Source organism: Pristis pectinata, chromosome 5 (genome assembly GCF_009764475.1).
Source record: "Pristis pectinata isolate sPriPec2 chromosome 5, sPriPec2.1.pri, whole genome shotgun sequence".
Lineage (NCBI taxonomy): Eukaryota > Metazoa > Chordata > Chondrichthyes > Rhinopristiformes > Pristidae > Pristis > Pristis pectinata.
Genome location: NC_067409.1, coordinates 95,061,352 through 95,205,530, shown reverse-complemented (window position 1 = coordinate 95,205,530; position 144,179 = coordinate 95,061,352).

Below are 144,179 nucleotides of genomic sequence, written 5' to 3'. Positions count from 1 at the left end.
ATTGTATTCACATCGCAATCCAATTGGAAAAAACGGTTCAAAGTCATTTAGCTTACATATCTAATTCCTCAAGACTCCTGGACTAGTGCAATGTTTAACCTTCCACAAAGGAAATCATTAATAACTGCAGTACTATCATGTATTATATGAAAAAAACCTCATAGGCATTTTGTAGACTAGGGTTAGACCTTTGTTTGCTCCAGAACTCAAATATGCTTAATCTTCTTTAATAATTGTGCACAACCTGGACTCAGCTACATTATTCCTTATGATTGCAGGTGTTTGTACTTCAGGCTCAAGCTTTCAATGAAATTATTTTTGAATTTAATCAGAAACACTGGTAAATACATGGCCATAAACATAGGCTATCGCTGAATTAACAACAGTTAGGTAACCATCACTTGGAGAGTGACACATGAGACCTTGGAGTAAATAGATTTTCACTGAGGAGCTAGACTTTCTTCCAATAGCTATTCAGTTTTGCGTCTAGACATCCTGTGACACCTTTTCAGGCTTTTTTATATTTTTAGATACAACTTAGCTGAGATGCTATGCATCATTGTGCATTCAATTTGATGTCTACATCAAAAAGGATAACTTAGAGTGTTCTGCAGTCAGTATGTCCATTTTATTTGTATTTTATAAATGCAAAGACGGAGGCCAGATCCAGCTGAAATGAGCAATCGGGTCCACCCCCAATGAGAGACCTTTTCCCCACTCTTCTGCTCAAACATTTTTTGCATGACTGCCAGTATATATACCCTCACCTATATATACTGTGAGGGTATATAGTCATCGAGACCCCAAGGAAGTGTGGAACCAACAGACTTTCTTTATACCCACAGTCAAATAAGTCAGGAAAATTGAAAAAATGGGTAAAGATAAGAACAATAAGAGAATAAAGTTCCAATTGCCTCCATTTTTGCATTAAGAATTATTATGTTGTTTACAATGCATGTACTATTAATGACAAGAATTTGCTTTAGCAGTTAATCATGGAAGTGGTAACTCAAGTTTAATAGGCAATTGATATGCAAATTCAGCAAGCTTTTAAAATTATGGGGATGCCAAGTATGAGTTATCACTCATGTGAAGTAAACTAAATTAACCAGCAAAGTCACAGCTTGAGAGTGTATCCATGAACCCTGATTTGCATTTCAATAACAATGTGTGCCATTAATACACTGTAATTTGTTCCAAGTCATAACTTCACTTGCTTAGCAATCTCTCTTTAAAGTTTTCTGGAGCTCCTTAAAATGGGGAAATAAAGAAGCATAGTGCAGGAAAACCTGAAAGTTTGCTGGAGGCAGAAATCCTCACTATATTTGGGAAGTACTCAGACGAGATCTTGAAATAACCTAGAAGGCTATGGACCAAGAGTTGGGATGTGGGATTACTATCAATAGTTTGCTTCTGGCTAGCATGGCCATACTAGGCCAAATGCTTTCTTTCTGTGATGCAGGCAAGGATAGGCTTGATTTCTATGATGCTACAATTCACTGGTACATTCCTCTTTCTAGACCCAATGACTTGTATTTATTGTTATTAGTCTTTTCTATCATTGTATGTGCATCTCTCATACTGGTCTATCTAATGTATGTCCCCCTTTCTATTTTTTACTTGTTTTCTGTCAATTGGTGATATTATCCAAAAAAAAACATCAATTTCCAAATGCACACTGATAACAGTCATTCCTTTCTCACCACCACTCCTCTTGATCCCTCTGCTGTGTCTGACTTATTGCACAGATGTCTGACATTGTACCAATGAGTGAGAAGAAATATCCTCAAATTGAATATTGGGAAGACCAATACAGTCATTCCAGACATAAAATTTGTGTCCAACCAATGTTTCCAACTTCTCCCTGGCAACTGCCTGTAGCCGAGTCTGACCACTTAATGATAGTTTTGACTTCAAAGATCTGTCAATCCTGACATCTTTGTATCTCCAGTTTTAATTGCATCATCACTGGCAACTATATTCTCAGCTGACTCTGACTTAGAAGGATACGAATTCAAGTCCTAGCAACCTGAGTAAAAATACTTAGTTGTTCAGCCAGAGCACAGCCAAGGGATTTCCACAGTGTCAAAGGTGGTACTTTAATCCATGATTCCAACTGACCTCTGAGACAGAAGTAAAAAGCTGCCCTTGCACTGTTTTGAAGAAAAACTGTGGATTGAGGAATATTGAGGATATTCCCTTTGTCCTGCCTATTCATCCCACCATCTTCTTTGAAAATTAAAATTAGTTTTTTTTTAATCTCTCTCCAAGTTCTGACAAAGGATTGTTGTCCTGAAACTTAATTCCATTTCTTTCCACAGAGGGTGTCGAATCTGCTAAGTGTCTCCAGCATTTTCTGATCTTATTTCACATTCCACCCATCTGCATTTTTTTTCCACAAGGAATATTAAATACTCTGCAAAACATCATTAAAAACAGATTTGCCTTTTTGGGATCTTTTGAGGTTATAGAGTGTGTTTTATGAATGTAAGTCTCTTTTTCTATATTGCCTATCCACTCAGATCTGAAAATCCTGCATCATATCTCCCAATTTCAAGGAACTCCAGAAACGTTAGTTCTTTGATCAAACTTTTAACATCCCTGTACCTTCAGCAACTTCTGTTACTTGGACACTTTTAACATACTTTTAAGCACCAGGTGTTATTTTGATAAGTTAAAGATGTTATGCTGCAATAGTAAAGGTGGAAGTTGTTGTCAATTGCTAGCATAGATGTTGGTGCTGACGGTAGTGTTGTTGCCTCTCAATACCAGGGAGCCAGGTTTGATCCTGAGCTTGGGAACAGTGTGTGCAGAGTTTGTACATTCTTCTTGTGAATGATTGATTTTCCTCGGTGATCTGGATTCCTCCCACATCCAAAAGATAGATTAACTACCAGCATGAACCAGATAGGTCAACTGTCATTGATAAATAAGAAATGCCCATTTGCCTTGTTTGATTCTGGTGCCCCTGGTATTCTTATTTTCCCATTTAACATGGCACCATGAAACATCATGATTACATGTTTATGTTATTATTCCTGGTCTTCTTTTAATCTCCTAGCCAGGGAACAAAACTTGACAATCTTGCTTCTGATTTTTACTTGCAACATATAGATTTGCCTTCTCCATCAGCGCTGGCCCTGTGGAGTTTACCGCCCAGTCATTAGTATAAACCAGGCCAGATTAACTGATGTAATGAAAAAGACTACAGAGTTTAGAGCAGCATTAAGTTGCACTAATAATATTTATGCTAGAGTTTCTTTGATGCTGGCTCAAATTTTAGTTCATCCAAAGAAATCTTCAACAACAACGTTGGCCAGATCAATGCAATAAAAATTTATCAATTTTACCTATTCTGTTGCATGCACCACAATACACCCAGAAATTTAGGTGAATGGACACCCATATGGGTCTTGGTGCACTGTCAATCATCACCAATTGCAGTGACTAATAGTAAATTGAAGCCTTTAGTTCTGATACTGCAATTAAATTAAATTACTTTAAATTCAATTTAAACAAGTTCAACTTCAGTCAATTGATCCATCTTTGGTGCAGAAAAACTGACTACTGGTCAGTTGAAACTAATGTTATTTTCAGCTTGAGTAATTACATGAATATATTCTCAGTTCAAATTAGTTTAATTCAATCACCTCAAAACCTCATTGATCCTGTTCTGGTCAATAATCCATTATATTAGACTGTGCTGTTCTATTGCACCATGTCATGGAAGATTTCACATTTAACCTTATGCTGAAGAGTTTGAACTGTGCCCAAGGTGTGACTACATTTCAACAAGATCTGGGGCAGTGTTCAGTACATTCTAGACGTATTGGTTGCATGCTCAATAGATTTTTAAAGTCTTAATGTCTACATCTGTGCAGAAATAACAAGCCACAAATATTATGGAGCTAGTGATTCAATACAGAGTGATTGTGGACTAAAAGAAGAGGAATTAGTCACTCTGAATGTGGATGGTTGGCAATCATCACTCTGCCTGCCCTGAAGAGTGATATTCTCCTTGGGGCCAGCATGCTTATTATAGTAACATTGTTAAATGCACTGAGGTACCTCAAAAGAATGAAATTAAATTAACCAATCAATGCAATGTTAGAAGCAGCATAGTTAAAGTTGTAGGTATCAACAAGAGTTTTAGAGGAAGAGCAATAATGTTGGAGAGGGGGAACAGTTTTAAAGAGGACACTTCAGAACTGATGATTCCAGTCACTGAAGGCAAGACAAGACTGCTAATGGTGGAACAATTAAAAGTGGGCCAAAACTGAAAGGAATTTTAAAGACTTGCAGGAGTGGTAGAAGTCTACAGAGCAAGGACACTGAAGCATGCAAGGAATTTTTGAACCAAGATATTGCTGGACCAAAAACCAATGCAGGTCAACAACTACAGTCAATGTCATTTTAGAGGACAGGCAAAAGTCAACCATGCATGTGTGAGACCAGAAAGAATTGCAAATTTGCTTCCTCGAAGGAAACTTGCGAGAACAAAATCGGGTAGTTTCATGATCTCCATTACCGATTCTAGCATTTTAATTCCACACTTACTGAATCAACTGTATTTTACTTCTCCAGCCACTGTGGTGGGATTTGAACTCATGCCCACAGATCCATTGCCCAGTAACTTATTTGGTTGCATTTCTTTATGAAATAAGATTTAGGATAGATATACAATTCTTGTATGTGCAGGGAGGACGTGTTTCATCATGGCCTTCCCTTCATCATGAAGTTCTAAAAGGAATATTGCTCATTGAGTGCACAATGTTCAGTTGCATTTGCAACTCTTCAGATAAGGAGACAATCTGTGCCCAAAAGCAGCAAGACTTAACCTGCTTTCAGTTGGATGAAATAAATAACAACTGATTTTTCAGATGTATTGACCAGTGAGCAAAAGGCAGAATTCTGTGCACCTTCACCATAAAATGCTGCAATTCAAGAAAGTGACTTATCATCAGCTTCTGAAAATCAGTTGGGAATGACTAAGTATTGCCATGGTCTGATGTATTTTGGATGATAAGTATTTGTAGATAAGTAATTACAAAGAACATAAATAAAAGTGCATCCTCTAATTCCACCTCATTATGCAAAAGCTTTGTGTCTTTACTGACAAGGTTAGTGCCACCCTACCTGCACCCTACCCTTAACCTGCTAGATATAAATCAATCCCAATTCATATTTATGAAGAACTAAAAATATCATAAATCCATAAATCAGGACTGTTCCATTGCAGATGGGGCATCAATGCAATATTCACTAGGAAGAAAAATATGATATTAAAAACTCATTCAAGATACTGTGACAATTTCCAATAGAACAGGAAGACCAATTCAAGATTTAACAACTTTTCCTTTTAATTACATAGAGTTTAAATAGATAATAATGAAATAAAATTCTCTCTAGTTTGGGAATCAGTGATGATGGGCTATCAATTTAAACTTCGATTTCTTTGTTCGGCCTGAAGCTTGAGTATTTTCATGAGCAATATCTGAAGTAAGGACCAGTGAATCATTTCAGAGAAAATTGGATAAATATTTGAAATGCTGGAAAATAGAGAACTATGAGAATAGTGTCAAACATTGAATTTGATTGTTCTAATAAAGGAACAACCCAGACATAAGGTCTTCAACTGTCCTGTAATTTTGGATGTTCTTAATGAATCTGGCATCAATGTGTGGCAATGCCATTGTAATATTTCCTCTATAAAATGCTATTTCCAGGGAAAGAATATTTCAGAACAATCTGCAGATACTTTACACAACATATCCCTGTTTTTAAATGGTCACTGGAATTTGTATCCATATATTGATTATTTTGAATGTATTTTAAGTAAAAAAAAAGTCCAGCTGATCCAGCTTAAAATGGCATGATTGCCTTTAAGATCATAGTTTGATCAATTCTCTGACCAGTGGAATAACATACATGTATTTTTAGCAGACACCTGGAGAATATGATATTCAGCGAACCACTATCAAATTCATGTTTTCAGAAGTCAGAAAATTGTAGGCATCATTTATGAAGAATAACAGACATTCTCCCACAATGTGTTAAAAGAATTTAACCTTGATATTATTCATCATACCTTAGAAAGTAACCATCATTAATGTGCTTGTCAATTGATCATCCCACATAAAAACACAAACTAATGTATTTTCAGAAAGCAATTATTTTGTGTCATGTGATAACATTTGAATGTAATTTACATGTGTTAGGGGGTAGCTACAATTTCATCTGTGACATTATTCACATATTATTCTGCAATTAATTTTTAAAATGTATTTACGCTACCAGTTTGCTAATGCTGATTGTACAGCAAGCCTAACTGACTTCAGATAGTTCAATGACATTCTGTGATCCAATAGTTATAAAGATTTTAAATATTACTATGAACTTATTTCAAAAATTGGAGTTATCATCAAAAAATAATACAACCATTTTAACTGTTGCCACTTCAACACAGTACAACTTTTGTATGCGTCAATGGCTTTGTAGATTTCCTATCAATTTCATGCATTCTCCTGTGCATTATGTCCATTCATTCTCATAACCATCACTGTCTAGCCTTATTCCTTGGGCTATTGTTATCCAAACATCATTTGCACGTGTACCATATTCCAAAGACACACTGGCACTTTCCAATTATTCCATATACTGTCACTGCCCTCAGTGTCAAAATCATCAGCATCATCTCCCATTTCTTTAGCTATTGATGCCTGGGGTACTTGCACATGTCATATTCATAAAACAAGAATAATGTACAGTCTCCTTCCTGTATGTCACAAGCCAGTATTAGAATTCCTTTCTCTTCAGTTGTTGAGCTCTCTACTTCACCCTGCTTGTCTATCAGCAAGATGCAACAGCAGATCTGTAACTTTTTCTTGCAGTGGAGGAAAGAGCTATGGAGGATGATCATTCATTGATTTCTCCACTGTTTCTCTAACAGGTGTCTGGGATTGCCATTGCCTACCTTACAGTGCTTCAGTAAATTTTGGATCACTCCCATAACTCGTATAGTCACCATATATAGTTTCCCTATGCTGTGTAAGCTTTCATTCTGCTGAAAATGTCAATCCAAATGCACTTTTCCTGTTAAAGTTGTTCACTACTTACGTCATTCATTTACTTTGCTATTACCACACCTAAACCTTCAATTTATTTTCTTCACTTTCCACTCACATTTTTGTCAGCACCACCTCACTGTGTTACTAAAGGTGATTGGTACATGGATTTTTTCCACTTAATTTCAAAACGAGAAGATTACCATGCCTTGAGAATGTAGCTTTACCTTTCCTTTTGGATACATGTTTCATGACTTCTATTTAAACATCTGAATGCCATTTCTGCTCAGTAGATAACAATCTTGTTTCTCGTTTGAAAGGTAATGAATTTAGTATGCACTTGAGAGACTTGATTACTTTAATCTAGTTTCAGAATCTGTTGCAGTTCTGAAGGAACATTGCCAAAGGAAACATCTTTTGGATCAATGTTGAACCAAGGTGCCATCTGTTTTGTCAGTGGAACTAAAATAACAAGAACAAGAGATTTATCCTGGTACTCTGATCAATAATTGCCCTTAATCAACAACATGAAAACAGATAATGATTCATTAGATCATGTTGGATCTAGCCTACTGCCTGACCTTCTCTCTCCCCACCCCCCTTCCCCCCCCCCACCCGTGCTAACTTGAAAAGACTAGGAAGGGTTGGCCAAACTCTCCTTTCTACGAAAATCCTCCCACAAAGCAGAATGGGCCATGGGCAGGAGGCACAATTCTTTTGGCAATGGATTGGGAGTTTTCATCCTCTGAATTCCCTTTGGCAGGTCATTGTTATCAAAGATCTCTGAACTTTGTCTCCCCACAATATATCTGATGATCAAATAATTTAGGCTTAAAGTAAAAGAAACAAAATAAAAAGGGCTTTAATCCCCTAGAAATAAATAAATGATAACCACTAACTGGTTGCCCTTTTATTCGTCTCAGAAATTCGATTCAAATGAATGGAGTTATGCTACTTATGGCAGACATCTCTGACTTCAAGCTGAGGGGCTGGACGTGAAGTGTATGCGTGCTCCATCACTGAACTTCGTGGGGAGTCTACCAGCAGTGTGGAAGATCAGATGTGCTAACATCCAACGTCCTGCTCATCACCAATTGCTGTGTTTGAATGTGCAACTCAGGACTGGCCTGCGAGGATGGTGTCACAGGTGAGCCTCCTCTAAGAGGTGGGCATGATCCAACCCACAGTGTTTTTTTGTGGGACCCTACTGTGCAGAAGCTGGCTGTTGTGTTTACTATATCATAACAGTTCACACTTTAGTTTACTCTGTCTTAATTAGATGAATTATGAGTGCATTGAAGTATGCTGCTGTATTTCATCCCATACATAGCTCCCCAGACTAACATACTGCATGAATGGAAAGAAGGCAATGTTTATGCTGTTTACAATGTGCTGATTGTGGGAATGCATCACGCTGAATGGTGTCAAGTTTGTTAAGTGTTGTTGCAGCTATGCCAATCCAAAATCTAGATATGCAAATTTTTAGCAACATTTACTGGAGAGTAAACAGGAATGGAAATTCAAACTACTTTTCCACTCACTAATCCAATGTCATTAAATCAATTAAATTCAGGAGTCAATAAGTCAGCTAACTGCAGATTACAGGTGAATTTAAACTTTCCCGAAATTCACCGCAGCAGTGCATATGTTTCCCAAAATAGTTGCCTTGTCTTCACAATAAATAAAATTTCACATAAGCAAAATAAATCATTCCATTACAGAGTTACATTCTGGAACTTCTCTCATGACATTACAGTGGATGGAGTTAAGTTATACATCTGTCTTTTCCCAAGAATGTCATTTTTTGAATTAGCACCCAGACGTTAATGAAAATACATGCACAGTGAATGATGTGTTCTTGATAGGTCTCTTAAGTAAAATCTATGAAGAAAATGAAAAAAAGTGCAAAAATCCATACTGAGTTGTCTTTCAGCTCCAAACAGAAACTGAAGGAAGTACTCAGTACTGATACTTTTAAAGAAAGTCTTTAATCACAATTGAAGAAAGTAAAGGTAAACTGTGCAAGTCAAAAAGGCATCATTGCCTCATTTGAGGATGCAGTATTGAGATTTTGTGACAGATTTGGGACAGGCTTCATGCTACAAATAGCATTGTCTGGTTCCAATATGATGCCAGCCTGCCATTCTTTATTCAATAACTATTTTTGTAGTTGTTAAACAGTATGGTGTTGAAAGCTTTAAAAGCATGACCATTTAAGGAATCCCTGCAAATTACAGGGGGAAAAAAATCACTATTATAATAGTAATGCAAGACATTCCTTTATAATGTATTATGTCTGAGAATTTTGAGCTTGTACACAAAATTCCAGCATGCACCCATTCCAGAATCAAATTAAGTTAACTAAAAGCAAGAAATACAGCATAAAGGTCCTCAGAATTTTTCTTGATTTTGACTCATATTGTAAGCTACTACTTAAATTAAGTTTGTGCTAACAGGAACCTTCAAAATTAATATTTATGAGCGAAACAAAAATACAGAATTTAAGCTCAATTGACCATTTGTGCTCCTTACATATATTTCCCACTCATGCAATTATTCTGCTTGAAGTGTGTTGACATGCATTTACAAATATAAAAATTGCATTGACCCAGATGTTGTGGTAATAATGCTAGGTTTAAGGCAGGAGGCAGAAGTTTTAAAGGGGATTTATACACACACAGTGTTTGGTATCAAACTCACTGCCAGAGGAGGTGGTGGTACAGTCATTATGCTTAAGGCACATTTAGAGAGACTCTTAAATAGGCAAAGCATAGAAGTGTACAAGTTTAGAAGTTTATACAATTACAACAGGCATTGATAGGGTAGACAGTCAGAATCTTTTTTTCCAGGATAGAAATGTCAATTATTAGAGGACATGCATTTAAGATGAGAGGGAAAGTTCAAAGGAGATGTGCGGGATAATTTTTTTTTAAAAAATTACATAGAGTGATAGGCGCCCGGAAGGGACTGCCAGACTGAGTGATGGCAGCACATACATTAGTGGCATTTAAGAAGCTGTTAGGTAGGCACATGAATATGCAGGGAATGGAGGGATGTGACTCATGTCCAGGCAAAAGAGAATTAGTTTAATGCAGGATCACGTTCAGCATAGACATTGTGGGCCGAAGGACCTGTTCCTGTGCTGCATGTCCTATAGAATGATACAGACCCAGTGTGAATAAATGCGATTAGTGTAGATGGGCAAAAAGGTCAACATGGACGTTGTGGGCTGAAGGGCTCATTTCTGTGCTGTACAATTCTATGACTCAAAGCTGTAGTCATTTGCTAACATTAGTGAAACTGATGGAAAATTCAGGTTTATAAACACATGCACACATCAACACTGAAGGCTTGTTGTTTGTCAGTGATTCAGCACTCAAGGGAAATCACTTAAACTGACATAAATTTAACTAATTATAAATTCATCCCACTATATAATGCCCTAAAATCTTATGGTTAGTTTAATGGCATTAAGCTTTTCATGGTATGCTACACCATTATTAATACTTAACAAACTATCTGGCTCAAAAACAGTGTATTGTAACTTCCTCATGTAAGTATTTCCAAATATGCAACTTTACTATTCATAATTGTTTTAATTGTACTGTAAAGTAATTTAAAAGTTAATCAAAAACTTTGCCTTCTGCTTCTGCATAGTTGTCTGAACTAATCCTTCAATGTGATTGGCTTGGTGGCACAGGTGCTGAAAACCATTATCTTAATGAACTAATTAATTCTTTAGAACAACAGGCATCTCAAAGTGATAAGCTCTCACCATGGAAATATTTGGAGTTTTCATTGAGATTTTTGGCAAGTGTTCTTGTTTCATTGCTAACCGGAAATTCTGGCCTTCAATATATTCTTCCTCTTTGACTTGCTTAAATTAGAGCTCATAGCCAGAATACGTCTCTTACATTATACCTTTAAGCATCATGGCCAGGGAATTTTGTTTAATCAACAGGGCTTGCATAGCTACAAAACAGATCAAAATGTGGCCAGAAATTAAGCATTTAATGGCATACTACACCATAATTAATACTTCGTAAACCATCTGCTCATTTTTTCTCCCATGCACTTACATTATAACTTCGTCACGGAAGTTTTTAAAAAGTGAAGCTGCCATCTTAACAGATGGGAATTATCCACAGGTCAGGCAGCATCAGTGGAGAGAGAAATGGCTAACATTTCTGTTCCATGGTATTTCATCAGAACATCAACATTCCTTCATGGGTGCTGCCTAGATAGTTCAGTATTTCCAGCATTTTCTGTTTACATTTTCAGATTTCCAGTAGCTACAGTATTTTTGATTTTTGACTGAAAAAGAACTGTTTATTTAAAATAAACGTGCATGAATGTGGAGTCAGATTCTGATTGTGGACCAGTCCCAAAGACTGTTCAACATTACCTCTCCCAAATGAGCCTCAGGTAAAGCTGTTCTGGCATAAGAATTGATCCTAGCACCAAGAAGAATTACATTAAAAAAAATCACACTTCAGGGCACTGCTTACCAAGCCTCAAAGGTTAATGATTGCCTGAAATGAAGACTTATCTGATTGACTAAATGTTAACAAATGCAGTTCAATTCAGTCAGTTTCTACCAATCAGGAGTATATGCATGGAAAATTGAGCAATTAAATTGATTTTTTTTCCAAAGCCACCTCTCGCAAAGCTAATTAATTGGCTCAAAAACCTTTTCATCTTTACCCTGTCAATATTCCTTTGCTGAGTTGAATAAACTACCACAAACAATGACATTTAGAAGAAAAAACTTAAATGATTATACAGTTCTAAATAGTAAAGTAATCTTAATCATAAAATTGGTCCATTAATGTTAGAAATCTTGCAGAAATTTTCCTCAGAATGATTGTTTTTTTTCCCCTCTTGAAGCTATAACTGCAATATAACTAGGACACCAAGTGTCAAAATTTGAAGCTACTGTTGATAAATCTGAAGCACAAGCTTCTCTGAAAATGATGTGCTTGCATTTGTGTTTCTGTGTATGTATACATCTTTGCAAGTGTGTGTGTATTCATTTGTGCACATGCACATTTATAAACAAATGCTTTTGTGTGTACATTGTATATACTACATTGCATATTTCTGTATACTCATACGTGCATACTGATGACCTTTATTTTACACAAGTGTGCATGGTCAGGCACGGTAGTGTAGCTATTAGCGTAACGCTTTACAGCGCCAGCAACCAGGGTTCAATTCCTGCCGCTGTCTGTAAGGAGTTTGTATGTTCTCCCCGTGTTTGCGTGGGTTTCCTCCGGGTTCTCCGGTTTCCTCCCACATTCCAAAGACCTACAGGTTAGGAAGTTGTGGGCATGCTATGTTGGCGTCGGAAGCGTGGCGACACTTACAGGCTGCCCCCAGAACACTACGCAAAAAGATGTATTTCACTGTGTGTTTCGATGTACATGTGACTAATAAAGGTAACTTATCTTATTTGCAATTACGGGTGTCTGGGTTTCTTTGTGTGTATCTTTTTATTTGTGCATTCTTGTGATGCATGTGAGTATATTTGTGCTAGAATATTTGTGTTTATAATTTGTTTGTGGGTATTTGAATGTGAGAGAAACTATTGCTACATTACACTTGTATTTTCACAATTTTCCTGTGGGATTAAAGTACTGCAAAACTGTTAAGAGAGCACATGACCACCAATGAGACTGAGCAGATTAGTACCTCTAGCAAAGAAATACTTGGAAAGAGAAATGTCAGATTTTTGTTTGCTGCAAGGTAAATGAAGTAATTTATATAGTTTAAGTCACTAAATACAAATGCATATTAAGTGACAAAACAGACCTGTCCTGAACTGTGGCAGGGATACACCTTCAACAATGTGTTAATACAGGAGATGGCCACTTAATGCCTTCCGTCATCTCGTCCTGATGTTTTCAATGACCGCCAATTAAAATTAACATTCATCTATTGTTGTCCCCTGCATAGTTTCAATGGTACACAATCAGAATGGCCACACTCAATGATTGGTTTCAATAGTCTTAATGTATCAGTTGAAGTTAAACTCTGAACAGGTTTTATTTCCCAAAGGCTGGTTCTCATTTTAATTAATCCATAAGTATGCTATCCATAATTTCATAACTGTAGAATAATCCCTAACAGGATCCTAAGAACGGTCAGGTGTAGTTAGTTGATATTGAACAGTTGTAATCACTTGGCAAAGTAACTAGAGCGAGAGCACCAGAAATCATCATGGGAAATAAGGTACAGAAATAACTATTTAATCACCTGAATAATTCAGTAACAGGAGGAGCATTTGGGGGAGAGAGCAATAAATAAATAAAGCCCTTACATTTTAGGAAAATAGGGTAAGATAGTCAATATTTTATGTTATAAGTAACAGGAAATGGAAAAAAATGTGTAGAAGAATTGATTACATATAGTGGTAAGAAAGTATTATGGTTTTAAATCTCTTTACAGGTTCTCACTGTACAGAACCTTACATGTAGCGGATCAGAGGAAAGTTCCACCCTCCCTCCAGGAATTGAATTTCATTGGTACAATGTCTTATTTCATCTTCATGGATGTTCTAAGGAATTGGACAACTAAATATTTTTTTATATGGACTCTAATGTTATGTAGGCAATTCAGACAGGAAAACATTGCTTGAAGAGAGTAGCACAGTCCTTTGAGGGAAAACAAGGTCCCACCAGCAGAAAGTAAATAAGTCATTTAGACTGTGGTGATGTTGGACAAGGCATGAACGTTCACAAGGGTTCCTATAAATAGTAACAAGAGATATAATCAATTCATGTCAACTGTAGCCCATTTCGTAGCATGCTTGCCTCTGAATCAAAAGGTTGTGGTCTCAAGCATCACTCTTTAAAATAAAGCTCAAAAATCTAGACCCAACAATCCAGGGCAATAGTGAAGGAATACTGCAATATTAATTAATAACTTGTTCAAATTAAGTCTGCTAATTTAGGCGAATGCAAAAATCCCAAGCTAATATACTTCAGAAGAGCAGGGAGATATTCCTGGTGTCCTGATCAATATTTATTCCTTGCTCAGCTTTGCTATTATCTGGTTGTTTCTGCATAGCTATTTGTGGGAGCTTGCTGTATAAAACTGTCTACCACTTTTTCCTGACATTAATAAAGGTACCTGCATTTAAAAATACCCTATTGGTTATAGAAAGAGCTACAAGGGGCATACAATTTTCTTTACAAGTCCTTATTTCTACAGACAGATAAGGATAGTTAGCTCTTTAACAAAGGTTCTTTATGGACATAGCCCAAAAGAAGAACTTCTCTATGCATTTTAAAACTGCTGCAATTGTACAATGTTCACTACCTTTAAGATAATATCCTTACAAATCACACTTCATGGAATTCACAATTCTTTGAGAAGGTTATAACATTTATTGAGAGTCTGCTATTTCAAACCTTGTATTTCAAGGCAAAAATTAAAATTATTCATTTGAATCTGCACAATTTATATCATGACAAAAGTACTTGTGAACAGTGTTTTTTTATATACAGTTTATAAATAACATGTTGTTTCAAAATCTGGGGAAAATGTTAGCATTTTTGTGAATTAAGTGCTATTTTTTGTTCCCAATTGAAGGATCTCAATCCCATTAACTTCCAATCTACGTGGTTAACAGTAGAAAATGATGGTTATCGACTCTGAAGTGTCTCTTATACCCAAATATGTTCTTTAGCTCAGATTTGTAAATAGCTGAGGCCAAGATGACAAGGGTGAACTTCAACAAGTCCCAGTTTATCTTAATGAACACTGCAGACACTTACCTTATTGGATTCTGTCGCCATGAGGGAACTGTTATTTCCCAAAGGAGGAAACATCTTCATTCATGAGAGGAAGACATCCCTACCTTCAGTAACCCATGGGAATAATGCACAAGCAACATGTCAGGGTTGATCAACACTTACAGACTGAAGCTTGATCTAGTTTATTCTGAATTAGGGCATGATTCACATCAGTTAGTTTCTGCATTTTCTTTCAGTGGATCTGCATTGCAGAGCTATTGAAAAACTGGATTATGACTGATTGTAACTGCAGCTGCTTATCAGTACCCAATACTACTGTATAAGAGTGACATGTTGTGTAAACTGCAAATTGTACTCTTAAATGCCTTGTAACATGGGAGATTTACTGCAATAGTTCTCGCAGGACTGCAGACATAATTTCTTTGTATTATTACAAGGGCACAGCAGGGCATCAAACTTGAAGTGTGTGGAGGTTGCATGTTCTCTTTGTGGAGTCTGCAGGTTCACTCTGTGGCCACGTGGATTTCCTCCAGGTACTCTGTTTTCCTCCTACATCCCAAAGATCTGAGGATTGGTAGGTTAGTGGCCATTGTAAATTACTGTCAATGTGTGGGTGAGTGATAGAATCTGCAGGTAGTTGATACAAACATGGGGAGAATAGGTTACAGGGAAAATTGGTTGTGGGATTGGATTGGTCCAAGCCAGCATAGACTCAATGGACCGAAATGGCCTCCTCCTATGTTGTAAGGAAACATGGAAGTGCCATTTATGATACTTTCATCTGCTATTTTTATTTGGGATATTTAGATGCAAGTAACACACACACACACACACACACACACACACACACACACACACACACACAGATCCAGAATCTTCACTGAACTGCATCAGTCTTCATTGAAGTTTGCCCAACATCCACATTAATGATGCACAAGTTTCCATTATAAATCGCACTTGTGCCACCAAAAACATTTGTGCTCATTCCTTGTTTTTCAAAAAAAAATCACATTAGAACCATAGAGTCATTCACAAACGGTCAATTTAAAAGCCTGCTTTAACAACTGGTGAACCAGACGTCATAGCCTCATTGGCTGTCAATTTATTCGCTGAAAGCTGCTGCCCACTTGCACTGGGAAAGGACCTGAGGTGTGCTGCTCTATACTGGGCTACACAGATGAACTGGGAACAGGTCTCCCAGCAGAATACTATTCCTGGGATCATACTGGGACAAACAGTCTGGTCCAAGGGCAGGTATCCAATGATCTCAGGACCATCTGCCCCAATATATTCTTCCCAAGGTGTGGTTTCCAGAACTGTTCACAATACTACAGCAATCCATGGAACATTGATAGAATCACTGTGACACAAGTAAATTAGTTTCCAAGGAAATTATGTTTCAAGTACTTGCTGGGAAGCATCTAAACCTGCCCAACATTTGATATAATTTGCTGCTCACAGTACTCGAGACTCTAGGTTATTACAACAGCAAGGCAATTTTGTACATCTGCTGTTCTTTTGGTAATATATTCCAAACAATCTTGTTATTATGTATTGCTCCAGTGGCAGCAATAACACTGTTTAAGCCCATCAGATATTGAAGTAAACTGATGTTGAAAGTGCATAGGACATTGTTGGGTGCACATTAGACAAAAATGCAGTCATTTACACAGACACAGTGAAAAGTAACAATGGTATGACTGAAGCAAAATTATGTATTTTTCATAAAATAGATAGAAAAGCTGATGAAAGTCATTAAATGATGAAAGGACATAACTTAGAATTGAACAGATAACCTAGACAGAAACTAAATTGCACTCTTGAAGAAACGTCATTCTGTTGGGGGTGGGGGGGGGGGGGGGTGGAATGGGAAGGAGGCCAGGGTTTGGAAATGCTTGATTGTTGAGTAATTCTGAGGGAAATACTGCACTGTCAGTGGGCAATACCGAGGGATTGCTGTACTCAGGTGCTGAATTTAAGGGAGTGCTGTATTGCTATTAAGGCAATGCTGAGAAATTGATGCATATTCAGAGGACCAGCACAGAGGGAGCACAGCACATTCAGAGAAGCAGTACAGGTAGAACACCACATTGTCAGTGGGAGAGCAGAGAAGGAACTCAACACTGTAAGTTAATAGTGGGAGAAAGCTGGACAGACAGATGGATAGTACCTAACAAATTGCTTCATTTTCAGAAGTTCATTAAATTAGAGGATGCTGCATTGTTACAAAGGTGCTTTAAAAGAAGCAAATGCATAAAAGGGGCATTAATGATAGACTGCAGGGCAGTACAAGAAGAATGGAACACTGCTATGACAGCACTACGGACAAAGCTGCATCATCAGGAAGCAGCACTGTAGGTTTTCTGCATGGACAATTTTGCAATTCTGGGTAGGAAATCTGGCATTGATCCTCCTCATTGTGTAATTGGGCTGGCAGCTATGGGTGTACATTTCCCTTCATGTGTTTAGGACTCTGCCAATTATGTTACAGTGAATTGATCATTTTGGACATATATTCAAACATTATATATGAAAGCAGGCTTACACATACAGAATTGTGATGATGATGAGAACTTTTGTTTTGATGAAGAGATTGACCAGGGGTCACCAGGAGCAAGTCCCCTTTCTTCTTTAAGGTACATCATGGGATCTTTTACATTGGTTTGACAATGGCTCAGTTTATCATTTCATCTAAAAGACAGCACAGCACTCCCCTAGTGCTGTACTGGAACATCAGATCGGGCCTGTGTGCTCAAGACACAAAAGTGGAATTTGAACTCATAAGCCTCTGAGTCAGAAGCAGCATGGTATTGGTTGAGCCATAGCCCTCTCTACATGGTGCTTTAGAGTGCAAGTCCATGGATTTCATCAGGGATATTTCACGATTTCTTCAAAGCAAGTTGAAAATTCTATAATCCAAACAGCAATCAAACTCAGTATACACAGCATTCCTGCATGCTTTGAAATATCATAGAGTGATATAGCACAGAAACAAACCCTTTGGCCCAACTTGTCCATGCTAGCCAAGATACCCATCTAATCTTTGCCTGCCCATATCCCTCTTATGACAATAATACATGCCTAGCAATTGGGTTTCATCCTCTTTGGCAAGCTAAACATGTACCTCACTTAGCATCAGCAGCCAAATGGATCCTCACAAAAAACTTGGGCAAAAATGTTAAGAACACTGAATCATGTGCTAAAACTGGACCTGCACTCTTTGTATCGAGAACCGTGAAAAGAGCTTGCAACAGATATGTTACAGAGCTTCAGGCCTTAAGGATAAGACAAGATAAATCTATTAGTCACAGGTACATCGAAACACACAGTGAAATGCATCTTTTGCGTAGAATGTTCTGGGGGCAGCCGCCAAGTGTTGACACCCTTCCAGCATCAACAAAGCATGCCCACAACTTCCTAACCCGTATGTCTTTGGAATGTGGGAGGAAACCGGAGCATTCGGAGGAAACCCATGTAGACACAGGGAGAATGTACAAACTCCTTACAGACAGTGGCTGGAATTGAACCCAGGTCGCTGGCACTGTAATAGTATAGTGCTAACCACTACACTACCATGCCTCTCTATGGGAGCCAGAGAACAGATGGAGAAAGGGTCACCAAAGAGCTGAGGGATTGGGTAGCCCCCCAGGGAGCCACACGAGTGGCTTCGGTGCTGTGTTTTTATATAAAAAGGTAACACTAATGATGGATCTGTACACAAATGTAAAGGTTTGCACTGTTTTATTGTTGTATATAGTTTGTTTTTTTATGATGAATAAAGTTATTTTGGAATAAATAAAAGAAATTGTGGAGGGAGGGGGTCCCAGCACTCTCATGTGCACATGAGCAGCCTCCACACAATGGTCTACTGCAATCAATCCCACCCCACGCCATCTGATGAAGGGGCCTACATGCACCTCAGATGTAATTTGTACCAAGTCTGTGGCTATCATAGGGACTACAGCTGGTTCAGTCTGAGCATTGACATCTGAAGCTGGTAAATGTGTCCAAGATATCAACGTCAGAGTGCAGATCTTTTCACTGATGTCCCATTGTCAATCCCTGCATAATGTGCCCTGCTTTGTGTAAATGATCAGCAAAGGTCACTCTTAATACACAGTACAATGCATAATGTGGTAAAATTGAAGTGAATATTTTCAATAATGTATAAATAACTAAAACATTGAAGTAAAACAACATATTTTCAAATAAAGTAACTTGTCTTCCTCTTTCCTTCAGTTGTGGTCTTGGATCTTCTGCACATGTATTGAATCCAAGACATGGTTGTGCCAAGGCAACTTTCAGAATAGACAGTAAAATCTAGCCTAACTTACCTGTCTGTGACAACAGGGGTGTGGACATTGTAGGGTCCCTCTCATCTAAGCTGGTGCAGGCAAAGTCGGCTGAATGGCTTCTTTCTGTACTGCATGATTAAACAAGTAAAACTCCAAAAATCTGGTACCTGATTGTTCGGGAATCCAGATGATCCAGTATCTGGCTCTTTCGTTAGTCTGGAGCATTAGTCAAGGGTCCAAGTGCAAGCATGTGTGCAGCCAGAGCCAGGGGTCAGAGTGCAGCCAGGAATCAGGTCCAGACAGTTGGTCAGGTGTACAAGTGGAGCCAGGACTAGAGTCTGGAATACTGGGGATCAGGAACAGAGATAGGTTTACAGCCTGGCTTCAGAGACCTTGTATGTTTCCCATTGTATTTGAACTCATTGGGTCACTGAAATATTTATTATACTACCGTGTAACAAGTATAATAAAAATGTGTTTAAGTGGTAATTGGAATAACATCCAATAGTCTGAAAAATCTGCCAGTCCAGCACCAAAAATTCCAAGGGTGCTTAATGTATTGATTTCATCATCTTCATACTCATTTGGTAGCAATGGTTATGGCTAATGGTAAATCAGAATTGGTCTTGGACCTAGATATCTTTGTTCATCAACAGTGATTTACTTCTCAGAAGAAAACAAAAACAAGTAACATTTCACAAGCAGCAGGTAGAAAGGAAATAAGCAGACACCTACTGCCCATATTTTCCTGACACTAACAAGTTTTACCTCACAGAAAAATAATTATATCACATCCTATTAAGTACACCAGGTGGTAAGACTGCATATATCACATTTTTCCTACTACATCTTTAGGAAGCATTTCTCCTCAATGAATAAATCATAATCTCATTGCACAAGGGTATAACTTAATAAGAAGATATCTTATGACAATGTGCTAAAGTTTTGAATAGGCACTTTCAAAACGCAAATTGTTCTGATATGCTGAGACTTCAATAATTAAGAGCCATTATTTTTCTTCCTATGGACTGTGCCAAATAAAGTTGGGAAGTGCAAACAAATCTTGTCAGTCTTGAGCCATAAAATCATTATAGCACAGAAGGTGACAATTTTATAAAGCACTCTTGGGCAGTCCCATACCCGCTGCTCTGTTTCCATTGCCCTGCAAATTATTTTCCCTCAGAAATCTATCCAATTCCCTTTTGAAAACCCTTTGTACCTGTTTGGCTGATAATGAAGCTCTCTCTGTAAAAGGAGACTTTCCTCACATTCTCTCCTGTGATATTTTACCATCACTTTGAATCAATGTCCACTAGTGTTTGGGCTATGCATTAATGGGAACAGCTGATCTCATGGACTTATATACTTCCATAAAATCTCGTTCATCTTTCTTTGCTCCAATGGGAACAACATATTCTGGCACTCATTAAGTTTTTATTAAATACTCATTGAGGTACTTGTTAAATATTCCAGCCTTACACACCTGTCCAAGTCATAGATCAACTTTATCTCAAAATGACCTACTCCTCCTCTAACAATTTATTTAATATTAACTTTCCTCTGGAAGCTTTTGTGCTCCTTTTTATTGTTACTGTAATTCCATTCTCATTTTCTCTCTTTATCTGTCTTATTTTCCTTTTCACCTCCGCTCTCAACTAACATTATTCACCTCTCATGCATCCTCTATGCCTATTTTTTCATTGAACCATCTTCCTTATCTCCTTTATTATCCAAGGAGCTCTTGATTTATTTACACTTGCTTTTTTTCTTTACTGGAATGTACCTAGCCTATACCTGAAACAACGTTAATAGATGAATCAAAACTGAGAAAACCAAACTTATTGTGTTAATCAAAAAGGTTGATTTAAAAACCATAATCAGATGTTCAGTTACTCTCCAAAATAACAACATGTAGTCCAACCAAGAAAATAAGGCAAACTGTCATATAGTGATGGCAAAATTTCACTCAAATACAAAGGGAGATATATGGAACTTAACTGAAACTATTGATGAGCTATCACAATCGGAGTTCCTGCTGACTTTGGAATAAACTTCAATTGAGACATTTTGTTTAAAAAGGAAAGGACAAGTCTGGCTTTTTTTCCTTGTTTAAAAAGAACAGCAGAAAATGAGATGCACAATTATATAACTCACGATAACAAAAGGTTGCAATGACTAATTCTCAAATGAACTGAAATAATGTTACTTAAACTGATGAAAGAACTAGGTGAGATTTTGTCAAACTAAGCACAATAAGTGGAAAGGTGGCAATTACACTCATATGCACATGGATTGTAACTCTTATGTTAATAAAGACAGAGCCAGTAAGACTGCCAATCATTGGACCCCCACTTGAAATGCAGTTACTGCAAGGTGTCTGACTACTGTAGTATTGTATGCTATGGTTGCACAAAGTGTAAAATTGCATTGTGGTGATTTGTAACTCTAGAATCCACACACATGAATTGTGGAACGCCTCACAGAATGAACAGTTAGCCAACATTTTCTGCAGCTTCAGTACACAGCTTTATCCCATCCCATGTGGTCTTAAACTGTTCAGGAACTGGATATTCTTTCTGCAAAGGAAACAAAACTTGTGTTAGTGGATAGAAGTTTATACCTGAAACAGAAAACTAACATTTAAAATTATAGATTACTTATTCTTAACTCTATAGCATGGGCATAAAATTGGACAGCACAAGGAGGAGGTTATTCTGTAATGGCAATCCAATTAGTTCCAGTCCCCATAGATCTGACAAGTAATTATCTGGTTTTTCAGCCTCTTTCTAGGTTTAATGCTGTGTGCTTCTATCTATTCATTTTTTAGGACATTGCTGCCATGGTCAAATTTATTGCCCTTCTCTGTTTACCCTTGAGAAGGTAATTGCCAGCCATCTTCCTGAATCACAGCATGCCATTCCCCACTAATTTTCCCTGAAACATATTTTCTCACATTCCCATTAACTCTCTACCCACTGTATACTAACACTCACTACACAAGGGGAAATTAATGATGGTAATATGAATTACAATTCATATTAACTCACACATCTTTGGGATGAGGGAGGAAACGAGAGCACTCAAGGGAAACCCACGAGGTCACAGGGAGAATGTGTAAATTCCACAGAGATGGTACCAACATTGAACCCAGGTCACTGGAGCTGTCAGATAGCAGTTGTACTAGCTGCACCACTGTGTCACCCTAACGTTGATTTATCCCTTGTGTTGCTTCATTCACTCCTAGCCCCAGACCCAGTCTGGAACCACTCTTGGTGACAGACTCTGATGTCCCCCATCCAGAGTACATACTGTGCCCTTGTTAATTTCAATGCTGTTTCCAAGTGTTGTTCAACATGGAGATATAATGGGTTTAATATAATTAGCGGGTGATAATCAGGAGGAGCTATCCCCGCCCATGTTTGCATGATATCCATTGCAGACCCACATTGAAGACTTCAAGGTCTTTTCCCTCCCACTTGTACATCATTGGTGGGTCCAGCCGATAGGACATAGCCAAGTGTTGTTCAGGAAGAGTCTGGCATGTTGTGTCTAAGATATGACTCTGTGAGTCTGACAATATATAAGTTGGACTACATATATTGGGCTCCTATATGTTGGGCTTCCCCTTTTCCTATCTTCAGTCCTGAAGGAGGGTCCTGACCCGAAACATTGACTGCCTGCTTTTCTCCACGGATGCTGCCTGGCCTGCTGAGTTCTTCCAGCATCATAGTGTTTTTCATCTTGATTCCAGCATCTGCAGTTCTTTGTTTCTCACAGTTTAGACACCAGTTGTGATGAAGGAGGTCTTTGCGAGGTCAAGTGGATTGGGAGCAACTTTACTGAAGCTGAATTCAGTGCCTTGGTCAACGCCAAGTGGGCCATGCAATTTTATCATTCTTTTTTTCCAGCAGTTACCTACAGAAAAGATACCTACAGGAACGGTATCAATAAGCTTGAAAGAGTGCGGAGAAAACTTACAAGGATGTTGCCCGGACTTGAGGGCCTGAGTTATAGAGAGAGGTTGAATAAGCTAGAACTTTATTCCCTGGAGTGCAGGAGAATAAGGGGAGATCTTAAAGGTATACAAAATTAGGATGGGTATAGACAGGGTGAATACATACAGGCTTTTTCTCCTAAGGTTAGGTGAGACTAGAACTAGAGGACATCGGTTTTGGGTGAAAGGTGAAAAATACAAAGGGAATCTGAGGGAGAACTTCTTCACTCAGAGGGTGGTGTGAGTGTGGAACAAGCTGCCAGTGGAAGGGGTAGATGTGGGTTCAATTGTAATATTTAAGAGAGGTTTGGATAGGTACATGGGTGGGAGGGGTTTAGAGGGATATGATTGGAGTGTGTGTAGATGGGACTAGGCAAAAGATCAGGTCTGTTTCTGTGCTGCAGTACTCTGACCCTATGATTTCCACTGATGGCTGGAAATTGTTCCTCGTTTTATTTGCAAATTTTTGATTCTACTTAACTTTGGCCTGATCCCCTTTCTTTCTATTGAAGTTAACCCTTCTTCATTTAGGAAGTTCCCAATTAGATTGCTGCTTGGACATTATATGTCCAAAACCTCTGATACAATAATCACTGTTCAGAAGTGGTCTCCCATTGGCAATTGGTCCATTTAGTCCTTCTTATTCCCCAGAACTAGACTCAACAATGTATCCTTCCTTACTGAGCTGAAAACTTATTGATGAAGGAAATTCTCCCGAACACGCCAGAGGTTTCTCTACTCCATTTCTTTTTATCCTCATTAATACTGGAGTGAATTGTCCCCAATATTGACTCTACTTCTTTCTCAGCTCTTTAATTTCCCTACAGAACTACTCCTTTATCTCCCTCTCTATTTCCGGTGGTCTGTAAAATACTCCCAATAGAACAACGGCACATTTATTGCTTGCTAATTCGAATCACATAAGACCAAAAGATATAGGAGCAGAATTAGGCCATTCAGCCCTTCAAGTCTGCTCCACTATTCAATTATGGCTGATTTTTATAACCCCATTTTCCTGCCTTCTCCCGATAACGCTTAACCCCCTTAATAATCTATCAATTTCTGCCTTAACTACACCCAATGACTTAGCCTCCACAGCCCTCTTGTGGTAATAAATTCCACAAATTCACCACCCTCTGACTGAAGAAATTCCTCCTCAGCTCAACTTTAAAGGGATATCCCTTTATTCTGAGGGTGTGCCCTCAGATCCTAGACTCTCCCACTAATGGAAACATCCTCTCCACATCCACTCTATCTGGGCCTTTCGGTATCTGGTAGGTTTCAATGAGATCCTCCCTCATCCTCCTGAACTCCATCAAGTACAGCCCCAAAAACATCAAATGCAAACAAATAGATTGTACCTTTGATTCCTGAAGGACATCTTCCCCCTCCAACACCATAACTTTGTTAATCAATCCTGCTACCCTGGCTTCTTTTCGCCCTTCCCTGTCTTCTCTGACTGTCTTGTATCCAAGAATATTAAGTGCCTAGCTCTGCTCCTTTTTGAGCCCTGCTATGAACACAATATTATGCAACACCAAAAGCGCTGGAGAAATTCAGCAGCATCAGGTCAGGCAGCATCTTTGGAGGGAAATAGACATCGACCACGGCATATGCCGTCTCTTGTGTCTCCAAACACAATATCATATTCTCACATGACAATTTGCACCGGCAGGTCATTAACCTTATTCAACACACTGTGTGCATGTGTATGCAGGCATTCTAAACCTGTCTTTGTCTTTCTTGTTGCTTTCCTTAGCTGGTTCCCATCCTAAACATCTTCTACTCTAGTGTTACCCAACAAGCCATTCCTCTATGCGCCTTATTCCTCTTGTCGATTTTACATTTTGCCACCCTTTTCCACTGCCAGTTTAGTTTATTTACTCCCACATAAAAGAAATCAGATACAAAAAAAGAGTGGAGGCAATTAGCATGGATGCATGTAAGGGGAGCTAGATAAGCATGGAAGTGAAGTAAGTAATAATTTTTGTTGATATGATTAGGTGAAGAAGGGTGGGAGGAAGCCAGTTTGGAACCTACCACAATGCTGTATATCTACTGTCAGTGGAAGTACTAAATATGAGTAAATCTCTTGAACATCAAGTGAGGCAGCAATTGGGGAAAGGGGTGCACGTGGTTTAGAACATAGAACAATGTTTGGCCCACAATGGTGTGCTGACATTTTATCCTGCTCTAAGATCTAGCTAACCCTTCCCTCCCACATAGCCCTCCATTTCTTTATCATTCATATGGCTATCTAAGAGTCTCTTAAATGTCCCTAATGTAGCTGCCCCTACAACCTCTGCAGCCAGTGCATTCCATGCACCCACTACTCTGTGTGAAACACTTACCCCGGACACCCCCCTTATATCTTCCTCCAATCACCTTAAAATTATGTACCCTCATGTTAGCCATTGTCGCACTGGGAAGTTTCCGCATCCTTCCTATAATGAGGCAAACAGAACTGAACACAATACTCCAAGTGTAGTCTAACAAGAGTTCTATAGAGCTGCAACATTACCTAGCAGCTCTTGAACTCAATACCCTGACTAATGAAGGACAACACACCATACACCTTCTTAAAAACCCTATCGATCTGTGGGGCAACCTTGAGGGATATATGAACGTGGACCCCAGGATCCCTCTGTTCCTCCACACTGCTCAGAGTCCTGCCATTAACCTTATATTCTGCATTCAAATTCAATCTTCCAAAGTGTATCACTTCACACTTACCCGTGTTGAACTCCATCTGCCACTTCTCAGCTCAGCTCTGCATTCTATCATATCCTGTTGTAATCTACAGCAACCTTCTACACTATTCACAACACCACCAACCTTTGTATCATCAGCAAACTTACTAACTCACCCTTCCACATCCTCATCCAAGTCATTGATAAAAATCACATAGAGCAGAGGTCTCAGAACAGATCCCTGTGGAACACCACCACTCACCGACCACCAGGCAGAATATGTTCCATCTACCAGCAGCCTCTGTCTTCCATGAGTGAGCCAATTCTGAATCCACTTTGATGGTTTGATGGATAGACGTGGTAGGAAGGGGAGTGGAACAAAAGCCAGGGGAAACATCCTCCCCGCGATAAGCCTGCCAAGCCCTATCATAATTTTGTATGTTTTAGTAAGATTTCCTCTCATTGTTCTAAATTCAAGTGAATGCAAGCCTAGTTGGCCCAATATTTCCTCATGCAACATTTCTGGGATGGCAGGTAATCAGTCTGGTAAACCTCTGTGGGACTCTTTCTATGGCAAGCATATGCTTTCATAGGTAAGGAGAATAAAACTACATGCACTACGCTAGCAGTGCTCTTTGGTAAGACATCCATGCTTCTGTACTCAAAACTTCTTCCATTGAAGACTATCATGCAGTATGTGACAGCAGCAACTAGACCTCAAGCAGCACAAAATGAGGCCCCGTCCATCTCATCCTGATGGCTTTCTGACATTTAAAGATGTCCAAAATGAATAATTTCATTGATAGATATTGAAAATAAGTAAAATTTCACTTAAAGTAGGATTAAATCATCCTGATGCAAGGCCTCAACCCGAAACATCAACTTGCACCTTTTGCCTCCATGTATACTACTTGGCCTGCTGAGTTCTTCCAGCATTTTGTTCTTTGCTCCAGATACAAAGTACACCTGGCCCTTCAGCTCAGATCACTATGGATGCCTGTGTGCTCAACCTGACTCCAGCACATTCCAAACTTATCTGTAGATCCATTGGCTTGTCATTGCACTTTCATCCATTCACTGCAGTATTCTGGAGAAATTACTATGTTTTATTGGGAGATGTTCCTGTAGCACCTTTCATAAGATCAGCTTCTCTACTCATTGAAAAAACAGCTTTTTGTGTTAATTAACCATTTGTTGTAAGCCCAGATGTGCACCTTGCCTCACCTCCAACTTATTTGCTGAAACAGAGTTATCAATTGACTCCTTATAGATTTATAAACTTCCTCAAGCTTCCATTTTCAATGTTAACCACTGTATCACCTTAAATTTAGCTTCAGACATTTAATTTCAGCAAATGCTTGGTAACACTGAATGCCAGTGGTGTCCCTAGAAACCAGTGTCACCAAGGACAAATGAATGAATACACACTTAACCTTTTAGAAAAAAATACAGACAAGGACATGGAGAGATTTGAATGCAAGGATGAGAATTATTAAACCAATCATGCTTGTTAGACTGGGAGCCAATGTAGGCCAGCTTTCACATAAGTGATGAGTGAATAGAAATGAAGTGAATTGAGATATGGGAGACTGAAAAATGTATAACAAAAGCAACTACATTTGAACACATAAAATAGGAACAAGGATAAGTCACCGAGCCCTTCAAACCTACTCTGACATTGAATTAGGTCATAGTTGATGTAACTGTAACCTCAAATCCACATTCCCATCTACCTCTGATAGCTGATATCTGCCATGGCCAAGAAAGCTCACCAGGAAGATAAAGAAATTTGGTATGTCCCCTGTGACATCAACTTTTATCAATGCACCATAGAAAGCATCCTATCCAGATATATCACAGCTTGGTGTGGCAACTGCTCTGCCCAGGACCACAAGAAACTGCAGAGAGTTGTGGACACATTTAATCCTGAACAGCCAATGAACTTTTGCTTGGACTCAATAAAACATCCTTCATAAACTTCAGGTCTTGCAAAACCCATGTGGGAAAGTTTCAGCTGTGCATTGGAATCAGTGGATCACAATGTATCAGAACGTCTGGAGTGAGCTCAATTTGCAGCCAATACTCAAATAAATATGTGGACCTATCAAGCAAAGAAAAAAAAAATCCACTTTGAATAGTTCAGAAGATTGTGGATCAAAGTAGTTACAAGTCTTTTCAAAGGAAATTACGAATGAGTTCAACAAACACATTGCCTTATGAAAAATAGAGTTTTACTTTGTTTTAGCTGTTTTAACTCTGATTGTTGGAGGCTTACCACTGGGAATTAGGGATTAAATTTCTGCCTTTTTTATGTTAAAATAGCGGAGGTGGGTTGTGTACTAAAGGCAAATCAATTATTAAAGAACTTGTAACAACAATAATGCTTTAAAGTGTAAATTATAATGTATAAGTACACAAGTTGGTCAGAACAAATCTGATGCTGGAACAAAGTATTTATTTAACTCTGAGGGACTATGTATCTGAATCTCTGTACACAGTTGCGGTGCAATATTGATTGGCTTTACTAATTGGTCTTACAGTCCCAGTCCTAACGCTACCTCAGAAATCGCTTACCTCAAGCAAGCAGAGCAATGTGCTTTTGTATAGAAAAGCAGCAGTTTCCTCAGTGAATTGAACCATGAAGTTATGGCCAGTAACTGGATTTACAGGAGGAAAGGAAGTTAAAAATACCAGAGCTTTACGTTAATTCATCTTGCAACATTTTTTAAATGCATAGGATTGCTATTAAAAGTGCTAACACCATGCTTGAACAATAGAGAATCAAAGATATCCCAGATTCTGTCACTGGGCTATGTTGAGTTGATTGAATTAACCAATTTGTGATAACGGAAATTGGTTGAAACTGTTAGGTTAAGGAAAGGTGCAAATAAGCTATGTAACTCACACTTGATTGTGAAGTAGAGCCATTTTGTTGGAAAATACTGAGGATGATCTTCCAGCCTGAACCCAGGACTTGTCCACATATTCCTGCAGAAATCCTCAAATTCCAGCACAGGCTTTGGCATAAATCAGCAGTGGCAACTTCTGCTATATCACCAGTTCTCCCAAATGTCCCTATGCTACTTTGGTGGACTTTTCATGGAGTTTAAAGGAGCAGGATAATTTTCCCCAAATTTCCCTGGTCTCAGACTGGAAAATCTGCCTCTGAGCTTGTGCTGGGTTAAAACTAGTACAACCGTGGGAAACATCAACTCCCAGGAGAAAAGTGAATATTTTTTTAACTTTTAATTGAGTAAGCTTTAAATCTTTTAATTTACTTTTATTTTGAGGGTGCAAATTTTAGCTTTATAAATGTAAATAATTAAGAACAATATTTTAAATGTTTTAAGATGTTTTTTGTTTAATATGTCTCAGGTGTTGACTGAATGTAGTTAGTGTCAAAGGCCTTCATAAACCTTCATTGGTTCTGATCACACTGACAGCTTTGGCAGTCCCTGAGTGTGGGGCTGTCCCAATCATCACTGTCTACCTGCATGTGTGCCAAAAAAAAGTGGCACGGGGCAGGTACACAGTGATGATTGGGTCAACTAAAGATCTGTCACTTTGACATTTATTTGTTGAGCTTAGGCAGGGTTAGACCTAGATTTGACAACTCCACTTTGAAAAAGCCTTCCAAATCTCACACTGTGTTTGTACGTTAAAGAACAGGCACTAAAGGGAAGTACTAGAAGCCTGTCTATGCCGAAATAATTGGAAAAAGTGGGAGTTAATAGCACCAAGCAAGGCAGTGCTCTAAAGCTGATGGCTCTGATTTATAAATGGGGGAAACGTGCATTGTATTTGCTCTTCAGATAAAAATCCCTTTCCCTTCATTGAGGAAAAACATAAACATTGTCAGTGTATTCTGAAACAATCATTTCACCTGCTTCAATTCTACTTCAAGAAAACAAAAGTGAAGGATTTATTTAACCAATGAGTGACAATGCTCTAAATGATCGTTCCAATGGAGAAAGTAATTTCTTATCATTGTGATTAAGTCAAATAAATGTTCTTTGTAGACCAGTTAGATCTTTCTGGAGTCAGTAATGCAAGAAAGAGGATTGCACAGATCAAATGAAGATTGTCTGGATAGACTAGAAATCACCCTTATATATTCTTTGGATATGTCTTCCTCTGTGTGCTAAAATCTTTCATTCAGTTTCACTGCTGTTATTGCAATTTCCGTCTTATCATGACTGCATTCAACATTTTGGAAAAAAACTGACAGACTTAGAGAGACAGCTGATGGCTTTGGGAGTATTTCATCTAGGTGCTGAGAAAACAGTAAGAAATTTACAGCAATAGAAAGTAAATAAATCCATTTACTCATTCTACTCATTCCATTTGACTGTCAAATATTTTTTGGTTGTTGGATTGTAAAAGGAAGAACTGCAAGCCAGAAAGCAGTTACTTTTTATTGAAAGCCCATACAACAATCCAAGTGAGTCTATCTTGCAGAACTTGAGTTATACTATTAATTCTTTTTCCCATGTACATTTTTGGTCCCATGTCCAAAATGTAAATGTACCTGGGATCCCCACCTTGGAAAGCATTCAGTACAACACATTGCTGGGTGGTGATCAGAAATGATTCATAGATCATTTTAAATGAAACCATTTCTAACAACAAATAGGCATGGAAGTTATATGTACTGTAGTCAGCTCTGTGGCTCAAAATTTATTGTTTAAGGGGCAAACACATCGTGGAAATGACAAACACTGGATTTCACTATGCTAATTTGCAAGATTCTCATTGTCTATTAACCATAAATCAAAATAATTTTACTTGTGAAATTTCAGTTGGTTATCAACTAATGTATTGTCTTAAACAACCGATCAGCCTTTTTTCTCTTCCTTCTATAAATAAGTAATGCAGTCCTGTTTTTTCTGGATAATTACAAACATAATAATTTTACAATTATAATTCAAAACTTGGTCACAGTCCCAATGTCAGTGATGGCATTATTTCATCCAGGCAGAACAATTACTTAGCGTGAAAGGCACTATTTTCTAAGATTACTGAATCCTAATTGAACTTTTGTTTGTCACTGATGCTATGTATGCAAGCAATTGCAAGGTTTTCTGAATAAGTGTCAAACAATAATACTGTGAATCAAATCAGACTCGAAGCCTTATCAAAAATTATACCATTTTTAGGTTTAAAACAATGGACAGCAAAGTATATTTGGAATGCACTTTGTGATATTGGGAAAAATAAGTTTTACCCTTTTCTAGCTTTAACAGTGACCTAACATTAAAAACGTCATAATGAATAGTCAAAGTCCATTTTAGTTATTTTAATTTTTGTCTGTTTGAAACAAAATTTTAAAGGAAACAATCTTTGTTTCTGATAAATCACATTCACCAGACCAATGTAACCCACAGGTATAATGCCACCACAGCAATTATCCCAAAAGTCAAAGATCTGATACTTTTCTGTACATTTTATGATCATCAGCTGCAAAAGTAATATTGTTTATCTTTGAAGATTTTCATTAAGATGAAAGGTCTCTATTAATCAGCGAAGGATTAACAGTTCTCCTATCATTTCATGAGAACCATCCCAATAATATTCCCACATCACACTTTGTCTCCTCTCATTGAGCAGTCCCTCAGGGTTGAGCATGACTTGCTTCCACTCTAGTATTTTGGGAGTGGAAGATGCATGATCATGTTTTGTCTTTAATGAAAGTTGGCTGTTGCACATTAGCTCCCAGATGGTTTTGACAGAGTGAGGTCTTGGTTCAGTGGCAAGGAATCCCAAAACTAAGCAGGCATATAAATGAACAAATACACACACACAAAATGCACTCAGGTGGATTCTGACTCCACATACTCATAAAGACTTAAACAGAAACATTCTTGTCCTCACAGTATTCTTTGGGTCTGTTCCTCAGCTCCTTAGTCTCCTCCCTCATTCACTCTCTTTTTCGCTTACTCTTACTCAAACAACCTCCTGCAATACCAGTTGCTTAACCATAAGCCTCATTGTGCCTGAAAGCCCTTAGTACTAACTCAGAGATTGATGCTACATTGATGAGCAAATTCGGTTAGACAGACACATATCAAGAGCAGGATACCCACTATTAGTGAGCTGCAGTCTGGAGTGGGTTTCTGTACATCTAAAGAGCTTCAGGGGACTTGGTTGATGAACATGATTGGAATGTATTCATGACAAGACAGATGATACTTTACAGAAATGTGGATAGCAACTTGTCAGGCCTGCCTCACTGAAAGCAGGAGCATTGAAAGATCCATCTCCAAGCAATACTAGTGTGTGGACCTAGGCAGTTTGACTTCCACCCAGGATGTCATGTGCATTTCTTGCTGGGAATTGTGACAATCCCATCCCACAGCGCCTACTAATGAAGGTTGCAGCAGGCACTTTGAAGGCTACTCAAAGTCTTGCCGCTTCCGTGTAGAGTTCTGGTCTTTGCCACACAGCAGCAGCTTGAATCTCTAAAGAAAAAAGAAAGGGTCATCATCAGGCAAAAACATGATGTGCTCACTGGGCAGAGAGATACCACTTGTAGGTAGATTGCCTTTCTCAATGGAAGCAGGAATTCTACCGATGGACAGCTCATGGTTTTCCAACATTGAGGAAAAACTGGGGAGTTATAGCATCCTGGAACTCATCTTTCCTGTGCAGCAGTAGAGATATGCCCGCACTCCACTCTCATTCATACTGCTCTTCATTGTGAGTATAGTCCTGCTCAGGTTGCGCAGCACAATGAGAAAAGTGAAAACACCGGGGACCAAAGACCCATGATTTAGGATCTGTCAGCAGCTCAGCACCAGGTCTGGAGGTGAATCAGTAGAGGTGCAGTCAGAGTACCAAGAAATCCTGGAATCATTGTCCATCCAGTCCCTTGAGAACCTGCCTGGTGTGGAAATTCAAGATTTAGTTGCTCTCCCTTATGACAGCTCTGTCAACCCCTGCTAAGTTCTCTCAGGCAGCACCCTTACCTATGTTCCACAGCCAGCCAGCCTTCCAAGGCTCAACTTCTACTGGCTGTGGGCCAGCAGTATGACACCAAGTCTTTTGGCAGCAATCCGGCAGCAACACTGTGTACACTGCAAATAGCACCAGAACATCAAAACCTCTACATAATATTGTAGTGCACAAGGAAATGTACTGAAGAATGTTTTCATATTTGATGAAAATCAGAAACAGAAAAAAAAACTGCTTCCTCAAAGTTCTTTGCACAGATACTGGCAGACCTGCTAGGTGTTTTCAGCGTTTTCTGTTTTGGTATGACTTTTGATGCTTGCATTTTTTGCCTTTGAAAATGATTCTGAACACACTAACACTGTTGTAATGTGTCCTTACTTAAGACAGATTTCATCCTTCATTATGCAGAGATAAGTGACATCGGTGTAGCAGCTTCTGGGATTGTTGTAGTCCCCACCATGCTTGAGTGAGAAAGGTTTCTAATGGAGTGCCGCTAGTAGTATTACTGCTGAGACATCCATTTGAATGATTATCTCAGCAGATCAATGTTTTAAACAAAACCTTCCTGTCTTCTAAAGCAAATTCTGTGGACTTCGGAAAGTATTTGAGTTGCCTGCAGTCAGTTCTATGGCTATGTTAGCTGAGTGTGCCTTTAAATTGTTGGAAATGTAACACACAATGTGCTCCATGTCGAAATGATTGTTGTTGGTTGCACCCAAAAGCTCCAACTTATGTTGCTTTGGAGAAAGCATGCTTATGAGGTCTCAGGTGCTTGACTGACAAGAGAGAAAACAAAATCATCTGACATACTGTGAATTGTGCAGTGTCTAATTTGCACATACAATAAAAAAACAGGTGCAAATGGGTCCAATATCTAGACTAAAGAATTTGCAAAGGGGAATTGATAGGTTAATTGAGTGGGCAAAAAAAAAATTGACAGATAGAGTACACTTCAGAGAAATGTGAACATTTTCACTTTAGCAGGAAAAAATAGGAAAGCAGAATATTATTTAGGAGCAAGTTAATAGACACGATGAAGCAGACAAGTTGAAGTGTGTTTATTTTTATGCTGTAAGTATTAAGAGTAAGGATGATGAACTTAGAGCACGGATCAGTACATGGAACTATGATGTTGTAGCCATTACAGAGACTTGGTTGAGAGAGGGACAGGACTAAATGCTTAATATTCCAGAGTTTTGATGTTTTAGAAAAGATAGAGAGGGAGGTAAAAGGAGGGGGAAGCTGTACTATGAATCAGGGACAATATCACAGCTCCACTGAGAAGGGACATAATGGAGAACTCATGCACTGAGACTATATGGGCAGAATTTAAAAATAAGAAAGGTGCAATCACTCTGTTGGGATTATACTACAGACACCCAAATAGCCACTAGGACATTGAGGAACAGATATGCAGGCAGATTAGAGAAAGGTGTAAAACCAATAGAGTTGTTGTCATGGGTAACTGTAACTTTCCCAATATAGACTGGGACCACCTTATGCAAGAGGTTTAGACAGGGCAGAATGTATTAGGTGCATCCAGGAGGGTTTCTTAAATTAGTATGTAGATAGTCCAAAAAGAGGAGAGGCATAACTGGACCTGGTGTTGGGAAATGATCCTGGCCAGGTGACTGACCTTTCAGTGGGATAACATTTAGGGAAAAATGACCATAACTTCTTAAGTTTTAAGATGGCTATAGATAAGGATAAGTATAGACCTTGCAGAAGAGTATTAAATTGGAGCAGGGCAAATTACGAGAGTATTAGGCAGGAATGAGGGAGAGTTAATTGGGAACAGTTGTTTTTGGGCAAGTTCACATATGACATGTGAAGGGTGCTTAAAGACCAACTGTACAGAGTACAGGACAGGTATGTTGCAGTAAGAAGGAAGGACAAGGATGACAAGGTAAGGGAACCTTGGATGTCGAGAGAGGTGGTGAACTTAGTCAAGAAGAAAAAAGGAAGTGCATGTAAGGTTTAGGAAGCTAAAATCAAATGGAGCCCTTGAGGGTTATAAAGAAGCTAAAAAAGAACTCAGGAGGGGAAATTAGGAGAGCCAGGGGGGGCCATGGAAAGTCCTTGGCAAGTAGGATTAAAGAGAATCCCAAGGCATTTTATATGTAAATCAAGAACAAGAGGATAACCAGGGAGAGGGTAGGACCACTCAAGGATAAAGAAGGGAACATGTGCCTGGAGGTGGAGGATGTGGGTGAGGTCCTAACTGAGTACTTTGCATTGGTATTTACCAAGGAGAAGGACATAGAGGATAGTGAGATCATTGTGGAGCATGCTAATATGCAAGGTCATTTTGAGATAAATAAAAAAGTTGTGTTGAGTGTCTTAAAGAACATTCAGGTGGATAAGTCCCCAGGTGTTAAGGGGCTGTATTGCTTATCCTTGCTCCTATTTCTTGTGTTCTTATTACTTCACTGGAGCTCAAGAAATTCTATTCTTCCCTGTCACAGATGTTGCCAAAACACATGACTTCTCCCAGTTCTGAAATACTATAGCAACTATTATGTATTTGACCAATCACTCCCAAATCCCTGCATTCTGAGGCTTTCCAACAACTTTAGTGCAGAAAAAATTCACAATCCCTGTACAATTCTTCAAAAGTTTCAATGTTGCCAAACATAGGACCACACAAATTCCTAATTCTACTTAAAGATCTTTTCCACTGTTACCAGACTTTCTGTCCCAGCCACAAGTCCCTCAGTCTTTCTCATCAGTAAATGTGTCGTCAGCTTCTTTCTTGAGTCAGAAGTACTCTTACCCCACCCCCCCCCCAGCCCACCTCAACCCAGAAATCCCCTTACCCCTGGTTTAACAAAGTATTCACCCCAACAGTTCCTCCTGTAAGACTCCCGTTCCTGCCAATACAATACCAAGACATTTCCACCCAAGCTGTCTTCTATCTCTCCCATGGAAATTGAGACCATTTTCCCCTCCATTTGGCTGTCCTGGACAGCAGCAGTAAGGGGGATGGATGACAGGTTAATCCAACACCGAGGCTATGATCTCCATCACCAGTTGTGTAATGGGAACAAGCTGACTCTGCCCATTGGGATGGAAATGCTCAGTTTGGAAACTGGATAGTGATCAATCTCAAAGTTAAATTCCATCTAATTCTACAACATAAGTTCTAGCTAGATCAAAGAAGAAAATCTGACCCTTTGAACACCAGAGTTATGAATTAAAAGCATTAGAAGTGTCATGTTTGAATTGTAGGTCAGTTCTTTGTCTTTCAGATGATGATGAGTCTCCTGTGTATTAACATAATTTTCTTTCTGATATTCATATTACTAGAGTATTTTTTAAAAATTTATCCTATTAAATCTTATGCAGACCATAGTAGTTAAACAGTTCATATCAGTAATGTTGAATGGTCTTTCATGATGCTGATGGCTTCATGTCATTTTCATGGGGCAATAATAAGCATTCAAGCACACCGAGCCTTATCTCTTCATCAAAATCTTGTATAATGAACAACCAATATTAAATTAGAGTAATAGAGCCAGGTACAATGAGAAGCAGTAAAAGCAAAGTCAGATAACCCATTAAATGTGATGATTATTAATAAAACACGTTTTAAGTTGCATTCTACCAAGGAAATCAGGTGATTATGATTCTCCAGTGAAATGGAAGTTGCAAGCCTATAGGTTAAATGATCACATTGAAACAATATATCTGCATGTCCTCAACGGGAGTGAGAATGAAGATGGATCTTTTCCTCACAAAGGGGTCTAGTTGTTGCAAGTTAAATAACCCACCCTATTTCACTGCTATGTTCTGTTACTAAAATCTGGAGATGGTTTTCAGGGGTTGTGTAGTTATTGGTTGCATAATTTTTCAATTCCCTTTGTGCTTGCTGAGAATAGTCTTTCCTTCCTCTCTGAGTTGACTTCAAGGACAAGAGCTTATTACAAACTTCCATCCAAGTCATCAACTGGGGAGCTCCTGTCCCCCAAAATAAGGTAACATCAAACTTGGAAAATTAAAATATTTGATGTGCCAATTGAAAACTCCTGTTACATAGTTATCTACAGCCATAGCTCCATGCAGCATTCTGTTATTGTTTTCTTTATACTTCCTCGATGTACTTGTGTTTGGAATGACCTGTCTGGATGGCATGCAAAACAAAGCTTTTCAGGGTATCTCAGTACATGTGACAATAATAAACCCTCCCCACCAGAACCATTAATCATTTAAGACAATGCATTTGCCATGTTGAATTTCAAATAACATTCCAGCAGTTTTTCTCTGCTTTCAGCACTCAACTACCATTTCAGAGCTGTAAAATTTAACAATTTCTACATTAAATTGGAATAATTAACTGCTTACTGGTAGCTTCTGTCACATTTTCCTACTTGATATAGATAGTGCGCTGTATTAGGTAAGCGTTTTGCATTAAGTGAGACAACAGGAATTTAAGGAACTAACGGTGCCAAAAGAAAACATTTAAGAAAAGAATAGATAGAATCAGGAAGAGGGCATTCAGCACTCTGTGCCCACTCTGCTGTTCAAAATGATCCTTTCTGCTCCTTTACCCACAGCTTTCCTGCACTAATGCCTTATTACCTTAATTTCTAAAACATTATCAGTCTCTGACTTGAATATATGCAGGGACTGAGCCTCAGTGATGCTCTTGTGTAGATAATTCTAAAGATACAACACACTCTGGGTAAGGAAATTTCTTCTCACTTTATCCCCAATGGTTAACCCTTTATTTGGAGACTGTGGCCCCTGTTGCTAGTTACCTCAGCCAGGAAAACATCATAGCTGCATCTATTCTATCAAGACTCATAAGAATTCGTTCTCTGCTTCGATGAGTTCACATTCTAGTGTTCTAAAATCGAGAGAGGATATGCCCCATCTGCTCAAACTCTTATGACAAACCCACAATTGCAGGAATCAATTTGTTGAACCTTTGCTGCACTCCCTCTATTGTAATTATATCTTTCATTAGCTGGGCAGACCAGATCGTTACACAAAATTCTAAATGTGGTCTCACTGGGGCCTACATAAATGGAGCATGATGTCTTTGTTCCACTCAGATCCTCTTATAGTAAAGACAAACATGCCATTTGCCTGATGAATGTTATTATCAGATATCTGAACGTTAATTACAAACTGAAATTAATGCCAATCTTAATGAAAAACTGGGTGAGGATAAAAGATGTAATTCATTTCTTACCCGTGGCTGCCTCCAAAATGTCCTTTATATATTCACAATCACTTGTCTATTCATAACAATCACTGATGACAGAGAATGGACAACACAGAACTGACCATTTGGCCCAACATTGTTGTTTATGTTCCTCATAAACCTCCTTTCACCTTGTTCCATTCTACTCTGTCAACATAATCTCCTGGAACTTTGTCTTTCATGCCTCCACATAAATGTATCCATGCTGTAACATGCAAACTATTCATTGTAATGGCATTATTAACATTCCAACGACATTCTGAATAAAACAGTTTCTTCAGCATTCCTTGTTGGATTTATCACATTCCACAGTTTACCTCATCACAGAGAGCTGAGTATATTCAAGACTAAAAGTGATAGATGTTTGGACAATAATGGAATCAGTGGAAATGGGAGTCAAATGGTGAGATGAACTTGAGGCCTCAATTAGTCATGATTCTATTCATTGGCGATAGAGAGACAATGTGGCCTCATCTGAAACATTAACTAGTTCTCTTTCAACAGATGCTGCCTAACCTGCTTAGTTTTTCCAGCATTTTACATTTTCTGTTTTGTATCATGTTGGCTCAGTTTTTCTTATCCTACTCATATAAGTCTGGCCTGCTGAGTAGGTCACACCACTTTACCATTAACAACACATTACACAGACCAAGAAGCTAAATGTGTTTGTAACTTCTACCATTAAATCATTGTGAATCATCCTATCATAGACATTCTCTTTGTTTTACACATCCATCCCCAACCTTCTCTCCTACTGAAAACTAACTTGCATCTTTCCCTTTCCCAATTCTGATGAAAGATCACAGACCTGTGATACACAGATTTTTCTCTTTCCACAGATGCTACCTGATCTGCTGAGCTTTTCCAGCATTTTCTGGCTTTATTTCAGGTTTTCATAATCTGCTGTTTTCTTGTTTTATTTTCACTATGTGGCCTATCCATCTTTCTATCTGTTACTCTCTATCATATTAGGTTCCCTAATGTTGTTTCTTCCTACATCTACACCCCTCCTTTGGTGGAAGTAGTTCTTGATAACTACTCTATTCATAAATATAAACATGTCTATCAAATACACTCTCAACCTTTTTGTAGCTGGACCAAGGTGTCCCAACCTATCCAATCTTTCCTGACAGGAATATCTTTTAATTCCTGACATCAGTTTTTAAAAACTATTTTACACCTTCACTGTTTATTCAAAATCCAAGATTAACAAAACATTTTGTTTAATTATATCCCTCCAGAAATGAACCCTAGCTTTTGTTTAAATGGTTTTTGCTAACTTAAAATTGCTGCTTCTAACAATTTGTATGTATGGCTCCCCACAAATACGGTTATTGTTAATGTGTAAGGGGTACATCCAAAAAAAAGCAGAGAAAAAGATGTTAATAAGTTTATAACAAATAAAATATTTGATGTGAGCTAACAGCAGGATTTGGCAAGTTATCTGAGATTCCATAGTAGGAGGACAATTGTACTGCAACAACTAATTGTTATGGCTAATTTACTGTTTCAAGATATGCTGCTGTTAAGGGTGATATCTTGTTGACTTCTGAGCTGATCAAGAAAAAATGGTTGAATTATTATTGAGACAACTCTGGAGGGATAAATAATGAGGTTTGAAACTTGAACACCATAAAATAGTTAAGCGGAATCTGGTGAAATTATGTTAAACTTGAATTTATCCTTTAGTTCAGTACTGCTGGCTAATCCCATTATAGTGTTTTTGTCTTACCCTTTGTAATGTGTTGGTACTGCCCAGTATTTAACAACACAGTGGTTTAACTGAGGGTGTAACAGGTTACCTTTTGGTAAGTACAGAACACATAGAGGAACATAGAACATTGAACATAGAACATAGAACAGTACAGCACAGGAACAGGCCCTTCAGCCCACAATATTGTGCCGAACCAATTACATTAGTAATAAAACACCCAACTAAACTAATCCCTTCTGCCTAGATAATGTCCATATCCTACCATTTCCCTCACATTCATGTGCCTATCTAAGAGCTTCTTGAATGCCCCTGTCATATTTGCCTCCACCACCACCCCAGGCAGTGCATTCCAGGCACCCACCACTCTCTGTATAAAAAAAACTTGCCCTGAACATCTCCTTTGAACTTTCCCCCCATCACCTTAAGTGCATGCCCACTGGTATTAGACATTTCAACCCTGGGGAAAAGATATGGGCTGTCTACTCTATCTATGCCTCTAATAATCTTATACACCTATTTTAGATCTCCTTGCAGCCTCCGCTGCTCCAGAGAGAACAACCCAAGTTTATCCAACCTATCCTCATAGCACATGCCCTCTAATTTAGGCAGCATCTTGATAAACCTCTTCTGCACCCTCTCCAAAGCCTCGACATCCTTCCTATAATGGAATGACCAGAACTGAATGCAATATTCCAGATGCGGCTTAACTAAAGTTTTATAAAGCTACAGCATAACATTCTGACTCTTGAACTCAATGCCTCGACTAATGAAGACAAGCATGTCATATACCTTCATTACCACCCTGTCAACCTGAGCAGCCACTTTCAGGGAGTTATGAACTTGGACCCCTAGATCCCTCTGCTCATCAACACTGTTAATGGTCTTTCCATTAATAGTGTACTGTCTCTTTACATTTGACCTCCCAAGGTGCAACACTTCACATTTGGCCAGGTTAAACTCCATCTGTCATTTCTCTGCCCATGTCTGCAACTCTTCAAAATCCTGCTGAATCCTTTGCCAGTCTTCTACACTATCCACAACCCCACCAATCTTCATATCATCTGCAAATTTACTAACCCACCCATGTACATTTTCACCCAGGTCATTTATATACATCACAAACAGCAGAGGCTCCAGTACGGATCCCTGAGGAACACCACTAGTCACAGACCTCCAGCTAGAATAAGTCCCCTCGACTACTACCCTCTGTCTTCTATGGGCAAGCCAGTTCTGAATCCAAACGGCCAATTCACTGTAGATCCCATGTATCCTAATCTTCTGGATGACCCTCCCATGATGGACCTTGTCAAACATCTTACTAAAATCCATATAGACAACACCCACAGCTCAGCCTTCATCAGTCACCCTCGTCACCTCGTCAAAAAACTCAATCAAGTTAGTAAGGCATGACTTGCCCTACACAAAGCCATACTGACTGTCCCTAATTAGGCTATGATTTTCCAAATGCTCATACATCCTATCCCTAAGGATCCTCTCCAGTAATTTCCCTACCACTGACGTGAGTCTCACCGGTCTACAGTTACCATAAGAAGGACTTGGCCCTTCTTATGTGCACCTGTGCATGAAATTCTCTCGCCCTTGAAGGTGGACTACTATTATATTTGAATAATTGAGTTGCTTGTCCTTTTTAAAAAAATCAAAAAGTGGATGTGCTATACAATTATTGTTATTTCTTCGTCCCATAATTTAACTTAGTTTTGTTCCCCTTTTGTGAAAGAAAAACTTTGTGAAAATATTGACCTTTGTAATCACAACTTAATTTGTAGCAATTATATTATTTCTTTCTCTGGTAACCACTGATTAGGCTCGAGCTACTTCCTTCATCAACCATCCTAAACCTACTGCAGTTTCAATGGCCATCTGAGGTTGAAACCACATAAACTTTGCTGGGACCAGTATTCATCAGAAACAATTAGGCATAAAGATCCTTTGGGTAATCTGAGGGGATTACTGCTGGAGCAGAAAGTGATCCACAATGGGTTAGTAGCAATTTTAAGGAGGCTTTTGGAGAAGGAACTGATTAGAAACACTAAGTATTTCCTCCAGGTCATTATTACTCTTGGGTTTGAAACAAAAATAAAAAGTGCTGGAAATACTCTTCATGTCCAGGCAGCATCTATTTAGACAGAAACTGTCTATATTTGCTTTTGGACAAGTCTGAGATCTCTGCCCTCCTCCAGTTTTAAATTCTTTGCATTCCCACATTTACCATTGTTAACCATTCCTTCAGCAGAGGAGTCCCTAGGCTTTGATATTCCTTACGAAAAACATTCCCGTTCTCCATCTCCAGGCTCCCAGCTCAGGTGTAGTAGATGTTGTTGTTTCCATTTTACTTAACTATACAAAGTGAAGTGGATCGACATTTCTATTGGGACTTCAGAGTGTCCTAGGTTATTGGGGAGATTTAATTGGGAAGGAAGAATTCAATATGGCTAATAAAAAGGACAGGGATCCAATGACAACTGATGTGTTTTTACCTCTTACTACATGTATAGACCCTCCTGTGCACACAGATGTCTTTCACTGTCTCTGGTTTACAAGGGAGAACACTGACTACAGAACTGACATTTTCACATGACATGATCTTCCTCAAAGCACAATTGGACACCTACCACTTATTTCCACTTACTTTATTGTGTTTTCTTATGTTTAATAGAAGGATTAAATTCTTGACCATCTATTGTGAATTAAGTGTGTGCTTCTCCAGTAGCTTTAGTCGAAATAAGACGAGGGAAAGACTCCACTAAGTATAAACATGACAACAAAAAACATGACAAGTAATGATTGTACTGGGCTGTATACAATAAACATATTAATTAGCATCCCATCAAACAGCAGTAAAATGAATCAAACAGAAAGAAAGACTCATGTTTATATAACATCTCATGATATTTTAAAGTACTTATAAAATTCTAGTGTGCAGGTAAATGCAGCTTCATTTTACCCATAACAGAGTTGGGTAGACAGCATTGAAATTAATGTTTAGTTCATCTGTAAGGCTGTTGAATAAGTAAAAATGTTCGGCAGGACACAGAAAATTCTCAGATAATGCTCAGGAATCTTTAATCTTCACTTAAGCCCATTGAACAAGCTAAATTTGAGCTCAGTTTAGCATCTCTTGAGGACAATGTTTTTGCAGCAATCCCTCTGTATTGCATTGTCATGTCAACCCAGATTACAAGCAAGTCCTGGGGAGAAACTCAAATCATAAATTACTGTAGGATTGCTTCAAAAAACATCTAATCCTCAGTGGACTAATGCATCTAGTTTTTGTCTGACTCTCTTGGAACAAAATCTAATAACTGACCTTTTGTTTTGCAGTACAGTCAATTATCATGACAGAATGTTAAGTGCTTATATCCATGCCTCAGATCCTCAGACAGTACATTTCCAGGTAGCCGCAGGAAGGCAAAAGAGGTGTATAATGACAAATGTCTGCTGCCTCGATTGTACACCAGGATATCAAAAGCTTCCACCAAGCCAAGAACTGCATCTGCAATGGCTGTAGATCCAGCTTATTAAAAATGCGAGATTAGGGTCCTGCTTTTTCCCCACCATCTCAATCCTTCTTGAGTCCAAGAATGTGAAGGGTGACATTTCTAGATTTTCATTCCTTCTACCTCAAAACATAGAGTTGGAGGGGCTCTGTGGAAACATGAAAAGATTCTGAAAGGTAGATGAGGTCTTGCCACATCATCCTAATGTTAAGATTGGCTGTGGATATTTTGCCAGGCAACAGATAGCATTAGGGGTGTGACTGACTGATGTTAAAAGAAAATTAAATATAATTTCAGTCAGAAAATGAGCATGAGTGTTCCATTTAATCACTGGGAACTATCGGGAATATTGACCGAATTCCAGCATGTGGAGATCTAGAGGAGCAGAACAAGCTCCTCTAATAAGCTAAGGTTGTCTGGTTCCCAGATTGGAAAAGGAATCATATCAGTTTCAGGTACCTTAGAAAAGTGGGATACTGTTGGGTCAGAAAGGTTTGGCTGTTTCACTGTGGCTTGAAAATGCATAGTCTACATTGCAAAATGTTTGGGAGAAGGAAAGAAAAACAGAAGCAAAGTAGGTCATTTTTCCATTCAACGTGATCATGGACGATCCTCCATATCAATACCATATTCTTGCTCACTCTTGTTGATGACATTTGAATCCAGAATTCTTATCTATTTCCTTCCGAAATACATTCCGTGGCTTGGTCTCCACAGTCTCCTGTGGTAGAGAATTCCACCGGTTCACCACCCTCTGAATGAAATAATTTCTCCTATTTCAGTCTGAAATACCTTATCTTGAGACTGTGATCCTGATCCAAGATTCCTCAGCAAAGGGAAACATCCTCTCTGCATCCAACCTGTTGAGTCTTGTCAGAACGGTGTATGTTTCAACTCTATCTCCCCTTATTGTTCTAAATTCTGGTGAATACAGGCTCAGCAGACCCAATCACACCTCATACAAAAGACAGTCCTGCCATCTCAGGAATCAGACTGGAAAAACTTAATTGTACTCTGTCCATATCAGGTATATCTTTTCTTAGGCAAGGAGATCAAAACTGTACTCCAAGTATAGTCTTAGCAAAGTCCTATATAATTATAGTAAGACATTCTTGCTCCTGTACTCAAAGCACACCATTTGCCATTTTAACTTCTTGTTGCACTTGCATGTTTGTTTTCAGTGAATGGTGTACAAGATCCCCTTTTCTATTTCAGTAGTACTCTTCATATCTGTTTTTCCTACCAAATTGGATAACTTCACGTATCCATGTTACACTGTATTTGATCTCTTTGTCTACCCACTAAATTTGCCAAAATTGCCTAGAATCCTCTTTGTATCTTCCTCAATATTCACAATTGCACCATTTTGTGTCACTGGTAAATTTAGAAACATTATATCCAGTTCCCTTAACCATATCATTGATATATATTGTGAATGTTTAGTTGATAGTTTCATTTGTTGCAAATGTTGCATATGTTAATATGCAAAGCATACTTATAAATTTAAATCCATCCCAATTTAGGCAACAAAGCAGAATTGTTCATCTGATTAAACCCTTGATTGTTAAGCACTTTGATGTTTTTGCCCCATTTACTCTTTGCATCTATAATAGAAATACACAAATATTATTATCACTGCTTTTATTGCATCATTAGTTGCAAAGTTACAAGATTAAAGGGCAGCCTTTTGAAACTGAGGTGCGCAAGAACTTCTCACAGAAGATGGTGGATCTCTGGAATTCTCTATCCCAGAGGGATATGGAGGCTGGATCACTGGGGGTATTTAAAGAGGAAGTAGTTAAATTTATTTAAAGATCAGGGAATTGAAGGCAATGGGGAACTGGCAGAAAAGGAGATGAGACCTGGGCAGGCTTTAGGAATTGAGTGGCCTACTTCTCCTGCTTTCTTATGTTCTTCGTTTGGAATAACCCTTTTGTAAAAGGAACATAGATCTTCAGTTATTAAGATTCATGTAGTAACCAGCTTAGGGGCTAATAATATCTGTAAGATATCAATAATTTTACATTATACTTAAGAAATCTTTATAACTCTGATTTTCCTTGAGTATTACCTGTTTTTTTTGTGTGCTCCATGTTCTGTGACTCTACCTAGTTAAGTGTTCCAAAATCTTGACGTTAATGATTAGACATTACGCATGGTGAATTGGATGAGTTCCCCAGTGATATCTACTAAATGTTACGCTGCTTGTGATTTACCATGGTTAAATGAATTATTGACCTTTGTATTGGCCATTAAATTTTGGACCAGATAATTATAAATTTATAATAAAAAAGACTTATCATTTCTGATCTTCTGAGTGTTATATGAATTATGTGGCTCATGGCATTAAGCTTGAGCAGTCTTTAAGTAGAAAGAGAAACTGATTGATACCAAAGACACTGTACCCACAAAAGTTACAAGTACCAAGGGTGTTATTAAGGGGAATAATGTAATTGTTTTACATCCATTTTTGTAAAACATATTGTGAACTATTATGTTATTTAATCTTCTGTGACTGAAATGTCATGTTAATTTTAAGGATGGACAATAAATGCTGGCCTTTCCAGCAATTCAAAAATAGTAATGGATAAAATTAAAACAGTCCATAGATCCCTGCATAGCCTAACATACGAAAAGTAGATCTATATATGCAAAATACACAATAATAAAACCCATACAGTATACACAAGCCTATTTACTACTGTATGCAACCAATACATTTCATACAAAATATATGTTATTATTTGTGAAGCAACTCACAAAAATGCTGGCGGTCAGGCAGCAATTCATAATTTTGTGTGAAGTGCATGTTACCCTATATACATTGTAGAATGAAACAGCCAATTAAAGTAACTACAAATGTTGGTAAAATTCTTCTGATTAACTTTAATGTTCATGAAGATCAACTATCTTGGTTTATCTTCTTCCCATAGCATTGATTCCCTCCACCAAATGGTTAAAAAAACACAGTTCTACAAATTTAAACACATATCCAATGATAGGACAGATAGTTATTTGGGAATCTAATGGCACAAGGAAAACAAGTTCCTTGAACACCTAGTGGTCGACTTTTTTTATGATATTCATGCTTGCGGGTAGAACGTTGTGCAAATGTTGCTTTTTGTTTTGCAGCTTGTGGGCAAATTTGCAAAATCTTCTTTATGGATTCCAAATTACGTATTCCATTGGCTTTTTTTTCAGCAGCACCAGCCTGAGTATAGGCAAAGAAAATTTTGACAGGTAAAACAATGCAGGGAGGATTTGTATTTGTAAAACACCTTTCACAAACTCAGGACATTTCACAGTGATTGACAAGTAATTAAGTACTTTTGAAGTATAGTCATGAGAAAATGCAGCTGCAGCTCCTTACTTGCAGGTTCTCTTCCATTTGCAATTCTGACTTGGAAATATATTATTATCCTTCAATACCACTGGGTCTAAATCTTAGATGCCACTACCCAACAACACAATGGATAACCTTCCAGAAGAACTGCACTGATTTAAGAAGGTGGTTGACCATCATCTTCTCAAGGACAATTGGAAATGGGAAGCATACAAGAAGAGAATAAAAATCAAAGTTACACACAGCAAGATCCCACAAATGGAAAGAATGAAATGACCAGATGATCTGTTTTTAGGTTGTTGCTCAGGTATGAAATGGAATAATTTCAGATAACGTCATTCCACTTTGCATTGGATGAAAGAGCATCATATTGCAATAATAATTCTGCACAATTAAAATGCTGCCTGGCTTGCTGAATCCTTCCAGCGTTCAATCTTTTTATTTCAATTTTCCAGAACTGGTGTCTTGCTTGTTTCATTTGGATTTCACAGTTCCAACATTGTTTTTTTACCCTTACTATCGTTCTCTCCATTTCTGTTTTCATTCATCTTAATCGACTTACATCCCCTTCATTCAGAACATATGCAGTATAGTTAACCAGCCTTCACCACCCTCCCTTAGCCTGCACCTCCACCAGTTGTGTTCTTCAGTCTTTCCTGATCTCTATTCTATCCCAGATAAAACCTTTATTCTCTCCATCTTTGTGCAAGTGAACAAATGTGTGATCTCCTTTCCTCCTACAGACGCTGCTCGACCCACTGAGTTCTTGTTTGTTGCTGCAGGCTCCAGCATCTGCATTCTCTTGTGTCTCCATGTGATCATCAACTTTCTCATTTCTAGCTCTGTTCACAAACATTCTGCTGAATGTTTCTGGCACTTGCTGTTTTTTTTAACATTTCAGGTTAAAGACCTTTCGGGAGAACTGGTAAAGTGTCTTTGAGCTGGAACATTAACTTTGTTCCTCTTTCCACAGATGCCGTTTGACCCAGCAGAATTCTGTTTTGTTTTATTTCACATCAGCTCTTTCTAGACCTTGATTGAGGGATAAATGTTGAGAAATCAGGGACAGCCTTAGGTAAATATCTCATTCGAAACGTGATGCCTCCTATTGTAACACTGCCTCAACTGCACTGGAATATTGTTCTAAATGATGTGATCAGGTCATTGGAATGGAACTTTAAGAACAACTGAGGGAGTCCCAAGCAACGCTTGTAGCATTCTTTGAGGACATTTCAGAGAGGGCGGATAAAGGTAATCAGATCTTCAAAAAGTCTTTGCTGAGAAATGCTTGGTAGATGCATGACTAAGCAATAAACATATAGAAGCAGGACACAAGTGGCATAGTGGATTGGAATCTGGTTACAAACAGCAGATCAGCAAAAGGCAGGAAGTTGTTTCACAAGGATTACCGGAACTATTGTTTTGCATTTACACTAACAATGTGGACCCAGGAAATGTGATTACAATGTTAAAACTGGTGGGAACATATAGGGCTGGATAGAGTTAAAGCACCTGAAGAACAGGTATTAAATTAATAAAGTTACTTCACAATATATGTTTGATCAGAAGTATAGGAAGGCCATGTACTTCTTGAAAAATAAATGTCTCAATTGAGTAATAGAACGAGGGGATGTGGAGTTCCACAAAGTAGGCTCAAAGGGCTTTGTGGCCTATATCTGTTCCTAATTTGTAAAAGTAGTAATGCAGGACACAAAAAGAAACAAAATACTTGGTTTATTTCTTGGGGAATACTTCTTTACGCAGAGAGTGATGAGAATGCACTGGTTGTTACTATGAGGCATGCTTGAAGCAAATAGCGTAGATGTGTTCAAAGGAAAACTGGATCAGCATGTATCATGGAGAAAGGATATCCTGTTGGATGAAGGAGGCACTGGACGGAATTCACATGGAGAATAAATATCAAGATGGAACTATTGGGTTATCACAAAGCATCTGAAATATTTACAATAATCTGTGATACTTTGCAAGCATTAATAGCTTGTACTTGGATTATTGTGTACTGTTTTTAATATTCCATTGTGCATGGAATACTATAGCCAGCTGAATTCACCATGATGTTCACAGGTTGAAGAAGGGTACACAATTAGGAAGGTGGAACGTTCTCAGATGAGCTGAGATTACAATCGCCCCAAATGAGTTTTGAATCAAGCTAGCCCAGTTCCCAGCTCACTGAAATTAAATTCATTTCCCAGATGTTTTCTGAAACAGGTGAGAAGAATCTCATTACCGTATACAGGAGACTTAAAACTTATTCTTGGGATCTAACTGGGCTGCCTAAACAATCAGGTGGGTGAATTTTGCAGCCTGTAATTACAAGTACATTGACAGCAAACTCTCCTTTTGCTCACTTGGTCATTTTTACCCCTGTTTATACCTAAAAAAATTGCACATCATATCCATTTTAGTCAATCAGTATTCTTTCATTACCAAAACAATATCTCATTCCCTTCCCTCTTCTCTCTACCTCAAGACCGTCAGGGAAATTAATGCCTTTTATTACTAGAATAGTGGAGATTTATGCCACTGAATTGTCACTAATGTCACTCCTTTCTCCTCCTCCTCCTCCTCCTCACTGACCATCAACACAGGCGCATCTCAGGGCTGCATGCTTAGCCCCGTGTTCTACTCTCTCTATATCTTCAACTGTGTGGCAGAATCACAGATGGTCACAAGGAGGCATACAGGAGTGAGATGGTTGAGTGGTATCATAACAACAACCGTGTTGCTGAATTAGGGTTTTTCGGATTGGTTCTTGATGGCAGTGGGGAAGAAGTTGTTACTGAACCTTGAGGTGTGGGTCTTGAGGCGCCTGTACCTCTTGCCTGAGAAGCAGGCATGGCCTGGATGGTGGGAGTCGTTTACAATGGATATTGCCTTCCTGAAACATTGTCTCTTATAGATATCCTTGATGGTGAGGAGAGCTGTACCCGTGATGGAACTGGCTGAGTCCACCACTCTCTGTAGCCTTACATCCCTGTACATTGGAGTTGCCATGCCAGGCCATGAAGCAACCAGTCAGAATGCTTTCCACTGTATATCTGCAGAAGTTTGTCAGAGTCTCCGATGACATGCCAAATCTCCTTAAACTTTTAAGATAGTAGAGGCTCTGGCAAAACCAAAGAACTGACTTTAGAAAGGTGAAGTTAGGCAAACAGCCACCAGTCCTCATTGATGGATCTGTGGTAGAAAGGGTGAGCAGCTTCAAGTTCCTGGGTGTCAACATCTAGCATACAGATGAAACCATGAAGAAGGCAGGCCAGAGTCTTTACTATCTTAGAATCAGGCAAGAGGTACAGCAGCCTCCAGACCCACACTTCAAGGTTCAACAACAGGTTCTTCCCCACTGCCATCAAGGTCTTGAATCAACCTGAAAAACCCTAATTCTACGTCAGACTATATTTCCCTCAAATTGCACTAATGACGTTATGTTATTTTTGTTTATTGTGTGGTGTAAGTTATGATTCAGAATGAGAATCAGGTTTATTATCATTGACATATGACATGAAATTTGCTGTTTTGCAGCAGCAGTACAGTGCAAAGACATAAAAATCTATAAATTACAAAAATAAGTAAATAGCACAAAAAAAGGAATAATTTGTTTAAGTTTATGTAACTTATATTTGTCATGTTTGTAATGTACTGTACTGCTGCTGCAAAAAGCAAATTTTTATGGCATTTATATCCTGGGTATGTACGCCCATGATAATGACAATAAACTTGAACTTGTAGGGTTGATAAACCACACCAAAAGATAAATAAGAAATCAAAAACCCAAACAAAAAAAATGCAGATACTGGAAATCTGAAATAATAACAGAAAATGCTAGAAATACTCAGAGGTTTGTGAATCTTTCCACATTCTGCACCAGAGGACTATGCATTCTCTGTAGGTGAGTACATCCAAGGCCAAGGTTAACAGATCCATGACACTCGGAGAAGGAAGAGCTTAGATGGAAAATGGCTCATAATCTTGTCGAACGGTAAAGCAATCTCAAACAGCAGAAAAAGAAGGCTTGCTCCTGTTCCAAATGCATACATACTTATAAACACTGCACTGCAGAAAATGTAAAACATGCAGGACGTGCAATGTGTACACCAAGCATTTCATGTAATGTGATTTATCTGTTTATTTATTCATTTAACTAATTCGTAAAATTTTGATTACCACCTTAAAGGTAGGGAAACTGATTAGTTCTCCTGCTGAGTACACAATATCCTATGCATTTTATGATTTGTAAAGATCACAGAGTCTTCGGGCCCTGAATGGTGGTGAGAGAGGAGGTGTAGGAGCAGGTGTAACACATAGCACGGTTGCAGGGATAAGTGCCTGGAGGGGTATCGGTGGGGAGGACGAGTGGACAAGAAAGTCATTTGGTCCATCTCCGACATCTCTCTCCCCTTTCTTGATCTCTCTGTCTCCATCTCAGGAGACACTGACATCTTCTACAAATCCGCCGACTCCCACAGTTACCTCGACTACACCTCTTCCTACCCTATCATTTGCAAAGATGCTATTCCTCCTCTCAGTTCCTCCACCTCCACCACATCTGTTCTCATGATGAGGTTTTCCATTCCAGGACATAAGAGGTCTTCTCTTTTTAGAACAAAGTGTTTCCCCTCCACTGTTATCAATGCAGCCCTCGCCCCCATCTCTTCTATTTCCCGCACATTTGACCTCACCCCATCCCCCCTAGACATAACAAGGATAGAGCTCTCTTTGTCCTCACCTACCACATCACAAGCCTCCGCATCCAACATATCATTCTCAGCAACTTCCATCATCTCCAATGTGATCCCACCACCAGGCACATCGTTCCCTCCCCTCGCCTCTCCACTTTCCACAGGGATCATTCTCTCTGTGACTTTCTTGTCTGCTCGCCCCTCCCCACCGATCCCCTTCCAGGGACTTATCCCTCCAACCACGCTATGTGTTACACCTGCCCCTATGCCTCCTCCCTCACCACCCTTCAGGGCCCTAAACAGTTCCTCCAGGTGGGGCAGTCCTTCAGCTTTGAATCCGTCGGTGTCATTTATTGCATCCGGTGCTCCTGGTGTGGCCTCCTCTGTCTCAGTGAGAACCAAAACAGATTGAGTGACCGCTTCATTGAGCACCTTCGCTCCGTCCGCCGCAACAGCCAGGATCTCCCAGTGGCCAGCCATTATAATTCTACTTCCCACTCCCACACCAACATGTCTGTTCACGGCCTCCTCTACTGCTAAGTTGAGGTCAGATGCATATTAGCACCTTGTATTCTTTCTTGAGAAACAAAGGACTGCTGATGCTGGAATCTAGATCAAAAGCATGATGATGCTGGAGGAACTAAGCAGGCCAGGCATCATCCGTGGAGAAAAGCAGGTGGTCAATGTTTCGGGTCAGGACCCTTCTTCACCTCCCAGATTCTTACATCATTCCCACTTTGCCCCTTCCCCCATCTATCTTCCCCCTTGCACCTGGATCCACCTATCATCCACCAGCTCTCTCTCTATCCCTTTCCCCCACCCTTTTATACTGGCTATCTTCCCTCATTCTTTCCAGTCCTGAGGAAGGGTCTCGGCCCGAAACATCGACTGCCCATTTCCCTCCATCCTCCTGACCTGCTGAGTTCCTCCTGCATTGTGTGTGTTGCTTATGATTTGTAAAACTGTTTTCAAGCCATAACACCTGAAGAACATTCACCAGTATGGGACTTATCAACCCCCAGAAGCAGCAATAAACAAACACTGCTGCTAGCCATAAAGTGACACAGAAATGTTTTGAAGACAAATATCTTCAACCCATTATCCAGAATACCCAAGCCTCAAAGGTAAAGCAACTTCCATCACAAATGCTGGTTTGGGCACTTCTTTATTCCTATCACTAGATAAAATTAGATTTTAATGACTTTAGCAATCTGGTGATTAAATTGACACCTGGAGAAATGTGATTCTACAGCTCTACTTGCAAATGATGAAGGTGATGATGTTGCCATGGAGACTGTTCTTGCAGCACCTCTTGAACTGCTGCTGCTGCTGTGGTTGTTTTTATCGTCATGTTCCTCATACACTAACCTTCAGGCTCTTTTATGATTCAAGATCCACCTCTGAATCTACCAGAATTCAGACCAGTAGAAACGTCACTCGAATGTCAGCTTGTCACACCAGTTGCAACATCTCCCTTTCTGTCTCTATCCTATTTTCAAAACAAAATGTGCAGTGAGACAAACAAGGTAATATTTAGTATTGTTTTCCAAACAGATCTAATGCTGAAATCAAACTATGTTCCTTCAAGGAAAGCCTTAGTAGAAGGAGAATGTTATCAGAGAACAGGAAATGATAACAAGACATCTGCTGTCGCTCGGGGCACTGAAACAACACTTTGTAATCAACATGGGTCTCAGGCCTTAATAGAATTTTACTTTAGCTTTCATTTTAAAGTAACCCTTCTGATTTAGATATGCAGTCAAGTCATGTAACTGATTGTTCATTATTGTTGTATTTAAAACAAAGGGAGACTATATTCATGGAGTCTTAGAGCTGCAGAGCATGGAAACAGGCCCCTCAGCCCAACTTATCCATGCTGACCAAGTTGCCTACCTCAGCTAGTCCCATTTGCCTGCACTTGGCCCATATCCCTCTAAATCTTTCCTATCCATATACCTGTCCAAATCTCTTTTAAATGTAGTAATGGTATCCACTTCTACCACTTCCTTTGACAGCTCATTCCACATTTCCATCATCCTCTGTGTGAAAACGTTGCCCATTGGGTTCCCTTTAAATCTTTCCCCTCTCACCTTAAACCTATGCCATCTAGTTTTAAACTCCCCAACCCTCGGAAAAAGACTGTATCCATCCACCCTATCGATGCCCCACATGATTTTATATACCTCTGAAAGGTCACCCCATAGTCTCCCATTTTCAAAGGAAAACAGTCCCAGCCCTTCCAGTCTCTCCTTATAATTCAAGTCCTCCTGTCCTGGTAACTTCCTGAATCTAGTTTTGGAGCAGTCTGACTTGAAAAGGAACCGGTCATCAACCCTGATGGTATTGATTAGTATGAATGTGATGAGGGGGAGAGAGGCACAACACATGAAGAAATGGAATAGGAGTAGACCATACAGCTCCTCAAACCTACTTCACTGTTCAATAAGATCATGGCTCATCTGATATTGGCCTCAACTCCACTTTTGTGCCCATGTCCCCCAAGTCAAAATTCTGCCTCTTTCAGCTTTGAATGTATTCAATGGCTCTGCCTCCATTGCTATCTGGGGGTAGAGAATTGCAAAGGTTCACAACACTCTGGGAGGGAAAAATAAATCTCATCTCCTTCTTGAATGGATGGTCCCATTTCCTGAAATTATACAGGCTAATTCTAGATTTTCTCAGGAAACATCCTATTATTTGATTCCCTTTAGAATCTTTCATGTTTCAATAAGATCACCTCAAAATGGTACAAGCTGCTCGGCTTTTTCTTATAAGGCAACCTCTTCATCTATACAATCAATGGCGAATGAGAGAGCTAGATATCAGTGGGGTATAAGTGGAAGTGTAGAAGGAAGGACAGAAGATAGAGATTTTCAGAACTGCTGTAACATTTTAATTCACAAATCTTATTTCAGCTTTTAAAATTCTACCTCAATTTTTGAACGTACAAGATTCTTCTCCTTCCCATGTATCAAACATGTTGTCAATGTGTGCATCCAAATTATGTCCAGCAAGAGTGAAGGATAAACAGGGATGTTGAATACCTCTCCTTTGTGGTAAACCAAAACACCTAAATTCCCTATATTATGGCAGAAGCAGTTAAACATGGGACTTTTGCTTTTGTTCCAATATATAATCTCATAAAGACAACACACCAATGGAAGATGCAGATATGAGAATCTTGATGTAGTTCATATTTCCCATAAAATTATGATCTCAAATGTAACAAGTCATTTATTACTTTGAGGACAGGAGCAGCAGCTATCTTTGTGAATATTTCACAAAACAATCATGGTATTTGTTCTCCAACTCTGTCACATTATTTTGTTAAATTATTAGTTTTGCTTTTTCTACTTTGGTTTCACAACTGGCAATTTTAACACGTACATGTTTAGTGTACCTGTCATAACATGTCTTTTCTTACCACTTGCTTTTCAGATGGCTGTTTGACGTTCCAATATAGTAATAATATAATAAACACTATTATATTCCAATTATATCATTTGTTTTTCTAATACATGTACACAACTTCTGCACTATCTATATGAATATTCTGCAGTATTATTTATTCAGATGTGGTTTGCAAAGCATGTTTTTATTGTCCATCCCTCATTGCCTTTAAGAAAGTGATGTTGATGCATCTTCTTGAACTCATCAAGTTACAGAGCAATACAGCACAGGTACAGGCCCTTCAGCCCAACCAGTCCATAGTGACCACATTGACCAGCCAGCTAGTCCCAACTTCCTGCATTCGGCCCATATCCCTCTAAGCCCCACCCTTCCATGTACCCATCCAAGTGCTTCTTAAGTGATATTATTGTACGTGCTTCAACCAGGTACAGAGACTTGGCTGTCACAAGGGCAGGTTTGGCTGCTTGATATTCCGGGGTTTAGATGTTTCAAAAGGGATAGGGAGGATGGTAAAAGAGAGGGGCAGTGGCATTGCTAATCAGGGATAGTATCACAGCTGTAGAAAGGAAGGACGTAATGGGGGGATCATCTACTGAGTCAGTGTGGGTGGAAGTCAGAAACAGGAAGGGAGCAATCACTCTATTGGGAATATTCCATAGGCCCCAAAATAGCCACAGGGACACTGAGGAGCAGATAAGTAGGCAGATTTAGGACAGGTGCAAAAATAACAAGGTTGTTGCCATCAGTGACTTCAACTTCCCTAATATTGATTGTCACCTCCTTTGTACAAAAGGTTGAGATGGGGCAGATTTTGTTAGGTGTGTCCAGGAAGGATTCCTGACACAGTATGTGGACAGGTTTACTAGAGGAAGGGCCATACTGGATGTAGTAGTGGGCAATGAACCTGGTCAGGTGACAGACCTCTCGGTGGGCGAGCATATTGGAGACAATGACCACAACTCCCCGACATTTAGCATAGCCATGGATAAGGATAGGAGCAGGTGATATGGGTAAGTTTTTGATTGGGGGAGGCCTAATTATGCTGGTATTAGGCAGGAACTTGGGAGCATAAATTGGGAACAGATGTTCTCGGGGAAATGCACAGCGGGTTATGGAGGCTGTTAGGGAACTCTAGCATGGAGTTCTGGATAGGTTTGTCCCACTGAGACAGGGAAAGGACGGTAGGGTAAAGGAACCATGGTTGAGAAGAGAGGTGAAGCATTTAGTCAAGAGGAATCAGGAAGCATACTTAAGCTTTAGGAAGCAAAAATCAAGCAGGGCTCTTGAGAATTATGAGGTAGCCAGGAAGGAGCTTAAGAAGGGACTTAGGAGAATTAGAAGGGGACATGAGAAGGCCTTGGCGAGTAGAATTAAGGAAAACTCCAAGACGTTCTACACGTGACGTGAGGAACAGAAGAATGACAAGACTGAGGGTAGGATCGCTCAGGGATAAAGGGGAAACATGTGTCTGGAGGTGGAGGAGGTAGGGAAGGTCCTTAATGAATATTTTGCTTCAGTGTTCAGCAGGGAGAAGGACTTTGGCGAATGTGATGTCAGCGTAGAACAGGCTAATGTGCTGGAGCATGTTGAGGTTAAGAAAGAGGTAGTGTTGGAGCTTCTGAAAAACATTAGCATAGCTAAGTCCCCAGGGCTTGATGGGATATACCCCAGGTTACTACGGGAATCAAGGGAAGAGATTTCTGGGGCGTTGATGATATTTGCATCCTCCCTGTCCATGAGTGGTGCTGGAGGATTGGAGGATGGCAAATGTTGTTCCTTTGTTCAAGAAAGGTAACAGGGATGATCCTGGGAGTTATAGACCAGTGAGTCTTAAGTCAGTGGTGAGCAAACTATTGGAGATGATTCTTAGAGACAGGATTTATGAGCATTTGGAGAAGTATAGTCTCATTAAGGATAGAAAGCATGGCTTTGTGAGGGGAAGGTCATGCCTCATGAGCCTAAATGAGCTTCTCGAGGAGGTGACGAAACAAATTGATGAAGGTAGAGCAGTGGATGTGGTGTATATGGGACTGTAGTAAGGTTTCTGACAATGTTCCCCATGGAAAAGCTCATCCAGAAAGTGATGAGGTATGGGGATCCATGGAAACTTGTGTGGATTTGGATTGGCTTGCCCACAGAAGGCAGAGGGGTGGTAATAGATGGAGAGCATTCTGCCTGGAGGTCAGTCACTAGAGGTGTTCCACAGGGATCTGTTCTGGGACCCTGCTCTTTATGAGTTTTAATAAATGACTTGGATGAGGGAGTGGAGGGATGGGTTAGTAAGTTTGCGCATGACACGAAGGTTGGAGGTATTGTGGATAGTGTAGAAGGTTGCTGTAGTTTACAATGGGATATAGACAGGATGCAGAGTTGGGTAGAGAAGTGGCAGATGGAGTTCAATCTGAAAAGTGTGAAGTGATACACTTTGTGAAGAATGAATATGAAGGCGGAGTACAAGGTTAATGGCAGGATTCTTAGCAGTGTGAAGGAACAGAGGGATCTTGGGGTACAAGTCCATAGATCCCTCAAAGTTGCCACGCAAATTGATAGGGTGGTTGAGAAGGCGTATGGTGTGTTGGCCTTCACTAGTCAGGGGATTGGAGTTCAAGAGAGCCACAAAGGTAATAGTTGCAGCTCTGTAAAACTCCACACATACAGTATTGTGTTCAATTCTGGTTGCTTCATTATAGGAAGGATGTGGAAGCTTTAGGGAGGGTGCAGAGGAGATTTACCAGGATGCTGCCTGGATTAGAGAATGTCTTATGAGGAAAGCTTGAGCGAGCTAGGGCTTTTCTGTTTGGAGCAACACAGGATGAGAGGCGACTTGATAGAGGTGTATAAGATTATGAAGGGCATAGAGTGGACAGCCAGCATGTTTTCCCCAGTGCAGCAATAGCCAAAACCAGAGGATATCAGTTTAAGCTCAGAGGAGGAATGTTTAGGGGAGATGTCAGAGGTAAGTTTTTTTACACAGAGAGAGGTGGATGCCTGGAAAGCCCTGCTGGGGGTGGTGGTAGAGGCTGATACATTAGGGTCATTTAAGAGACTATTAGATATGCACATGAATGTCAGAAAAATGTCGGGTTATGGGCTGTGTCGGAGGGAAGGGTTAGATTGATCATGGAGCAGTTTATATAGGTTGGCACAACGTCGTGGGCCTAAAGGCCCGTACTGTGCTGTACTGTTCTATGTTCTAACCACTTCCTCTGGCAGCTCATTCCATTTACTCACCACACTCTGCATGAAAAAGTTGCCCCTCAGCTCCCTTTTAAACCTTTGCCCTCTCACACTAAACCTTTGCTCCCTAGTTTTGGACTCCCCTACCCTGGGGAAAAGATTGTTACTCTCCACGTTATCTATGCCTCTCATAATTTTCAACATTTCTGTAAGGTCGCCCCCTCATTCTCCTACATTCGAAGGAATAAAGACCTAGCCTGGCCAATCTCTCCCTATAACTCAGGCCCTCTAGTCCTGGCAACATCCTCGTAAATCTTTTCTGCGCACTTTCCAGTTTAACCACATCTTTCCTATGACGGGGTGACCAAAACTGTACACAGTACTCTAAGTGCGGCCTCACAAATGACTTAGGCAACTACAACATAATGTCCCATCTCCTATACTCAATGCACTGACTGATGAAGTCCAGCATGCTAAACACCTTTTTCACAACCCTGTCTACGTGTGATGCCACTTTCAAGGAACTATGCACCTGTACTGCTCAGTCCCTCTGTTCCATTAAACACCCTACCACTTACATTATAAGTCTTCTGCTGGTTTGACTTTCCAAAATGCATCACCTGACACTTACCTGTATTGAAATCCATTTTCCACTCCTTGCCCACTTCTCCAACTGATCAAATCCCCTAATGATAACTTTCTTCACTCTCAACAACACATCCTAATTTTATATTATGTGCAAACCTTATCAAGCCTTGAGCATTTCATACAAATCATTTATATAAATAATGAATACACGGGTCCCAACACCGATCCCTGCGGCACACCACTAGTCACTGGCCTCCATTTCGAGAAAACAACCTTCAACCACTACCGTCTGCGTCCTATCTCCAAGCCAATTTTGAATCTACCTAACTAGCTCTCGCTGGATTCCATGGGACCTAACATTTCAGACCAGCCTACCATGCCGGACCTTGTCAAAGGCCTTGCTAAAGTCCAAATAGATCACATCCACTGCCCTATCCTCAGCTATGCTTTTTGTTACCCCTCAAAAAACTGTAAAAAGGTTTGCCAAACATGACTTTACGCACACAAAGCCATGCTGACTCCTCCTAATTAGACTCTGTCTCTCCAAATGCTGGGCAGACCCTGTCCTCAGAATTCCCTCCAGCAACTTCCCCACCACTAGCAGGCTGACTGGCCTGTAGTTCCCTGGCTTGTCCTTGCTGTCCTTCTTAAACAACGAGAACAACATTAGCCACCTTCTAGTCCCTTGGAACTTCACCGAGTGGCTAACGATGAAATAAATATCTCTGCAAGGGCCTTCACAATTGTTTTCTCTAGTCTCCCATGAAGTCCAAGGATGCACTCGGTCAGGGCCTGGGGATTTATCCACCTTAATGCACTGTAAAGCTACAAATACCTCCTCCCTAGTAATACAAATTTTATCCAAAACATCTCCGCTTGCTTCCCTTATCTCTTCAGCAACAACGATTTTCTCCTCAGTAAAGACTGAGTAGAGATATTTGTTAAAAATCCCACCCACCTCCTGTGGCTTGAGACATAGACGGTGCCGCTGATCTCTAAGGGGACCTTCTTTCTTCACTAGCCACACCTTTTACTCTTCATATAGTTATAGAACCTCTTGGGATTTTCCTTAACCTTACTTACCAGAACCCTCTCATACCCTCTCTTTGCCCTCCTGATTTCCCTCTTAAGTGTATTCTTAATATTTTTATAGTTATCAATGGATTCACTCGTCCTTGACTTTCTAAACCCAATGCATACATCCTCCTTTCTCTTGGCCAGAACATCAATATCTCTCATCATTCAAGCTTCCCTAAACTTGCCAGGTTGATCCTTCAACATAACAGAAGCATGCTGCTCCTGGACTCTTGATATCTCACTCTTAAAAGACTCCCACTTGCCATTCATTCATTTCCCTTCAAACAGGTTCACACCAATCAACCTCTGCTAGATCCTGCTTAATTCCCCCAAAAATTAGCCCCGCTCCAGTTTAGAACCCTAACCCATGGACCTGTCCTATCCTTTTCCAACACTGTCTTTAAGCTAATAGAATTATGGTCACTTGAGCCAACATGCTCCCTGGCTGCCACTTCAGTTACCTGCCCTGTCTCATTCCCTAAGAGGAGGTCCAGTATTGTACCCTCCCGAGTAAGACCCTCAATATATTGACTCAGGAAACTTTCTTGGACACATTTTATAAATTCCACCCTGTCCAGGCCCTTCACACTCTGGTGGCCCGGTCAATATCGGGGAAATTAAAAACCCCACTAACACAATCCTATTATTCTTACAACAATGAGCAATTTCTCTGCACACCTGCTCAAGTTTCTGCTAACTACTGGGGCTATATAATACAGCCCCACTAGGGTGACCCTCCCCTTCTTGTTTCTAAGTTCTACCCATACGGCCTCATTGGGACAATTCCCCCAAAAATGTCATCTCTAAGCACTGCTGTTACGTCCTCCCCTATCAAAAAGGCAACACCCTGCCTTTGCTTATCTGTACCTCTGTCACACCTGTAGCATCTGTATCCTGGAACATGGAGCTGCCAGTCCTGCCCTTCTCTCTGCCATGTTTCTGTTATGGCTAAAACTTCCCAGTCCCGAGAGCCAATCCATCCTCGAGTTTGTCCATCTTACCTTAGCCGCATGCATTGAAATAAATGCAGTTTCACTGAGTATTCTTTTTCCTCCCTTTACTGTGCCCCTGACTATCCTGATTACTGAACTTGCCCTCACTGACTACTGCTTTATTCCATGACTTTGCTTCAGGTCCCACCCCCTTGCTAATCTAGTTTAAATCCTCCCGTGTAGCACGAGCAAATTTTCCTGCAAGGATATTGGTTTGTCTCCAGTTCAAGTGCAACCTGTCCCTTATGTACAGGTTGCCCCTACCCCAGAAGAGATCCCAATGATCCAAGAACCTGAATCCCTGCCTCCTGCACCAGCTCCTTAGCCATGCATTCATTTAGCCTATATCTGACCTTGCTAGCATTCTTTCCGGTCAATGTGCTCTCATTAGTAACGCTGAGGAAGGAGTTTTGGGATTTAGACCCAATGGCAGTGAAGGAACAGCGATATATTTCCAAGTCAAAATGAAGTACACCAACATATACAGTTAATGGCATGACCTTTAGCAGCGTTAATATGCACAGGGATCTTGGGGTCCAAGCCCATAGCTACCTGAAATGGCCAGACAAGTTGATAGGGTGTTAAAGAAAGCATATAGCATGCTTGCCTTTATTAATCGAGGCAGTCCATTCAAGAGTCAGGAAGTTATGTTGCAGCTTTATATAACTCTGGTTAGGCCACATCTGGAGTATTGCATTCACTTCTGGTCGCCCCATTCCAAGAAGGATGTTGAGGTACCGAACACTTTAACAAACTTCTACAAATGTACTTTTTGAAAGAATCCTGGTTGGTTGCATCATTGTCTTGGACAGCAGGAATGTAAGAAGCTGCAGGGAGTAGTGATCTTAACCCAATACATCGCCATCACCATTGGTGGTACCTACAGAAGAGGCACTGCCTCAAGAAGGCAACATCCATCCTCAAAGATCCCCACCATCCAGGCCATGCCATCTCCTTGCAGCTACTATCAGGCAGGATGTAAAGTCCCACACCACCAGATTCAAGAACGACTACTTCCCTTCAGCCATTCGGTTCTTGAACCAACCTGCACAACCCTAATCACTACCCCAGTATAACAACACTCTGACCACTTTGCACTACAATGGACTTTGTGTTGCTCTAATTGTGTTCTTTCTTCTAAAGACTGTGTATAATTTATGCTTAATTTATGTTTTTCTTGTGAATGATATGTATCTGATGCTTTGTGCCTGTGATGCTGCTGCAAGTAAAATTTTCTGTGCACCTGTGCCTACATGTACTTTTGCATATGACAATAAACTCGACTTTGACTTTTCTATGTTCTATGTTCTACATGTGACTAAAAGGGGAACTTGCAAATGGCGATTTTCTTATGCACCTTCTGCGCTGTCCTTATTACTGGTAGTTGTTGTAAGAGTGGGAAATGCTGATAGAGTGGCATCAGTGAATAACTGCAGTCGGTTTTGCAGATGGACACACTGCAGCCATAGTGCAATGGTAATGAAGGGAGTGAATGCTGAGGATGGTGAATAGAGTGCCAATAAAGCTAGCTGCTCTGTTCAGGATGGTGCTAAGTTTCTTGAACATTGATGGTCAGGAACTTGATTATGTTAAATTTGATTCAGTATCAAGGATAAGTTATTAAATTCTCTTTTGCTGGAGATGATAATTGCCTGGCACTTGTGGGCTGCAGGTGTTACATGTCACTTCTCATCTCATGGCTGAATATTGTCTAGGTTTGCAGCATGAATGCATGCACCACTTCACTTGCTGAAGAGTTGAAAATGGACCCGAACATTGTACAGTCATTAAGCAACATCCTTACCACTATATTAATGATTTGGTTGAGAATATAGGTAGCATGACTGCACGTTTGCAGATGACACCAAAATCGGTGTTATAGTGGACAGTGAAGAAAGTTGTCTAAGGTTACAACAGGACCTAGGTCAACTGGGAAAGTGGGCATAGGAATGACAGATAAAATTTAACACAGAAAAGTGCTAAGTGATGTATCTTGGGAAGTTAAACCAGGGCAGGACAAACCCAGTGAATGACAGGGCCCTAGAGAGAGAGATTAACAGAGGTATCTAGGGGATATAAGTACATACTTCCCTGAAAGTGGAGAGACTGGCAGACAGGGTGGTGAAGAAGATGTATGGCCAACTTGCCTTCATTGGTCGGGCCACCAAGTGCAGGAGTTGGGACGTTGTGGTACAGCTGTACAGGATGTTGGTGAAACAGCACTTGGAGTATTGTGTGCAGTTCTTGTCACCTTTGCTAGAGAAAGGATGTGATTAAGCTAGAGAGAATGCAGAAAAGATTCACAAGAATGTTGCTGGGACTGGAGGGCCTGAGTATATAAGGAGCAATTGGACAGGCTGGAGCTGTTTTCCCTGGAACAAAAGAGGCTAAGGGGTGACCATCTTGATGTTTATAAAATCATGAGGGGGATAGATAGGGTAAATAGTTATAGTCATTTTTCTCCAGAGTAGGGGAGTCTAAAAGTAGAGCGCATATGTTTAAGGTGAGAGGGAGAAGATTTCAAGGGGATCTGAGGGGCAGGTTTTTCCATACAGCAGGTGGTGGGTATATGGATCAAACTGCCGGAAAGAAGTTACAAGCACAATCACAACATTTAAAAGGCATTTGGACAGTTACATGGATAGGAAAGGTTTAGAGGGATATGGGCCAAACACAGGCAAATGGGATAAGCTTAGGTAGGTTGACATGGAAGAGTTGGGCTGAAGGGCATGCTTCCATTCTGTATAACTCTATGAGTCCATGTACATAGAAGTTTTCCTATATAATAGTTTATAATGATTGTCTGTTGATATTTTTTTATTTGTTGTATTTATTAGAGGGAGATTGATTTTAATCTGTTTGCTTTTAAGCAGTTACCTGTAAGACATAGCAGTAATATTTTCATACAACATCTTTAGATAACTAATGAAAGTTTAAAAAGCCATTTGGGAAATCCAAACAGATTGTAAGCTGCTGCTGGTTAGATCAGTATATTAGTGATCTGAGGCAAGCATGATGAAAGACAACGATTTGGCTTTTCATGTTATGAACATAGTATTTAACAAAACCGGGTTATGTTCTTCATGCACTGAGTAGTTTTATAGTTACATGATATCAGAAGGTCATTCAATTGCTAACAACCTGAGATCAGAATCAGAATTATTATCACTGACTTAGATGGCATGAAATTTGTTGATTTATGGCAGCAGTACAGTGCAAAGAAATAAAATTTCTGTAAATCACAAAAATAAATAAATAGTGCAAAACAAAAGGAATAAAGAGGTAGTGTTCATGAACCATTCAAAAATTTGATGGTGGAGGGGAAGAAGCTACTTCTGAATCATTGAGTGTGGGTCTTCAGGCCCCTGTATCTCCTCCCCGATTGTAGTAACGAGAAGAGAGCATGTCCTGGGTGGTGAGGGTCCTTTCAGATTCAACTCTGGTCATTGAAAGATGACTCTTGGCATTGTGCATTATTTTGAAGTCTGGTAACTGTTGTCATGTTCTGTTGTTTTGCACTTTACACTGTGTTTATTGTTGTCTTTAATATTACCATGTTTACTGTTTACTCTGTGAGCTTCATGTGATCAAGGAATTTCATTGCACCCTGCTGTGCATAACAATAAATTAATCTGATTCTTAAACTGAATCTGGGCAAATGTGGCAGGAGTCTTTGGCTGTGATGTATGTGCTTGACTACAAGTTCCTTACTTCGAACCTGAACAATGCATAGCATTTACGAAAAGACTGATAGCTACTTAAACATGTACAACTGGCCGCTTCAACTTTTCAGCGCAGGTGAGCATGCACTTTATATATCCTTACATCATACATTTACATACATCACACTGCTTTCCCTGTTTTGAAGAAGGAATAATTCATATTTACATGTAATGTATAGATTTAACTTATTCTCAGGTTTCCAGACTCACTTTGATTGTGTGATATTGGTAACTCTTAACATAGAAAGTTGCAACTTCTTGACAACTCAGTAGAATCTTGTGTCATTTATTCTAAAGTCCTAACTGGATCAAGAAGTGAATTCTTCATTAGTCCCTTGATTGTTGCTGAAATTCAATAATCTCAATGTACACTTCTGGATTTATCTTCTATTTTCTTAAGATATTTCCTTGTACATCATTTCTGACTGAATATGTTTTCCAGTTCATTGTGTCCTTCATTGCCTGTACTTGACTGAACTTACTTAGATGTATCCTTGGTCATAATATACATTCCTGTTGCCTTGTCAATGCTCATGTTGTTGCACTAACCACTTAACCATGCTTTCTGCTATTGATGCTGGTGGTTTAAGTGCCATATAAGACTGATTCCCTGCTGTTGCCATTGGCTTCACTGCTCATTAGATTGTCTCTCTGTGCCTTCCTGCTGTGAAAAACTCCCCCTCTGTGAAGCAATCCCACTGTTAGAATTGCTCTGGTTCACTCCCTTCGCTCTCAACTTGCACACTGAGGATTTGTGCCATGATTTCTGACAGTTAAAACAGTTTGTCTTTTTAAATTAACATACATGGAATGGATGGCTTCTGTTACACCTAGAACAACAATTGCGAAGAATCGGCCATGTGCTTTGGGTTCCACCTTGGAACTCCATCCTTCATATCTGCTCCATAATGATAAAATGCAGATGCATTTGCTCCTTGTGTTGCACAACAGTTTTCCCTTTGCATTCATCAATGCAAAATTGCATCATCAATCAGATGATGCAATTTTGCACACAAGCTCAAATGTGTGTTCTGTATATTTATCCACTTCAAATGAATTTATTCATCAATTCAACCACAAATAAACTTGTCAAGCAGGGCAGAGTGTTGGAAAGATCTAAAGTTGTAGCAATAATGCAGTTCCTTCACTGAGACAATTGTGCTCACTGACGACATTGCCTTATTTCTGATTCCTAGTTTTAAACTTGTTCTTCTCTACAATTTCTGATTGAAATAACCCCATAACCTACGTACACCTTGAAAATTCAGAATCCATTTTATGAGAAGAATGGCTTTCGCAACATCACAATCAATTTTCACTATGTTATTTGCCGTAAAAATAAAATTTCCACGTTTTCTGTATGAATTGAAGCTTTCATTCACCCTTTGTGAACATTGAAGATTTCAATGTAACCAGTTTGAGTCTGAACAGCCATTGTGACCATTCTTACAGTGACACAGTTTCTGTTTAGACTATTCTGCACTACATAACTATTTCTCCTGCACATTTAACCTGATTACTATTCCTTCTTGCAAAGCTGTGCTTGTCTTGGACTGACTGCCCTCTGTATAAAGTTGAAACTAATGCATTAAGGGTTAAGTGTGTTGTCCAAATTAAAGTTTATTACACAAGCACCAAAGGTGTGGTAATCATTGTTGTTATACAGTAAAGTTGTACAGCTTGGTTTCTTGTTTGGCTTCGGACTGCCCTGTGTGGTCTTCCTCCTAAGTTTCTTGACCATTCTAAAGAACTTGGCTCTCCCACTAAAATCCCAAACCTTCTCCTTTGTTGTCAAATCATGATGCTCAGAGTGTATAACAGAATGAGACTCCTCTACACAAACCTCCAGACAATAATACAGCAGATGTTTCTGTGTTATTGAGGAACAGGGGATATTCTGGCTCCTCAACCAAAGGATAATATAGCCTTTGATCTGCCCTGCCACCTGTGTCTTATTTTGCAGCTCTCCAGGTCTGATCATCCTGCAAGAAATGGCTGTTGCCAACACCCAACATAGTAGAGTGATCCATGGTTGGCAACCAGGCTTCAGGCAGTGGAATCTGAGGTCCTGCTACTCCCAACTGCTCTAATGTTTTTTAAATAATTCACTGCTGTGAGAGCCTTTGAACTGTCCTCAACTGTCTCCAATGATGAGAGACATTTAAAAGCAGATCAGGTAGATCTACCATTTTAATCAAGGAGAGTGACCCCATTCAAATTAATGGATTTTCACTACTTATGAAGGGCCAGATGTGAAGTGCCTACTAACCCTCAGCTCAGTGCATTTGTGTTCCCCCACTGGATTCAATGATGAAATCAGAATTGCAGGGAGAAATCTGGTGCTCATTTCTGCATTTCAATACACAGGAAAAGAAGTCAGAATCTAGCTGGCAAGTGAGGAGGATGTCCCCTTCAGTTTGGCATGGAAATCCCTGCCACAGGCAAGTATGTCTCTACTCATAAGTTTTCTTTTCCCTGCCCCGCACCCCCCCACCCCCCCCCCCCACACACACACACACTTGTCACAGCCACATTGCAATATTCACACCTGGCAAGTTCTTCAAATGTGTTCAACTCCAACCTGGAGCGATCTTTTACTCCAAGCCGAGCATGTTTTGAATGGGAAACAGAGCATGGTATTTTTAACAGCCCTCACACAAGTACATAGCTTGAACCCACAACCTCTTCAGATGGAAAACTGCTATTCACTAAGCTATATGTTGTGATCGCTCTTGTTCCTCTCAGTATGCTCTGGTTTAATAACCCCTTATTATTGTGAAATTAATTGGCAAATTTAGATTCTGGATATCAAAAAGCAAAGAAAAAGTGGGAAACTTGAAATAAGAGCAGAAAATGCTGGATATACTCTGCAAGTCAGCCAGCAATTAATTTCATGAAAGTTTGATTTGAAATGTTAACTCACTTCCTTACTCGGCAGCTGCTGTTTGATCTGTTGAATATTTTCAACATTATCTGTTTTTATTTTAGGTTTCTAGATGCATTAAAATGGATACATTTAATTTTAGCAAGGAATGAAAAAATGTTAATAAATCCCAGTGATTGCAAATATTTTTCACAATTCATTTACATGGTTTAAATGAAATGTTAAATCAACAGTGCAAACAAACAAATACTATATATATATATATATTTCCTTGTCATGATAACTTTGTCATACAAAGTCCTTTGGGTATCTGGAATTCCTTCACTGTAACAAAATATGACAACTTCATGGTGTCAAGGAGATACTATTCTTATTAAGATTTCAATATACCAATATCATTTAAGATGTTGTTGTTAATATGATTTGCACTATTAGTCAGAGACATGCAGCTGAACTAGAATTATGAATACAACAGTTTATAATTAGTTTTTAAGATTCCACATTGTGCTTCATAGTACACATTTTGGATTCAGCTCTTCATTAAATCAAAGAATTACTTCAAACACATTAAGATTTATCCTTCACACAATGGCAATATTATTACCCAAGAGAAACAGTCAATATTCTGAACAGAACTTCAGAGTTATGATGTAGGGTTTAAGACCTGAAATGTCAATATTTCTCTTTTCACTGATGCTGCCTGATCTGCTGAGTTTTTCAGACACTTTCTGCTTTTATGCCAGATTTCCAGCATCTGCAGTTTTTTTTATATTTGATTTTCATTTTAGCCAAGATTCTGCAAAAGCTCCCTGTAACTACTTTTATTAATCTATCAACCAGATAGCTTATCACCACAGCAACCATGACCTTGCCCGATTAGAGATATTCCTTTTGTCCTATTCATACATCTCCCACCCTTTCTGCAGTATACAACTAACTTATTCTCTCTCTTTCCCAGTTCTAACAAAGGATCTTTGACCTGAAACTACCTTTTATCTTTCCACGGATGCTGCCTGTCCTGCTGAGTGTTTCCAGCACTTTTTTTTGATTTTTTAAATTATTATTTCAGCTTCCCAGCATCTGCTGTTGTTTGATTTTCGTTTTCAGGTTCTGGTCTGTATGTTCCAATCTTACTTCACAAGTATAATCATGTGCACATTTCTATTTTTTCACCCTCTATAAAGGGTTTAATAAGCTGATAAAAACTATGTACTGTGCCCTTTATAAGAATGCTTCAATGAGATTTGTTGCTCAGTCAGCACAATGAGATCATTGTTGCTGGACACACCAGCAATTGCCTTGAACTGACAATAAGGACTGAGAAATTGGCAGTTCTTGTCATGAGGATCAGTGGTCCTTTGCACAGAACTTTCTTTTTGGTCAATAGTGAGAGTTTTTTCTTTGCTGGGTGACCAGTAATTTTAAGCCTTATTTATTAACTTTTATTCCAAATTGAGAAAGTTCTTGCATGCTGACACAATGGATTGACAGAGGAAAACAGGTGTCAAATTCCTTTTACAAGCTTGGTTTTTGCCCAACTCGAATGATTTGCTTTCACAATGAGAATATAGCTTTTGTAAACAAATTTTGTTTTCCATGAACACAACCATTTAAACATGCTGGGAGTGGGTAGGATGCCATAGAACTAGCAATTACTCCTTAATTATGAGATAATATACAAGGCATCTCATGGGATGCACAATACCACTCTTCTATCTTCTCTAAAGTGAATGAATATCACACTGTCAGATAGTTATATCTGGCACAATCTATTAGAATCATTTACCAAGTTCTAAACTGCACTGACTAAATCATGCCCAAAAAAAAACTAAATAAAAACCTATCAATCACATCTAAAGATATAATGGCATGAGATTATTACACTCCAAGGCAATGGTTATGACAGTTGGTTATCTAGAACTGCTAATACTTCTAAGCATTTTCAATTTTTGTATTTGACTTGAGACAAAGCCCCCATGATGATTCAACCATTTAGGTTTGTAATGCAGTCTTCAAGTCTTCAAGTTTGCATACTTAATCTTTAGCTAGCAATTGAAACTACACACCATTGTCAGACTATTCTGAGCTCAAACTTGCAAAATAATTTAGGAATTCCTAAACTTAAAATCCTACATTTAGATTTTTTTGTGCTTCTGCTGACAGATTGCTGTTAAGGAGAATGGATAATAGAAAACTATCCTGATTCATCCACAACTTCCATGAAAAAGTAGGGTAGAAATTCAATCTTGGTCAAGTACTTGATCTACAATATAGTAATATTGTACTGAGACTGGCATTGTAATATTGTACAATATTGCATAATTAACCAGGATCTCCTGGTGGCCAGCCATTTCAATTCCACTTACCTTTCCCACATTGACATGTCTGTTCATGGCCTCTAACATTTCCAGGCCATGACCAAATGAAAATTAGAGGAACAGCACCTCATCTTTCACTTGGGCAGTCTCCAACCTGGTGGATGAACATCAAATTCTCAAACTTCCGGTAATCACTCCCCCTCTGTCCCTTTTCCCCTATTATACTTTTTTCTCTCTCTTCCTGATCCAACTGGCCCTCATCACCTTATATCTTTCCTCTCCCTCTCCCTCTGCCCATCACCCACACACTCCTCCCACTGGTTCCCCTCCTCACCTCCCTCCCTTTATTCCATGCCCCGCTGTTCTGTCCCATCCCCTTGTGTCTGTAATATAGTAATGACTGCATGTGTACTCCTCTTCCAAAATGTGTTTCAGTTGATTGATCAGAAATGAATTTCAGAAGTGAAGTACAAAGTGCACATGCTGTTCCCTCACACACTTAGCATATGACCAAGAACAACTTTCTACCCAGCTACCTCATGGAAACTGGACTGAATCAGTTTTTGCATTTTCCTTTCTCCTGACCCCAAAAAAGGGAATTTTGCTACTTACAGCTAGGTAAAGCTAATAACTTCAATACATTTATGTGGTCAATAACCAGATGCATCTGGTTGACCTAGAATCAAAATATTACTTTTGTTTTATTTTGGCTTTTCCTTACACAAATCTCTTTATTGCACTCGCACAAAATTTGCAAGTGGGGTTTTTCCCATGAGCAAATTCAGTAGGATCTGCTCTTGCATTCCTCTGTTCTTGCCTCTGTAATTGTAGCTCAGCATCACAGCAAAGATTTTTATTGTCCTTTTTTTACATATATCTCTGGAGTCCTCCAAAGACATACCTTTGATCTCTTTCTCTTTCCTTTCTAATTCTCCCATCCCTCACCTCCAAGCCCTTCCGGGAAGCTGTGTTGTCACACTGCTTCTCTAATGTGTGGAGTTGGATGAGATGCAGTTTCGTTCTAGCTTAATAGGGAGCAACTAAAGTTTACATTTCCTGTTCCACCACAAGTCTGTACCTTTACTATTGGTTCTAACGACACCTCCAGACTCACACAAAAAGCAGGAGGAACTCAATGGGTCAGACAGCACCAATGGAGGGAAATGGACAGTTAGTATTTTGGGCTGACACCCTTTGTTTGGACTCCTGGAGCAACACACAAAAACCTGTTCTGGAGGAACACACAAGAAGCTGGTCAAGTGTTAAATCTACAATATAGTTTAATACAGCTTTTTATGTGTTGCTCCAGATACCAGTAACTGCAGTCTTTTGTATCCCCATTTTGTCTCGGACTCATTCATACAGCTTGCAATCTAAATATTTAATTCAACTCTGAGTTTCTGGCTCCACATATACTCTACTTCAATTACAACAAACTTCCAAGCCTTCACTGCCTATGCTCATCTACTCCTGACACTCTAATCTTTGAAACTCAACCAATCTAATGTTTTCCTGAGTGACTTCCCACATTGAAGCTGTGCTTGCTTCAGCTCATCCACAAGCAAAGTAATTGGATGCTGGAAATCCAAGGTGGAAAGCAAAAAATGCTGGACATATTTAGCAGGCCTACAGTGTACATGCAGAGATAACAGAAATAACTTTTCAGGTATGCTGATGAAAAGTCATTTACTTGAAATGTTAACTCCTTTTGTTCTCAGTAAATGCTGGCTGACCTGCTGACTATTTGCAGCATTTCCCAATTATGTTTCAATCTGCAACTCTCATAACATTTCCCATTCAGCTATCATCCCTGTTACCACTGATGTGCATTGTCTTCTTACCACTACACACCTCCAATTTAAAATTTGTTTTGCGATTTAAATTCCCTTGGAGGAAAGGAACTGGCACTCTGTTTGCACATCGGGGTGGTCGTAAGAGCATTTCTGTATGAAGGTCGGGAGTGAGGCAAGGCACAATGCTAAGAGATTGGGGAGGGGGTGGAGTCACAGTTTGGAATGAGGGCCAGGTTAGGGGTATCAGTGCAGTTTTGCAACAGGAATATAGCCTAAGGACTTATTTAAAGCTAATCTATTGCCTTTAATTGACCATGTTAAAGAATTACTTACTAAGTGGTCTCCACTGTCTTTATCATTGGTAGGCCGAATTAATGCGATTAAGATGAATATTTTACCAAAATTTTATATTTATTTCAAGCGATTCCAACTTTTGTCCCGAAATCTTTTTTAACACTATTGATTCTAAAATTCTTTCATATATTTGGCAGAATAAAAACCCAAGGTTAAGTAAGAAATATTTACAAAAATTAAAAAAGGATGGTGGTTTGGCCTTGCCTAACTTTAGATTATATTATTGGGCAATTAATATTAGATATTTAATTTTTTGGATACAAGATTCTGATGTAATTCAATGCCCTAAATGGGTACGCCTTGAGCAACAATCAGTTCCTGACTTTTCATTAGTTTCTATTTTAGGTGCTTCTCTCCCTTTCACACTTACCAAGTTAAGTAAACATATGACGAACCCAATTGTTAAACATACAATACGAATATGGTTTCAATTTCGTAAATTTTTTGGATTGAATAAATTTAATTTGTCAAGTCCCATTCAATCTAATTTTTTCTTCCATCCATCTAGAGCTGAGTCAGCTTTTTCCATATGGAAAAGGAAGGGAATAGTATGTTTTCGGGATCTATTCATTCATAACTGTTTTTCATCTTTTGAACAATTGTCTAATAAATATAATTTGCCTAGATCACACTTTTTTCGATATTTGCAGATTAGAAATTTTTTAAAAACTACTATACCCTCTTTTCTGACACCCTACAAAATTGAAACTACAGAAAAAATTTTAGGTCTTAATCCTTATGAGAAGGGCTTGATAGCGATAATTTATGACTTAATTATGAAAATATGTCTAGAATCATTAGACAAAATTAAGAATGAATGGGAAAGTGAACTCCAGACATCTATACCTATACAGACTTGGAAGAAAATTCTTCATTTAGTCAATACATCTTCAATGTGTGCCTGACACTCGTTGATACAGTTTAAGGTAGTCCACAGGACCCATATGTCCAAAGATAAGTTAGCTCGTTTCTATAACCATATAAATCCTATATGTGATAAATGTAAATCAAATGTGGCTTCTTTGACACATATGTTTTGGTCCTGTCCTTTTCTGGAAAAATATTGGAAAGACATTTCTAACATTATTTCAAACGTATTAAAGATTGATTTACAACCTCACCCTATCACTGCAATTTTTGGATTACCAAGGATAGAGTCTGGCCATTTATCTCCTTCCGCTAACCTTATGATTGCTTTTGTTACATTAATGGCCAAACGATCCATTTTGCTTAAATGGAAGGATCCAATACCCCCTACTACTTTTCAATGGTTTTCTCAAACTATATCATGTTTAAACTTGGAAAAAATTAGGAGTGGTACTGTTGATCCTTTGCTTAAATTTGAAGATATTTGGAGTCCATTTATTCAATATTTTCACATGACGTAGATCCCCTTTCAATAACTTTCCAACTTGGAGGAATGGACTTGACGACATAATATTGCTCTGTTTCTACTGAGAAATTTTAGCCCATTTTTTTTTCTTTTTTTTGTTATTTGTTTTTCTTTTAAAAAGTTTTTTTTTGGTTTAGTTTGTATTGTTTATATTTTTTTTTATTGATTTGGGTTTTTTTAAATTTATATAATAAATCTTTTTCTTTCCTTTCTTTTATATTATATTCATTTACTAAGAGATCGTTGGATCTACAGATTTTTTTTATATTTTAGTTCTTTATGATTATATATGCTATGATTGGTATCCTGATCTCTTTGTATTACATGTATAAATATTGATGCTATATATCAATCTGTATTAATTTGAAAACTAATAAAAAGATTGAAAAAGAAAGGAATATAACCTAAGGAGGTAGGTAATTATTTGACTTAATTTGCGAGCCTCGCAGCTGGGCACTGCAGTTTTAAGACCATGTTATTCCAGGGGTTTCCAATGATGAAAATCCTCAGGACTCTTTATTCTGCTTCCTCTGTTGAGCTCCATAAGAAATGTAGCACAGGGAATGGCATCTTTACATGTATGGTTGATGTAGAAATTGAATCAGAGTTGAAAGTTGGCCCATGACAAGAAAAGCCGAGTCAAATTTTTCTATTGACAAGATTTAACCTGGAAATGGTCATGCACATGATTTATTGCAGCTTAAACTGACTTTCAATGACAATGAAAGGAGCATAATGTGATGCAATTTCTAGTAATATGATTACATCTGTATCCTCCTGCATTTGTTTTTTATTATTTTACTAATAACAGATTTATAATTGTAAACAAATCCCAGTCTCCTTCACTTGTGTGTGAGTGGGATAAAATGCCCTGCAAATCTCTTCAGAAAACTGGTTAATCACTGCATGTAGTACAGCTCCTTTCTCTCCTCTGAAACAGCTAATGAACTTCTAAACCAGTGTAAATGATGAGTATTTTGCCAATCCAAGTGTGAAACATGAGGGTATTATGGCACGTGATCTTACCAGGAACATTATCAGTACTGTGGTCAATCCTGGTAACTACCTAGCATTCAAATATCAAGTAGAAATAACATAAAACATGGAGTCATCATTGTGACATCAACAACTATGGGCAAACCCAAGAAAGTGCCATTTTTATATGCTGATGGAGATGCAGGAATGTGAATCAGTCCCTTCATACTATGACCATTTTCCATTAACCCATGAGATTTTCGTGATCTCCACCTTAATGTCAAGAGGCAGTACACTCTTAAGGGCAAGACCCTTAACAGTAAAGAGCAGAGAGACCTTGGGGTGCAAGTCCATGACTCATTGAAAGTGGCTATACAGGTAGATAGGGTGGTTAAGAAGGCTTATGGAATGGTGGCTTTCATTAATTGAGGTATTGAGTACAGGAGTCAAGAAGTTATAATGCTTCTCTTTAGAACTCTGGTTAGGACGCATTTAGAGTATTGCGTGCAATTCTGGTCAACTCACTATAGGAAGGATGCTGAGGCTTTAGAGAGGGTGCAGAGGAGGTTTACTAGGATGTTGCCTGAATTAGAGGGCATATGCTATCAGCAGAGGCTGGACAAATTTAGACTCTTTTCTCTGGAGCGGCAGAGGCTGAGGGGTGATCTGTTGAAAGTGTATAAAATTATGAGGGGCATAGATAGGGTTGACAAGCAATATCCCTTTCCCATTATTGAGTGATCCAATACCAGAGGGCATGCACTTAAGGTGAGAGGGGGTAGGTTCAACACAGACGTGAAGCGTACGTTTTTTACTCGGAGAGTGAAGGATGACTGGAATGCGTTGCCTGATAGGGTGGTGGAGGCAAATTCATTGGGGCTTTTAAGAGGGGCTTGGATGGGCACATGAATGAGAGAAAAATAGAGGGATATGGGCATTCTGTAGGTTGGAGGGATCAGCACAACATCATGGGCCGAAGGGCCTGTTCTGTGCTGTACTGTTCTATGTTCTAAAACTCCAACTGCCCATCTTGGTTCACTTACTTTTGATTTTTCCTTGTCCAACAAAAACATATCCATTTCTGATTCAGAATTAGAATTGAGGTAACTATATATTCTGTGGAAAAGAGCTCAATACTTAAACCACCCCTCGGACCAATTAATATTTTCCATCTTCTTTCCCAAATGATTTTAAAGTACAGTTGCTCCCACCAACAGATATTTTCACTCTACCCTCAAAATTCAATTTTGAAAACCAATTTTGAAAATCTTGGCATTCAGGATAAAGTAGTCAATTGGCTTCAAACTTGGCTTAGCGGGAGAAGCCAGAGAGTGGTAGTAGATGGTTGTCTCTCTGACTGAAGGCCTGTGAATAGTGGTGTGCCGCAGGGATTAGTGTTGGGTCCATTGTTGTTTATCATCTATGTTAATGATTTAGATGATAATGTGGTAAACTCAATCAGCAAATTTGCTGATGACACCAAGATTGGGGCATAGTGGACAGCGAGGAAGGCTATCAAAGCTTGCAAAGTGATCTGGACCAGCTGAGAAAAGGGACTGAAAAATGGCTGATGGAATTTAATGCAGATAAGTGTGAGGTGACGCACTTTGGGAGGACAAATCAGGGTAAGACTTACACAGTGAATAGTAAGGCACTGAAGTGTGCAGTAGAACAAAGGGACCTGGGAATACAGATCCATAATTCCTTGAAAGTGGCATCACAGGTAGATGGGGTCATAAAGAGAGCTTTTGGCACTTTGGCCTTCATAAATCAGGGCATTGAGTACAGGAGTTGGGACGTTATGTTGAAGTTGTATAAGACATTGGTGAGGCCAAACTTAGAGTACAGTGTGCAGTTCTGGTCACCTACCTACATGAAAGGTATCAATAAGCTTGAAAGGGTGCAGAGAAAATTTACACGGATGTTGCCGGGACTTGAGGACTTGAGTTATAGGTATAGGTTGAATAGATTAGGACCCTGGAGTGCAGGAGAATGAGGGAGATCTTATAGAGGTATACAAAATTATGAGGGGTATCGATAGGGTGAATGCATGCAGGCTTTTTCCCCTCGGGTTGGGTGAGACATGAACTAGAAGTCATAGGTTTAGGGTGAAAGGTGAAATATTTAAGGGGAATCTGAGGGGAAATGACTTCACCCAGAGGGTGGTGCAAGTGTGGAAAAGGCTGCCAACAGAAGTGATGTGGATTCAATTGTAACATTTAAGAGAAGTTTGGATAGGTGCGTGGATGAGAGAGGTATGGAGGGCTATGGTCCGGGTGCAGGTAGATGGGACTAGGCAGAAAACCAGGCCAGCATGGACTAGATGGGCCAAAGGGCTTGTTCATGTGCTGTAGTGCTCTATGACTCTAAAATCTTTTAAATCACATAATTCTATGTTCCAAGGACTTCAAGGGTAATTCGTCATCACACGTAATCTAACCATCAAGCGTTTGTGAAGAAATTTAAATTTGATTCTTTTTTGCAAGGAAAAGTTTTACGCACACATATAAAACACATACACAGGCATACAAGAGCATCTTGAAGAGCTTATTGATTATTGGGGAATCCTGCACCAGCATGTCCCTTCCTCCAAACCTTTTATATTCCTGCAAACCTTTAGAACCCTGCTAACATTCTGGTGAATTTATACCTCTTCACTGATCACCATGGTATAGAAAGGATTGCTCTGGAGAAGATGCAGAGGATATTCACCAGGATGTTGCCTGGGATGGAATGTCTCAGTTACAAGGAGACACTGGATAGGCTGGGCTTGCAGAGACGCTGATGGAGGGGTGGGACTCTGATAGAGGTGTACAAAATCACAAAGAAACGTTTAGGACCAAGTACTGGTAAATGGGAACAGTATAGATGGGTATATGATGGTCAGCCTAGACAGAATGGGTTGAAAGAACCCATTTCTGTGCTGTAGAACTCTATATTCTTATAAAAGGACAACACTGACAAATCTTGAATCCCTTGACTGACAAAGAGGGTGGGATGAAATAAAAAGGAAAGATTATTGCAAGTACTCATTAAGGGAATTCAAAGGAAAATTAGGAAAGCAAAGGGAGGCCATGAACAGGTATTGCCAGGCAAAAATCATAATGCAAATTTTATAAGTGCATGAATAAGAACAGGATCACTAAGGAACGAGTAGGGCCAAAAGAGAGCAAAAAAGTTAACGTAGTGGAGGATGTGGGTGCAATTCATAAAATAACTATCCACAGTTGTCATTCGAAATGTGGTGAATGATGCTCATATAATTAACAAGGACAAGTGGGAAATATTAGGTGACATTAATACAGGGGTATGGAGTATGCAATGATTGGTGTGGGAACAACAACTTAAAAGCAAGCCTGTAATTCAAATGTTAAATTGTTAATCTGGACCTTAATCACTTAGAGAAAGCCTCTTCAATGATTTCTACCAGAAAAGCTCAAAAAAAATTCTTTCAAAGCAGTTTTCATTTCCAGCTACATAAATCACAGGTCCTGTTAATCATGGCTGTTGTCAAACTTCTGCAGAGCAGCAATTGAACACTTTATGATAATAATATCTTACCGATTAGGTACCTGAAATTCCCGAGCTGGAAAAATTGCCATTGGCAACAATTTTTGGGAGAGGGATTTTGTGGCCTGACCTGATTTTGCCAGAGATTTGTCCTTTTTGACAACACAAAATCCAGACATCAAAGAACAGGGACCGGCAGGGTAAAGTAATCTGTCAAAAATATACTGCTCCCAATGCTCCCAAACCCTAGCAAACCAACGAACCAAAGTCTGTGGAACTGAGACCTTTGTTTCCCCTCAATCTTTCTAGCAAAGGAGCAATTTCGAACTGATTAATTTCTTATATTTCAGGTATATTCAGACAGCTTTTGAATGTGGCAATAAGCTACAACACTGACATTCTAACACCTTTCTCCAAAAGGCTTGCAATTCAGTAACCTTGTAAGTGATATCATTATCCCTCTGCAAATAATTTATGCCTTACATTAAATCAGAAAACCTATACACACTGATTATGCAAAGGAACTTAATAATTTAGATAATGGTATTAAAATACCCAAACTGCTAAGCATTCTAATATATTTCTAACATCCCACCAGCTATCTTCCCTAAGCTAGGAAAATCGAGCTATCAATTAGAGGGAAAGAGTTTGCAATCACCGGCTCTCACACAATAAATCAGAAACAAGCATCAATTAAGGTACATATAGCATGCGAAAATAGGTGCTTTATGAAAAATATAATTTTGTATTGCAGTCTACATTTCCGATCACATTATGTGATCAGAAATGTGATAATGTTAGAGAGGATGGTCCAAAGGGCATTTTATCAAGATGGACAATTTTAGCGTTGAAGGAAGGCTGACATTGCTTTCTTGAACAGATGAGAGGTGAAAGAATTGAGATGCATAAATTTATGAAAAATGTAGATGGAGTGAATAGGAACAAGCATTTCTTCCTTTGCTTTTAGTGAGGTCAAACAAGACAGGGATTTGAATAAAATATTTGGTAGATGAACTGGAGCGTAACCAAGGAAAATTATTTCTGCCCAGAAGATGGGATGTGGGACTCATTGCCTGAACTAGTGGAGAATGCAGGAATACTTGGATGAGCACGAGATGTGTTGCAACCTACAGGGCTTGAGACCAAGAGCTTTAAAATAGGTGTAGGCGGGATAGTTTATTGCATGGGTTGGACACAATGGTCAGGATATTCTGCTTTTCCTAATCTCAAGTTGTTTAATCAAGTAATTTTTGAAGTGTATTATCACCACTGAAATATAGGCAATACAGTAACCCATCTGCGCTGCAAATTCCCACCTACAGCGTTCTGAATAACCAGTAAACATGTTACAATCATATTGACTACAGACTAAATATTTCCCAAGACACTCGACTATTTTCCATCAAAGTAGTACTTTAGGAGGGGCTTCAGTTTAATGACTCATTCAAAAGGTGGTTCCAATGACAGTCCAGCATTCCCTTCACTCTGCATGGATCTTTCAACAAAGATATTTTTGCTCAAGCACTTATGTGTACATACATGGATTTTTTTCAGATTGCTACACAGAAGGGACTGAAGGCACTAGTCTAGAAATTCATATTCATGGCACCTTGCAACTGAAGATAGATTTAACCCTGAGCAGAACATAATTGTCTACATTTCCAGGCCTCCTAATACTTGTTGCAAAAATTGCACCTTGACTTTCTGCCAGGATTTCTGTTAGTTCCAGAAAGGTAGTTCTGATTATGAAATTCTTCAGAATGACATCAGTAATGGTACAACATCTCTTCTTTTTTTTGCCTTCCAGTGGGATTTTCAACCTTACTGGTCTGAGGAGTATCCTTCCTTGTTTACTCAATGAATAAGCAGCTTTCACTTATTTCCCTGAAACCACGATACTTAAAGGATCAATCAACCTGAAGGTATGTTATTTTCTACGCAATTACATAGCACCTTGCTCAGCAACTGCTTACCCTACAGACTCAATTTATATTTCACCCTCATCAAAAAAAATGATATTTCTGTTCTCAAAATGGGGCTCCAATAGGTTCTTGACTCCACCCAACTCTCATCTTGCTGGAAGACATGGAAATAGAATGTAGGCAACTGAGGCACCATAGGCAACCATGGGACCATATGGTAAGAGGCATGGAAAAGCTGAATGCCCAAGACTTATGTATCCAGGCTTCGCAAGGACTTATGCTTATCCTCAAGGACCAATGCTAATGCAGAATATGCTTCAATAACACAGCCCTCATTGAAGGCTATGGCCTCTTTCAACTTCAAATACAGGCTCAGACATTTGATTGGACTGATCTCACTGTTGAATAAGGTCTCTACCACTCACAGCTCCCTCCCCTCAGGATCATTCTAGGCCAATGCAACTGATCCATCTATAAATTCGCCAATGACACTACTGTTGGTGGTTGAATCTCAGATGATGAGGAGGAGGTGTAAGGAGTGAGATAGATGGGCTGGTTGAGTAATGTTGCAATAACAACCTCGCACTCAATGTCAGCAAGACCAGGGAACTGATTATGGTCTTCAGGAAGGGGAAGTTGGGAGAACACACACCAGTCTTCATTGAGGGGTCAGTGGTGGAAAGGGTGAGCAGCTTCAAGTTCCTCAGTGTCAACATCTTGGTGGATCTGCACTGGACCCAATACATTGATACAATCACGAAGAAGGCATCGCAGCGGCTCTACTTCATTAGGAGTTTAAGGAGATTTGGTATGTCAACGAAGACTCTTGCAAATTTCTATAGATGTGCAGTGGTGACCATTCTGACTGGTTGTATCACTGCCTGGTATGGATTGCAAAAGACTGCAGAGGGTTGTAGACTCAACCATCTCCATCATGGGCATAACTCTCCACACACTGAGGACATCTTCAAGAAGTGGTGCCTCAGGGACGTGGCCCATCACTAAGTACCCTCACCATCCAGGACATTCTCTCTTCACGTTACTACCATCAAGGAGGAGGTACAGGAGCCTGGAGACCCACACTCTATGATCTAGGAACAGCTTCTTCCCCTCCACCATCAGACTTCCGAATGGTCCATGAACCCATGAACACTATTTTATTATTCCTTTTTTGTTTACATTTTTTTTATTTTGTAATTTACAGAGTTTTATGTCTTACACTGTACTGCTGCCACAAAGCAACAAATTTCATGACAGACAAGTCAGTGATAATAAACCTGATTCTGATTTCTGCCACATCTCACTGCTGTGTTAGTGAGGACACATAAGTTTCTTACTCAAGGAGAAAAGATTTCATCACTTTTTCTTACAGCTCAATGGATAAGGAGAGCAAGTACAAGGATGTGCTAACATTGCAGGTTTCCACAATGTAGAGGAACCCAGACTGCACAAATGTAGGATCTTGACTTGTGGCAGAGATCGCCTGAGCAACCTCCTGCTGGGAGTTCCTGACTGCAGGCCAGTAGGATTCCTTTCGCACACTGTACACCTCTCCACCAGCCTCTCTTTCAATAGAATGTTCTTTCTCCTTTCCTCATCTAGTTGCAGCTGTTCCACATCCAAAAGCACTCAATACTGTTATGTACCAGCAACAAAAGAAACACACCGAGTCATGTATGTGTTAAAAACTATTTTATTAATAACGACTTATGATAATAAGACAAAATAAAAGTAAAAATGTTAGAATGTTGGAAGTAAAAATGTTAGATCTTAAACATTAACCCCAAAAACTAAACTCGAAGTGTGTGTGTGACAAATTTCCAAACTCCAAGTCCAGGAATGGTTCTCAAAGTTCAGTTCAGCAAGCCGTAAGGTGAAATGTGAGCAAAGGCTTCTGCAAAACCACCATTGACTGAAGAAAAAACGTAGAGAGAAAATAGAGATATTACGAAATCCAAGTGTTCCACGATGGAACCCATACGACACCTCCGTGTCTACTCAGAGGTGACTACTCCACCGCTTTGTTCCGAAGCATCTGCCACCCCGAAAGGCATTCAAATCGTGGCTGTCCACACAAATACCTGTTTCCCACTACAGGTTAATGACAAAGTGGACTCCACCGGATTATTCCAAAAATCCATACATGGATTATAGTGACAGGCACAGTTATTGTTTTCATCCATCGATAGAGACTAGCAAGCTGGTGTCTCTCTCTCCCTCTCTCTCTCTCCTCTCTGACTGACTCCGACTGTCTGCTCCAAAAACGTCATTACATCCTTATCTTTTGTTGTCATCATCACACCACACACACACACACACACACACACACACACACACACACACACACACACACACACACACACACACACACACACACACACATATTACTCTATCGTAAAAGGACATTCACCAATAGTAACCTAGTCTGTAACAATACAAAAGTGGTGCTTGTGTGATTTGCATGCCCCTTTAAGAACTGTATCCCTAGTCTTCAGCCAGAATGCTTGTTCTGCTCATTTCATCTTGGTTGTGCAACATTGCTGTGGAACAGTGAGCATAGTGTGTGCTGAAGCTAGTAGACTATGTTGCTTCACTCATGAACCCAACAATACCTTTTCAGTGAGGGTTGGGGTCAAAGACCATGACCATGCTGACACTTCAGCAAACAGCAATCACATGGCATGCCATGTTCTGTGTTACCATATCAGAGCTAAATCTCATTACTAAATCCAAGTAGGAAGATAGCACTGCTACAAAGTTAGATCTCAAAAATACAGCTAATGCAATGGGTTCAACACAAATGCAGGACCCAGTGTTTAGTACCAGGAAGTACCCCGCACATTTCAAAAGGATCATCAACTACTTTCAGCTCTGTTGCTGATTGATCTCCCCAAGTGATGCTTGGAATAATTTATGGGTTAATCTTTTTACAGACTTCCATGGTCATTTACATTGATTGATAATTTATTCTTTTCAAGCTTTACTGGAAAGCACCGAGTCTTGGATATGGACCACTAGGAGAGCAGTATAATGTGGAGAATGAGAGGACACAGAGCACTAAAATCTGCATTGATGTGAAAGGAATCAAACATGCAAAGAGGAGTACACACCACAGCTGATACTCTCACAATCATTTTGCTCTGGTGATTAAAGAGATATTTCTTCTATCCCATCCCCAACGCCTCAAAATTTAGACCTTCACTCCTTCTAGAAATGCAGTTCAATTGGCAGAGTCTCCCTGTAAATCTTAATGAGCCAAATAGCATGTTGCATTCATAGCCTACCTCTTCAATGTAATAATTCTTCTCTTGTTATTCAAGCAGCCAGTTCTAGGACATTAATTTCACATCAAATTCTGCAAGACTCAGAACTCCGAGTTACTCTAAGCCATCTTATTTCTTCACTAAGAAAAGTCTAATGAAGACTAAAATTCCCACTTTCTGAAGTTTAAAAGCTCTTTGTATATTTCCACTTCTGTCACCTTTGTGCAGATAGTTTGAAATTTTTACTTGTTTAGAACTCACATTTTATTCACTTCCCACTTGCTGCAATGAACACTGCAGGAGTTTTTGTTTAATTGGCTTATAACAATCTCTTCAAAATTCTTGGCAAGCAATTTCTTTAAACGGTACCTCCCAAACTCACAAGCTGTACCATAGAGAAGGATGACAGTTACCACACATTGGAACACTATTATTTCCAACTTCCCCTTCAAGCCAAGCTGTCAATATAGTTCTGGTCATTCTTTGTTATTTGGTCAAACTTCTGGAACTCCCTAACAGCACTTTCACCACATGGGCTGCAGCACTTCCAGGAGGTGACTCATCATTTTCATCTCAGTGTGACTAGAGATGAGCAATAAATGTTGGTCTTCCCCGCAGTGCCCTCATATTGAGAGTAAATAACACCTGCTTGCCCTCCTGCTAGTCAACATCATCAACACTCCCCAGCCCCTCCAGAGAAATTGTGTAACTTCCTAAAAATGTGCATTGATACTTCTTTTTTCCAGGGAGTAACTTTGATCATCTATCAAATTCACACTGGGTTGGATCAGAAGACCCCAGCAGAAATTCTGCTATGCAGCATTTGGCAGAGAAAAGCTGGCTCCAGTCACTGGGTACAGACAAATGCACAAATGTATTCTACTACTAAACAAGAGGATTTTGAATAACTACTGACAAGCTTGCTAAACAAAAACCAATTTGTTTCTGTATTGTTTCAGAATCGACATGAATTGATTAGAAAAACAGTTACATCCTACTTCAATCAAGTACCGAGTGCAATGCTGAAGGATACTAATTTTCGTATCATTGAAATCAATAGCAAGCAGGAAATAATTAAAAAAAAACATGATTTAAATCCTTTCCGATTGTGAAATATTAAAACGGAAGTGTTTTGGGAATTTAATTTGCTATGATTGCTTTTTCATTTCTGGGCGGCCCTACTCAAGGCTGTCAGTCATTGTATAATTGCACAGAACATCAGAGAATTGGAATGAACATGTTTTTTTTCTAAACTGAGCACAGATTCTTCATGCCAGTTGTAATCTCAATGGCAGGACTCATTAGCTGTGGCATATCATCAACATCAAAGCAAATAACCAAGTCTAAATTCCTGCACAGAAATTCCTGGGGGGGAAAACAGTATTTGGAGAGTTCCTTTAATATTTAATTACTAATTACATGTTGTCACCTTTCTTTAATGATTAATTGCAATTTAAATACATAAAACTGTGGGGTCATTCAGCCCCAAGAAATTTATGGTTGAGATCTTGTAGACCTTCTAAATGAATCTATTTTGACTTATTAATGACTATATTACACAGTAAAAATACTGAATGGCATGACCCAATGATGAATCAACTATACAGTATAATGCACTATATTACTTCAGAGTGGTGAAGTCATGCATTATATTGAAGCTAAGTAAATCTTAATACTGATAATAGCAGTATGTGACACCATTTTTTTTGTAGGGAGGGTAAGTAGTTCAGCTCTGCAGGGAAGATGATGCATCATTTGTAACGTTGATATCAAGTGGTCAGGACCAAGCTTTACATCTTGACTACACTGGCTTCAGATTGCGGGAACCTAGTGCAAGAAAGAAAAATCTTGTCCTGATATAGTACCATTCACATTTGTTCAGGATGGTACAAAGCACTTCACAGCTGGTAAGGTATGTTGAAGCATCATCATAGCTGTACTACAGGAAGCATGGTATCTAATTTTTTTTTTACACAGCAAGCTCCCACATAAGCAAGTATTATTGATCAGTTAAGCTACTTTGTTGAGGGATACATCTTAGCCCAAATACTGAGGGTAACTCACCTCCACTTCAAAATAGTGATGAAGTATTTTTCATGTCCAGTCAACAATTCAGACAGGCTCTTGGGTTAATATTAATCTGAAAGAGGAATTTTGCAACATTGCAGTACTCTCTCAGTACTGCATTTGAATGTTGCCCTAGGTTTCCATGTTCAAGCTACTGAAGATGGCTTTGAAACCATAGTCTTGTAGTACAGACCCTTGGACCTAAGACCCAAAAGGTAGCATTAATAATCCTAGACTTCTCTTCATGAATGGTTTATTTTCATCAAAAGTAAGAGTCATTGTACAAGCTAGATCCTATAAATTCAGAATTCAGACTCCTGTGCCAGATTCCATATCCCTCAATTCCCTGATCTTTCAAATAATCCTACTTCCACTTTAAATACTACTGAGATCCAGCCTCCACAACTCTCTGGGGTAGAGAATTCCAGAGATTCACTCACCTGATACTAAATGACTGACTCTTTCTTTCTTTCTTTCTCTCTTTCTTTCTCTCTTTCTTTCTCTCTTTCTTTCTCTCTTTCTTTCTCTCTCGAAAACATATGGAGTAAAACTCTGATATTCTACTAACTGACTATTCAGGAATACTGATGCCTCAGTGTCTCGCTCACAGATAGTGTTCCCAGTGCTTCCCTGAAAGTAACTGGGGCCCCTCCCTCACAAAATTTACCAGGATCCTCATTCCTATGCTACCTTGAAGCTCACAGCGGCTCTGATTCCTACACTCCACTGAAAATCACTATGCCTGCCATTCCCACACTCACCTGAAACTCACTGTACCACACTTCCAGTGCTCTCTTTAAATTTACCCAGGCCCTGGTGACCATCCTCCCTTTGAACTTACCAGATTCATTGGAAAATTTATTACAGTAGTGAAAAAAAGTGAATTTAAAGTGTGTGTTGGGGTATTGGTAGGAATAACATCCAATAATCTGGAAAATCTGCTGGCCTGACACTGCCATTATCAGAATTTTACTATAATTAGGTTGCAATCAGAAATTAAATCTTAGCACTGAAAGTACTTGAATTAAAAATTTTAAAATTTGAGATAACACAGACATCTGAAAGAACTAAATCTAAAAAATATTTAGTAACTTTCCACCATTCTTAGAGGAATAGAGTTTCATAGACTCAAGATCCAATTCTTAGATCCAAGCATTTAATGTTGGCTACAATGGCAGAATTAAATTCCATCTCTGCAGCCATAGAAAGGATAGCCAGGCAGGTCGTCTCAGAGGTTCACATTTCTGGTTGAAAACTGCTCTGTATGCCATGTTGGTGGGACATCAGATCTCATGCAGTTAGTGGAGACACAAGAGACAGCAGATGCTGGAATCTGGAGTAACAAACAAAGTGCTAGAGGAACTCAGTGGGTCAAGCAGCATCTGTGGGATGAAATAAATTGTCAATGTTTCGGGTGGAAACCCTGCATCAGGACTGAGAGTGGAGTGCGACCAGTGCTGGATTTGGAAAAGTAACCCCATTTGGTACTCCCGATGTGGCTTCCTCTATATCGGCAAGACCAAGTGAAGACTCAGTGACTGTTTTGCAGAACACCTATGCTCAGTCTGCAATGGCCATCCTGAGCTTCCAGATGCAGACCATTTCAACTCCCCATTCCCACAATGACCTGTCCATCCTTGGCATTCTCTACTACCAGGATGAAGCCCAACACAAGCTAGAGAAGCAACATCTTATATTCCGCCTGGGTAGTCTACAACCCAATGGCATGAATATTGATTTCCCCAATTTTAGGTAACTACCTCCCCCCCCACCCGGTTTTCCTTATTTTTCTCTTTCTCCCAACCGCTTCCCCCACCCCCCCACCCGTTCTCTCCCTGATACTCTGGTCCTCCCATTTTTGTCCTCCTTCCCACCCTCCGCCCCAGCCCCTCTTCACCCATCTTCATCCCTTTCCCTCTCCTGGATCTATCCACCCACTTCACACACAGGTTTCCCACCCAAACCCCATCTGGTTCCAACTGTCGCTCACCTCTGTGGACTTCAGGAAAAGAGGTTGTGGGATCACGCACCAGTGCTCATTGAGGGGTCAGTGGTCGATAGGGTGAGCAGCTTCAAGTTCCTGGGCGTCAATATCTCAGAGGATTTATTTTGGGCCCAATTACATTGATGCAATCATGAAGAAGAAACACCAGCAGCATTAGGAGCTTGAGGAGCTCTAGTATGTCACCAAAGACTTGAAAATTTCTAGAGCTGTATGGTGGAGAGCACTTTGACTGGATGCATCACTGCCTTGTATGAAGGCTCCAATGCGCAGGATTAAAAGAGGCTGCAGAGGGTTGTAGACTCAGCCAGCTCCAGAACAGGCACAATCCTGCCCACCATCAAGGACATCTTCAAGAGGCGGTGCCTCAAGAAGGTAGGATCCATCCGGGACATGTCCTCTTCTCGTTACTACTATGGGGGAGGAGGTACAGGAGCCTGAAGACCCACGCTTAATGACTTAGGAACAGCTTCATCCCCTTCGCCATCAGATTACTGAGTGGTCCATGAACTAGACCTCGTTATTCCTCTTTTGCACTATTTATTTATTTTTGTAATTTATAGTAATTTTTATGTTTTGCACTGTACCGCTGCCACAAAACAACAAATTTCACAACATATGTCAGTGATAATAAACCTGATTCTGAATAGTTGACAATTTCTTTCCTCCCACAGATGCTGCATGACCTGTCGAGTTCATCCAGCACATTGTTTGTTGTTCATGCTGTCAGTACCCAGTGGAATACCCAGTACCCAGTATGCGGAATAGATGGATCACGTACCAGTTAATGTGCAGCACTGGCTTGACAAAAGCTTGCAGTTTTGGAACCCATTTCTTCGTATTCTCACAAGGCTGACACAGGTTGAACAGCAGCAAGGAGTCCCCCTGGTGTTGTTTCAATAGAGCATCAGCAATTTGCAGATTTGTTGCTGGCTATTGCCATGGATCTGGAAGAGATTGATGCTTTCTATAATTTCTTAAAGTTGAGAAAGCTTACAGGGTGTGAGGGGCAAGTGCTGAAGAACTTCCTTTTTGCCGACTTAAATTTCTAGTCCCAAAAACAAGTGCACCTCTAAGCAATCTCTTCGGCAGACAACTGGGCTGGGAGCATGAACAGAGGCTATGTAAGTCAAAGCAAGCTGCCTGAAAAGAGAGGAGGAGGAAGAGCTTTCAGCTAGAGATCGCGTAATCTCAGAAAGTTTGGTAAGCAATTCTCCTACCTTGTGAAAGAACAATGTGCAAGCTGACAGAGTTTAGGTGGCAATATCCATAGCTTTTGCTCTAATGAAAGCTACAATATCAACCATCAGTTCCAGAATCGTGGTAAAGGAATTATAAGCCATCAAGTCCACTAAATCAGATGGCCTTTATTTCTGTAGTTGTAAAAGAGGTGGCTGTAGAGATGGTGGATGAAATCAAAGTAAATTTACAAAACTCTTTAGATTTTGAAACTGTATGGCACTGATATTCAGCAACAGCAAGTGAAAACCAATTATCCCTGCATCAGTTCAGAGGTATGCTTAAATGTATTAATGAGGAGATTGTAATGGCAAACTTATGGTATGATTTACAAAGTTATGGTATGTTTAGACAGGGTAGACCCAAATTTAATTATTTCTTGAACTGTCCCTCAATCAGGTTTATTATCACTGACTTATATGACATGAAATTTGTTGCTTACAGCAGCATACAGTGCAAAATAAAAAGGAATAACGAGTTGATGTTCGTGAACAATTCAGAAATTTGTGGTGGATGGGGAAGAAGCTGTTCCTGTATCATCGAGTGCGGGTCTTCAGGCTCTTGTACCTCCTCCCCGATGGTACTAAAGAGGGTATGCCCTGGATGGTGAGGATCCTTAGTGATGGATCCCTTTGTGGAAAAAAAAGCAATGTTACTACAGGGCATCGACCAACCATTTTCGTTGTTTACTTCTTATCATATCAAAAAGCAAAGTATTTTTTAAAAAAAGCATAGTTTTAAAACAAAAAAAAGCTTTTCTTAAATATCCCTTACTTGGAAACTTCACAGAAGTTTGGGGGAAGTTGTTTGTACACCTTAAGCTTTGTTGTAACTGTGAATGAGTCACACAAAAACTGAAGCTGTAAAAGGTCTTTATTCAGCATGACAAGTGGGCATTCTGGAAAATCCTTCTCTTGGAGAAACTCTGGAGAATCTTAGTTTAGATAAATCTCCCTGAACTCAAAATGCATTGAGTTTTTAATATTCTTAAGAACAAAGGTAACAGGAGGTGATTGAATACAATTTTAATAATTGCAATTGCAGGGTTTATTTCAATATTTTGAGTGCAGACAAATAGTTGCATAGAATTACACACTTACAATGGAAGCATATTGTAACTGGCGAGACGCTTCCAAATATTCAAACACCTTTTCTGGGACAAAGTAATTCACATGGATAGTCTAAAATCTTGAGGGGACAGAAACCCCAGATATTTAAAATTAAGCTTGTGGTGGCTGAGTCTCTGGATACACAAATACTGCCAATTATTGATTGCTTAGCGAAAGATGCCTGATTTGATATAACCCAATTAACATAGCCTCATTGCCTGCATGTTGGGCCAATACATTTGAGAATGTCTCACCAGTCATGTCAGTTTACAGCCAATATTTTTTAAGCAGCTCCTGCCGTGAGCCAGCAGTTAGCTCTCTTCAGACAGTAGTGTTCATTCATGCAGCTTTGCTTGTAGTTTGCATTTTGAAATAGGTCATGAAGCCTGATTCCTGTTTGTATTATTGACCACTACAGCTTAAACTTTATACTTTGACTATGGCTGCTTCATCCTAACAAGGTTAATAACAACTAGTCTGTGCTGAAACTGCTGCAAAAGAGGGTGGGACATTATGGTGCAAGGAATGGCAAGGATAAAATGAAGTCCACCTGGTAATTAGCAGGAACTGTAATAGAATAGAAGTTATATATAGAAGAAAACAATTATCACATTAACACTTTTACTACTTTTGATGTTTTAGCTATTTATTCAGTACACAAAATTCATTAGGACATAAAACTGTTTTTAAACTTGGATGGACATGGACTCTAAATCTGGAATATGAAACTGCTGGCCAAGGCATTATTGATAGCACTATTGCTGAATCAAAGTTATCCCACTTTAGAGAAACACAAAATTGTAGGCTGACATCCCAGTGCAGTATTGATGGATTACAATACTTCAAGAGGAACACTTTGAATGAGACATTAAACAGAGGCCTAGTGTGCCTTCTCAAGCTGATGTAAACATCACAAGGAACCATTTCAAAGAAGACTAAGGGATTCATCCTAGCGCCCAAGTTGATATTTATCCCTTAATCATCGTTCCTAAAACAGATGAGGTAGTAATTAGTCCTGGGTCACTTGTGATAGATGTGCAAGAGGTGGAGGCTATATATTAAACCCTTCTTACTACTGATGTCAATACATATGAATTTTGGAAATGAAATACAATACACAAATTATGTTGTGCATTTAGCACAAGTGGCTGAGAATGACTTTCCAAAACCATTTACCAACTCATCAGCATTTATCCACTCATTATTGCTATTTCTGGAACCTTCTAATGCATAGATTGATTGCTGCGATCGTAGTTATAAAAGTTCCTCATTTGCAGTTAAGTATTGGACAGTTCTAAGCTTGCAAATGTGAGTCTTTCATTACCCATTTGACTGATGTCCTCTTTAACTTTGCAGAAATATAGCTTTTCTCCTTTAATCACTTCTGCTTTCCATCATATCACAGACTTCCCACTTTATTCTATAACCCACACTTTGCCTACCAAATTTTCCTGCCTCTGTGCTTACTCGAAACTTGTAATATTTCTAACTCTTGATTATAGAGCTCCCTGCTGAAGCATTAACACTGTTTCTCCCAATATGAGCTGCTAAGTATTTCTCACATTGTTTCAAATATCAACATCCATAGCATTTTGCTTTGCCTCAGTCAAATGGCTTTCTGTGATCTAAGAGAAAGAAGAATGGGAAGTTGACACTTACACTTATCAGGACAACAGCTACAAGAAAGGTGTTACTTTCAGGGGTCAAGACGATCAAACTGTGAAAGTGTACAACTTTTGAGGAACCACTGAGCAGTATTTTCCAACTCCCAGTTATAACTTTTGTCAAATTTATTCCAATTCATTCTGCAATATTTTTCTGAATGAAATCCAGAGTTAAAATCTAGCTGCAGACACTTCAGGTGGCAAATCAGACCTCCCTGCTTTCTTCTTTGGGTTTGATTATTATCAATGGGAGAGTCAGTTCTGGATCATTAGTACATAATCTAAATTAGACGCAGAGTGCCAAAGTATTTTAAGTGCTGAATTTTCAAATTCAAGCATTTTGGCACAATTATACATGTGCCTGGCCTGAATTCATGTGCAGGACAAGACTCCAAACACAGAAGTGAAATTTCTTTTGTGAAATTTAAAAGGGACAAGAACAATTGATGGAGAGCACTCAATGCTAGAAAACCTTTCTGAGAGTTGCAAAAGGAATCTCTGTCCAGTTTAAGCAAGAAACAAAGAAAAGACAACCAAAATGGCAGAGAGGTGGCCCTGTGGTGGTAGGGGTTTTCTGTCAAGTTGAGGTACTTCCAGTGGAGGAAATACATCTTGTTGTTGTGGTGGTGGTGGTGAAGTTGGAGATGGGGTGGGTAGAGAAGATTTGGGTAACAATTTGGAGTCTGATTTAAATGCAAGTATCAGCTTAAAACTCACATCAGCACTCAGATTTTAAAAGATCTCTTTCAAGCAAGGTTACAAATAGTCCAAGAGCTCAGGATACCAAGCCCTTACCCATCACCTCTCATATCCCATCTAGGCTCTCCCACCCTCGCCAGAAGTCTAACATTTTTATTGAAGCTTTTAACTTTGAAGAGTCAAAGCATTGTCCCTGTGTGGTGGAAGAAACTGACAGTACAATAGGTGGCCATTTCACCCAGTATGTTCATAATGACCAAAAAAAAAGACATCTGATCTAATTCAGTCCCTAACACCTCATTTCTGTCTTTGTATATTACAGAACATCAATCGTTCTCCCAAGTTCTTACTTAAATCTGATGAAAGTTTTTGTCTCCATCACCTTTTTGGACAAAGATTTCCCTCTCTGTATGATTTCTTTTTTCTCAGCTTCCTCCCAGTAATTAGGTTACACCTCTGCTCCAAGGAACATGTAAACTGTGAAGGTGACCCCACTTTAAACTCTAACTTCTTGACTCAGCCCTAAGAAATTGAGGGTGTTGCCAGTTATGAGCCCAGTAACCCCAATAGCTATATTACTTACACTATTACACTGGATGAACCCAACAGGCTAGGCAGCATCCATGGAGAAAAGCAGACAGTCAACATTGTAGGTCAGGACTCTTCTTCATGACTGAAGGGTCTTGACCCGAAACGGTGACTGCCTGCTTTTCTCCACAGATGTTGTCTGGCCTGTTGGGTTCCTCCAGTGTCATAGTGTTTTTCATCTAGATCCCAGCATTACAGTCCTTTGTTTCTCTAGCTACATTAATTAGAGTTGTTTCTCTTGCCATATATTGCTGACTTACCTGCTGAGTATTTCCATCAGTATTTTGTTTGTCCTTTTAAACATTCTCTAGATAAAATTCCCCAAATGCTCCTTAGCCAATGAAGGCTGGTGTGGATGCTCCTCTAACATCGACTAAAATAAATCAACAGGTCTATTGTTAGTTGACGGACCTTCCTGTCACAGGTTCATTATAAAGTCTAATCATTTAGAATCCATGTCTTCATATAGTAAATTTACCCAACAATAATCCAGTTGCACAAATCAGATAATGATTGGGCTCTGAACAATTGCCTTGGAGCATTCTGTACATCACCATTTAGCTGACAATGGCATCAGTTGAATATTGCAGCATGTGGCACAAGGGGCTTCTTCTTGCTTGTGATTTTATGTTCTTATGTTAAACAATAAATTTTGCTTGGATATTTACTGTGGTCCTCAGTCCATTAATTCTCCAAACCAATTTCAGGTTTTACAGGTATTGCAACAATTGAGAAGCTCTTGTTTAAGTAGATTTGTAGTCTTTTGTGCCATAATATCTCAAATCAAATTAAAATCATGGGCTGAACCTCACTGAAAATAATAATTACAATATTATTAATGTGAAAACTGGCCAGCAAATTCAGCAAAGTTGAACATCTTCAGCTTTCTGTCCTTTCTCTCTTTGCTTCTCACTTTTAGTCTCCCATTATTTTTAAGAACTTACTAGGATTTGCACATGTTACCCATTAAACTCAATCAGAAAGTTAGACCTGGTGATTAGGAACTTAACTACCCCTCTTACGATGTGATAATTGTTACTACAATGCTAATCAATCTCTCAGGATCAGAAATAGCACCATTTAAGAGATTCAGAATTAGCCCTGGATATAGTCAATTGTTAGAAATGTTTATAATGTCGCATATCAAACCTTTTTATAAAATATAAGTAGAAATGTTGGAAACATTAAATATTTTCTGACAAGGGACTTCAACCTGAAGCATTAATTCTGTATCACTTTCTAAAGTCGCTGCCTAACCTACTGAGTATTCCCAGCATTTTCTGTTTTTATTTCAGATTTCCATCATCTGAAATTTTTTTCTTTTTTTCTTTCTTTTTCAGTGCCTCCTCCTCTCTCCCTCAAGAGAGTATCATTCTAAGGTGATCATAATTAATGATGACATTTTAATAAATTCCCAATAATTCCAATTAGTTCCAGGTCCTCACCTTTGTCTTTGCTACCCACTAGAATTAATTATGACAACATGCTTTTACCATGCCCATGTTCTTATCATTCTCTGTCAAAATAAAGACATCTGAAAATCTGCTACTCGCTTCTGAACTTGAGCCAACTCCCTGTTCCTGATAATCTGCACTGATTTAGCCATGTCTTGAAACTAAAATTCTCAACCTTCAGTTAGGATTCCCTTCATGCCTCACCCCCCATACCTCTGTAATCTACTTCTACTCTAACTTCCTTTGATTTCTTTTCTTGGTTCATTAATTTTTGCCTCTTAAGAATCCCCAAAAGTTAAATTTCTCCAATATTTGCTAGCATAGCCTCCATAAGGTCTAGAATTCCATCTCTATATCCCTTTGTCTCTCTCTCTTCCTTCAAGATCCTCCTTAAAAGTTCTCCTTAAAGCCTATCCTTCAACCAATATTTTATTCACTTTCCCTAAGATCTCCTTATGTGCCTTCAGGACAATTTTAGTTTAATGGCACATCTTAAAAAGATGTGCTACATTAAAGACTATGTGAAAACAGAAACATAAGTAGAGAAAAGAGTAGGCCATTTGGCTCCTTTGGCTCTGTGTTTCAGTAAGACCATGCGATCTATTCCTGAGTGCCATTTTCCTACATTTCTCCTGATTTCCATAAGTATTCAAAAATCTAACATTCTCTATCCTGTCAAACTCATGACAGTTATCAACAAACCCCAAAACTAATAATCTTTTCACTCTGTGAAGCAGTCAAGATAACTGGCTTGATTTTATTGTACATCCACCAATCAAAAGTATGAATTATTCTTTGGTTACCTTTTTGACTCTCTTGCAGTTTAAACATATCTGCTTGGGTGCTTTGTTCGTTAATTTCCATTTTAGTGTGAGTCATCAGAAATTATGACTAAAATTACTTCTTCAAAGAGAATTATAAATAATGCACACACAAAATGCTAAAATCTTATCCTATTTAGACATAATAATTTGGAATAACTATTTGATTGGATCAATAAAGAAATATTTCTACCTTCCTCTTGATAGACAACAAATGCTTTAAAATATGCAAGATCATTATCACTGAAGTCTACAGATAGATCAGGAAAATGAATTACTATCTGGTGTCCCACAGATAGCAAGGAAAGATATGGGCACTAGAAACAAATTAATATGCCACACTTAAGATTGATTCCCTTTCATCAGAGGAAAATCTCATTTTTGAAAACAGGGCTGGATGAAGACAAAACTGATTAGATTTTTACTTCAATAATGACACAGAATAATAACACTGTAATTATGTGTGGAAACCCTGCAGTGAGTTGATGCAAACACAGTAATTTTTCAAAGCGAAGGAAAAAGATCAGGGTAGATTTGACAAATATTTCAGAGGAGGGTTACTGGACCATTTTTATGGTCAGTTGTTACTGCTGGAAGTGACTCCACTCAGAAGCCATTATGCTTGGAGCGAGCATCACTTTCACCATTTTATGGTCCTGCTGGATCCATTTGGTTTATTTTAATGTGTTATGTGTTTGCAATCCACTGGAGAAATGGTTTTGCACCTTCTACAATGCTCAAGATTATCAGCCCAGTGAACCACATGCATTGGTATGGCCGAAATTTGTTGGTCTTCCAGTACAATGAAATGTATATCAGTGAAGGCTGCTGCCTGGCACATTCTGTGCTGCAGGAGTTTGTGTTAAGGGACACTCTGAAGCTTGGTGCTGCTAACAAAAGGGCTTTGTGAGAAAGGACTGCAATCTGAGGTAGTGACACCACAAAACATTCAGGGGCTGTGTCTTGTATAGCAGCCCCTCAAACACTTGAAGATCATATTGTTCAAAGAGATTCTATGACTGGCATTGGTGTTTTGTACTAGAATGTATAAACTCGATGATATTGCAACTGTAAAGAATTGAATGTATAGCTTTGATGATACTGTGAATGTAAAGAAACCGATGTACTGTTTTTGTACCTTTTTTATATATTTATTATGAATAAAGTTCATTTTTGAAATTAAGCGAACAATACTCAAGATTGTGGGTGTTGATTGCATTGGTAGCTATGTTGACCACTACATTGAACTTCTTTTCAAATATTTTTGAGTGGCACTGGAAATATTTATCAATCTAATGTGCATTAGTGCATTCATCAAGTCATAGATGCATGGTCACTTAAATACCTTGGAATCTGCATAAGTAAGTGTTTTCCATGTGATCTCATCTCCCATTTGACAGAGTTACTTTGATCAGTATTTTAACATCTATGTTTTCATTTCCCAGATCATACTGTTTCTATGGTTGGACAGGTTGTTTCAAGAGAAGAGATGTTGGGAAGGAATCCATTATTGGTCTCTGATTTTAAATGCATGTGAGGTATTGGTGATCAGTTATACACACCTCTCCCATTCATTTGGCTCAATAAAGTTCAATGCAGAGGTGAGTATATGCAATTATTGCTGGTGATTGAAGACACATTTCTCCCCAGAGCTCAATTAAAATCGTCCTTAAGATTCTTTTACTTTGCATCAGTTTTGTCTTTGCTTGCAAATGGCCTGGAAAGTGATGGGCTCTTTGGGCTTGATAGGGTTACCTCCTGCTGCTGAGGGTGATGGCACTGTTGCTTTCAGCAAAGTTGCACTTTCTCAAATAGAGTTTTCTGAACAAAAATATAGGAACAGGAAGTACTGCTAAAGAGAAGGCAGGAGTTGCTGAGATATATGACTAAAAGCAATCAGTAAATAATTCAGTGGGGCACATGACAGAAGACAAGGTGGTGATAATGTGATATGAGGGATAACTAAGGACAGCACAGGCAGCAATGCAATGTGATGTATGATTGAAGACAAGGCAGGTGACAATTCGATGGGATAAAGATCTATATGTGATGATGTGATAGGATATATAATTAGCGTTATGTTTGTCCAGATATACATCCCTGGCCAGTAGTGTAAAATGTATCATATTGGTACATCAACGGAATGAATTTCGGAGGCAGAGTACAGTATGCTGATACAATGAGTATTCTGCGGGCAGCCTCCAAGTGTCGCCACGCTTCCAGCACCAACATAGCATGCGCACAACTTCCTAACCCGTACATCTTTAGAATGTGGGAGGAAACCCACGCAGTCACGGAGAGAACATACAAACTCCTTACAGACTGCGGCTGGAATTGAACCCAGGTTGCTGAAGCTGTAATAGCGTTACGCTAACCGCTACATTACCATGATTCATTTTATTAATTAGTGCAAATTCAAATTTAAAATGTCCAGGATCAATATCAGTAAATCAATCTCAAATCATCTGATTATTTTAAACCTTATTGAAAGTACTCAGAGTCTACATAAAACAAATGTAAAACAGTTCCTTCAACTCATCCAGATTATATTCACGGGTTGAATGAGACTTTAGATCTTATTACAATTTCCTGCCCCATTTCCCTTCCACCCCATTTGCTTCAAACTCTTCTCTAAATGGATTTTTTTTCTGGCCACCTTGTTCTACCTTTGCTAATTTTAAACATGCAATTGTTTTTCAAAACATTTTCAAAGTGAAAAACAAAAGAGCCATGCTAATTAATCTTCTGCTTTTACCTTTTATAAAATCTCCCAGACAGGTCTTCTGGAAATTGCCTGTCAAATTTTAAGGTGACCGTTGTCCTGGTTGTTTTCTCCTTTAACCTCAGTGGTGCTCCCTAAAATCATTGCATCATAGAATTGTACAGAACATAAACAGGCCCCTTCAGCCCACCTCACCTATGTTTGCTGGGATGCCTTTCTATGCTAATCCCATTTGCCTGTTTTAGGCCAATATCCCTCTGTGCCTTTCCTAACCAAATACTTCTCCAAATGCCTTTTAAAGGTTCTAATAATATGTGCCTCAACCTCCTCCTCTGGCAACTCATAACAGATATTCACCATCCCCTGTGTGAAAAACTTGCTCCTCAGATCTCCTTTAAATTTCTCCCCTCTCACCTTAAACCTTTACCCTCTAATTCTAAACTCCGTTGTTCTGGGAAAAAGTTGTCCCTCATAATTCTGTAAACCTCTACTAGGTCACCCCTCAGCATCTTATGTTCCAGTGAGAATAACCCCAACCTATCCAATCTCTACTTATATCTACAACCCTTCATTTCAGGCAACATCCTAATGAATCTCTTCTGCACTCTCTTTATTGCTACCATATCATTGCCGTACTGTGGTAACCAGAACTGTACATAATACTCCAAGTGTGGTCCAACCTATGTTTTATACAATTGTAAAATGACATCTCAATTCTAAACTTTTAAACTTTATTTATACAACACAGTAACAGGCCTTTCTGGCCCAATAAGCCCACGCCACCCAATTACCCCCATGTTAACCTACTAACACGTATGTCTTTGGAATGTGGGAGGAAACCGGAGCATCTGGAGGAAACCCACACAGTCACGGGGAGAACATACAGACTCCTTACAGACAGCAGCGGAAATAGGACCCCGATAACTGGTGCTGTAATAACGTTACGCTAAACGCTATGCTATCGTGTTGCCTGATTCTCATTTTCTCATTATTCTGATCTCATTATTCTGATACTCATTGCCTCAGCTGATGAAGGCAAGCATGCCAAATGTCTTTTTCATTACCCTATCCACCTGTGTAGCCACTTTCAGTGAGCTATGGTTTGCACCCCAAGGTCTCTCTGAACATCAGTATTCTTTTATCTTGGTGTATTAAGAAAAATGAATTGTTGTTATGAATATTGTTATGAAATCCTGATCTTTTATCTTGGTAAATGCAAAAGGTCAGCACTTCTTCCCAATACTCATAACAACCAGTTTTCTCCACTCTTCTCTCATTGTCTGCCATTGGCTCTACTTCTCTCTTTCCATATCACTTACTAAATACACAAGAGTCCTATAAAGAGTTTCTTCATGGTCACCTTCATAACTTATGCAATGCTGCATATTCCTTGGTTGTCTAAGTTGGTGGCCTTGAAATCTTGCCATTGTACAGGTGCAAAATATATCTTGATTTGCCCCCTCCCCCACCCTCCCCAAACAGAAAATGGACCCACGTTTCTGGCAGGAAATAGAATACATGCCATGTTTGATAAATGATCAAGATCCATGTTGGGGGCATTCAAAGGTGGAAATAATGAAAGTAATGTCTTTTGATTTTGCAGACTATGTTCTTGATTTGCTAAAGTCCTTTTTTTTCTGCTATGTGCTGAACTCGAGCCAAAAATCTGATGACTATCTAGTGCTCATCCCAGTCCCAAGATAAATTAGTGCACACATTACCATCCCAGCTCCCTTCCCGGTTGAATGGTGATACTGATTATCCAACACCAACAACGATGAGTATCCCACTTCCCAAATTGCTATTATCAACCCCAGTGGCCTGATACCCAGTGACCTCCACGTTCTCATACAGAACTCCTTTCCTCAATGTAGCTGGCAATTTGTTTCCACCTCAATGGGTCATTCTTCCTTACCTTCCACCAACAACCCAGTCCTCCTCCTCCAATACTACAACTCTATGAACACGTTGCTCAGTGCCCCAGCTGCCAACAATTCTCACCCATTAACTGACTACAGGTAAATTCTTCCTCAATAATTTGAAGGTCAATGTTCACTGCAGCATGCTCTTCAATGATACCTTGTTAATGAGCTGTCCCTTACCTTCTATAGTTGAACTGTTTTATCTAAATTGAGTTTAATGCCCAACAGGTCCCCAGTGCACAATTCAAGCACAAGGATTCACCCTGTGCTTCCCGTAACCTCAGAAGTGGACAAAGGCAAAAATTCTAGCCTGACCCTCCTTAAACAGTTAATCCTTGAAATATTGACTTTATTAACATCACAGACTGGACTTTTCCCTGAGCATTTGGACGATTAATCAATTACCACCTTGCCCTGAGGAAGTGAGCTATGGCATGTAATACATCTGGACTTTTTGTTGCTGCTTCATGGTGTTGGAAAATAGACATGGCAATCTGCCACCTTAATTAAGGCAGCTGTTATCTGGTTGAAAAAATTAGATAGAGCAGGCCTGCTTATGGTTGTGAAGTTATCTGTGGGGAAAGCAATAGTGCCAAAATTCCACAAAGCAAAAGCATTTGTTGTTTTTTTTTGTTAAATCCAAATGTCTGAAGAAATACTTCCAACATATTTGATTCATACACAGGATGTGGAAAGTGACTGGCAAATCCAGAATTTATTGCCCATGCCTCAGATCACTTGGGAAGGTGCAGGTCATCTCGTAAATGGCACACACTGCAGCCACAGTACATTGGTGGAAGAAGAGAGTGAATATTTACCTTTTGATAGTTCAACAAGTATTTGGAGAACCACATATCTCTCCAGAAATAGTATTCATAGTAAGATAGTGTGATATAAAAAGAACAAATGTATAGGATGATAGCCCATCTTTCTCCTTTACCAACATATTTTATTTTACATCACCAGTGCAAAGAAAAGTAGTTTGTCCTTTTCTCCACTGTGTCTTTTGCAGTTTTTAATTCTTCTTCTTTGCTAATGAGAACATCTTTATTTCATTACTCTTTGCTGCAAGATCTCAAATGTTTTTGTCTATTCCAATGCAGAGGGATAAGCCCATCACTATTAGATTGGGGACTAACATTAATTTTGGGTCAGCTACTGAAATCAACACAGACATTCATGGTAGTTTTGAGGCTATTTTGAGTTTAAGCGACCATGGTAATTATGCATTAGTAGGTAAGTTGCATGTTCATGTTTATCCAGCGTTTCATTTTAATGAACATGAAAATCACAAAAGGCTGATTTAATATAATCAAATCACTCAAAGTAAAAGTGGTAATCTCTTAAAATTTTCAACTTGCTAATGCCTTTGACTGTTATATAGAAGTAGAAATTATTCTTCCTTGTTCTCAGTTAGTTTGTACAGCATTCTCCGCGGTACTGTAAAGAGGATACAGCTTCTAGCTTTTATTGATGACTAATAATACTCAACTAGCAGCAGCAACTGATACAAAAATGGTTCAAAGTCATAACATACTTCTGAAAGGTATGTACATACTCAGTGTATACCACACTGTTTACCCCTAGAAAGGACAACTTATAATAACAATAATTATCTATATTTATGTGTTTACTTTATCAATTAGCTATTGACAAAGATATAAAATTATTCACAAACACATTCTACATTTGTAAGATTAGCTAAACATAAATCTACTACTTTTTCTAACTGTAACACTGGTCTTAATTCAACAGTATATACCCCTGATATGGACAGATCAAGCGACTGCCCTCTTCAATAAGTATCACATTTGCCAAATCTTTCATCTCGCATCAAGGAGTTACTTTATTTATATGTAAATGAATATCACATACATTTTTCCACATAAAATATAACTCACAAAACCTAACACGGATGAATAAACCCATTGCAATTATACATCTTTTTCAAAATATTTCCAAGTATCACAAATGCAATTGTGACCATCTCTAACATTATTTCTTAATGCTTCCCATGGTTTTGCCTTCACACAAACTCTGTTTCACATCAAAACTCTTACTATGTCTCCATATAGATATTAGGCAATTTCTTTTTGCTGCTGACCCTTTTGAAGATTGGAAGTAATTTCTTCGGCCTTTCCTTGCTGGATGATTTTTAGTGCCTCCAACTCACTCATCACAGCTCTCAACCTTTCTTGCTGTACCTTAGCTACTGTGTACCAAACTGGGTTCAATCCTGATATCCAACACACATTCTCCTTTGACCATGTGGGCCTCCTCCAGGTGTCCTAGTTTTCTCCCAAATCCCCAATGCATGCAGGTTGGCAGGTTAACTGGCCACAGTAAATTGCCTGTTATGCATAGATGAGTGGTAAAACCTACAGGAAGTTGATGGGAATGTGGGGAGAATAAACTAGGTCAGTGTACAATTAGTGTAAAAATAGGGGCTGGATGGTAGACAGAAGACTTAATGGGCCATAAGGCCTGTTTTTGTGTTGTATTCCTCAATGCCTCTATAGCATCTGACTAACATAGAACATAGAGCAGTACAGCACAGGAACAGGCCGTTCGGCCCACAATGTTATGCTGAACTAATCACTTTAGTAATAAAGTGCCTAACTAAACTAATCCCTTTTGCCTACACAATGTCCATATCCTACCATTTCCCTCACATTTATGTGCCTATCTAAGAGCTTCTTGAACACCCCTATCATATTTGACTGCACCGCCACCCCAGGCAGCACATTCCAGGCACGCACTACTCTCTGTGTAAAAAACACTTGTCCCGCACATTTCCTTTGAAATTACCCTTAAGTGCATGCCCTCTGGTATTAGACATTCCAACCCAGGGGCAAATATACTGGCTGTCTACTCTATCTATGCCTCTCATAATCTTTTAAACCTCCGTCGCTCCAGAAAAAACAACCCAAGTTTGTCCAACCTATCCTCATAGCACATGCCCTCTAATCCAGGCAGCATTTTGGTAAACCTCTTCTGCACCCTCTCCAAAGCCTCGACATCCTTCCTATAATGGGGCAACCAGAACTGAATGCAATACTCCAGCAGTGGTTGGTACATTAATACACCATAAACTGCACCAATACATTTTAAAGATGTATGCATTTTTATTTTGGGCGCTGGAAATTGTTGCATAACCCAACGTGAAAAAAATAGTGATCACAGTCAGCAATCCTGCAGAAATTGTAAATTGTTCATGTAGACCCAGCCTGTCTGGCTGATTGGTCTGTTTCTGTGCTGTGCGTTCTAAATAATCCAACCAATTGTCAGCACAGATCATCGATGCATTTAAAATATACGTTTACCGGATAGATTTGGTACAAAATCATTCTAATGCTGTTTAAGAGTTGCTTTGCTCCAGGATCAATACAATACTTTCCATTCTCAGCATTCTGGGACATGTCACAGTCATGGAGCTTACATCGAACATGTGTGCTTCTGAGATTTAAAAAAAAATATTACGGATAAAAAAATCATTAACAAGCTTCTCATTGAATATTTTTTAGATATATAGATATTTAAAGGGGGACCATAGAGAAAGTAACTTAACATTGTTCACTATTGTGAATATCCACAAGAACAAACTGTGGATTTTTAAAGCTGCCTTGGGTTTTACAAACACATGTCCAATTTCTGCAAAAGCCTCCAAATAATAAATCACCATCACCATCAATATATCCCAGCAGCATAAATGTTATTTTTCTTTTATACAGTAAAAATTTGTTATCCAGCACCTGCTGGACTTGACAGGTGCTAGTCAACTGGGGGACAGCTCCAGCACTTCCCCAGAGCAAGCCTTCCATCAGGCCACTCCCCCTGACATTCCACTTACCTGAATATGCAGAATATAAAATGCCAGATACCAATCGCTTGCTGTATTCTACATTCTTGTCTTTTATAATTTCTCTTTGATTCCAATTGTTAATTATATCATTAACAATTACCGCATATGGACTTCCTTAAAGGGGAAAAATAACAACTGTGAAAGGGAATGATGTGCATTAGGTTACCCTCTGCCTTCATTTCCCAAAAGAAATGGGAACCAACCTGTTGAATTGTTGCTGATTTGTGCAATCTTCTTTTATTTTTGTAATTATTATTCATTATTACAATTGCCATTGTAATACAGAAATATTTTGAGAGGGCAACCACAACAATATTCTTTTTATATTCAAAATATGGCAGTGTATTTTTTAAGTAGATTTCCTCCATGCCTAAAAATTGGATTGCACACTTTTTAGTGAACAAAATGTATGCTAATGTTCATACTAGCTCCAAATCCAGTCACTGAAATTATCACAAAATTGTATGACGGGATGATGTCAGTGTTAGGATACCTGGTCCAAGTTCCTGATGAGCATGATTTCACCATTTCAAAACATAACCATGTTGTTCACTTTTAACATGTAAAAGACTTGAGCAAATGTATTTTCTCCAGCTCAATTTCTAGACAATAAATCTTTAAGTCACCTTATTCAACATTTAATTTAATTTTTCTTTTTTGATAGATAGTTTTGAAAAGGAATAGAGCCTTGCATTTCTGTGGGATTTCTCACATCCCTTTCTGGATGTCCAAAGTAAGTTAAATCTAATGTAGTATCTCTGAGGTACAGTCATAGTTAAAGGTTGGAAGCATGGCAGCAAGCTTGCACAAAGCAAGCTCCCATAAACAACAGTGTGATAATTACCAGACAATCCAATTTAAGAATGTTTAGTGAAGGAGGTCAAGACCCAAGTGATAACTCCCATTCCTTTCACATCTATCAAAGCAGCCAAGGCTTCAGGTTAATATTTCAACTATAGCATCTCCAACAGTGTGGTGTTCCCACAGTATGAGAGCATCAATCTAGATACGTGCATTCCATTTTCTGGAGAGGGACCTCCAACCTTCTGAATTAGTGGCAAAAATACCACTCTGAGCCATGGCTGATGCAAAGCTTTGGAAGTTTACTTTCATTTGGCTCCATACATTAACAATGAAATTCCTTTGAATCATGAAATGACCTTTTATTTGTTTTGTAATAATTAGATAAGTTCTCCTGTGATGCACATAGGATCCTGATTTGAACTGGATCATTAACTTAGTTTAATAAACACACAGATTTTAATAAACACATCAGAATAATTTATTAATTAAGACACAGTCATTAATGTGAAATCTTTTGGGATGGATGTCCAGAAGATAATCCTTGAAAAAACTAGGAAGACTTTGTAATAGTTTGATAATGTCTATTTTTCTTTTTTTTTAATGACAACCTGTTCTGTTCTCATATCAGATGTGTGAATGTTTCTTGCATCTTTTCCAACTGTCTTTTTTTATATATAATGTGGAGCCAAGGGGTATTTTCTATGCTCAATACATTCTAACCAATGTTCTGTAGAAGTTTAACTTTGCTGCTTTACAATTATACCCCTTTAGAAATTCCATATCCCATATGTGCTTACCACAGAGAAGGAAGACATTTCAGCACATCAAGTTTATGTCAGTTCACAGGGTAATGCTATTCCCCATTAATTTTCTCTGTAAGCTCTTCTCCCCACATTCCGATCAAGTTCCTCCCAAATTCTATCATACTTCTATTCTAGGTGCAATTTACAGTATAGTAGCCCATTAACCTACCAACTAGCACATCATTGTGATGTGAGAGGAAGACAGTGCACCAGGGGAAAATCCCATGCAGTCACAGGGAGAACTTGCCAAATCTACATACGTAGATAGGACTGAAGGTCAGGATTGAACCAAAATCATTGGCGATGTGAAGCAGCAGTTCTGCTAGCTGCACCACTGTGCCACTTAAATGAACCCCAGTAGTTTGTTGTTTTTAAAGACCAAATTAACCAGAATCACTCACAACATACATGATGCTGGAGGAATTCAGTGGGTCAGGCAGTGTCTGTGGAGGGAGATGGACAGTTGACATTTCGGGTTGAGAACCTCATTTGGACAGATGGTCTCGACTCGAAACATTGATTGTCCATTTCCCTTCATAGTTGTGCCTGACCCATTGTGTTCCTCCAGCACCTGGTGCATTGCTCTAGATTGTAATTTCTTATGAAACCTGAATCACTACTTCTAGTAGAAATATTACAAAAATATTTTAAAATTATGGAGAAATATGACAGATTATATCAAAAAAGCAAATTTAGGGTAACATTTTCATCTTGGATGTGGGTAAAAAGCTAGAGTTCGTGTTAGTAGACTTACATTTTCACCCAGATGCATTTAATTGATTGACATCATTATCTTAAATGTTTCTATGCAGCATGCTATGATGGTTGCTTCTGTACTGTTTTGCATTTTATTTGTTCTTTTTACATCAGGGATCAGATTTTGTCAATTCCTGTCATGAAATTTTCCACTGGTTTTATCCTTGTTGGTGTGTGTTTGTCTTCCTAGTCATCTGTATTCATCAAATGGATCTGTGATCTCTGTGTGTATTGTATGATAACTGGGTCACCTTCATGGCCTGTCATGGTGTATGCTTTCAATTTAACTTCGCAGGCATCTCTTGGGGATATGTGTCGCTTTCTGTTTTTGCCTGTCGTTCAATAGACTATTAAAAATATAGCTTACTTATAGTGTCAGCGTGTAGTGTGATCTCTTCTCATTTGATTTGACATTACTGAGTAACACCTCACTTTCCAAAGTATGGAATGGATAAGAACCAAAGATTTAATGTGGTTGAACTGGATGAAAGCCAAGTTGCTTGTGTTGGTAAAAATAGACAGTGAAATCCTATAGTTCATTGACTTCTCATTTTCTGCCTTTTCTTTTACCCTCAATTAAAATATGTCTTTCAGATTCATTTTTTGTACATTTATAATAAACCAGCTGCTATACCCAGCATTGCTTGGGTTATTATGCTGGCAATCATGATGCTTGTATTAATTTCCATGCATTCGGGTTTTACAACACTCCTTGTAACTTAAATGAAATCTAAGTTAAATATATAATTATTTCACAAATAATATAATTAGTTTCTAAAATTATGTAATTTAACTAAATTTACCAATAAAAACATACACACTGAAAATAAATATGCATACAAAAATTACATTTAACATAGTTCTCTTTAAGTGGGTATGTACCTATGCACAATATGTAAATTTACTTAATTTCAATGTTGAGGTGCTTCAGAATAAACCATATTTCTTTCTTTTGAATCTGGTGTAAAAATGTAAAGGTTATTTTTATCTTCAACCCTGGAGCAACTAACACATAGCTGACAATGGGAAAAGCATTGAGTTTCAAGATTAAGGCCAACAATTTCCAATGGTTGTCCTCACATTTTTTTAATGTTCATAGCAAAACTAGGTTGAATGGGGAACTGACATTGCTTGAATTGAAAAGGTAGGTCAGATAAAATCATTAATATCCGAGGGATGAAAACATTTTCCCCAGCAGCATCAACAGTCATTTAGTAGCTTTAATTGCATGTGGGAGTAATTTCTGAATTGATAATCTTGTGCCATGGCATAGTATTGGTGAATCCAAATTCCTAAGTATCATGATTAGAACTCCTTCTTTTAGATCAAGATTATGCGATGGCATACCAAGCAGTGACAGAGAGTTTAAAAATTCAGCAGGAAAATATACAACCTCATCAATGTCTGTCATACTGTCAGTAGATATATATGATACAGGTTGTTCAGGAAGTTTCAAAAGAAAAGAAGCTCTTTATTTATGGCCTGCACTGCTTCATTTTTTGGTGCTAAAGTTGGTCTTTCATGCAACCATTAGTAATGCAATGAGTGCAGAGTGACATTTGCAAGAACAGGTTGCACCAAATTATGAAGTCATGTAACAATTCAGCCCCAGATTTTTCATTGAAATCATTCCTGTTGAGCCTTCATGTTTAATTTTCCAATTTCCTAATCAGAGTAAGCTGAATGCAAACTTTCTTGCAGATGGATCACCTGTCAAATGCACTTGTGTATTGATTGTCAAGTGTAATTGTTCCCAAATATGTGATGTTTTAATACAGGCTTTCAATTCATCTGCTTTAGCACCTTATGGAATTACTGGTAGCATTTGATGAAAATCTCTAGTTAGAACCAAAGTAATACCTCCCATTAATTTATTATTGTGTCTTGGATTCTGCAACATTCAATCTAATGCCTCAATGGCTGCTTTGTGAGCCATTGTACATTCATCCCAGACAATAAGTTTACCATCTTTCAGAATTATTTCCTTTGCAGTTCCCTGACAAATGTTAGATTTTGGATTCTCCACATTTTTCAGACTTAAAGGAAGCTTAAAAGCCAAATGTGCAGTTTCTCCCCACCCCTCCCATGTCAAAAGTGTTGAAGCAACGCCCAATGATGCCACTGCCAGGGCAGTCATGTTTTATCTTCGAACTTTAAACAAAAGTAGATTAATAAGGAGACTTTCTCCCATTCTACCAGGAGCACCCAAAAAAGTATGATTCTTTGGTCATTGTAAACAGTCTCTGTAATACTATCTGAGGAATTTCTTTGGTTTCTCACTAAATATGATTCTTTCTCTCAGATATATTTTTACAACCAGTTTAAATCATAGCTGGTCTCCCGTAGAAACTTGGTGCACAAATCTTCAGTTCTCTTTGTGGTTCAGGTAGACCAAAAGTACTTGGGTCAGATCTCCCATGTATTCAGTACCTCAAAAATAGATCGCAAAACAATCTTAAAATTATCCTCTTTGGACTATGGAGGGCTTCCTACAGGGGTTTTAGAAAAACTAAGAGTGCAGTGCACATCCTTACGCTAAACCTAACTTACAGTACATGCAAAATGTCAGATTTCTAAGTTGTTTCATTACCGAGCCATGCATGGGACACACAGACATGTTATTTTATTCTTTCTTTATATTGATGAAAGAATAGCAAACAGTACAGTCAAGTTTCCCTGCAAGTGTTGATCTGAACAGAAAATAACAAGTAGATGTTGATGAATCAAGTAAGTGCTCAACAGTGTGTCTGATGGAGTTGAGTGCAAGAAGAGAGTTCCCTACTGTCAACAATCTTGAAGTTACCACTGATCAAAAACTCCGCTAGATCAAGTGGCAAGAAGAGCAGGTCAGAGGCTGAGTATCCAGTGATGAATGACTCATCTTCTGATATTCCATATGTCTTTCCAACATCTACAAGGCATGTCAGCAATGTGATGGAATATTTTCAACTTACCTGGATGAATGCAGCTCTATAACTCAGAAGAGCCTCAATGCTATCCAGAACAAACCAGTCCATTTAATTGGCACCCCATCAATCATTCTAAACATTTGCTCCATCCACCACTGGCACACATTGGCTGCAGTGTACTGTCTACAAAATGCACTGCAGTTACTCATCTCAGGCTTTCCAAAAGTACCTACTAAACCTACTACCTCAACCACCAAGAAGAAGAACTTCAGGTGTATCATCACCAACAGATTCCCATCCAACTCACACACTTCCTAATCTGGAAATAAATCATCAGCCCTTCAGCTAATCCTAGAACTTCCTAACCAACAACAGTGTGGGAGTACTTTCACCAGCATTTCAAGGACGCTACTCACCACCACCTTCTCAAAGAGAATTGGGGATGGACGATATATGCACACCTTCCCAGTGACGGATGGATCTCAAAGAATGAATAAATTAAACAATAATGGGTTGAATTTGATGCTTACAATGTGAACTCCTCTACATTGGAGAAATTAAATGCAGATTGGGTGTTCACTTTACAGAACTCCTCCATTCAGTTTGCGGGTGACCCTGAGCTTCCAGTTGTATTACTTTAACTTTCCAAACAACTTCCACTTTAACCCCTGTCTTTAGCTGTGCTAATGAAGCAGAGCATAAACTCAAGGAGCATCTTCTGGCTAGGCAAATTGCAGCCTTTAGGTGATACTGAATTCAACAAATTTGGATAATATGCTTTCCAGTTTGTATCAGAAATTACCAGTTCTGATCAGGTTGTTCCTCTCTCCACAGATGCTATCTAATCTGCTGAGTGTTTCCCACACTAGTTGTTTCCTTAATTTCAAATTTACAGCATTTTTGATGTTTTGCCTTTCAGGTACTCTTTGATTTTCAAGCCCATTTCTGAAGAAGTTACTTTTCCTTAAGAAACAGGGAAGATGTCATTGCCTTATGGTAGACTGGTCCAGAAGATTAAGTAACATGGGATCCATGGTGAGTTGGGAAATTGGATACAAAATTGGCTTGGTCCTGGAAGACAGAGAGTAGTGGTACAGGGGTGTTTCGCTGACTGGAGGTCTGTGACCGATGGTGTTATAAATGATTTGGATGAAAATGTAGGTTGGTGGATAGAAAATACAGAAATTGGTGGAGTTGTGGATAGTGAGGAAGATTTAAAAGGATTTAGAAATGTAAGGTGTTGTATTTTAGGAGGTCAAATGCAAGAGGAAATCGCAAGACCCTTTGGAGCATTGAGGTACAGTGGAATCTTGGGGTACAAGTCCATAGCTCCCTGAAAGTGGCAACAAAAGTGGATAGGGGGTAAAGAAAGCATACAGCATGTTTGCCTTTGTCAATTGGAGCAGTGAGTATAAAAGTCGTGAAGTCAAGTTGTAGCAGTATAAAGCTTTGGTTAGGCCACATTTCTAGTATTGTCGACAGTTCTGGTCTCCACATTAGAGGAAGGATGTGGAGGCTTTAAAGGGTGTACAGAAGAGGTTCTAAGTGTATTAGCTTTAAGGAGAGGATGCACAAACTTGGATTGTTTTCTCTGGAGGGTCAGAGACTGAAGGGCAACCTGAGAAGTATATAAAATTAAAGGAGGCATATACAGGGTAGATAGTCAGAGTCTTTCTGCCTGGATGGAAATGTCAAATGCTAGAGGGGGCATAGCTTTAAGGTGAGAGATGGAAAGTTTAAAGGAGATTTACAAGGCAAGTTTTCTTACACAGAGAGGAGGGTGTCTACCAGGAGAAGTGGTGGAAGCAGATACGATAACAATGTTTAAAAGGCATTTAGACAGACACATGAACAGGCAGGGAATAGAGGGACACAGATTATGTGCAGCAGATGGGAATAACTAGATTGGCATTGTAGTCAGAACAAACATGGTGGGACGAAGGACCTGTTCCTGTGCTGTACTGTTCTATGTTCTATATTCTATGTTCTATGTTCTTTGTTCCATGTCCTAAGCTATCAGCTGCGCTAGTGTAGATGAGGAGAAGATAAATTAGCTGAAGTTCTCTTTGCTGATCAGTGCCCAATGTTTTTGTCATAAATGCAATTTTATTTGCAACTTTGCAGTTTAGTTTCCTCCGGTGGGTACTGGTTTGCATAATTGGATTAAATTTATCTCTGTGCCATTTTAGCAGAGTTGTTTAAAAACAAGTTACTGAACCAAAATAGCACATAAGGGAATTGTATTTGAATCTTTTGATCAGCAAATGACAAGATGGATTTGGGAATGATATATCCACAATTAGACAGGACTTGTATTGCCTCACAGGAATTTGTACTGGATCTTTTACACAGTATTAATAAATTACATAAATGAAGAAGTATATTGAAGTATATCCAAATTTGTTGATGACACCAAGTTGGATGGCATAATAAATATGTCAATGGTAACAAAACATTGCCAAAAGATACTGTTGGATTAAATGAGTGCAAAATAGAGACAGATATTTGTCATCATAATCCAAGTAAATCAGAATGGACCAAAGTAAATCAGATGTTTTCTGCATGGTGAGAAGCTAGGTTCTGTGGAGGAGCATACATACATTAGATGAGAAGTCATTAAAAGCTCACGGACACATACAAGAAATAAATTCAAAGACTAATGTAAAGTTGTGTAAGGTACAATGTTGCCGAACAGAGACTTGATCAGAATCCATTTGGAATACTGCACTCAGTTTAAACATAGATTTCAAGTTCAATATATTGACCAAAAAGAGGGTGAATTGAAGATTTAGTGGAATGATAGTGAGGCTAATGGAGTTAAATTATCAGGGCAGGTTAGTGGGTATGCCCTTGAAAATAGAATCCTGAGGGGTAATTTAATGGGGATGTTTCAGATAATTAAAACATTTTTGCTGTAGATAGAGAGAAAATTTTCTTTTTCACATTTCAATGAATTGTCCAAGGTTCATATTCTGAAAATGTAAAGGGACTCATAGAGACATCATTGAGATAAAGAATAATTTGTTCATTTCAGCTGCTTCTGAGGAATGTTTGAGAATTATGGATGCAGAATCCTTCTCGTATATCTCAAATTGGAGCCATATAAGGTCCTATCAATGTAGATGTGCATATCCAAAGAAAGATAGATCTGTTAACAAGACCTCCCACATAGAATTTATTAACCCATCCTATTTCCGAATAACCATTTGCTGATCTAAATATACATAAATACTGAATTTCACTCCAGTGTCAGCAACCTAATTAATAAAAACCAAGTACTCCTTTTCAGAAGTTGACTTTAGATACCAACACTGGTGACATTGGTACCGTGGTTTTCAAAAATCACAGCTGTACAAATAGATACTTGCCTAACATATAACTCCTTAAGCCAACATTGCTCCCATCCGCACAGACAACTTTAACAATATCCTTCCAAAAGTACAAAAGTCATGATCTGTGATCTAACATGGCAAAGTATCTTTATACTTTGACATGTTAGATACCAGATCATGAATTTTGTACTTGTGGAAGGGCAACATTAAAGGCGATGAGGAGGTGTACAGAAGTGAGATAGATCAGTTTGTTGAGTGGTGTCACAACAAGAACCTTGGACTCAACGTCAACAAGACCAAGGGATTGATTGTGGACTTCAGGAAGGGGAAGTCTGGAGAACAAATACCAGTCCTCATTGAAGGTCAGCAGTGGAAAGGATGAGCAACTTCAAGTTCCTGGGTGTCAACATCTCAGAGGATCTATCTTGGGCTCTATATATTGACGTAATCATGAAGAAGGCACACCAGCGGCTCTACTTCATTACGAGTTTGAGGAGATTTGGTATGTCACCAATGACTCTTGCAAATTTCTACAGATGTACGGTGGAGAGCATTGTGACTGGTTTGCATCACTGCCTGGTATGGACTTTCCAATGCACAGGATCGAAAGAAGCTAGACTTAGTCATCTCCATCACGGGCACAACCCTCCCCGCTATTGAGGACATCTTCAAGAGGAAGCGCCTCAAGAAGGCGGCATCCATCATTAAGTACTCTCACCATTTTTTGACATGCCTTCTTCATGTTACTACCACTGGGGAGGAGATAAAGGAGCCTGAAGACGCACATTCAATGTTTTAGGAACAGCTTCTTCCCCTCCACCATCAAATTTTTGAACTGTCCATGAGCACTACCTTATTATTCCTTTTTTGCACTCTTTATTTAGTTTTATAACTTATCATAATTTTTATATCTTGTACTGTACTGCTGTTGCAAAACAATATTTTTGACAACATATGTCAGTGATAATAAACCTGATTCTGATTCTGATTCTGATAACTTGAACTCATTGCATCAAATGTTTGGCTGACAGTTTATAAGAAAACTATGATGAGAATGTTGTATGAGCAGAAACTAGGCCTCAAGTGGTGAAGTCTGTGCCCCCACTGCTCTTGGACCTTTTTAATGACCTTGTGACAGCTTGTCCTGTCATTTCCTTTCCTCAAAAGGTTCATCCATCAAATGCCAATCTCCTTATAACTTTGATAGCTATTAGTTTTTCAACTGGATCAGATACACTGAGGATATGATTCATAGTGTTTACCTGAACACAAAGATAATTTAGACACATATTTGGCTCACTACATGAACACCAGACTATCTTGCAGAAAATCATGAATGAAGATTAAGCACTTTCTTATCTCCCTTTGTTGTGAAATTGAAATCTGTGAAAAAAGATCACAGCTAAACCAACATTTATCTCCAATGGCTTCCCCTTCATTACTTTTCACAATCTTTTCTTCAGGCACATCATCTTCCAAAGTCAGCAGCTACACTAATGATTTTGTACAAATGTGGGCTTTGTAGGTGGTACGTACCTTATTGACGTTACCTCACTACTAAAATGATGGCAGAACTACTACATCCTCCATTTTCTGCCAGGCTGACAGAAGCTATATCATGAATTCTTAAACAAGCTCTTCCATTCTGTCATATATTGCATGGATTATGAAGCAATCAATCTGTATGCAGATGCTGAAGTAATCAATGACACACAATTTGAATTCCACTGTTTCCAGCCTCAGTGGTTCAATGACTTCTAGTGACCTCCTTCCCATAAAAGTTTGATTTTATACCTAGTTAAAGCTTGCTTCTGTGAGCGTCCATCACTTGTTTCAGCTTTGGTATGTGTACTTGACTCATAAAAAAGTACAGGAAAAGGCATTCAATTGAGAAGAATTAGCCATTCATATTCATGGTCTGCAAGAATGAGTCATTAAGGATAAGTTTTCTTGTCTCTTGGGCTTTGCTCAACTGTTGACCAGAAATGTTGGCATTTGGAGGTTTAATCGGCAATCTAGGCTAGCATGAACCATTAAGACAGCTCTATTTTAGGAGATCACTTCATATACAGCCTGAAGGCTTCACCATCCACAGAGTGGACCTGATGGCACATCAGGGAAGGGCAAAAAGGCAGCACTTGCTTCCTGATCAACTCATCGCGGTACAGATGTGACAGTTCTGTCTCAGTCCTGCTCCCCTGGCCTGGAAAACCTGGTGGTCAAGTGTCATCCGTTCTATTTACCGAGAGAGTTCTCTGCTGTCATCCTGGTAGCAGTGTACATTCCACCCCTGGCAAATGTCAAGCTGGCACTGGAGGAGCTGAGCACTGTGATCAACAGTCAGGAAACAGCACACCCTGTTGCCTTCCTGATCATTGCAGGGGACTTCTACCAGGCTTGATTGAAGAAGTCTTTGCTCAATGTGTCACCTGCAGAACCAGAGGATCCAACACACCCGATAACTGTTACACCACTGTCAAGAACGCTTACCGTGCCATCCCGCGCCCGCACTTTGGCAAGTCCGATCACCTGGTTGTACTTCTACTCCTGGCACATAGGCAGAGACTGAAGACTGTAGCACCAGTGGTGAGGACCACAAAGGTGTGGTCAAGGGAGGCGGAGGAGCATTTACAGGACTGCTTTGAATTGGTGGACTGGACCATATTCAGGGATTCACCTTCCGATCTGAATGAATATTTCATGGCCGTCACCGACTTCATCAAGACCTGCGTGGATGAATGTGTGGCATATAGAACGTACCGAGTTTTTCCAAACCAGATGCCCTGGATGAATCAGGAGATTTGCAGTCTGATGAGGACTAGATCTATGGGTTAAAGACTAGTGATCCAGAATCCTACAAGAAGTCCAAGTAAAACCTACGGAAGGCCATTGTGAAGGTGAAAAGGCAATTCTGAGTGAAGCTAGAGACACAATCGGAGGCACAGCAGCTGTGGCAGGGTTTGCATGCCATCACTTCCTATAAGGTGGAACCCAGCAGTGTAAATGGCAGTGATACTTCACTCCCTGATGAGCTCAACGCCTTTTATGCACACTTTGAAAGGGAGAATAACACTACACTTGTGCGAATCCCCACGGCATCCGGTGACCCTGTGATCTCTGCCTCGGAGTCTGACGTCAGAACATCCTTCAAGAGGATGAACCCTTGCAAGGCGTCAGGCCCCAATGGTGTGTCTGCCTAGGTACTGAAAACCTGTGCCGACCAACTGGCTGGAGTGTTCAAGGACATCTTCAACCTCTTGCTGATGCTCTCTGAGGTTCCCATTTGCTTCAAAAGGGCATCGATCATACCGGTGCCCAAGAAGAGCAAGGTGAGCTGTCTCAACAACTGTCACCTGGTAGCACTCACATCTACTGTAGTAAAGTGCTTTGAGAGGTTGGTTAAGGCTAAAATTAACTCCTGCCTGAGCAAGGACCTGGACCCCCTGCAATTTGCCTACTGCCACAACAGGTCTATAGCAGACTCAATCTCACTGGCTCTCCACTCTGCTTTAGAGCACCTAGACAACAGCAAAACATACGTCAGGCTACTGTTTATTGATTGCCGCACAGTGTTCATGGCTCTACTTTGTTAGGAATTTGTGGAGATTTGGTATGTCACCAAAGACTCTTGAAAATTTTTATAGGTGTATGGTGGTGAGCATTCAAACTGGTTGCATCATAGCCTGGTATGGAGGCTCCAATGCGTAGGATCACAAGAGGCTGCAGAGGGTTGTAGACTTAGCCAGCTCCATCACGGGCATAACCCTCCCCACAGTTGAGGACATCTTCAAGAGGCAATGCCTCAGGAAGGCAGCATCCAAAATTAAGAACCCTCACCATCTGGGACATGCCTCCTTCATGTTACTACCATCGGGGAGGAAGTACAGGAGCCTGAAGACCCACACTCAACAATTTAGGAACAGCTTCTTCCCCTCTGCCATCAGATTTCTGAATGGTCCATGAACTCATGAACACTGCTTTGTTATTCCTCTTTTTTGCAATATTTATTTATTTTGTATTTTATAGTAATTTTATGTCTTTGCACTGTACTGCTGCCTCAGAACAACAAATTCTACATCATATAAGTCAGTGATAATAAATCTGAATCTGATTCTGATTCTGTCACTGCCAATTGTTCAGGTAGTTTACTGAATGGTAGCTCACTTTGCTTAATGTGGATCATAATAGGACTTGTCTTTGTGTCTTTACAACTTGTTTGAAGAGGTCAGTGGAGACTACACTATGTCCTCTAACGCCAAAATAACCATCTAGACTTGTGGCTCATTGGTAATATCTCACAACTGAATCAGAAGAGGTGAGTCAAGAACAACCCTATCAAGCAGAGAGTAGTCACAAAAGGATCAGCTTCAACTAATAAATTGACTTCCAGCAGGGTATTTGAGTCTCTCTCATTGTAAGTGGGGGTTCTATAGTTTTGATTGCAAACTATGCAGGGGGAGGAACTTTGAAATTAAAAAGAGGGAGGCAATAAAATTCCAGGTCAGTTATAATTCAGTTCTCAACATAAGCTCAAGAACCTTATGATGTTACTCAATTAGAGACTTCCTCTTTTGGTGAAAATGTTTGTTTCACGATTTGATTAAGAAACAATTTACACTTGACTACACATTATGTGTTCACATGTTGTGGATGCTGCTGACAATGCAAGCATTTGATTTCCTTCCCTAATGACTGCTCAAAAGGCACATAATGGTGGTGCAGCAGTTAGTGCACCAGGCTTCATGATGACCTCAGGTACTCTCTGTGTGGAGTTTGCCTATACTCTCTGTGACTTCACATAAAAAGTGCTGGAGGAATTCAGCAGGTCAGGCAGCATCAATGGAGGGAAATAAACAGTCGACGTTTCGGGTAGAGATCCTTCATCAGGACTGGAAAGGAAGAGGGCAGAAGTCTTGTCTCTCTGTGATGTTGTGGACTTCCACTGGATGATCTGGCTTCCTGCTAGCTCTAAAAGATATGCTGGTACATTAACAGTGACTGTAAATTGCCCTTTCGTGCCACTTGTTGACAAAAAGAATCAAAGCATGTGTGAGAGAAAATAAGTTGCAGGAATACAAGGAAGTAAGGAGACCAGAATTGGTTCCAATGGGATTAATCACCTGGAGCCAGCATTGACCTGGGCCAAATGGCCTCCTTCTGTGTCACCATAAGAACTGAGGAGGCAGTTAGGAGCCAACCTCATTTGTGAGTCAGACTGGGAGGAGGGGTGGTGGCGATAACAATGACATTTCTCCTTTCATTAAAGAAATTAGTGAACAGGATTTTTTTACAACAATCCAACAGTCATTGAGATCTGCTTTTTTCTTACTCTTTTTAATATTAGCTGCAAACTCGTGTCTCTAGATCAATGGTCCAGAAACCCAGCTGCTACTCCAGGAATTTAACCATTATGTTTATAGACCAGGTTATAAACCAGAAAGGATCAGAACACTAAGTGCAGACTTATAGTCTGGATCTTCATTCCATTTACATTCATTTCCATATTTCCAGTCGTTTTGGGTCTGTTGAGATCCACTGTTAAATATCCCAACATGGGCAATGACAGATAGTTTGTTGAAACTTCTTGCCATGATGCATGGTTGAATGATGGTTATGTAGCGGTTGCTACCGCGAAATAAAACAAGACGCTAGTCGGAGGATTGTCGAACAAGAACTGGTTTATTTTCCCGCCTTGCGCGGGCCCTTTAAGGGAGACTGTTCCCGCCCAATCCAACCGGCAATGACGTAAGTACTACATCATCAAGACTTTCCCGTGCACGGGTTCTCCCCGTCGCTCGGGAAAGACGAGGCCCGCCGCCATCTTGGGCCTCGTCGCTCCGACGCCGCTCGACCCGACTGCCGAGCCGGTTCGACCAACTAAACGGTGAGTCGCCACAGTTACTTACTTTAGATGAGGAAGAAAAGCAACAGCCTGTGAAATCCATATTTAACAGAGAAGAGTGAAAAAGGACAAAATTATAGGGAATTTATATGAAAATTTAAAAATTGGAAATGTCTTCTTTGGGCAGTCTTGTATTAATTTGAATTACAGCTCATCATTTTTTTGCTACAATCAAGGCTAGAATAAAGATTAGACATAAACTGCATAAAACAAATATCAGCTATACTTTGAGCAAAGTTGCTGGTCATTCCAGTATTGGTTTTATTTACTTATTGTTATTTATTAGTTCACAGAAAGTGGACGTCTCAATTTGGTCAACACTTAATGCCCATCCGTAATTGTTGATGGGAGCAACTCCCACCATTTATTGATCTCTCTTCGATGACGGCCAAGGTGGTCAGGAGTGCCAGGCACCACGGGCTAATTAAGTATCTACTACTCTCTGATATGTAGCATCAGAGCTCTAAATCCTACAGCCTTACGAGATGGCTGTTCAGTGCATAAGTTCCTCACACACATTAAATTAAGAATGCCATTAAAATACAGCATTAGATCCTGGGCTGTGATTGTTCTTTCCTAGGAATCTGGTAAACCAGAAGTTTGAAGATTTCTGGTTAGTTGTTAAAGGATCCAATTAAAAAGATCATACTACTCCAATTGAAGCGCAAAAAGAAAATCAAACTGAAATAATGGTACTGGGTAATTTGTCTGAGTAGTAAATCTTAATTTACACGTTGGTATTATTTTGTGATGAATTTCCTCATTTCTGAAAAATGCAAGAATTGTCCATTATGTTTTACATGTAACAAAAACATTACATTATGAACTTATTTGAGTTCAGTTAGTTACAGGTTCTTTCTCTGAGAGAATGGAATAGTTCTCTGACAGCCCATTGAATTAATACCACGTTTTCACTGAGAATAAAATGTCCGCTTCAAGACTACAAGTGCCAATAAACTAGACTTCCCATAGTCTTAACATCTTATGCAAATTTTTAGTTTCTTGATCTGAACACCTCCAAGAGGTTTCCCTCAGTTCTTCTGACGACACATTTAAAAAACAATGAAGCATACCGGTTACTTATTCAAATCACGATTCAAAGTCAAAAAGAAACATATGAAAAGGTGTAGTAGAAACAAGATTAACACTGATCTTGAATTGTTTATTTCTAAGAAGGCACTGAGGGAACAGATATTGCCATTTTCAGACAGCTTCCATTTTACTTAAAAAGGCCATTGGTGAATATATGGTTCATTACATTCATTTTCACTGCCAGTTTGTTTTCTCTGTTCAACTCTTCCACTTCAAAGAGCCTATTTTAGTACAACTCATGAAAGGTGCATGTGCAAAAAGAGTAGATGCAAAATTACTGTAACAGAAAAATAGTTGAATAAATATTAAATGTAAACTATAATAGGAATAGCTCTGTCGCTTAGCTTCTCTGGCTATAGAAGTGGTTTTAATAGTGAATCTGAAGGAGTTTGAAACAGATGTTTACAAGCATGCACACCAATGCATACAGTACATGCACATGTGCACAAGCACGCACACCCACACACACACATGCGCGTGCACACACACACACACACATGCGCGTGCACACACACACACACATACACACACAAACTGTTTTCATCCAGTGGCTGAAGCTGTGATGGTTACAGATTCAGTTGTGGTTTTCAAAAAGGAATTGGAAATATTTGAATGTAAAGAAGATGCAGATCTAACAGATGTACTGATTTGATGAAATTATCTCCTTATGTACTGTAATAATTTTATGATTCCATATGTTCGCATGGACATTAATTGATGAGCTGACAGAGCATTGCACATTTTGTCATGTGCATTACACATCATAATTCATCTGTAACATTAAATGAAGGCACTGAATAAAAATTTGTTTGCCATTTAAGAAAAATATAGTTAGTGAAAAATTCAGCAGAGTTGTGGAACAGGTCTAGAAATGGTGCATGATGTAGTGTAGTGGTCCATTCACCTTCTGCCAGTCATTGTTGCTAAATTCTTTAAGACCTTTTGATTAAGAAATGTTAGCAGTTACCTTTTACTGAATCTCACACTAAATAGTTTTGGGAACTGGTTTTTATAGTATTATAAAATTGGTGCTATCCATCTGAATCTTTGATCATTCATTGTGAAGTATGGTTCCTGATAAGAACGTTGAAAGCTGGCAGAGAGCAAAACCAGTTCTAGTAGTGAAAGGTGGCCAGAAGTTAAATAAAGGGGAAATGCCATGAAGGAGATTCCAAGTATTTTTATTGTCTTAGGGTGGGATCTTGGCCTGAACAAGGAGCCTTCCACTATGCTGCATCCACTGTTAAAAATGTTTTGAAATTATGTTGCCTCTTAGATTCAACAAGACATGGCAAGTCATGAAAAGCTGGAGCATTTGACAGGAAAATCCACAGGGATCCACAGGGATATCCAAATCAGAGCACGTAGGCCTTCTGGCACAGTTATAATGGCATGATCCTGGAAAACCTGGACTACTTCTCATATTTTGGGAGCCACCTCTCAACGAAAACAGACTTCAGTGACAAAATTCACCATTGACTTCAATGCATTACCATAGCCTTTGGGTATTTGAAGATTAGACGTGGCACAAAACTCATTGTCTCCTTGGCAGCAGTAATCGCTGACCTCCTCTACGTTTTTGGGACCAGGGCTACCTGCAGCAGGCACCTCAAGGCACTGGAGACATATCACCAATGCGGTCTCTGAAAATTACCTCCAAATCCATCGGAAAGGTACACAAACTAATGTCAGTGTCCTCTCCCAGCTCAACGACTCCAGCATTAGGACGTTATTTACACTGTTGACTCTGCTGGGCTGAATGCTGCCTCACACCTCCAGTTCTGACCTCGGGCGCATGTGTAGTTTGCATGTTTTCCCCATTACTCAAAGATGTGCTAGTAGGTGAATTGACTGCAGTAAATTATTGTGTAGGTAAAAGTGACTAGAGAATCAAAGGGAAGTTGATGATCACATGAGAAAGAGAATATATTGTATCCTGCAGGACTATAGGCAAATAAGAAGCAGGAGGATGGGATTCATAGATTGCTCTCCTGGGAACTGGCATGGAGCTGATGGACCAAGTGGCCTCCTGCTGTGTTGTAATAAGTAACTAAAGCCATATTACTCACCAGTCCAACACCAGATTCCTGAAGCAGACACTTAATTTTGAGCACCATCACAGGAAGAGTTTACCTGGAAAACAAAAGTAAAGATTCAAGGATGAGCTCAAAGCCTCTCTGAAAGAAAATGCAACACCCTCACTGACTTCTGGGAACCTCTGACCCATCAAAGTGGATAAGGAGCACCGAGTTAGAGAGTCACAGAGTCATACAGCATGGAAACAGGCCCTTTGGCCCAACTGGTTCATGCTGACCAAGATACCCATCCAAGCTTGTCCTATTTGCCAGCATTTGGTCTGTAACCTTCGAAACTTTTCCGATCCATGTACCTGTCCAACTGTCTTTTAAAGGATATTATTGTTGGGGATAATGTTGAGAAACACCGGGGGTATCCTGAAAACCTGTATATAAGTGGTGGCAGGAATGCACCACCTTACAAACTGCCACAAGGCACCTCATGCCACACCTGTGGAAGATCCTGCAGGTCCTAGGTTGGCCTCACTAGCGACCTCAAAACCCATAGAATCAGAGTGGAAGCATGCTCATCCCAAAGGATTGTTCAAGAAGTAGGAGAAGCAAGGTGAACTGCGGCAACCTACCAAAGCTTTCAAACCATTCAGAAGATCAAGGGCGGCAGGAACATGAGAATAGCCTTTGTCTGAGCTCCCCTCCAAGAAACTCACCAACCCGATATGTAAATCCATCACCAATCCTCCATCATCAGAGTCCAAATCCCCAAAATCTCAACCCAGCCACACTGTGCAAGTTCCTTCACAACTGGCACTGCAGTTGTGTTAAGGGCAACTAGGTACAGGTAGTAAATGATGGATTTATCAGCAATGCCTCGTTCTATGAATAAACAACAAATCATTTAAAAAATTGCAGGGAGTGGCATAGACTTATTGGACTGACTAGCCTGCCTCTGTGCTGTTAATGTTTCATAGTATGGGTTCTCCAATAGATCTCAACAAAAATGTAAAAGATTTCCAGTTTAATGCATTGAATGATAAGTTGATCTGTGATTACATTGATGCTAAGCTTGCTGAAATGTATCATTAGAATTGAACAAAAGGAAAATGAATGTGAATGATTAACAATGAGTACATCCACAAAGTTACTACCAACTGTTATTGACCTCAGTTCAGGGTGTATTTAGCTCAGGTACATAGCTAAGTAAATGTAGTTTCAGGGAATTGGAAGGTTATAATTATGAGAGGTACATGTAACTCAGAGGTAAAATAGAATGACCAGAGACAATCAAAACGGCCAGTGAAAGGTCAATTTTATTGAGGCAATAACTGAAAGCATAAAAAGCAGCTTCAAGGGCATCTGTTGTACAAACTACACAGTTGTCCGAAGGAAATGATTAATAACATGGCTGAGAACAATATCATTCTAGTGACGTTTCAAGGTACATTTGACAATATTAATATAAGCAGAGTAATATCAAAACAGTTGTCCATGGCTCTGGAAGTGAGACGCAGATAAAAGTAAAATTTTACACTCTTCTTTAGAATATGTAAAGGAACAATTTTGCATATGATATTTGTGAATAAATCCTTAAAACTTTCTGTGACATTATCCCATGTATTACTTTAATGCAAGTGTTAATGCATTTCCTTTCAATGTCTCTGCAAAAGCAACAAAAGAAAGAAAGTCATTTGAAGATATTGGGACATACTTTCGCTCTCAATTCTTGGCTTTCAACTGGGTGTAACGTTGGATGTCTGGACCATAAGTAGTTTTCACAGTGCTCACATCTCCTTTTCCTTTTCAGCAGTCCTGCAGCATAACTTACATTTACTCTAATTGTTACAGATCCTTTTTGGTAATAGACCATATGTTAATTTTTAAAATGTGGTGACAAAATCATGTGTTGATTCCAGATGAGGGCAGCCTTTTGTTTCCACTTTATTCACATCTACAGAATGATTCAGAACCTTCTCACTGCATCATCTACTTTTACCTAACTTGTTCATCATTGTCACTGTTACTGATCACCACATGAACCTGTTCCATGTGGTGATCTCAGACACTAGCAATTGCTGTAGCTTTTACCAGTGTATCAGTTCTTAATCTTAGAGAGGGAGGGATTTGGCTTTGCCTGTTAACACTAAACAGGTCTAGAGCACAGATCACTGGTTATGCTCACCTCTGCATATTTGGTTCCACTGACAGCAATGAGACTGAATGTCAGGATGTGAATGAAACATGCAGCTGGGAGTCATCCATTTAGCACTAACAACCGAAAATAGATTGTTCTCCCTCAAGCAGCGGAGAAAAAAAATACACATTGTGGAAACTGAGCTTAAAACTAATGCGGTGGGATTAAATCATTCTATCAACATTTCGAAAAGTGTAATTACTTTTTTCTAGTGGAGATTCATATATAAAAAGGACAAAATTGAACATTCTCCAAAAGCTGGTGCAAAGAAAGCAATGAGCAATTAACATGTGGTTATTGATTGCAATGCAGTCAGCATGCCAGCTTCTATCTTCCTGCTCCATAATGATTTCTGTACACAGTCAGCACAAGCTGCACTGTTAATTTGCTGCAGTCATCAGCAGGCAGCCCAGAATCATAACTTGCCAGTGACTATCACTGATAGATTGTGTTAGTACAGCTAGCCTGCACCTCTCTTTAACAGATGTGTTATGGCTGCTTTCAGATACTGTCAGTTACACAGGCGAATATGACATGGGAAATAGTGAAAAAGCAACAAGGTGGGAGAGTGAGGCCCCTGGGTTTTTGGATATTTTATTGAGACTTTGATGTGAGAGGTGAAAAAAAGAGATGTCCTGCATACACACAGACCAAGGTGACCTCCAGAGGAAAGCTCAGATGTTGTGGGAGCATTTAGTTGTGGCGGTCAATACCAGGAATTAAGGACCTGGCAGCAGTAGCGCAACATGTAGCTTGACTGCGCAAGTAAGTGATTGCCATGGAGGAAACAATACTGGCCATTAATGGAATGTCTTACTGCAGCAACTATGGGCAACAGCAGAGCTGAAATCATCGGAGGTGAAAGTATCCTTATAATCCACACTGCTTCTCACATCCCACTTTCTCCATCTCCCACAATCTCTCTGATTTACAAGCTGCAGCAGTGTAAGTATAGGCCCCACACTTTCACACCCACCCCTCACACTAACATTTAACCTGGACCTGTGTACTTCAGCTATCCATGAAGTGCAAGTTGGTCAGTGGGAGAACAGGAAGGTGACTAATGACAAAAGTGCACTGTCACTCAATGTCACACTCTCAACCCACTTGCTCTAATATTACACATATTTTACACAGTAGCATAAAAACTTGCAGTGTAATACAGAGCATAATGGTTCTGCATCCTAGGCATAGAGAAAGAATAGCACAAGAGTTGACTCAATGGAGTGCAAGATGACAGGTAAGTTCAACTGCACAAAAGTGTGTGGATAGTGCAGCAGAGTAATGAGCTATGTCATTTGTGGATGGCTTTTCTCATCCATCCCTAAGAGCACCTGTAGCATGTCATAGCAGCCCACAAACGGAACGGCAAGCATGATCCACTGTGTTCAAGAGCCTGGTTACACAGCAGATGGACATTGTGGTATCCCTTCAAGTTTTGGCAGAGGCACAGTTGACAGACATCACACATTAAATATGTTTGCTTTAAGCAGTGCCTCGCAGTATCGGGAAGGTTACAGTCCTTTAAAGGTTGTGTGTTTGCTCTGCCAGGATGTTGCAAATTTCAGTGAGATGTACTACTGCCCAGATGTCTCAAACACTACTTATCCCTGAGGATTAAGATGGAATTATCTCCCTTTGAATGGAGAATATCAGGAATTTATCAAACAATGGCTAGCAAACAGAGATATACCAATTATCTCCATGCCTTCCGGAAGGAACAAACATCTAAAGTTAATTGCCTTGATAGCCATTAACGATGCAGCTCTAGCCCTGCAGGTCACAGATTTCAGTGTGGCTTTCAATACTGCAGCACAATTGTCTCACATTTTGTTTCTCGATGAGTTTTCTTGAACAATCTGGTGGAGATGGCATCCTTCTGGGGGCTCCTTTTCCCTTCCTTCTCCTCGTCCCTCTTCCAGCAACTTGTTTTGTCTTGACTCAGTCTCCCAGTTATGCTGTTTTCCAAATTTGGAAATGATTGGTTTACAGTTAAATTTGAACTCAACAGAAATGCTTTATGAATTATCATTGTTTTTCACTGTGGTCTTATGAAACTCAAAATAATAATACAAAACAACAAAGACTTGTAGAACTGCAGGAACAGCCAGAAGCAATCAAGCAGCAACTAAGCAGTTACTAAATTAGTCAATGGTCCCTTTAAGTAGCACTGGTGATGCTATGCTTCTTGAGAGTTGAAACTCGCAGGATTGACCTTAAATCTTCCTGTCATCATCTGTCTGCTCTATATGGTTCCAGTGGATGTTTACTATATGCATGTTAATGTTATGACCATTATGGTGTCCTTCACAGTTCTCAGTAGATGTATGGATGCTGGCAGTTTAACCTTTAATCGTCACCTGAAGTGCTCAAACAGTGGATGCCAACCATCTGAATATTCTACACAAAATGTTAACATTTATTGTTGAGATGTTGAGGATTCCTCTTTTGCCTTAACCCTCATGTTTATTTAGATCTAATCTATGAAGGTAAGAGTTCCATATTCCCGCTATTGTCAGTGTTTCATTAAAACCAGAGCTTTATCCACAGGCTGAAAATGACTGAATATTACTGAATAAGTATGAAAACATACCATCTCAATTTTGCATGATTTCACTAATATAAATTTTATATTAAAAAGATGGGACTAATTTGGATGAATTGTGGCTTTGTCTTGAGGAAATAACTAAATGTAATGGCACATGGAAAATCTTAACCAAAAACCTAGACCCTTGGGAAAGACACAAAGGAGTCTTCTAAATTGTTGATCTTGGTGTATCCTACAGTTTTCTATTTCATTTTCAGCCAACTGCAAAATTCAACCTTGGATATCCCTTCAATGCTTTGAAATAAAAACACTTTGAATATTTATCTCAACAGCTTCTAAGGTCAAGTGGATTTTGAAAAGTAATATCAAGGAATTACAAGAGTTCTTTGAGAAGGTTTAAGAATGATTGTAATTTATTTCGAGACTCAAAACTTCTTGAAGCTCATTTCTTGTCCTGGCATGACTCCAGTGGAACACTGGACAAATCTCTGGCATGCTGAAGAAGACCAGTTTTTTATTGCTTCCTTAAGGACAACTTGAACAAATATCTGAGGTAGAGCAAGATGAAAGGCTGCAGAGACAGTGTAAACCAGAAGAATAAGATGTGAATTACTCTAGCAAAGATCTGACATAGAACATTAAACAGATTAGAAAAGAACAAATTTCACGACATATGTCAGTGATAATAAACCTGATTCTGATTCAGTACAGCACAGGAACAAGGGACCTTTGGCCCACGATGTTTGTGCAGAGTATGATCCCAAATTAAACTAATTCTTTCTGCCTGGACATGATCCATATCCCTCTGTTCCCTGCATATTCATGTGCCTATCTAAAAGTCTCCTGAATGCCACTATCATATTTGCTTCCACTACCACCCTGGCAGTGCTTTCCAGGCACCTACCACTCACTGGGTAAAAAAAAACTTACCCTGCACATCCCCTTTAAACTTTCTCCACTTCACTTTAAAATTATGCCCTCTAGTATTCGACTCTTCTACCCTGAGAAAAAGATTCTGGCTGTCTATATCTATGCCTCTCATAATTTTATAAACTTCTATCAGATCTCTCCCCAGTCTCTGATGCACCAGAGAAAATGATCCAAGTTTGTCCAACCTCTCCTTATAGCTAATACCCTCTAATCCAAGCAGCATCCTGGTAAATCTGAACCCTCCATTTCCTTCCTGTAATGGGGAGACCAGAACTGCATGCAATACTCCAAGTGTGGTCTAACCAAAGTTTTATACAACTGCATCGTGACTATTTACTTTCAAGGATATATGGACTTGGACCCCAAAATACCTCTGTGCATCAATACTATTAAGGGTCCTGCCATTAACTGTATACTTTCCCCTTTCAATTGACCTCCCAAAGTGCAACATCTCACACTTGCGTGGATTAAGTTCCATCTGCCTTTCTTACACTCATAACTGTAACTGATCTATATCCTGTCGTATCCTTTGATGACCTTCTTCACAACTCCACCAATTTTTGTGTCGCCTGCAAACTTACTAACCAACCCATCTACAATTTCATCCAAGTTATTTATGTATATGTATCACAAAAAACAGAGGTGCCAGTACTGATCCCTGCAGAACACCACTGGTCACAAACTTCCAGCCAGAATAACACCTGTCCACCGCTACCCTCTGTCTTCTATTGGCAAGCCAATTCTGAATCCAAACTATTAGTTCTCCATGGACATGCACATGATAGTTCTGAGATCTGGAACTCTCAAGGAGAAGCAGCTCTCATGTGGGAACATAAATAAGAAAAATCTTAGGTGCTTATTCAGTGACATCATTTTCCCCATCTGATTCTGCTTGTACACCATGTCACTTATATAAAAGTTTAGATTTTTTTAACCACATTTTGTGTTTGATTTATGGCAACTAAACTATAGTGACATAAAATAATTACTACTTTCATAGCTTTGCAATGGTATTTGTAGTAAATTTAACAGGAGCAATTTCTCCACAAGGTCCTCAGTTGCTAATCTATTTTGTTTAAATCAATCGTTATGGTTACATGAAATTTACTTCAGAAAAGAGTCTTTGTTTGCACACTTCGTGCTGAATTATTATTTTCATCAAAAACAGTTTGAGTTGGTGTAAATCCTTCAACACCATGACCATGTGGAACACTTTCTCCAGAACTGTGTATATACAATTTGAGTCACATCAAAATGAATCTAGAGAATAAAGAGCACAACAAATGAATTATGAAATGAAATGCAAATCACTAATTTGATCTGCTTGAATAATGGAATAGTTCTTTGTGCAGTAGAGTTGAAGGGTTTCAAAGAATTATTCAAAACTAATTCAATTTTAAATAATCTATATTAATACATTGTTCTATATTATTACACACTAGAATTACTTTTTGATATTAATGAAACTTGAATACATAATTATTTCTTAAAGATTTCTCCTTTATGTCAAAATGCAATGGGAATCTGATTTATAGATTAACAGTGTTTGTGATCCTGTACGACAAAACATCATTGATTTTGGTCTAGATTTACACTTGAGCAGGTTAATGATCTCAGGTCTACACTGGCTGTGAAGTGGCTAACAGCGGGCATGTTTTTTTTAGGACAGATTACAAGTTTTAATTTACAATAATCTCGGATTGTTGGTTTTCAATGAAAATGGAAGCTTTCCACATTGCAGTTTGATTTTTCTCATTAACTGGATTCATTTACCGGTTCAAAAAAATAATAAAATGCATTTCCACCCAGCTTATATTTGGAAGAAATCAATGTTTCTTAATACATTTTGAGATGTTGCTGGCAAATGCAAAAATAAATGCAGAGAAGTAATTCTTCTGAGTTGTTGCTTAATTTCCCCAGTTTGGGGATTATGCTGGGGGAGCGGGGCAAAGTGAGCTGCAGGTGATTTCAACTCATCTGAGACGTGCAGTGTCTAGGCAGTGCCAAATGCAGAGAAGTCTTTGGAACTCCAGGCAATCAGAACCATTGCATTATATAGATCCCAAAAGATAAAACAAACCATGAAATGAAACACAAGGATAAAATTTAAACCATGGTATAACCTGCATGTTGGCAGGTCCTGTTGTGTCCCTAATACTGCCTTTGCATAGAAATATATAATATTCTTAGAACTCCATGGACAATATTATTGTATATTATTGCTGTTATATTTTTGTGAGGTTGAGTAAGGAACTGTATTGTTTAGCATAAGTATACTACTTCATACCTGTGTTCTCCCTAAGAAGTCCCTTGGGATTGAGGCTGTCTTACTTCTACTTCAGTTCTATGGGTCCTGCGGAGGCTAATGGTGTCAATGTGGGACTCTCAGATTTTGTCACAGTTGGAGCGAGAGAGGTTTAACAGGATGGGCGGATGGGTAGGTTGGGCAGTGGTGCACCCATTCCACTTTTACATTGGGCTGCTGAATGGTCTTGTTGAATAAGCTTCAGTGAACTTACCATCCTGAATGCACGTTCTCCACTTGAGTGTTCATGGGCCATGACCATGGGGATGTTACATTTTCCAGGGAGATATTGAGAACAGTCATAATAGTTTCCTCTGTGCAGCTGGTAATCTTTGCTGTGACAGAGCTCTGGATAAAGTGTTCATTTCAGGAATCTGGCCACTGACATCCAATCATGTGGCCTACCAACAGATCCAACTAAAGTGGATCAAACTCAAAGTCAAAGTCGAGTACATGCATTCACAGGTGCAATGAAAAACTTACTTGCAGCAGCATCACAGGCACATAGCATCATATAAGCAGCATTCACAAGAAAAACATAAGAACACAATTAGAACGAAAAAAAAGTACATTTTAGTACAAAGAGGTCGAAGTAGTTATAGTGTTGCTAAACTGTAGTGATTAGGGTTGTGCTGATTGGTTCAAGAACCAAATGGTTGAAGAGAAGTAGCTGTTCTTGAACCTGATGATGTGGGGTTTCAGGCTTCTGTACCTCCTGCACGATGGTATCTGCGAGAAGATGACATGGCCCGGATGGTGGGGACCTTTGATGATGGATTTTGTCTTTTTGAGGCACTGCCTCCTGTAGATACTATCAATGGTGAGGAGGGATGTGCCTGTGAAATACTTGGCTGAGTCCACTACTCTCTGCAGCTTCTTATGTTCCTATGCATGCACTGATGATCATGCCCATTATACTGCTAAATGAATGGAATTCACAGTGTGATATGGCAGCTGTTCTTCAGCCACTGCAAGCAAACTGTTGAGAAGAGCCCTTTTGATGGCTTTACGCATGATAGACAGTAGGGAGACACTTTCCTCACTTTTTTCTTCTTTCAGGATAATAACATTTTTTGTTTTCTTTGACGGGTCCTTCCGTTCACAGAGAAGAGAGATGAGGCCATGAATTTGTGTCAGAAGCTTTATTGTATCAAGTACTAGAATTTCAACCAGGGTGCTCAGTCAAATTTATCTCCTTTCTTGAAGATGGTCACCGTTGCAATGTTATTGGGATTCCCTGGCATGTCCTCCTCTTCCCAGACAACAGAGATGAAGCTGTAGATTTGAGAATGACACTCCTCACCGCCAAATCTTCTAACTTTACAGGCATCCTTGTTTGTTCCTAAGGGCTTGATGGTCACTTTTCTGTTGGCATATACTCTTTCTGACTTCTTTTTGGTTAGGAGTAGTTGGAAGACTAAACTGGATAGTTTTCTGTGGCATGAGTTTAAGGGCTCTCACGTAAAGGACAGAGTCATCACTGATGAGTTATTTGAAATATTTCTTCAAGTTGGCACTGATAGCCTGTCAGTCTTTGAAAAATTCTTGTCCACTCTTGGATCTCAGCAGGTTAAGAGTTTGGGCCATAGTTGACCTTGATAGCATTGTATATTCTGTGGATATCATGGATATCCAGAAGTAGATGGACATCCTACATTCTTTCCACTCACAATCCTTTCTTTGGCCATGGGTTTTCTATTGGACTTCAGGTACCTAGAGAACTGTTTATTTTCCCTTGGGGTATGGTAGCACTGCATCACTCACTGGGGCAACATATACCATGTACTGAATGCACACTGCATCACTCAGACAAGCAGGGTAGCATGAAGGCTGAATAATAAACATGTTGTTCAGCGAGAGATCTTAGTCCAGAAGTCTGATTCAGAAACATTGCTCTGGAAAACTACAAGCTGTAACAAATTGAACTGAGTGAAATGTTATGTGTGAATCAGGATGGGCAGATGAATGGTTTGGGCAGTGATGGATGTTGCCTTACAGTCAATACCCCAGGCATCACTATCTCCATTCCTGGATACTACTTGTCCCACCAGGAGGACAGAGCCAGCAGAGGTACAATGGTGTACAGTCTGGAGGAAACTGGCCTGGGGATCCTCAACATTGACTCTGGATCCCTTGAAATCTCACAGCATCAGGTTAGACTTGGACAAGGAAACCTTTTGCTGATTGCCACCTACCACCTCCCCTCGGCTGATGAATCAATAACACTCCATGTAGAACACCACTTGGAGGAAGCACTGAGAGTGGCAAAGGTGCAGAATGTGCCCTGGGTGGGATACTTCAATGTCCACTGCCAAGAGTGGCTCAGTAGCACCACTAATGACCGAGTGCTAAATGCCATAGCTACTAGACTGGGTCTTCGGCAGGTGGTGAGAGAACCAACAAGAGGGAAAGACCTACTTGATCTTGTCTTCACCAATCTACCTGTCATAAATGCATCTGTCCACAATGGTATTGGTTGCAGTGACCATCACACACTCCTTGTGGAGATGAAATCTCATCTTCAAAATGAAGATACATGTAATCATGTTGTGTGGCACTACCACCATGCTAATTGGGGCAAACTGAGAGCAGATCTAGCATCTCAGAACTAGGCATCCATGAAGCGCAGTGGGCCATCAGCAGCGTTGGAATTGTACCACAATTTGCAACCTCATGGCCCGGCCTATCTCCTGCTCTACCATCACCATCAAGCCAAGGGTTCAACACCAGTTCAATGAAGAGTGTAGGAGAGGGCATGGCAGGAGCAGCACCATCACTGAATCCCCCACTATCAATATCTTGGGGGGGGGGAAATGCCACTGACCAGAAACTGAACTGGAGTAGGACATGTACAACATATAGTAACTCACGTCCTAACTCCTCAAAACCTGTCCACCATCTACAAGCTCAAGTCAGGAATGCGATGGAAAACTCTCCACTTGCCTGGATGAGTGTGGCTTCAACAACACTCAAGAAACATAACACCGTACTAGACATAGCAGCCCACTTGATAGGCACCTCATCCACAACCATTCACACACTCCATCACCAACGTACAGTAGCAGCAGTTTGCACCATCTGCAACATGCACTGCAGCAACTCACCAAGGCTCCGAAGAAAGACAGCAAAAGCAAGGGGACACCACCGCCTGGATGTTGCCCACCAAGCCACGCTCCATCCTATCTTGAAAGTATATTGCCGTTGCTGGGTCAAAATGCTGGAATTCTTTCCCTAACAGCATTTTTGGTATACCTACACTTCAAGTACTGCAGCGGTCCAAGAAGGCAGCTCACTCACACCTTCTCACGGGCAACTAGGAATAGGTAATCAAATGCTGGCTCAGCCTGTTTAGCCTATATCCTTTGAATGAATATAAAAAAAGAGAAGAAGCAGTCTTTGAGCTATAACCAAACATATACATTGGATTTATGAATTTTCTCAAAATTGCTTTTCACTGTGTGTTTTGATGTACGTGTGACTAATAAAGATATCTTATCTTATCTTATAATGTCAGTTTGCAGCTGATATGAAGATTAGACAATGAAGAGGATAGTAATACAAGAGGCCACATGAACTGAAGAAGTGAGAGCAGTAATAATCTACACATCCTCACGAGCCTTTTCCACTATTCAATAAGACCATGGCTTTTCTGATCTTGGTCTTAACTCCATATTCCTGCCTATCCTCTAGAACCTTTGACTTCTCTGATATTCCAAAAGTCTATCACACCAAAGCCTTCAATATATTCACTGACTTGCCTCCACAGCTCTCTGGAGTAAAGAACTTCAAAGTTTCATGAATAAATGAAAATGAAAACATATGCAGATGCTGTAAATCTGAAACAGAGAGTGAAAACAAACTGGAAACAATCAGCAGGCCAGGCAGCATCTGTGGAGAAGGAACAGAGCTAACTTTTCAAGTCAAAGACTCTCCATTTGACTTGGGGCAAAGAAGAAAAAACTACTTCCAAAGTCTTATATCAAAGATCCATGACCCTCGGAGAGAAGAAATTCCTTCTCATTGTTACTTTAAATGCACAATCTCTTAATCTGAATGGACACTGAGGTGAAATGGGCTGATTAAATTTACTGCGATGAAGTATGAACTGAAAAAATTTCAGGAAGAGTGAATAGGGGCAACATTAACAAGAAGTATTTTGAGGGTGCAGGAACTGAAAGACGTAGGGTGTATGTTCTCAGATCTTTAGTTAGATATGGCTATTAATAAAAGACATGGGAAGTCTTGGCTTTATTAGTAATGGCATGAAGCACACAAGCAAGGAAATCACACTAAGCCTTTATCAGCTGATCAGCTGCCTCAGCTGGAGAATCGTGTTGAGTTTTCGGCACAACGTTCTAGGAAAGACCTTGAAAAGGGTAAAGTAGACGTTAGTGGAATGGCACCAAGTAAAACACTTGACGAAAGAAAGCTGAAAGTATTCTCTGAAAAGTGGAAAAGATTAAGAAGAGATTTGATGGAGGTTTCAATATCTTCAATGATTTGATGAGAATAGAAGGAACAACTGTTTCCAGGGCAGATGGTTCGGTTGTTGGATGTCACAAATTTAAGATGATACACAGAAGAACCCCAGACCACCTGAGAAAGTGCATTTTCATGCAGGAAATTGTTTTGATCTGGAGTGCACTTCCTGAATTGGTGGTGGAAGCATTCAATGTTAACTTACAAAGAAAATCTTCATAAATACTTTAAAGGATGAAACTGTTCTGAGGCATGGAGCAAGAGTTGAAGTGTGGGATGAGTTGGATGTCTGGCATAGAGATAGTGCAAAGGTGCTGGGTCATGCCTCTCCTCCCATCCCGTTTCATTCTATGATACTATGGTGGTCATATAAACCCCCAAGGAAAGATGAATTTGGCACAGGCAGGAGGCTCCAATTTTAAAAGAAAACCATAACAGTAATTCCATTCGTAATTTATGGCAGCCAGATTTGCCAGGCTTCAGGAAGGTGAAAAAGGCATATTTCATTATGTCAGGGGCTTTATTGCATTACTTTCAGAGCAAGAACAACATGTTTATCCTCGGGCCTATCCATCAGCTTCACCTGGGAAAAAGCAATGGTATCCTTATTCACACCATCCAGCAATGAACAGAGCCCTCCTACCTCCAGCTGCTTCTCCCATTCTGATCACTCCCTGCCCCCAAAGTGACTGTAGCGTTTGTTTCTGTTTGCATTCAAAAACAATCAGCTTTCAACAGAACATACTGTACTGAAAATATTGAACCCTCAACTAAAACCAGTGTCTGGTACAACAATATATCAAAAAGCACATCACATTCATTTTTTAGAGGTACACTTAGACCCCTCCAAACAAAGTTCTCCTATCTGATCACTATCTCTCTTTCCCATGACTGGACCAGCCCCCACTACAATTAGACCCTTGCAAGTGTTCTCATACATGCTGCTCTGCCGCACACAGCTATACTGCATGTTTTCTGTCAGCAAGGCATGGTCAGTCAGTCAAGCTGTTGACCAGATTCCTCCAGTGGTAACCAAAATCAGTCAAACATTTAGGGAATGCCGTACTTCTGCGTTTCCAGTCTATTACTCTACTGCTTTGTACTAAACTCCCCTCTGAGATAAGATCTGGACCTGTGATTCTAATGGGTTTTAAACAAGCACAAAGGCTTAGGAAGTGAGGAGGGGGAAAAGAATTAAAACAGAAGCTGAAGAAAGGTTGCAGAGGTTACGTGATAACATATAACAATGTAATAATAAAATTTTAATAAGTGATGTGAATAAAAAATGGTGGTCATGGGACAGGTAATGAGGCAAAAGATGGCTCAAAGGGAGTTGCAAATGGCAGTAACAGAACTACTTGTCAATACTAAATTCAACAATTTCATATCATAACCATTATCCCCACTTAGGAATAGCAGACTTTGCTAGTAATTGAGCAGATGTCACTTACAGGTCAATTTTTTCCCTTAATTCAGCAATCTGTTTCCTTTTCGTGTGTTTACTCTAATTTTATTTCTCTCTGGAATCTACTCCAACTACCCTTTAAGGCAGCACATTCCATATCTTAATAGTGCACTGTGTAAAATAAAATATTTGACTTCTCATCTGTCCCTTTCCTAATACCTGGAATTGACAGGTTGTCTCAGAAGGAAAACTTGGAGATAAGTTTATAACCACTGGATTTTCAGACAGTGGGATAAGAGAGGATTCTTCCTGCTGTGGGGCAATCTAGACAAAGGTGCCACTGTTTAAGTACATATAAAGGGTCAACCATTTAAGACAGAGATGAAGTATTTTTTTCTCTCTCAGAGCGTCATGAGTCTTTGGAAATCTCTTCCTCAAAATGCAATAGAAGTAAAGTATGAATATTTTCAAGTGAGAGGTGGATAGATACTTGAAAATTAAAAATAATGCAAATGCTGGAAATCTGAAATTGAAACAGAAAACCCAAGAAACACTCAACAGATGGGGCAGCATCTGTGGGAAGAGAAACAGAGTTAACATTTCAAGTGTGTGAACTTTCATCACATAGATACTTGATAAGAAAGGGGTGGAGACTTACCAAAGGAAGTTGGGAATGCAGATCTGATTGTAATCTGACGTTACAATCAGATCTGTCATGGACTTACTGAAGGAAGAGCAGGTTTGAGAAACTGAGCAGCCTACTACAGCTCCTAATTCATATTTTCATTTATTTTATTTCTTTTACTAAATATCTTAAATCTGCACCTTTTGGTTATCAACCAGTGAAAATAATTCTGCCCTACTTACTTTGTTGAATCCCTTCATCTCTGTGTAACCTTCCCTTAACCTTCTCTACTCAAAGGTATAGATTCCCTCTTCCCCCAAGCTCTGCAGGTACCAGCATCTATTTCAGATGGGTGAAGGGCAAATTCTTGTCAATGAACTTGTATTTCATGGAAATCAACCAACCTGAGAAAACATTGCTGGAAAATGAGGAAGTCTACAGGAAACTGTGAAGGAGGAGGTGCATATGTCCAAAGCAGCTTGTGATGCAGGAACAGTCATTTGCAATTGTAAAGTGCCTACATTACATTGAACATTGATACTGAGCTCCTTAAACTAAAGTGATCCACACCAGGATCAGAATGTGATTTGCCATTAATTTCTGCTTACAAGTGACAGCTTTGCTGAACTAGGCAGCACAAAAAATTTTCTGCTTAACTGTGAAGATATTTGGGAAATAGCTGCCCTTCAATGACTTTAAACGTAGGAGGTAAAAAAATATATAATGGTCTGAATTGTTGTCGCAGAGGAAGGAAGTGCCGAAGTCTCATTGCTTCAAGAAAGCTGAATATTAAAAATGCTTTGCATTCACTTTTTCTTACAGAAAAATTTTGCTAACTTTTCAATTGACTTGCCAAGCATGATGCTCAAACTCTGTTGTTGTTAAATGATGCAGCTGGAAGGAGCCAGGAGCATTGTCATTGGCAGTGCTATTTGAAGTGCTGTAATTTATAAGGCAGTGGCCCAAGAACAGGGAAGTACCTCTCTTCTAGGACTAGCAGAAACATGATGGATCAATGACCTCCTTCCTTGATGATTCCAAAATTTCTGCCTTTATTTTAAAATCCACGATAAGTATTGTAATTTACAGTTCGGATGCCAGCAAATGGCAAAATTTGTAATAATCCATCTTTTGATGTTCATCAGTAGTTATCAATAAAATTGTGCTTGACCCTGTTGGGACAATTATGGAAGTAGGGGAGGGGAAGTAAAAAGGTAAGCATACTTCATGTTCTGTGCCTCTCTTTCTATTTGTCAGTTCAGTGTTATAATAGCTTGTTTTCCCCCGAGTTGAAAGATCAAGTCCAAATCCATAGGTTGTACCAATATCCAATGCCAATGTGCGAATGAAACATGTAAGGAGTTGCTGCAATGTTGAGGGTTCGACCTTTCTGTCTCTTGAGGAACTGATTGAGAAAGATTGGCTTATAGTCACTGGAATTTAGAAGAATGAGAAGAGATCTCATTGAGACATTAAAGGAGTAGGTACCAGGAGATTAATTTCTTTAGCTGGACAGTGCAGAACTATGTAGCATAGACTCAGGAGATCAGTCAACCACTTAAGACTGGGATGAGGACAGGTACACAGAGGACTGCATTCTCTGTAGTTGTCTATCTCAAGAGAGCTATAGATATTGTAAAGGAATGTATTTAAGATTGAGATTAATACATGTTTTGACACTGATGAGATCAAGGGATATGGTGACAGAGTGGGAAAGTGGATTGAGGCAGATCAACCAGAATGTTAGAGCAGGCTTAACAAACCAAATGGCCTACAGCTTCTTACTACTTATGATGACATATTTATTGCCTCTCTGTCACTTGAACATAACGGCTCAGCCTGACAAAAGGAAGGTTTATTTCTCACCTTGTCCAACCCAACATTTATCCCTCTGCTAATATCACCCAAACTAGGCTACCTAATTAATCAATACTTGTGGGATCTCAGCGTGCAAGATATGGCCTCTGTTGCCTTAAATAATAAGAGAGACTACACTTAAGAGCAATTCATTGGCTATGTTACACTTTGACATATCTCAAGGTCATAAGAAATTCCCTGCATAATAGGTGCCATATAAATGCAAATAATTGATGTATTTTTCCCTCCTCCAAAACAATCAATGAAAGCAGGTTCCATATTCAGAATTTAGATTGCATTACAAATACAGTTTGAAACTCTCAGTTCTAAAGGGACTGATCATCAATCTTCTTTAGCTCCCGCACTCTAAAGGTGAAAAACACATTCCCTAGGTAACAAATCTAGAAATCCCACAAGGCCTCATTGGCATTCCATTACCATGAAATTTCCCATTTAAGTGGTTCTCTCAGATAGTCTGTATGAAAGCACTTTAGTCTGGCATTAATCTGTTTGTAAAAACCTACATAATGCATTTCAATCCAATGTGAAACACTATATCTGATTTTCCACCCCTCACCAATGAAAATTATGCTGGAACCAGTCAGAAATTTAGGGTTTGCTGGGTTGCTCTTATTTCTGCTTTACAGAGGCTTTTTGTTTTCTCGATTCAAGAACAATGGTGGGGAAGCTCTCAGAGTTTATACACGTTAGAATCTATTTCATTTAGGATGGTTTACTTCTAAGACATTGTAAATTTAAAGTGATTTTAAATCAGGTTACCTAGAGATGGAATAGTAAACCAGTTTTGTTTGCCTGGAACAGAATAGTCCAGTTCTGGTTACCTCATTATAGGAAGGGTGCAAAAGCGTTGGAAAGAGTGCAGAGGAGATTTACCAGGATGCTGCCTGGATTAGAGAGTATGTATTATGAGAGACTAAGGGAGCTAGGGCTTTACTCTTTGGAGAGAAGGAGGATGAGAGGAGACATGATAGATTTGTACAAAATATTAAGAGGAATAGATAGGGTGGACAGCTAGTTCCTCTTTCCCAGGGCACCAATGCTCAATACAAGAGGGCATGACTTTAACGTAAAGGGTGGGAAGGTCACGGAAGATATCAGCAAAATGTTTTTTACCCAGAGAGTGGTTGGTGCATGGAATGCGCTGCCTGGGGCGGTGGTGGAGGCAGGTACATTGGTCAAATTCAAGAGATTGCTAGATAGGCATATGCAGGAATTTAAAATAGAGGGATATGTGGAAGGAAGGGTTTAGATAGTCTTAGGTGAGGTTTAAAGGTCGGCACAACATTGTGGGCCAAAGGGCCTGTATTGTGCTGTACTGTTCTATGTTCTATGTTCTATGTAAACACCTCAATTAAGGTACATAAGAAAAAGGAGCAGGAGTAGGACATACATCAACCCGATAAAAGACACTCTTTGGTCTGCCTAAAACTTGTTGGCTTTCCAGTACAATGAGATGTCCATACATAAGGGAATGCTGCTGACTGGCATATTCCACGCACAGAAGTACATGCTTGGGGCCACACTGAAGCTCAGTGCAGACAACACTGAAGCTCAGTACAGGCAACACAAAGACATTGTGGGGAAGGAGTGCAGTCTAAGGTCCTTTTGCCACTGGCCATTGAGGGGCTCAACCCTGTGTAGAAGCCTCACAAACACTTAAAGTTTTTATTGTCCCAGGAGGTTACATGAGTAGCAAAAGTGCTATGTACAGAGAATGTGCTAACACTACCAATGTATAGAATCGATAACACTGTGAATGTAAGGACTGAACAATGCTATGAATGTAAAGAGAGCTATGTGTTGTGATTTTTGTATTTGTATATATTTTTCATGAATAAAGCTTATTTTTGAAATAACATAAAATAGGATGATTTGTATTCTTGTATACATTTTTGTGAAGAAAGTTTAGTTTTGAAGTAAATAATATAGAATGGTCTGGCACTTGCCAAGAAGGTCTAGAAAGGGTGCAGTGGCCCTTGCTGAGGTTCATCCCAGGCAGCTTTGTAACAGAGGACTTTGTGATTTACAGGCTGTTCCCAGGAGTGCATACTTAGACAAACATCAACTGCTGCTAAAAGATCATCAACGTGGTGAAAGACACACTTTGGTCAACCTGAAACTTATTAGTCTTCCAGTGTAAGGAGATGGCGGCAAGTTAACAGTGACCGGCACATTCCAAATTTCAGGAATATGTCCTGAAATTCAATGCAGCCACGACAAATGGTTTATGGGGAAAGGCCACAGTCTAGAGTCCTGCCACCACTGGACACTTAGGGGCAGGACCCTGTGTAACAGCCCATCAAACATTTCATAGGGTGCATTGTTTAAGGTAGATACATGAGTAGTTTTGATGCTTTGTAAGGGAATGTATTGAATTGATGGTACAATGTATGTAAATGAAAATCTGTATCAATTGTATTACTACATAGTGTGAAAAAGTATAATTTTGAAATAAAAAAAATATTTAGCCCCTAAATCCTGCTCTAACTTTCAATTAGGTTATGTCTGATACAATCCAGCCTTCCAATCCAATTTCCTGCCCCATAGCTGCAATTCCCAACTCCCCTAAATTCCAAAAAGATCCATCCATCTCAATATTGAATGTACTTAATGATTCAGCTTCCACAGCTTTCTTGCTAGAGATTTACGAAGAGTTGCAACCCTCTGAGAGAAAAATAAAATCCTCATCTCAACTTAAGTGGCTAACTTCTTATCATAACTTTAGGGCCTTACCAAGGGAAACATCCTCACAGAATTTAAATTGTCAACCACTTCACAATCTTATGATCTACTCCTCTTACAAATACTTGATATTTGTGATAAACTCATTTTCATCTGCATTAATAAAAGAACACTAGGCTACCATGCACAATAAATAGTTCATATTTGTATGCAAAGAAAATTTAACAATTACGTACTAACATCATTGCCCAATAGTGCTGGTTCATAGAACATTTTAGATTTGTAGTTATTCAAATTATTTGACAGCAATTTGACCCATTTCATCACTTGAGAAAATTAATGTAATTTCGCAGTTTGCCCCAGATAGTCAATTGTACCCAAAAATACCTTCGCCTCCGGAGACTTTTTTTTTCCCACTGATTCATAATGAATGCTGCACAGTTGAGTAATTAAATCCAATGAAGCTCTGTTCTGACAAATTGTTATTGGAAACCTCACCGTTATTTTCATCTGTGATTCTAATAAGTGTTCAAAATGTTCTGTAACTAAAGAATTTCTGGTGTTTCATTGAGGTTGCTGGCACAGAAAGTCGTTAATGTACAGGGAATTGACCGACAGATGTTGGGACCGGATAGCCCATTATTATACAATTAACAAATTGTAATGAATTTCAAGCTGGGACATTAAGAGTGTGTGTTAAACAGAATGGAGAGGTTACATAAACACATACACACAGTTTCAGTGGGGTGATAACTAGAGATTGCCAAACTAACAATTTTTTTCAAAGGAGAAATATTTGTCAGGCTATGCCGAGAAAAACAGAGTAAGGATTTTATGATTCCCTATTTTTGTTGCTGCATTAGAAGACAGTATAGAAAGTAAAGGAAATAAAGTAAAAATATTCTGTTGTCTATCATGGTTAGGTAAAGTCAAGTGACTGGAACACTGTTAAGAGATACATTTTATTTTATCCTTCTATCTGAATTTGTTATACTGTTAGTAACATATGAGAAGAACATGAGATAATAGAAGCAGAACTAGGCCACCTGTCCCCTCAATCACCATTCAATGTGATCATGGCTGATCTGCCTGAACTCCTCTGCTGTGTGCCAGTTCCTCATTGCCCTCAATTCTCCAGTCTTTCAAAAATGCACAAATCTCCTCATTAAATATTTCCATATCCTCTACAACCTTCCAAGGTAGAGAATTCCAGAGGTTTACCATCCTCTACGAAAAGAAATTTATTTGCACCTCCTTGTTAAATGAGCAACCCCTTACCTTGTAGCCATGTTTCCTATTTTGATACTCTCCTGCTCATGGAAACTTCTCAGTTTTTACCAGGATGCTGCCTGGATTAGAGGATAGGAGCTACAAGGAGAGGTTGGACAAACTTGGGTGGTTTTCTCTGCAGCGTCGGAGACGAAGGCAAGATGTGATAGAAATTTATAAGACTATGAGAAGCAGATAGGATAGACAATCAGAATCTTTTCCCCAGGATAGAGGTGTCAAGTACTAGAGGACATGAATTTAAAGTGAGAGGGGGGGCAAGTTTACAGGAGATGTACGGGGCAAGTATTTTTTTTACTCAGAGAGTGATGGTTACCTGGAATGGGCTCCCAAGGGTCATGGTGGAAACACATATGATAGAGGCATTTATGAGGTTGTTAGACAGACATATAAATATGCAGGGAATAGAGTGACATGGATCATGTACAGACAGAAGAGAATTAGTTTGATTTGGCATCATGTGCAGCACAGACATTGTGGATGAAGGGCCTGTTCATATGGCATAGAACATAAAAAGTGGGATGTTATGTTGCAACTTTACAAAACACTAGTTGGACTGCACTTAGAGTATTGCATGCAGTTCTGGTCACTACTCAAAAGGAAGGATATGGTTGCACTGGAGAAAGTGCAGAGGGAATTCACCAGAATGTTATCTGGATTGGAGGTCCTTGGTTATGGGGAGAGATTAGATAGGCTGGGCTTATTTTCCTTGGATCAAAAATGAATAAGGGGTGACCTGACAGAGGCAAATACAATCAAAAGAGACTGAGATAGGGTAGATAGATTTTTTTCTCCATGGTCAGTGCAATGAAAACAAGAGGTCATAGGTTTAATGTGGGAGGAAGGAGTTTTAAAGGGGATTTGAAGGGAGAGGGTGGCTGAGATGGTGGAGTCATCTACAGTCACTCTGTTTAAGAGACATTGAGACAGGCACTTAAATAGGCAAGACACAGAAGGATACAGACCTACTCTGGGCAAATGAAATTAGTGCGGTGCAAAAAGGTTGGCATGGATGTGGTGGGCCAAAGAGCATAATTTTATGCTGTACAACTCTAAGACTCAATGGCTCTTTGACTCGTACTGCAATGAGGATGTTTGGATTCTGTAACAGGACAAAGGTAGGTGGAATGAGTGGACAAAACCTTTGCAAATTAGGTACAGTTTTGGTCCCCATATTTATGAAGAGATATACTAACATTTGAGGCAGTCCAGAACAGATTCCTGGGACAACAACTTGTCCTATCATTGATGGTTTAAGAATTTGGATTATGTTCTCTGGAGTTTATTGGAGTATTAAGCTGCCAGTCCAGGCCTGCTTTCAACCACATTTCCGTGATTGCAATAACTTCTTAACTCCAAGTGCTGATCCAAGCTCTGAGCTCATCTGTCTTACCTGTGAGGCTGCTTACATTAAAGTAAATGCCACTGAGCTTGCCAGCCGTCCCATGCTCACTAACCTGCCTCTGTCCGCTATGCCCGCAGACTTGCTTAATTTATCCTCTACATGTTTCTCCCCACCTGCTGCATTGCTACAATGCTTCCCACCCACTGCAAAATTGGTTTAAAGCCTCTTAAAGTGTGACCAAAACTCCCTGAATGATTATTGGTCCACCTCCTGTTTGGGTGCAACCCATCTTTAGGTGGAACCTGGCTCCCACTTATTTGCATGTTATTGCCAAACTTGGACATCTTACACTCTATCCTCTCTTGCAGGTCACTAAAGAATTGAGGGCCAAGAATGGATCCTTAGGGCACTCAACTAGTTTCATCCTTACAGTGTGAAAAGGACTCATTATTCTGTTTTTATGATTTCTATGCGATAACCAGCCTTCAGTCCATGCTAACAAATGTCCCTCAGTACCCTAAGCTCTTGAGCACTAGTCTTTATATGGCACCTTCTGGAAATCCAAATGCACTACATCTATGGGTTACCATTCATTGATTGTGTTTATTACATCCTTGAAGAACTCCAGCAAATATGTCAAACATGATTAGATGTATAAGTTGCTCATTCAGCTCCTGCTGCTTGTTCTAACATGGCTCATTTTCTTTTCAGTTCTACGGCCTAGAAATTCCTCAGCATATAGCCAAAAAAAAACTTTGTATAGCTGAAAATTGGCTTATCCCTGAAGAGTAAAATATTGCACCAATTTCAGTGAGTCTTGGCATCTGCTGGGAAATGTAACCCTTCACTTTTGGCAGAACTTTCCCCCATCTCTTTTCCTCCCTATAAGATTCCCTCGTATGATGTCAACGCTATCACAATGTCCAAAATTCATCTTCAGCATGACGTTCATTTTCATTGATCTGATATAAGATAGTCCTAACTTAATGATTATTTTTCCAAGCCCATTTTCCCTGAAACGGTGGTATTTGAAGGAGCAACAGTCAAGCATCATTCTTTGTTTTTACTGAGATCTGTAACATCCTCTGGCCTGAAACACAACCTCACATGTTTGCCAAGGTTGATTTGCTCCCAAAGGTCATGCTCTCAATCGCTCTCATGCTCCTAGCCTCAGGATCACTACAGGCTGCTGCTGCTGCCACATTTCATAGTTTGCTACTCACTGCTGCATCAGACAATACATCCAAACTCCATATTCCAGGAGAGAGGACTTCCAACTACTTTTCCTTTAGCTCACAGGAGCAGCTGGTGTAAGCATAGGAATTGACCAGTGTTGCAAGTTTACCCAGACTGAGGTGATTCATACACCATATTAATATGTTATCACTCCATACAGAGAACAACCTGACAAGCTTCTGCTAGGACTGCCTGGCTGTAATCCTACAGGTCTGCATGGCCCCTTGAACAAAGAGCATGCCTCCTTTGAGCACAGTTCCTCACCAGCCTGTCCATATCTTTCTGAACCCTGCGAGCATTCTCCTCTCTCTTCCCATCATTTCATCATCCATTTATTAAGCAGGAATGTTGCCCTGTAGCTGAAAAGTGCTGACATTTTCGGAACCTTGAGGCAAGATTGGATCTGCTAGGCTAAAGGCCAACAGCTGCAAGAATTTACAACACGAGTACACTTTGAAACTGACACAAAACGACATAACAATGAGAAACACAACATTCTGTGAACCTTATGTGAGGATCACAATCCTTACAACACTTCCATCAACATCATTATGGTGACACATAGTGTTAAAAGATAGTAAGGTAACTTGCTACCTTGCTCCATACTCCTTTCCTGTAGAAAGAGAACGACAGTTCATATTTCAAGGTTGATGTCCTCTCATCTGAAGTGCAGAAAATGTGTAGTCAGGGACAATAGCAAGGGGAGAACATAACATAAAAGAAAGTCTGTGATAAGATGAAAGGCAGCATCTCTGGAGAGAGAAATAGAGTTAGCAGAAATAGAGTTAACACACATTATTTTCCAGGATCCAAAGCTTCTCACAGAGAAAGAACTTGAATATTATGGCATCATTCATGTGAAACTGTGCTTCTTGAT